The sequence below is a fragment of the Gymnogyps californianus genome, chromosome 10 (assembly GCF_018139145.2).
Source record: "Gymnogyps californianus isolate 813 chromosome 10, ASM1813914v2, whole genome shotgun sequence".
NCBI classification, from domain to species: Eukaryota; Metazoa; Chordata; class Aves; order Accipitriformes; family Cathartidae; genus Gymnogyps; species Gymnogyps californianus.
In genome coordinates, this window is record NC_059480.1 from 19,653,840 (window position 1) to 19,798,018 (window position 144,179).

The 144,179-nt window shown below is 40.1% G+C and overlaps 1 protein-coding gene across 1 annotated transcript; it reads right to left on the bottom strand.

Annotated features, from left to right (window-relative positions):
• Nucleotides 1-7,244: 7,244 nt before the first annotated feature.
• Nucleotides 7,245-76,177, bottom strand: ATP11B (ATPase phospholipid transporting 11B (putative)). The gene is made up of 31 exons (XM_050902870.1): nucleotides 76,118-76,177; nucleotides 59,572-59,688; nucleotides 58,652-58,741; nucleotides 55,413-55,493; nucleotides 50,892-50,999; nucleotides 50,592-50,720; nucleotides 50,364-50,467; nucleotides 49,028-49,075; nucleotides 46,085-46,149; nucleotides 45,430-45,511; nucleotides 43,981-44,131; nucleotides 41,084-41,281; nucleotides 40,647-40,805; nucleotides 40,192-40,364; nucleotides 39,737-39,805; nucleotides 38,089-38,162; nucleotides 37,905-38,008; nucleotides 37,579-37,760; nucleotides 36,646-36,841; nucleotides 36,212-36,430; nucleotides 33,112-33,214; nucleotides 31,287-31,432; nucleotides 30,134-30,193; nucleotides 29,702-29,829; nucleotides 28,717-28,855; nucleotides 25,193-25,258; nucleotides 24,792-24,895; nucleotides 23,973-24,138; nucleotides 19,921-20,006; nucleotides 12,058-12,191; nucleotides 7,245-8,326 (listed from the first exon to the last, which is right to left on the bottom strand). Exons 1-30 carry the CDS (start codon nucleotides 76,142-76,144, stop codon nucleotides 12,089-12,091), a joined length of 3,477 nt encoding a protein of 1,158 aa, XP_050758827.1. The 5' UTR covers nucleotides 76,145-76,177; the 3' UTR covers nucleotides 7,245-8,326; nucleotides 12,058-12,088.
• Nucleotides 76,178-144,179: the final 68,002 nt, after the last annotated feature.

Below are 144,179 nucleotides of genomic sequence, written 5' to 3' on the forward strand. Positions count from 1 at the left end.
AGAAAGACTATAGTTACAAGTAAGGATAGAGGTTTAGGTCCATGCTCTGAGTAGTCCCATGATAAGGCCAGAATTATTTTTGAAATGAGTAATTGGTACTTGCACTAAAGAGCAGAACACTTTTATGCAGATGCTAAAAGTATTTTAGGAAAAAATCGACTATTAAACTGCTAAAAAATTTTTATTTGTACTCCCTGAAGTTGACCATAAGGCTACCTCCCCTCATAGCAGTGCCCTTTTAAGAAAATCCAGTTGTGCATTTATTTCAAGAATACAGTTCCACAAAAACATTGCAAACTTTCTCCAGCTACTGGAATTGGCTATGCCAAAAAATGTGTGTTTTGCTGCTTTCAGTATTTCCTTTCTCAATTTTGTGTAAATATAAATGGCGACTTGAAATTACAGGGGCGGGGGGGGTGGAAAAAAGCTCTACAAGGTATCTATGCGTGCTGTTTTCTGTCTTGAGGGTTTTGGTACAGTTTCAGATTGATTAGTTCAAGTATGCTGTGTTTGGAGAGGAGAACTGACTTGCTTTTTATCCCAATAACAGACTTGTCCCTCAAAAAAGTCTGAGATTGGGTAGTGGCGTAATGCCGTGGTGTTTTAAAGAATATTCCTTTTGAATGCAAGATCTTTTCAACAAAATAGTGTTGTCATCAGTTTGGTACTACACACTTATAATTACTGTGTAATTATAAAGAAATACATAAAACTTTGACTAATTATGTTGCAGAAAAGGATTATTTGTGCTATGATGGCATCCTAAAAGTTTTTCAAAATGAGTGACTGAAGTTGAAAGAAACATTGATTTAACAGGGTGTTGCTCTAAGGATAAAATGCCTGGTTACAGGGAATATTTTGTATTGAAACGTGCTCAGATGTGGCCATGTGTTTTTTCCTTTATATATTTGTGTGGTTTTTCTTTTTTTTTAAGAATGCAGACAGTTGCTTACTTGGATTGCTTTAATTCGTAAGTGCTTACGTCTTCAATTTGATGATCTCCCCTTAAATGGATCAATTTAATTTTGCCAAGTGTCAAGAAAAAAAAGGCGGCGAACATCAAGTTTGTAACCTGTTTTTATACATTAAATATGTACAAAATTAGAAGTGCCCTGATATAAAACACTTAATCTCAAGATTATATTTAGTAAAAAACCATCATTTACATATCTCTGTAAGTTCAAATGTAACTTCTTACAATCCCTCTCATTACCAACAGAGGCAATAAAGCTCCAGTGAAATTGCCATGACTAAGTCTTCTCATGCATTGTTTCAGTGTATTATTTGTAAGACTTATTGCTAGAATGTGCTTTTAAGCAGGAAAAAAAAAAGTATGGCATACTTGTCTTCTGCATAAAATACACTTTATTGGTAAGTTTTTTGGGGGGGAAATATCTAAGAACTGCTACACCACCTTGCCTACCACTTATTCTAAACGTTTACAAGTACAAAATGGAGCCGATCTTTTCCAGCTATGCTGCGTTGACATTACCTAGCATGTGAAGGATGATACCACACACAGTGCATTTGTTTAAATATGGTGGAAGACTACCGTACATAAGTGACTTTTTTATTGATCAACCTGTTAAAAGTAACTTATGACTTGCTTCAAAACTGTTTTACAATGAAAGCCGTACTGAGAAACCTTTATTTAAGAAAGATATAATTTTTTTAAGAATGCATTTAATAAACTTTTGTCATTCACACTTTATTTAAATAACGTTGCCAGAAGTCTCTGTAGATTTTATTTGAGTATGGTACACTGACTACATTTGGTTTTTAAACCTGTGGTGCTATTCAGTCCTCTGAGCTTTCAAAGAGGAGCCCACACCATTAAATACTTGATGAAACTATAATCTTAGTGTGTCAGAAATAGGCCTTAGCTTTGTAATACTTTGCTGACTGTTTTAGTACCAACATGGATAAGTATCTGCATGAGTAAAGACTAAGAGTTTTGCTCCTGACAGTTTAAACTCAAACCCAAGTCTGGACATTTAAACTGGTACAAAAACCAACACCCTCTTTCTGGAAGTTCTTCCACTATCTTGTCTTCAAGTTCTCAATTTAACAAAAGCTGCCTAACTGCAGTTTGAATGTTTTAAATGAAATTACAAGTGTTTGCTTTCTAAACTCAATGCTATGTCTTCAGAGTATAGGACAACCAGCAGGAGTCAGAACGACAACCCTGTAAATCAAATTAGGAACAGGAAGCTGCCCCGGAAGCCTGTGAGGGGGAGAGACGAAGGAGCTGTAACCGTTGTGTGGGGAGAGGACAAGGCTGTGGCTGGGCAGCCAAGTGAACACTTGGTTACCGTTGCCGTTGAAGAAACGGGAATGAAGCCCATGCTGGAATTCATCACTAAGCAAACCTCATGGTAGGCTCCATGGTGAGCTGGAGCTACTGCGCCAACCGACTCCAGCTCAGCTGCTGGAGAGACACCCATCCCCCTTACGCACAGGTGTCTATATGTGTATATATGTGTTGTTTATGTATAAAACTGGGTTTTTTTCCTTACTGATGGACTTCTCTCCAGCCAGAGAAGGCAACAAGGTGAGGGCCAGAGGTGCTCTCCATGCTCACGTCAGTGCTCTGTGAGCTGTGAGATGGCCATGTATGATAGGTACCACCATCATGGAATCTATCCATCTTCAGCCTTGCTACCGAATGATGCTGGGCACACGGAGCAGCAAGCCTTGCTTTACTCTGGCATATCTTCCTCTAACACTTACATAATTAAAACAATGACTCAGCTAGAAGTGAAAGTTTTATTTAATAAATATAATTTTCATAAATTGTTTTTTAAAACAACTTCTACTGACCAAGCTGTACAATGAGCAAGCACACAGACTCGCTGTCAGAGAATCAAAAACAACATGAGGCAGCCACAGTGTCAGAGGTCCAAAATTCTTTGTACTAATTATTGCTACAGTTTCCAGTTGTCAATGCCCCTTATTTACCTAAAATTAAGGATCGACATCTTTAAAAAGGTATGTCTTGCAGAGATGATATTATTCAAGTTTTTTTCTTCAAAAAAGAAGCAGAATTTGATCACACTTAAGTGAAAAAACAGGAGTCCAGATGATTTGTTATTTTTGGGTGCATAGGACCTGAAATCTCTCATGGGACCATAACTAGGCATTGTAAAAATATATTCTTTGTTGCAGTAATGATATTTATACCTGAAAGTGAATCTCCTTTTTAACCACCTTCCCCTTTCTAAACTATATGCCCCATGGATTATCTTTTATCCCACTGCCAAAGTGTAAAAAGGTTGAGTACCTGCTGATGCATGAAATAATTTCCTTTTAAACTCCTGAGGAAAAATGAATATACTCCACAGGCCATTGAGGTGCACTTCAGGGTTTCTGTCAGACAAAGTCACACTTTGTGGCATAAACAGCAGTCCGTTTCAGTTCTTTCCACTGCACGCTACATGTAGAGGTCTCTAGCCCATGGGCCCTCAGGTTTTATTCATGTCTATGCATTTATACAAACTGGAAACAACAAAAAAGTCATATCTACAGTGATGACAATTGTACGTACTTATACAACAGCATAGCGTGGCAACAGCTAGAGCAAGGCGAATACTTCAAAGTGATGAGAACATTCCTTTTAACAAAAGCCACAGAAGCTTGGGCAGCACACAAGGTCTCTCTACACTGAGTTATTTCTGACACCTCTACGAGCAGTACTTAGCTGAAGGAAAAGATCTATGGAAAGCAGAAGCCTTGCAAATACCGACGCGAATGCGCTTCAAAGACGATTGACGGCAAGAGTTGATACGGCCATGAGCGTCCAATCTTTCCTCCTCCTGTTAGAAATTGAGTCATTCCAATAGAGAGCAGAAACCAGACAAATCATGCCACTGGAAGCAAACGACACAAGCAAAGAACATACAAAACCACCAACAATAAAATCATTTGCAGAAAAAAAAACCCAGATCTGCAAAGAAGAAAGTTGAACTGGGAAATAATTTAGGAACAGAAAAAAGGCTAAAAGTAGTCCATAACGAACGGTTCGCCCAGCTCTAGGAACAACTCCTCTAAAACAACGATGTCTGTGTGGCAAGGCAGTGGCGAGTGCAGTGACGATGGTGTGAGAGTTGCTAGGTATTCTACACCAAGAAAACGAGAATCTCAAAATAAATGGTTCAGAAGCACATTATGACTGAGCACTTTTGAACACTGAATTTCACCAAAATCACCAATATTTAGAAGTACGGAAGTATCAGATAAAACTATTAAAAATAATGTAGACTACAGCTTTGAGATTTCTAACACTAGAAAATGAGATTTTTTTTCCAATATAGAAGTTATACTGTCATAAAAAACATGTTTGAAAGTATTACCAAAGGTTTCCAGTAAGAAATTATAGTTGCCTAACATGCATTCTAAGTTGCATAATCTTTTCTCAAATCATCTTTTGCACTAGAAAACAAGAAATCATTCTGAAAAAACGTAAAGCCAAAGTTTTCAGCATTCCTTCCTTTGCATTTTTTTTGTTCCCCCTCCCCCCCATAACCTTAAAAAATATACAGAATATTTTAAGCAGAATATTTACATTTTAGTTTGTGAAACAATTCAGAGCATCTTCCCACTTAATCTTTTCTGCTTGCACCCTTTAAATGTTTGGCAACTAAAACTATGTTTTTCTAAGTAACAAAAACAAAGGCTATTTTTCACAGAACAAGAACTAAAATCTGCTGAGAACTCAATCCCGTTCTGAAGGTGGCTATGGAGAAGGTGCTTCTTCAGAGACACTGCATAGTAAAGGGACTACACACCACAAACAGCTACTATAGGCTTTTCTGCCACATGTTATGGATCTCCAGGCTAAGAGGTAATTCTAAAACATTTCCTCTCTATGGCAAATTCTCCCTCACCCATTCATACTCTAAATCAGAGAGATGAATGCTAGCGTTGCACTGAATTAGCTGTATTTTGTTCAGTCTTCTTCATGAAGAATTCTACACTGTACCCAATGCACAGTGAATGGTTTCATACACTTCAGCTGTCAAAGAAATACACAAAATCTTTCTTCCTTGAATAGAAGCAATTTTAAGAGATTTGTGACATCAGTACAAAAACACAGTCACTTCTTCCAGCCAAAATATTTGTCAGACCAAAAAAAAATCTGGTCTTATGCAAACCAATTCTACGTTCGTACTAAATGAGAGATTACTGACTTAGATTTACTGCAAATAGAAAAATATACCTTGGCAGACAGATGGATTCTTAAGTTCTTCCTGAATTGGTTAAATGCATGTTTCTTCGGTAACCTTACAAACACTGGGAAAAGGGAAAGCAGGGGGAAAGGGAGGAGAGGAGATGGAAGGTTTTAAAGAAACACATAATGAACGTAAATTATTCTTCAAATATAGGACTGTACTTCTTTTGTGCGAATATAGTTAACATATTTGTGTGGTAAAAGCCAAAATACATATACGTACAGAGCTGAGCCAATCTAAATGCTTGGAGCGGGGTTGTATCTCAAAGCCTCTGCCTTCAACTATACAAAATTAAGCACAGTTTATATTTCAATACATGATACACTAACCACACAGACTAATGAGGTTACATGGGCACACAAACTGACTGGATGATCAGAATGCTATGGTTGACAGACAAACAAGTACTTCTGAGAAGTGAAACACTGTGATTTAGACATAAAAGATTCAGCTAAACAGCAGATATCTGATTAGAGTATTTTAAAAAAATTCTTTATTTCCTAGGTATCCATGGCAGTATGAAGACTCTTAGAATGAGAAACTATTAAGAAGAAAATCATTATTTTAAAAACAGAGTTAGTATAATATATATGGTATATAAAGAAAGTTACAGGAGTAGGTGAAATCCAAGTGTATTTTGTTACTACTGCATATCTGGATAAAAGTTTTCTTGGGGACTGAAGAGATGACAATCAGTTTACTGCATCTCCACCTAGGCACCAGGTTACAAACTATATGCAGTCAGACAAGTCACACATTAATACCTCTTGCATGGAGGATGCAAGACTCAATTTTCAGTCATTCTTAATCATCTGGACACTCGATGTGGGGATCTAGTGTACAATTGGGATTTTCAAGCTTAAGCTTCACTGCACTTACACATTTGAAGGCACGATACAGACAGGAACTATGAACACTGAATTAAAGATTTAAAAGGAAAATTTGCTGTAGTTTGATTTTGTTTTTTCTGTTTCATAGTCCATTTTTAGAGCTTCTGAATCAATTTGTGAACTAGTCTTCATCTATACCAGTGGGACAAAAAACCTCATGTACTGTATGTTCAAGTCACTACGAGTTTCAAAACAAGGTTGCAATGACAATTTCTTTACTACGCAAACGTTGCCTTGAACAATGAGATCTTGAAAATCCAGCAGTATCTGCAGCCTTCAGTTTAGAGTGAAGCTTCCAGTCATTAATGCAAAAACAGAGTTCCAAGAGGAGAACTGAAATAATAGCGGTTCAAGTAATGAACAAGAATAATGAACAGCAGAGCTGTTTATAGGTAAGGAACATCCGAAGCATTTGATCCAAGGAAAGCTGGACCTCTTAAACACTTCCTCTCCTGCAGCTCATTGAACTCGGGAGAATTTGGGATGACCATAACAAGAGGGATAGACTCCTCTGGCAGCAGGCCAGGCCCCACTGAGATGTCACACCAGGAGGGCAAGATGTGTCTGCCTGAATTATGAAATAAAAAGTATTTGCCATGTAATTTGCTTGGGAGACAGCACTTCAGCCAACAGTGGAAACTTGTGCAGGCAGGGTGAAAGCAACTAATACTGGTTTTGTCCAAATCCTACGCTTAACCACATCTTTATTAAAGAAGTTCTTGTAGGTGTTATTTACAGTCTGTGTTCAATTTACAGTTTATGCCACCCACAGATAATTTTAATATGCAGCTTTACACCTTTGACTGTCTGACAGGAAGGTTCTTCCAATTATTGATGGGACTTCAGGGTCAGAGACTGACTTAAAATTGGATATCCAAACAAGGGTCCAGAAGCAGCAGCATTTTTACCAGCCTCCAGCCATAAAAACTGCCGTACCTAAGGCAATGCTCTACGGATGTCCCTGGTAGCAGCACCTCCATGTTATCTCCCACATCTAAAGACAACCAGTAGGTTTAGTCATCCCAGCTGAAGGAACAGGCAAATGTTGCTACCCAGCCCCAAACATGCAGACAGGTTTATACTGGGACAACAGATGTACCTGCAAGATGTACCATTCAAAGCTCCATCTGTGCAATTTGTTTTTATTGGCATACTTAGGTATCAAAACATGGCCATCAATGTCTCAGATCCTTCAGATATATGAAGATAATTAAGCATCAATTGTATCTTCAAAGTACATGACCAAATATAAATACATGAAAAAGAATAAAACATGCAAAAATTCCCCAACTTTAAAAGGATTAATAATTCAAAAAATTTATGCTAGTGAGACTTCTGCACAATCCACCAATTCTTACGCATTCTTCCATGTCAGGATCAAGAACTGTTAACAAAACACACAGGGCATAATAAAAGATGACTGGCTTCTGAATTATACTTTAAGAGAACAGTGAACTGTTATATCCCTTATTATTCCAAATTATTGATCTGTCAAAGTCAACAGTGTTTTTCAAAGCAATGACTAATATATCGCCATTCCTACACCAGCATAAATACTCTAATTGTATTTAACTCCCAAAAATTACTAAACTGATTGCTTATAGAATACAGTAACCGTCCATGGAAATAACAAAAATGCTTTGCAAACTGCTAAGACAGCATCTGTAAGAGACAGCTCAAAATTAATGTGTGTGTTTAAAGTGAAGGGTCATCATGAAAAATGCAACTTTTTAGAGCTCCATTGTGCAAATGCAGTTCTATTGGATCACTTGAATTTGGGAGGAGAAAGATTCTGTCACTGCGCTACAGTGATGTCGCAGTATCAAATGAGATTCCAATCTGCTCATATGGTAACAAAAAATTTTAAATGGTCAGAGGTAAAAGCATTCCTTACAAAAAAAAAAAAGTTATTCAGCAATTTGTGGATATAATTAGGAAAAAAAACAAAACTGGAAGCGATGACTGTCCAGATGACTTATGCTAGGCCACAAGACAAGCCACGGTTTGTATTTAGAAGTCATGCTAGTCTTTTCTAGGGCAGGGATGTAGCACTGAACTCGCTTCAGAATCTACTATAGGTGTGTGAGCACCACATGGCTTCCACAAGGCATTTACAAATGTCCCTGTTAACAAGTGGGTGAGTCCATTGTGGAGAGAGTCAAGATGCTTCTGTCGTTGGCATAGAAGGGATCCGATGAACTCCATGATCTAAAGTAACAATAAAAGAAAAGTTTGGCTGACTGGGAACGTATAATCTAGAGGCGAGGAGAAAAGTCTATGAAAGCAAAAGATAGAAGTGTTACAAGATTAGGCAAATGTACCTCTTTAAAAGACTGATCTATTAATTTCATGTAGGCACCGGCAATTCATACAAACCTTTGAAAACAGACTGCAATTAATCATGCCAACTGCGTCATTAACAATTCTATGTTTACCTTTCTGGCAAAGTTTACTCACAGCTACAGATATTTTCATCACTATGAACTAAAATGACCAGAGGTTTACATGCCAGTTTTACAACTAAAGTTTTAATATCGTGCCTCAAGGAAAATCTGAACGTCACATGTGTAAGTTGAGGCACTGTGAATGCTACGATTTGATAGAGCCTAAGGTCATCCTAGTAAAGCCTGGTGGTATGCACAGCTAACCATGGTAACCCAGTATACTGGTGTTCTAATGTTAAACATCCATGCTGTCTAAAGTTGGGGGTAGGCAAAACTTATCTACAGCCATGAATCTATTTCATCCCTTACTGTTAAATTTAAGTTAAAATTTAAGGCACCAGGAAAACTACCTAACATGTCACAGCTTTTGAGTCAGGCGGGATCTCGCAATGTCTTTCTCTTAAGGACAAATTACTACTTAGGAAGAAATACTGTTCTTGGTTGAACAATATTACAGGACTGTATGTGAAAAGCCGAAAAAATGGAAGGTTGGAAGGCAGGAAATCAAAATATAACGAACTTATCCTCCAAATTTGCCTCTGTCAGAAATCTGCTGTTTCTTTAGAACTTTTACATGCGGTGTCTTGACATGAATACAACTAATGGGAGATCTGAACAATTCAGTAATGAATCCTACTGCACAAGAAATGTATGTGATCCAGCATTCTTAATATTTTAGTGACTGACAAGTTGACAGACAATTTAATGGAACAGACAGACAAAAATGCATTTTATGATACCACACCACACATTTTATATTCTAACTGGTGAATGAAGCTATAGGAAATACTTCTCCAATACATTTTACAAGCAGTAAATTAAGTACAAGACACTATATTCCTGTGGCCCGCTACTCCAAGCATTTGTACAACTTTGATTCATCAAAGTTTCTATCAAAATTTTAAACCATGTTTGATTTCATGTTCAGTTATTGTATTTGACAGAATATCATATTTGACAGAATATCAGGAGCACAGAATACAACACAAGCTAGCTACAGCAACATTATTTAAAATAGTGCTCTTCATTCTACAGCACTCTCACATACAATGTATTTATCAGCATCACTTCATTCAACAAAAATAATTTGCAGCTACCTCCTGGTTGAATAAGAAGCTGTTTTATAAAGCACAAGTATTCAAAAGACCATCCTGTTTGGGACTGCGCAATCTTCTGAAGATACCAGCTTTAGGTAAAAATCAAAAGCAGCTCAAGCTTGTGAACAAAGGCTAAACAATTTTACAAAAATTTTTAAATCACCAAATAGATTTCTTAACTGTACCTTCAGCATTTCACAATTTGTAACTGCGTTGTGATTTAAGCAATTAGTACCTTAAAAAATAAACAAAGACTTTCACATATTACCAGGAATGCGTAGGGGAAAAAATAGTCTCAGTACCTTGACTTTTAGACTAGGTTTTAAGTGTCAATGCTAAGTGGAAGGAACTGAAGTCATTGAAGAAAGCAAACAAGACTGAAATTAAAAAAAAATGTCTTTTCTAGTTGTACTGTACATAAATTTAAGTGAAACTAGGAGACAGTTCAGAGTAATTTCAACCAGAAGCAGAAGCAAAAACTACAGAACTTTAAGCCCTTAGTGTAGCACCGACAGGTTTGCATATTCATTAAACGTACTACTAACTTCTGTGTTCTAATAACTCTAAAATTATTCAGCTAGATGGAACTTCGCCTGAAAATTACATGAGGTAAGCAGACAAGAAACCTGAGAAAAAGCAGTCTTCAAAAAGTGTTTAATATTCTGTCAAATATGAATTATCTTCAATAAATATTTGTAAGTTCTTAAAGAAAGAAAAATTGAGTGGAAAAAAGAGGAAACTGTAAAAATGTAAATGCACTGCAGAAAATAAAACACAGAATACCTACCTTATAAGACTACACATTACTAATGCAAATGTTATCTGCCCTAATTAGATAACAATAAATGAAAAAAAAGTAGCATGAGAAGTTCCTCATTTGGAAAGCACAGTTTTACACAGAAGTGGGAAAAAAACCCCAAAAAACTTAGAGCAACTGCTACCAAAATGCTGATTTTTAGACCAATTAAATGCTCACCTTGTAGATTAAAAATTCTATTAAATTGTTTATTTTATACACCATGCCCGCTTTCTATACAGCAAGAGTTTGAATTAAAAATGTACTTAATCGTAACAGTTCATTTTTCATATGGAATGAAACATTTTGCATAATCATACCCTAGATTTGTAGAAACGTTGAATACATTTCTTAAGCAAGCTAGAAGAGAGAAACTGACTGAAACCACAGACACTGTGTTCAACACAAGAGTTCAAAACAGAGATGTACTACATACCAAGTCAATACCTAATGGCAGAACCAGAACTGACAAAGCTTGTCAGTGAAAATTACCCACACAAGATTTTATACTGAATGAATGATATCACAACCTTTAACCAAAAGAGACAAAGATGTTCAAATACAAAATGAGTTTCCTTGAAAATGTGTGAAGTGCAACTTTTTCAGGTTTGCCTTTTAACCAATGAAGGACCATGATATCATTCAGGGACTGAGAGATTACGATGTACAAAAGACTATTATTTCTACCCCCAAATATTTCCATGTTTGTCAGCTATCCCTCTTTATTTGGAATGGGGAGATGGCACATCAGGAGATTTAGTAAGAGCTTTTCTCACAGTTATGCTGACTGCAAGAGCGGTATTGCTCCTTAGACGTATTCAATTACTCTAACGTGCTTTTATCCCGTTGAGGTTTGTTTCACATGTGGTTTGTGAAGGAAAAAGATTTATTTAGCACATACTTTGGAATGGCACACATGATCTTGACAATACACCTTCTAGAACGGAAAAAACGTTTAAAATTCTCAGAACCTGAAGGCTCTGTTCTGTCAATTACTCTGATTTTAGAAATAGATTATAAAAGTTATACTACAAAAATATTTCATCTTCATATCAATCAATGGCTGAAAGATTTAAAGACTCTCCTTCTAACAATGAAGTTATATTTAAGGGGGGGAGTGTGAGCCTTTTGTATATCTTCAGGAGTAATGCAAGCTCCAAGGTAAATATTTGGAGGTTGTACATCAAGAACCAAAGGGAAAAAGTCTTTCGACTTTACAAACAACTCCTGATTCGTGAAGGCAAAAAAAATAATCATAAAAAAGAGAACAAAAACAGCAGCAAGGCTTGATTTTCTAAAGAGAAGAATGTACAAATCAAGAGAGATTACGATAGATACAACACAAGAACTTGTAGTAAGCCAAACTAAACGTTTTAACAGAAATCTTTTGAAAACTGTTTTTCCCCATCCCAAAAGAAAGTACTCAAAAGAAACAAGAAACTAATCTTTTAGGATGAAAAAAGTACAATAAAGAGTTGCATTTCCTACTTAAATAAGCAAAACCGGCAGCTGGTTTGCTAGACATCTATTGCTGCAGGCTCATCAGGTTCCAGTTTATAGGAGAATCGTCTGCAGCAAAGGCTAGTGAGAGAAATGCCACACCTGTTGACCCGGGTTGGACTACATCGGCCCATTAGTCGTTCCAGCATTCTTCTAACAGATGTGCATGCTGTTTCCCCATCTGAGAAGCAGCACACGGAGTCCAAGCAGTTGATACCTGAACCTGCCTCAGTAAGCTGGAAGGAGGAAATTAAAAAAAAAAATAAAAAAAAATTAGCACTCACAGATTCTAGCAATGATGATGTTACCAGAAAACACTTAGGAAAAGCAGATTTTCTTAGAGTGTTGAATATTTTTCAATTTTATAGGAGAACTACAATGATGAATAACATGACCATTTCCCTTCCTAAGGTCTATATACACCAAAATCCCATCTTCCCAAGGTCTGAATGCAGCCTTGGTGAGCGTATCAAAATCGTTTAGCACCATCTCTGCTTAATGTTGGAAATAAACCAGTTAGCAATTCTCTGCATTACAGCTATAATGAATCTCTGGAGCAGAGTGTCATGCAGTTTAAGCTGTGATGCCTTGATTAACCTCAGCAGAGGTGCAACAATTCATATAAGCTGCAAGTCTGCCTTATTTTAAGGGAAATTATCAAGAGAAAGCTTCAGACCAGGGCTGCAGAATACAATGCAGCAACCTCATCATAAGTAATAATTTTTCCTCAAGAAGTGTAGAATGCAACTTCCTATAATAATTTACATTATATCGCTACCATAGATACCCTTGGCTTGGTAAGGAACAAAAGCACATTCCTGATTCTGTGAATATCTTTTATCTAAATGCAAACAAGGCTGATGTTAGAAAGGTTCAGTCATGTTCATGCCAGCGTGAAGAATAATTCAACATTAGCAAAATAAACTTTCTACTGTTCACTCTTTGTAGGTGAGAAAAAGGCCTAAACAAAACGATAGTAGTAATACAGAGATGTGTGGGTTTAAGTTAAGTGCCATCTATCAGTGTGCTCCTCTGTATTATTTTTGCACACTAGTCAACCGCAGCGTAACTAAAATCTAACTGAAATCTAGTACTGCTGGAGAGAGAATATCCAAAACTGACTCCAGTTTTATTTCCTTTTGGAAAGGATAATGTGGAGTGTGGAGATGCTTTTTAATTTTATCTGAAACTCTCCATGAGAGCATCCTGTCAAACAAATGCCGAACACACAGGCTAGATTTAAGCATCCGTTATCCTCAGCTCACTCTCAGACACCAGTGAGTGAAGAAATCTGGGAGGAGGCATCTTAGTCTATGATAGGACACAGCTCACTTAAGAGCTTCCCCCAACCTTTCACCGTGTGACCAAAGGTTGCTGACTGTTGTCTAAAGACTTCGGTTTCCAACCCCAATTTCTTTCATGCCACCCACACTTGCCCAACACTGCAAGAAAAGCAAAGAACCTCAGAATTTCCTGTGGGAATGGTTTACTGTGAGTGGACGCATTCCTTCCTAATCCCCCGAGACAGGCAACTGGACAGATTACACCTTCCTAACAGAACAATTCCTATACTACAAAGAAGAGGCAGCTAACAGAAACAAGAGGCATTTGGAAATCCAGGAGAAAAATCCCAACTGGTAGGACAAGGAGGGAGCACACAGGCAGAACTGATGTTTCCATGCATCTTTTCCTATGCCTGCCCCTTGCTCAGCTCTGTTCCGCATTCCCCATGGTCCCTCCAGATCTTCCTGCCACACCGCTTGACGTGATGCTTGCAGGATTGCCAGTTAACAATTGTATGAACTTACAGAAAGCATTACAAACTGAAACCCTTGATTCAGTTACTGCACCTCGGAGGCCATGGCTGAGCGCAGGCAGAACACACACTTCTGACTAACTCGCACTCATTTGGGAGGTCTTCTGGACACAAAATGAACATTTACTATGACAATGAACTTCTGTAAATACCTGAGAGACAGGAGCAGAAGCATTGCAACTGACAGGTCTAAAAGGGGTTTTCGTTAAAACAAAACCAAACCAAAACACACCTCAACAAAGCTTGAGTCCCTGAATGCCCTTATTTGATGACCATCACATCTGGTCACAATTGTACTGTCACAGAAGATACCATAATTAGGAACAGCACAATTTGCAGCATTGCAGTACTAGCAAATATGACCTTCACAGCCACTTCATACTGCGCTCACAGTGTATCAGACAAGAAATTACACAGAGCAGAAGGAATTCCTATTAGGAGGCCAGAAAGCAAGCTCCCTGCTGCATATGCAGTGATCTTCACGGTTTTGTTTTGTATCGCTGTGAACACACTCTCAACATTCCTACACTTAGGATTTCAAAAAGAATATTTAGTCCATCCATTATCTTGAAGCAGACCAAGTAATACCTTTAAAGTTACTGTATAAGGTCATATTACAGTGGTTGTATGTAGGATCAGATAGACCAGATATTTTTTTCCCCTAGAATCTGCTGACCTGAGAGCTAGCAGTCCTAGATATTATTCAAAGACTGGCAGAAAGAGGAACCAAGAGTAACCCAAACTAGCTTCCAAGGAGGGAACCCTCAGCTCTGGATTTTGGAAGGCTAGTGTTTCGTCTTCACTAGAATCTCCTTTGTTCTTCTCAAGTTAGATACTCACAAAAAGCTAGGATCATGCTTGAACCACAATTTATGGAAAAGTTAATATCACCCTTTTTTAAAAAACAGCAAATGTGACCTTACGTAAGCCTGGAAACATTTGTTTTATCAAACTCACAGTTAAGTGTAAAGTAATACTGGGAGAGCATTAAGAACAACATAAAAATAAATTCAATTTTATGTGTTGATATATTGTGTGTCACTGTCTGGTGAACATGGATTTTTATATTTATATCCACTACCTGGAAGGAAGATACTTATATTATGCTAAAGAGTCCCTTTTCTCACTTTTCTCTCTGTGGCAGACAATTATGATCATAGTTTTATATCAAAGTAAAATCTGGCATGGTAAGGCAGTAGAGCATAATGGTCTCTGAAGACCTGAAACAAACCCTCAGAAAACAAAAGGCAGGAGAGACAATGCTTTAAAAAAATTATTAAGTATAGCAACATATCTGGTATTACTCATATTTGGGCTGCAAATTAAGTAAAGTATTTTCATAAGGTAAGATCCGGGATCACAATGAACATAATACTTTATATGATAATGGCCCATTTCATGTAATAAATCAAAAAGCAACTGAAGTGCAGAATTAAAGAATGATTCAGCTTGATAAGGAAAAATCAAACCCACATACTATGATGCAAATTTTCTTGTAGATACCAAAAATATGGGTACTTTGGAGATGACTCCATGACTGTCTATATATGATATATAAAAATATATATATACACACATATTAGGGTAGAGTGGGAGTACTACCTAGTGAACGTAAGAACTGTCGGGTAGGCTAGATGGATCTAGCAGTTGCCTATTGTCCTCCCCTCTGTGCCTGCTTTCAGCAAAGTCACATGCTGAGCTGACTGAACCCTTATCTTCTTCCATCTAGAAGGACAGAAAAGCAACAAATCTTATAAAGCACCATGCTTGCATTGCTTTAAAACAGTTACCATTTTCACATGAACTTTCATTTTACAGATCTGTTCTTGAGAGAACAAGGCATATTTACAAGGTAAAGAGGCAATTTTCAAGTTACTCGGTGGATCAAACACGGTTTATCAGTGCACAAGGAACAGAAGTGTTCGGTCTTTTTGCGCACCATAGACTACAAAAGGGGAAAACCCAACAAATTTGAAATTTATTTCAAATTTTCATTTCAGATTTTTGAGTTTTACTTGTTTTCCCCCTTCTAATAGAAAGGACCATTTCAGTTTGTTTGTCTTATTACAGGGTATTCTATACGCCACAAGGCAGACATTTCAACTAAACATTTAATCACACCGAAATATACAGCTGGGACTTTGTTGAACAGGGAATGTACTTAATCCTGCACATCACGTTAAGAGCAGTGCAGCACATTTTCCTGAGCCCAGGTCCTAGCTGCCAACATGTCTGATGCCACACGGACGTTTCAGAAAATATATACGAGATGGTTATTACTATTCCACAATTAAATTAGAGCTTGCTCCCTACTGTAAAGCTCACTTTCTTTAACCCTTAATATACTGTATACCAAAATCCCAAACAATTAGATTTAAAATTTTAAAAGAAAATATTAGAATGTTGACATCTAAGAACTTCACTGGCACTTATGTTTTCAACATTTTTCTAGTTTTTCTACTCTTCATCTCTTTGAATCAAATAAACCTACAAATGCCAAATTATTTCATTATTTCAAATTCATCACACAAAAGTATCTTCAGGTAAGTAAATATGTGCACTTTTGTGACTGAAGATAAATACAAAATAGTCTATTCTTCTCTCATTTATTCCCTCTTCCTGCGATAGATTCTATGGATTAGCTAACAGATCAGCACCACACTATGCTAACACAATATACAAACCTGTAAAGGAAGAGATTACCCTTGTTCAAAGTTTAGCATATTACGGTGTTCTGGTATACTTCACTAGTGTGAATGCATGTTTGCACTTGAACGGTCGTCTTGGAAATTCTACGTTCCTTACAGAAAACCTATGCTGTAAAAGGAACAGAAACCTGTCTGTTCTCGACTTCTACACAGCTGGGCTGGATCAGATATGAAGGGTATTAGGACGGGAATCCTATGAAACAGTAACTAGAGGAAAAAATACAGACAAGTAATGAAGGCCGTAAAGCCAGGGCCAGGAGTCTGGAGTTCTGGAGGCAGCTAAAAAAAGTAGATCTGTACAGAGATGAAGGGAAAACAAGGCAAAAATAGACTCATGGGCCTGTAGATGGGGAAAGAACAGGGTCTTGGCTGTGCTAAGGCAAATGCTACAGTTTGAGAGTCCCAGATATAACATTATGCACTGACAGCCCTCTCTGTAAATAAAAACCTTTTTTGTGTTTTACATTACCCTAGTATTGTGTACAGTCATAACACACTGTCCAAAGGTAAAAACTCCATATAGTTAATCCCATCAGCAAGTAGAATTAAAACATCTGTCCGAGCAACACTTCTCACATGTGGCTTAAGATTTCTGACAGTTCTTATAAAACACAGAGACATGTATACATACATACACACAAAACTTTGTTTACAAAAAAAATCCTGAAATGAGATACAATGGGGCCCAGTCAGTACCCTAAGATATATCTCTCACATGTTCCAAGAACAGGAGACACAGCTACAGAGGAAAGAAGTACTCAGTCAGTCTCCAGTCAAACATAAAGCCTGCACCTGACCTGCGCTGCCTGATTTCCTCTTCGTCCCAAGTTACAAAGTGACAGCAAAATTCAGAGGCAAGAGCTTAACAAGCACACACAAGACTGCATTTCTGACTTACAGGAATCACATGGACACTTAAGAGAACCCCCTCAAAGCTCCTAACTGTACATCACAAATGTACTTACTATAAACTTGAACATTTTTTGCACACTGTGAAGCCTACAGACATAGAAATTGATTAAAACATCATACTTGTCTTTTAATTTGCACTCATAAAGGTATTCTCTTGTATATCAACAGAACAGTAAGCACATTTGCAGAACAAGGTGTAATTCAGTTTAACCTAGTGCTATAGTCCTTTTGAGGTTTTTCGTACATATTTAACAAAAAACCAAAACCTGCCAAAGTCTGTTCATCAATCTACACGCATTCTGCAGTCACAAAGGATGCAGTTACTGGGTGGGTATGTACAAATGAGGTGTGACAGAATTAGCGGCTTACAGCTACATTCACCAAGCAGCTGTTTTGTTTCATGTTCCCAGAGTTTTCCTTGCTTTCTCTGCTCTACTGCTTTTGGAAAACAGCTTCCCTGGACACCACAGAAACTAACCCATGGTCTTCACTCCAAATTAGTTTTTATTTAGTATAGTGAAGTGAGTAGTCTCCATCTATTAACTGATTTTCCTTTTTACTGTTTTAGGTAAGGATCCACAGGATAGCTTCCGAACTTAGTCTGAAGACTACAAATAAAGAACTAGAGAAATCCGAATCCTTGTTTCTTTCTTGTTGCACTTTACAACTTCAACTGCATAGTATAAGGCATTCAGTGCTTGTGTTTCAGGTACCTTACTATTAGATACTCAAGTGTAAAAACTCTGACATACAAGAGAATTTGCATGTGGATATGGATTGCATATGCATTTGGATTTGCATATGCAAATGAATTTACATAATCATTTGTTACTCATGGACAAAACAAATTTCCCATTTTTTTCAACCCCTTCCCTAAGTGTAATATGAAGAAAATCCCCTCAAGTTAGCAAGCATTCTCCCGTTTTTAGTATTTTAATAACTACAGTGCTGCATTCCTAGACAGCTTTATAGTTCTTCCACCATCCAGTTGCCATAACCCTTAAAACGTGTTTAGTTACGGAAGGTTTAACAGAATCTTTCATTATAAAACCTTTGGTGTAGATATGATGCACCACGTAATTCACTTTAATTTAGTGAGAAAACTGAGGTTTACTGGAAATATATTTATCGAAAGTTTTAAAAAGGTAACTTACTTCCATAACACTGATAAACCAAGAATTTTTAAAGCTAACTTGTAAAAGCTTTGGCAGAGGAATCTCCCCAATATGTTGCTAAATTTACTAAAATTCAAGAGGTATACTGCAGTTTGCCTGTTTTAAAGCTAGTAAGTGCTGAATTTAAGAACAAAACAAAACAAAAACACCCCACCACTACCTCCCTGGGGTGTCTGGAAATCTAAGCTGATACGTTTCACAGTGGGACAACTAACAGCTAAACACAAAAGCCATTTCAAGTTTTGCCTTGCAAAGGTGTAGCACACTCTCAGAGGAAATACAAAGCTTTTCTCTCCCCACCCCCACCCCTTAAAAGAACTTGTATCATCTGTTTCAATTAACCACTAAAAATTCTCTGCTAATCATTTCCAATGTCAGCTTCCTGTCTCCTGCTTCCCCTCAGTTAAACAAATGGCAATTAAGTCCCAAAAATGTGGGTTGCTTGGCTCTCCTAGCACCTATTTGCATGTTTTTAAACAACACAGTCATCTTAAAAATATTTAAAAGGAATCAGTTCTTTGCATTAATTCTTGCTATAGAAGTAGATAAGGGTGGGATAAAACATCAAACAGGTTGAGACATTATTGATGCATATGAGTGTTCTAGTCTTACAAAAGAGAATCAGCATTTGATAGCATTTCATGTACTGAACTCAGTGCATTTAAAGAGTTTCAGAATCATAAGGGTTCACCTACACAGACACATGTACACTTTGATCTTTTTTTGAGTAATTTTCTACGACTTTGTAGCCAAATGCCTTTAGGGTTATATATCTATACACATTGAAAACAAACAACACTCACTTTATAGATGCACAAAACAAACACAAAAAGCCTTAGCTGCACAAGTGTATGTACGCACCCAAACTGAAAACATTTTCTGCTCTTTCAACACAAGTGAAAGCAAATTAAAATGGGCAAACAACTCGCAAGAAATTGCTGCCTGAAATACATGGACCTTCCTGTCACGGCCTTATGAAGCTGAAATTATCCAACATGCAAAAAGCACTGTTAATTTTGATCATAAAGAAATTAAAAGCATTATAACCATGCTAGAAACTGTGATTATTTAAAAATGGATGCAAGAAGAGCTAGATCTGTATTCTGAAAGTTGAGCATCATGCTAGGGGTGTTTTTTCCTGAAAAAAGCACGTCCAACACATGCTACTTAGGAGAAGCATTTGGCTCAAAAACACAGAGCAAAGCCAAGAAATAACCAAACTGAATGTATCTGCGCTACCAGGTATTGCCCTCTCAACCCACTAATATTCATGCCTCTTCCCATCTCTCTCAGCACTGGTTAGTTGACCTTCAGCATGCATAAGAGTTGATGAGGAACTGCCCTCCTACTCTACCTAATTTTGCTCAGCTGATTCCTTGCCCTGGACAATGGCTGCAGTGCGATGAACTCGTCACTTAAAGCAACTCTGTTGGAGTACATCTACAATTGGACAGAGAAGGGATGGAACATACATGTCAGTAAGTAGCAGCAGTAATTTTCTAAGAGAAAGACACAGGACAAGACATTGTTATTTAAGTGGAATACACATCATATACAGAACACAAGTCTGGTACCTTCAGGACAGCTCCTGGGATCATCACAGCCAGTTACTGCTTGGTAGGACCATTCTCAAGTGTACCTTAGCTTTCATACTGAGAAAAAAGGCCTATACACTTTTGCATCTATACTTTACCAGACATCTTTATTCAGTATTACCTTCTCCCCTCAACCGTGCCATGATTTATATTCACCCAAAGATTTATATTTTGATTCAGATTTACCTTACTGTCCACTTTCTCCTATATGATTCTGTAACAGACCTATAGTCAGAAATTACCCAGAAGCTACTTCAGGGCAACAGACCTAAGTCAAACTTAGTAAGACGGATTTTCTTTAAGGCCAGCAAAAATCCTTGGAACACGGGGGGGGGGGGGGCGGGGTGGTGGAAATTACACACATGCACCCTAAGTGTATTAAGGAAGGTAAAGTTAACCAAATTCATCCCTCTATAAAAGCCAACTCATGCTTGCCTGTCAAATTTTTAATATACTGACTTCCCGAAATGGGACAGATTTTTTAAGTTGTTGTGACAGAACAATATTTACATTTAAAAGTTTATCTTTAGCAGAATTTCTCAAGTGTTTCTCATACCAGTGAAATTTCTTTGCTCTCTTATGAATAACTTAGCTACATGTAACATCTAATTGATGACAGATTGACTGTTGATGCTATGACCTTATACTAAATAAAAGACATAAAATCAAGTTCCTTATATACTAAGTAGAGTAAGGCAGATGCCTACAGATACAGTGAATTCAGAGCACTAAATTGGGTAACACAACTAGTGTGTTCTTAGTTTTTGAAAAATTAAAACAATTGGGGCAAGCATTTTCAGTTGAGAAACCTGTGTTTTGCTCACTGCTCCTGGGAATATTTTAGAATTTAAATTATGGCAGATGGAAACAAATAACTTAAATAGCTGCGATTTAAAAACCATTGACTAGTTCATGTAACAATTTATCTTGCCCTGGTGAAAACTTAGTAGCTGCAAATGAAACTTTTTCTTTCCCCAATATGCAAATATACTAATTTAGTCCTACAATTAAAAATGAATAATTAAAAATATTCAGTTATACAGAGGGTGAACCTACACTACAAAAAACACATTTAAAAGGGCAATATACAAAGTTCCATATTCACTCTTTCAATGACTTCCACAGAAAATTCCCAAGCATTTAGGACATTCCCCAAACTCATTCTATCTGAAAGTCAGAGTTCTTGCCTCTGCTTTGAAACTGAAAGAAAAGTACGTACTAGAAATTTTAGACAAATCTAATGAGGTATAATCACGGAAGAAGCATTCTGTCACTTCTTGACAATAAATGTGCTAAGCTGGTCATCTGTTCATCTTCACTTATGTCTACTTCTTCACTACAAGAACAGCCGATGAAATTCAGTGGGGCTGATTGTCCCATTAAAAGTAAGAGTGGGAAAATCTCAACAGATTAAACTTCAAGAAAGGAACAAACAGGTGCCTTCTTTTCACAACTACATTTTTAACTATGATTTCACTATCAGACACACACAGAGAAACCACTGAATGGCTGCTGAAGCATTTCTGGTCAAATGAGGTTTTAGATACTTCAACTGTGCAATACCAGCAATTAAGTGTTTTCAGAAAAAGACAGTATTTTGGTAAACATAGGCCCTAATGCTGACACTGTCAAATGGCAAAGCAGAATGGGAATAAGGAGAAAAAAAAAAAAAAAGATGACTAATAGAGATGCACAAAACTAAATCCCCATGGCTATGAATCAAGCTACAGCAACAGGAAAGGTATTAGACATTCATCAAGATTCCTTCTTAAAATTAAGAAGCCTGACTGTGTCCTTGACGACACAACTGTAATAGAAGCAAACTGAACCTGGAAATTCTTTAGAATTGATTCAGAAAGCAAGAGAATGCAACAAGAAGTATATGGATAAAGCTAGGGAAAAATGATGCGGGCTTTTTGGTTTTTAATTCAAGCACTTTAGGAACATGAAAAACCTCAACAACCATACTGATACACTGCCAAACAGAAACAGCTGATGTACAGGAAGGAAGGAAAGGGAAGTGTTCAATAAATGTTGCCACTAGTTTTTGAAAGAAAAAGATAAGTAAGTATCATTACCTACAGAATTTTTCCTAAATCAAGACTCTTCAATCCAAAAAGTGCAATAACATGCAATCAAGAGTCTTATCAGGTCTACTTGAACCGTTTTCTGAAAGGTAGTGGTTATTTACCTTGGCTTTTAGCTACTAAATTCCAAGACTGGAAAAAGCAGCTAATATTCCAGTTTTGAAAAGGGACTAGTGGGATATTTTGGCTAGCAATAGGTTTGTCAGCATGATGTTGATCCTAGGCAAATTAAGAGAATGTCTCACATGGATTTTTTTTTTTTTTAAACACACAAATTAGAAGGGTAATGTAATTTAAGTAAATCAACATGCACTTACATCAAACTAATTACAAGGTTAGATGCTAAAGGTAACAGTATTGATGTAATGCAGTTAAGAGTTCTGTATGGCACATAGCTCAGTGTAATCTGGATTAAGCAACTGGGACACCACAAAATCAATATGGCACACAAACGGACTAAAAACTGCTAACAGGTTTCAGAACATAACTGTATATGGGATATCTTTGTCAACTAGATTCTTCATTCACTTTCACTTTCTTTTTGGCCCTATGCTATTTGACCTCTCATCACTGACCTGGAAGAAACCAAAATAATCACTAGCAGATGAGAAAAAGATGCAGAAGATAACAGGTTATTGATGTATATGATTTTGTAAACTGAATACAGCTGGGGGATTCATTATTTCCATACTTGGCACTGATGTATGTTGTGCTGGAATATTGTGTCCACTGGTGAAATCCAAAATTCAAGATGAGGTTGAGGAATGGTGAAGATTACAGGAGAAACACAAGAATGATTAAAAGACTGGAAAATAACCTTTTTGACAAAAGATGCAAGTCCAATCTACTTATCAGTGAGAAAATTAACTTGATCACAAACCTAACAGTGAATAAAACAAAAAACTGTTAATAGAAGGCTTTTCAGTTTAGCAGAAAAAGTATAAAAAGATAAAATGCTGAAAACCGAAACCAGAGACAGTAACTATTAGAACAATAGGCTAGGGTAACTTCTCCATAACTGTCACTAAAAAGAAGAAAACACTCAAACATAGATGAGATATTTACCTAAAAGCCTAATTTCAACAGAATGATTTCAAGGAGTTTTTGTAGCCTGTGTCAGGCAAAAGGGAGATTCTATTATCACAGCGTATCTTTAGACCTCTTCTATGAATTTATGAAAATGCCACACAGGTAATTATCTTTAATTACATAATCAACAATCAAATACGTGGCATATATGATATGATCAAGATTTAAGAAATACTAATTAAAACAAGTCCTACTAAAGTAATTTTTAAAATTATTGTTTTCATCACATTTTAAGAAGTATTCAGTGCCAATTACAGTTGAAGAGAGAGCTTCTAATACCTAGACAAAAATGAGAATAAGTTACCATCTTTAAAGCAGTACAAAAATGCGTAGTATGATCCTCTCACACAGTTGCAAGCTGAAATGCAACAGTGACCCCTTTATAAATAATTCTACTATTGTTAGCATCAATTACTTAAGCATTAATGTTACTTCCTTGTAAAATGGTGTCCTCATTTTTGTAATTTTAAATTAACAATTATCTTTTGAAATGAGAACACTTTTATGCATTAAACATGACAGTAATGTAAGAGGATAATTAAGTATCAGAGGAAAGTAATTAGTTTACAAGACAGATTTTAACAAACGTGTTCTTTTAACTACTGATCAAGTTGGATACAAAAGCATAACATTACCTGAGCTTTTTCAGTACTTGTTGGTTGTAGATGTCTGTACAGCACTTTCTTCACAACATCAATAAACAAACAAGCAACTACTATGAGGATTATGGCAAACCAAGCAGAACCACTTGACAACAGTTGAACAAATACAAAGTACATGTCCTGGGTATGTAAAAATGGCCTGAAAAGTTAAAAGAAGCGGCAATTACTAAAAGGAACTTCTAGACACGTAAGAACAGCACAGGCAGGGTCAAGTGTATCTTATTTTACATCAAGCAGCAAATCTCTCAGGATGCAGAGTTACAACTGCATGGTGTCCATGAAAAAGTCTAGCAATCTGTTGGACCTGACCTGCAAAGAAACTCTGGCAAAAGAGGGTACTGAACTTTGGAGGAAAATGTTCCGGTTTAGTTTTAAACTATGTGGCAGGAAATCAATCACCATCCTATCCCTCCAAGACCCCAAAATACAAGCAAAAATACATCACTTCACTGATTCAAACCCCAGTGTCTTCATTTCTGTTGCAAACATTTACCGATTACATAGCACCTCTGGGAACCTATCTACTTTTTAAAAACAAAAATGCCTTTAATAGTCACAGGCTGTCAGAGACAAGTAAAGCCTGTCTTTCAGCGCAGGACAGCTTAGCAGCATTGCTCAAATTTCTAAAAGAATCACCAAAAGTGAGTGGCTGCTCTAGGTTTAAAAATTTATTTTCCGACACCTGTCACAAAATTCAGAGCAAGATGGTAGAACATAATACTTCAGTGATTTTTCATAGCTTCATCTATCACATGTGCTATAGAAAGGGGGGGAGGGGGGGGAATCACTTACCAGATAATTCCCCCATAAAACAAGGAGAATATGAAATAAAATACAATGGATCCCCAAGTAACAAAATGGTTTATCCATGTCCAGAAGTGAGTTTCTAGTGCCATCTAAAACAAAGATAACTTCAATGAACTTCCTTTTTCCCCCCACTTCACAGAAAATGATAAATATCAATCTGAACATACTTAGGAACTTCCAGCTCAAACACTAAATATTGTTATAACATGCAAAAACTACAAATAATAATTTTAACCACCATTGAAACCAAACATAAAAATCACTTATCTGGAATCCTCAAGAATCAATTACTTCTGTATAACCTTTGAATCAATTTTAAATTATTGCTCTATTACATTTTTTGCCTATATATCCAAACACAGAGAGTAAATAGTGTAATATCATACCTTCATTGTAACAGTTATAACCATAACCGTGAAGACCAAAGTACCAAATGTCCAGTTCCCAAACATCTAAGAAAACAGCAAGGCAAAAATCATGGAAGAAAAAAAAATCAGTTAGGAGCATTCACCATAAGTTAGATTCTTCTCAAGTCAGCTACACTAATGAAACAAGTCTGTGGACATAAGCTTGTGACAACTAATCATCACGAAAAAGCAAGGATACAACACGAACTACTAGAAAGAAATACAGCTTATGATAAGAGCAAAATTAACAACCCACAAGTCATCTTTCCTCTTGGTTCAAAACAAATCACCACAAAGGCTACATGACATGTGAAGAAAGTCCGAAACAGTAACATGAAATGATAGGAAAATGAAGATATCAATTTGATCAATTAAGTATAAGCATCCAATAGAAAGCAAATATTGGGTGGAAGGTATTCACGTTAATGTAAAGGCAAAACACTTTGAGTTTAAACATTTCCAGATCATTTTCAACATGCAGCATTACCTGAAAGTTCACTTTTTACCCCAAGCACAATTTTACAATTCAAAAATAATGGTGCCATTGTATTTTTCAAAGAAAACTCTAAGGAAAAGACACTTTATTTCAAGGCTAATAAACATAAAATTAAGCTTCAATTCTAAAACGCTGTGTCTGTCACTTTTGTATACTCTTGCCCATGTAAATTAAACTATCAAAACTCTGAACAAGTTCTACAACAATAAAATCTCAGCTCTGACAACCAAGCAGGGATGCTGAGTTTGTAATCTATCTACACACGTGCTACTCAGACACACGCTGCCATTCTACAACAGGTCCAACTGCTCTGCTCTTGTAAGCAGTCTGGGTGCTGAAACTGAAGACGTTGCTGTTTCATAGGTATTTTTGCCACTGACATACTGAACAATGACCAAACCCTCAACTCTGTATTTACCCATAGCAAACTAAGCAAGCCAGGAGAAAAGTACCACATGCACACAGGCAATCAAAGTCATCCTAGAGTTGATTTGTTAGTACAGCACAGAGGCACGGAACTGGGATTTGCACAGTTGTAGTCCTTGTTACAGAGCTCTGACAAAAAAAATCCCAACAGCCTGATGACAGATCTCACAACTGCTTTTCTCATCTTTACACAAGGTACAAAATTGAGGCAGACATGAGTCTGAATCTACTGATAATTTTAAAGATCTTTGTTATAACATGTCTTCTGAAGCCTTCTACTTACTTTTCACACCGATAGTAATGTTTAACAAGCAACATGCTTGCCGTTAACTGCTGCAATAACAATCTTAAAGTAAAATTAGACTACTGCTCCTGAGTGACCTGTGAAAGAAAGTGTCTTTGCTAACACTGCTCTCAATGGTCACAGAGTTAGAACGAAAAGCGTGAACAGGTTCTTGCCACCATTTTATTTTTGAACACATTTACACTGTGGATGCTGCATCCTTTAATTCTGTGAAGTAACAGATACAATATTTTGTATCTCCTCCTCTTCTAAACTCTTACCATTTGCCTGTTAGGTTTCAATATCTGACGACATGCACAGCATGAAAAAGGGGGGAGAAAAAAGAACTAAAAGATCAAGTTGTTGCACAAGGCGTTGAGGTAAGCCTAACAAACCACCAGCATTAACAAATTATTTACAATCTCTTCTATTCTGCTTTGCTCCAAACTGAGAAGTTGGAATGAAAACGTGAGGCCTTGCGCTATCACACATATTGCACAAAGTGATCACTTCTTGAGGACTTCTTACAAGAAAGCACTTCAGCAGTTCATGAGTTTCTCTTGCCCTTAACTTCGGCTTTTTCAGGCACATATTAAGTTTGCAATATACTTTATGCACCGCAGATATTTTACTGCAACACACAGTTCCACCAGTTCCAATAACTATCTTTTAGCAAACACAGAGAGGTAGAGGGTAACTCCAAATAAATTCTAAGACTTTTTTTTTTTTAAAGTCACATCACAGAAAACATGAGAGGCCAAAGGGCATCTGAAAGCTTTATTTCCAGTATGCTCATTCACTAAGTATATTTAAAAAATCTTGAGGTTAATTTATACAAGAAATCATTAAAAGAACCTTCTCCATAAAGTCTACATTAACACACTGGTCTAGACTTACAGAATATAATCTGTTCCTCAAACTAAACATTTGTTACTAAATACAATGAAAAAAGTCTGTTCCTGCCTTGTGGACATTTACTAAGCAATTTTGAAGTGAGGTGCTTTGACAACTAAGACAGATGCACAGAAACGCATTGATTCACAGTGTAAAATTACTTCATTAGAAGAGTACTGAAGGTCCTTTACCAACACAAGAACTTCAAAGTCACACAGCTTATAACAAATGACAAGAGAGGACACACTCATACCTCAGTTCTAAGGGACATTTTAGTCTAAAGCACAACTATTTTAACACTCTTATCAAACACCTCATGATGAAATAGGTACTCCAGCTAGCTGCACCACTCCCCATTTATTACTCCTTTCTCTGCAGGGATGCTAACCACCAGTTCACATTCTCTCTGATTTCAGTCACTCAAGACAATTCTGGCCATTGTCTGTACATCATTATATGGAAACCCTTTTTCTCGGCTAAACTTCCTTAGCTCATGCTCACTCCCTATCACTGTGAATACAGCATGATGCTATTTTTGTACCTTGTGCCATAACTTGCAACTCTACCAAGCACTACACAAGAATCAGCAAGCACTTCATGTCAGTAGTAAGAACAGCATAATGAGAGAAGCAAATGTATTTTTGCATCACTACGCCTAACAGTTTTATGAGAGAAAAATCAGTATCTAATTGTTTTAAATTGGGTTAACTAACTCAGAACTGGGGAAAATGACGAAGCGGACTTGTAATGGTTTCACCCAAGCTTTAGAGTTTTTTGTATATGATTTTTCCTGTGAACTTTAACACCTTTAAAATAGACAGTCTCAAATTAGTATCCGATGATTTCACTAAGTTATTGTCTTAAAAACATTTATTGAATAAAAAGTGTAATTTAAAAGCAGCTTCACCACTTAATTTTTAAAAACTCTGAGTAATTAAAATAATACATTTTCAGGAGAAGCTTCAAGACTTCTGGCAACTTTCAGATTTAAGCCTAACTTTATAACAGATGCTAAAGAGAAGCCATTGTTTGACACTGCAATTAAGTTCAACGCAAAATGAGTTTTGAATGAATGAATATAAATTCTCATTTACTGAAGTTATAACATATGATTTTGACAAAAACAGTATACAAAACAAAACAAAGTTTAAGACAACCATAAGACATTTACTATCTTGAAAGATACGTTCTTCATGGACATACACTTTCTGACAACGTCTTACAATTTCCACACTAAGAAATGTTACTCTTGAGAGCCCACACGAATAATGGCAAAGCATCTTTGGTAATTCTGTAGTTCATAATATCATCTTAGATTTTTCTGGCACAAGAGGGTTTTTTAAAAAAAACATTAAGAAGTATCACCAAAAATACAGTGGTAGAATAATTCTTATGATACTGTACCTGGCCATTTCCCAGCAGAGAAGTGTCTTCTCCCATTAGAAGATACGAGCCATAAAAGAAAACAAATGCATGAAAGAAGCCCAAGATGGTCCAGTAAAGAAATGGTTTAAACCCCAGATGGGCATTTTTACTGATGTCTCTGCAGAAATAAAACAGATTTTGGATTTCAGATTGTCTTCATATAGCCCATCAGCTATTCACACTGCATGACTGCTACTGCTTTGAATAAATACAACTTTCAGCTGCACCAAGATACACTTAACAAATGCTGACATATGAAAAAAATACATAAATCATGGGCAAAAAAAGAACTCTGAGCTCTCATGATTTGCCTCTGCTTTATGCAGGGATCACCAATGGCAGGGGTCTCTAATGGATCACATTCAGAATAGCACAAACTAGAATTCTTCTCCCTGGAGGTTGAATTGCAAGAGAAAGAAAAAGCCAGATCTCCTTGTTCTGCTTAAAAGACCTTTAGGAAAAGAGAAATATCTAAGAGACATCTCTTTTTTACAAAAATACATACTTTTTTCTCCAAAAAGCAGTATGCAGTCAACATGCTACCACTGGGAGGACATCTAATTCTACAGGAAATCACTTCCCCTCTTAGTAAAGCATTTTTTGTGGTGATTCCCCTAACCACAGTGTCCTAGTTTTTCATTTGCGTGTCTGAGTGATTTTCACCTCCTACGTGTAATGGAGGAAAAGGCTGCCAATCATGTAAGCTGACCAAGTGCTCAATTCTCTCCCAGTCTTAACATGACTGACATAGAAAGATGCTTCTCTTAAAATACTCATGTTAATTAACTTTTAGGATGAAAACTATGCAGCTGCAGTTCTTCCTCATCAAGATAGTTATTAAAAATTGCATAAACTACAGATAAAAATACTGTAGGAATGCATAACAGCAAGTTCAGACTTCTGCAGATGCCACTGGTGTTCTAAATAATGTGCTACTGTGACAATATATGTAAGATATACATACCGATAGAGCACAGGTTTACTCTGTAATACATGCGGATGCACATGCTGTTCAAAAAGACTGTATATGAGGACAGGCAAGGAAGTGAAACAAATATTGTACAAAGTCAGGTATACACTGTCATAGAGAGTCTGAAAATGGAAACAAAAATTATTTTGAGTCTTGTAAAGAAAAAAGTTGTTTATATTTATTAAAATTTATTAGCACACTAATAGCAGCAACAAATCATTAATTACGTGAATTTACTAGTTAGGAAAAAAGCTACACTCACACAACCATCTAGTAACATCAAGCTATCAAATACAGAAAATGAAGCTGGATATTTGTTAAGTGTAAAATCTGTGCTGCTCCTGTGTAGTTCTTTCCCATTTTTTAAGTTATTTACCCTGAGTGTTCCATACATATTTACCAAGATGTAAGGTATCCAATACTTACTTGTTGTGAAAACAAACAGAAGAACTGATATAAAAATTGTGGTGTAATAAAGCACACATTCTGAAAAAAGAAAAGTGAAGGAAATGGTTAATCCTCAGTATACGCCTCACAACCCTAAAAGAAATGGCTAACTCTTACAAGCAGGTAAAAATACACAGGAAGAGCATAAAGCATTTCAGTATTTTATTTGGCAAAGCGAAGCAATATGCTTTGCTCGAGACCATGTTTTGTTTGTCCTTTGGGACAATGAACCTGAAAAATATAAACTTAATTATATGTGCTTGATGAACACATCTCATTAATACTACTTGTACTCCCATAAAGGAGGAGAAATCCATCCATTTTGCCCCTCAGTTTCTTTTTATGAATTTATTTGCAAAATAGTTTCCACATTTCATTCAAGAAAGCCTGAGCCCTGCTCACATGAGCTTTTTGCATGGGAGTAGACAAAACAGAAACCAAAACCTAACACCATGCTGTTATCTTTAAATGAAAGTAAACAACAGAAGATAAAAAGCAGCTTGGTGGGCAATGCTAGAATCTTATTTTGCTTAAACTCACCCTGCTGCTCCATGCCCATAGGTCCCTCAGAGGTATCCAGAGATACCTCAGTCCCTGGTGCTTACTTCCCTTGCGGTGTTTCACCTCAGGATTTCTTAAGTCAAGGCTGGGGCTATTAAGTTTTCTTAAGGTGAGCCTGCCAGCAAAGAGCATGCTCTCTCCTGACACACTTTCTGCAGGCCCTTCCCTCCCTCAACTACTTCCTGTGCTCCTTTTTCCTTTTAAGAAAGATGAATGGATTTGGTTCATATTAAATCAATAAACAAAAAAGGTTATCCTTTTACATCTTGCTGAAGAATGCATTTAATTTCAAACTAGTAATACTGCTTTCAGAGAGCAAACACGTCTGCCTCTCAGCCGAGGAAAACTCATTGTGGTATTTAAAACCTATTTCTAGGTGGAAGTACTAAACAATTTCACAGTTCAACTACTGCATTTGGTTGTAAAAAAATTTTAAAAAGCCCCAAAAGTGTGTTTGAACAGAGATATTTAACCTGTTCCCAACAAAAATCCTAGATCTGAAATAAATTTCTTGCTGGGAAAAAGTTACACATTTTTCTCTGAACTTCACTGGCACTCTTTGAAGACTTACCTTATAAAAAAAGTACTGTACAAGGGTTGCTATTCTAATATAGTAAAAGTGCCCATGAACAAAAAGCAACTTGGAGAGGAATTTAAACCGCGCTATTGCATAGTCACTGTTTCTTACAGCTTGTCTTCCTTCCTTGCCCATGATTCCTGTAATATTATGGAAACAAAACAGAAAACAGGTTAAACAACATAAAAATTAAAGTTTAAAAAAAACAACAACATACACCAGAAGCTACAGTTCCGCTTTCCTGCACTTCAGCATTATAAAGACTTCAGCAACTTTCAGTTCCACAAGAAAGCATTATTCCTGACATTTACAACTAAGGAAAACTGCTCATTTGATGCTGATTCAATTAAAAAAAAACCCCAAAACTACTATTTCCATAAGCTATGCTTAAGAAACGACTTATGGGAAGACATACAAATAATAACACTCATACAAAACCGAAATTCCCAAACCAAGCAAACCATTATCAATCCATCATCAATTATCAATTTACTTAGTATCTTTTACTTCAGAGAGGTTTTTCTTACAGTACTTTCTGGGAATAATATATGACCTATACTCAACAGCAGAATAAAAGAAATGCTGTTCATACAATAGCAGTTTACTTAATCTGATGGGCTGACACTGCTTGCTACTTGTCACAGCTGAACACAAATTCATTTCTAAAAAGTATTATAAAGATTAGGATAAGCATACACAGAGAACACAAAATGCTCTTTTACAGAAGAAAAGTGGTGCAGGATTCCTGAAAACCAGACACTTAAAAGTGCTGGTTGCTTTTGAAAAAAAAAAAAATAGTCTAAAGGTCCCATCACCCTCGATGGCAAAGACTTGCTAGTTCTGACCAGCGTACATGTAATGTCTAATATGCTGCAAATCAGAATAAAAACTTGGATAATTTTATTTTTAATAAGCTTCAGTTAGTTGACAAACTAGCTGTAGAATAAAGCATCATTTGCTATTGGCCTGTAACCTTCTCAAGCAGGCTATACCCATGGTCTTAAAAATGATGGCCACATGATTTAGATGATAAACTTTACATATGCCTTTTTAATCACAAAGGGTGACAGATTGAATATCCTGATGTACCAATACCTTATGGAAGAACCTTCAGCATTTACTATTGTAACAAACACCATCCAACAAAGTCAGTAAAGGAAATACCAAAACACTATGTGATGGGTACCAATTCAGTTATATGTAAGTTTTGTTTTGTACTCAGTTACATAACACAGCAGAAAAAAAAAAAGTTTAAAGAATGTCCTGGCCAGATAACAGAAAACCATATAAACAGAGAAAACTACCAAGTTTAGCTGAGAATCAGTAACAGTCTCTCAAGAGATACAATGAAAGCCTTATCCTCAAAGACACACTAGACACAAATGGCATTTCTACAGTAATACAGATGTGGTGCAAACAGCGGCAGTTTAGCGCAAAGAAAGGTTTAAAGGTCAAGTTTACACAGGAACTTAGAACCTGACAATGTCTGAAGTTAGAGATATCCACTTCCAATATCTGAAGCAGAGTACTTCTGAGATTCTAGTTACAGAGATTCTTTGCTGTTCTTAAAGTAGCATTAAGCAGGACTTCTGATTATTGGTAGACTACACAATAAACCTAAGACCTCTGAAAGCAAACAGCCTTGAATTTTAAATTTCACTAAAACTCTGCTACAACAGATGACTCAAATTAACAACCTGTCATTCACAGGTGCAAAAACGTTAGAAGTTTAGCTGTTTATAAACACTATTCATGATCTAATCCTCTACTAAAATTTGCATCTTATTTGCCTTTATCTCTTCTGACAAAAGAAAGTTACCTATGCCAACATGTGCTTCTTGTATCATGCTCACATCATTAGCACCATCACCAATCGCTAATGTTATAGGTTTCTCTGGAGACGTTTTTAACAGTCGCACTACCTGGAAATAAAAAAAAAGGCAAAAATTTTTCAGATTAGACAGCTAGTTGACCTACAGGCCATGCCACTAATTCCCAAGTATCTTAGTTACCTACCTGTAAATATAATTAATATGTTTTACGAATGTGCACACTTGGGTAAAAAACATCTTTGGCATATCACATGCGCAAATATTCATTGCTCCTTTAGAAAAGCTGCTTGCTTTGGGGCACAAGCCTTATTTAAATATTATGCATGCCTTGAGCTTATTTTGCTGTTCTTATTTAGATGTTCTTTTACAACTCTTAATTTGGTGCATCATCATACAAAACAGTCAAGTAAAAGTTGGAACTGAAAATTTACTTAGGGAGTAATCCAGATATAATGCCCTTTACTAGACATGCCCAGATTCTTCACATTTTCAATTAATGGAACTAATCAGTGTAAAAGAGGAATCTGAAAAAACAATGTATTAGCTCAAAGATCAATACATGCTGTTATTAAGGAAAACAGTTTCTTTTTAAAGCAACTTCATTATCACCAATGAGTACTCTCAGTTGGAAAAGTCACAGAAGAAAATACGACAGAAAGAGAAAAAAAAAATCGTTTACATACAATGCTCTAAAATCCTCAAAAGAAGAGCAATGATATCCCGCTCTTCGCAGAAAGGAAACAGATCTTTAATGTAAGTGCCAACAATATTCTAAATAGAGAGGAGTTAGTTAGATGAGGCTTTTGGTTAAGGAGAATTAGTAATTCATTAACCTCCCAGAGAGCTCTAACTAAAGGTAGAAGCTTCACAAATTCAGTTGTAAACGGGCTGCAGAGGTAAAGGTGTGAATGCAGATCCAGAAGGCTTTCTAAAAACAAAAAATATTTATCTTTGAAAAAATACTGCATTTTCCCCCCGAAGTTCCAGAAAACCCAAAGTGGAAATACCAACAGAGCAACAACTGCATGACGTAAGTAGACACAAACAACTGAGTTCTAGCTGGCAGTGTCAGTGCATTGATTCATCGGAGCAGCAGCTCACTTCACACGAGGAACACAACAGTGATTAAATACAGTCCACAGTTCAGAGAAATCCCCCTGATTGTGGGAATACATTCCCTAATTGCAGGTATCAATATTCAAGTTTAAAGGTTCCCCATTCCTAAGGGGTAATTATTTCAAGTACATTTAGCATTAGATCTTAGTAAGCAGCCTTAAAGAGGTAGCAAGGCTGCAGTATGTCACCCAGATCAGTTCTCATGAGATACCAAAGACTGTGGTAATTTAGACAGACAAACATCTACGCGAAAAGGTCAAGACAAGTCCTCTGGCAAATTTTAACAGCCGCCACCAGCAGCAGCTCTGAATGACTGACATGAAGGATGTTTAAAAAGGTTTCCGAGCCATAAAAGATACAAAAATAAGTAGTGAGACTGCTAGCATATATTAACAAATATTAAAATTAAAGAAAAACATGCGGGAAATATTAAGCTGAGTTCCAGCTTAACCTTGGAATAAACCTCACAAAAAGGGTGCCTACGGCAGAAAATCAAATGCAAGGCTAGACTAAACTGCCATATACTTCCTCCCCAACCCTTCCGTCCCATGTTGTACGGTGTTTGTCTCAGTGATTTATATACTTCAGTGTTTAAAAAGTCACTGCCATCAAAATTAGGTTTTACTGTACTTCATGATGAAACACAGGAACTAATGGACATTACTGCTGGACAGGATAAGAACTAAGGAAAGCATTATTGGCTGCTATCTGCTAAATTTGGCAGTACAATACATATTATAAGCCAAGTTAAATGACAAAATAAGAACAAGGACACAACATAGGCAAACAACTGCACCTTAAAGAGAGGGGATGGCAAAAATTTCAGCTAAAAGAGTGTACATAAAGTGGACACATCCAACAAATTGTTTTTCTCATAGTAGTTTCAAATAACTTCCTTTTAACATTTTATTGAAACTAATACTATACCAAGTTTTATACACAGCTGAACAGTTTTATAATGAAGTGATTCTAAATACTGCATTAAAAGTCTGGCTAAATGTTGGAAGTAGGAAGAGTGACCTCAAAACAGGTCACTCATGCAATAGTAAAACAGCCTGCCCTCTTTTGCACATTTAGTACCTCACACAAGGGTTTCCTACTGCTTTAAGGTAAAAAGATGTCTCTTTTCCTTTTCTTTTTGACAAGGTGTAAAAATAGAGTGGGTAACAGTGTCCTTTCAGAGGTTTAATATTACTGGAAATACATGCAAAAAGCCTTTAAAGCATACAGATCAGCTAAGAGTATAATAAATTAAAAAATACTCCCATAGAGGTACACAATTGAGTATTTGTCCAAAAAAAAAAAAGGGGGGGGGGAGGGGGGGAAGAGAAGCATAAAATGAAGAGAGAAAATTTCAAAAGGAAGGAATAAATATTATAGCTCTTCAGAGCTTAGCTTTCTAGAGTAAAAAAATAAATCACAAAATCTGAACTTGAATTTTATCTGACCTGTATTTGAGTAAAACTAAGTACATGTGAAGGAAAAATGGTCTTAGGAGAGAGCATTAAGGCAAACCTCCCCTGGAGACTAGGCCTCAGCTTCCCTTCCCTTCTACTTCCTCCTCAAACTTGAGTATTTTTTAAATCTTTAGAGAAGCACATTTTTTCCCTACAGCTTCATGAATTTTCAATTTAGCTTTTTTGGTTTGGAGAAGTGATGAAACAGGCAATGCAAAAGCATGCAGGTGATCGGGACAGCTACTGCCCTACAGAACACTCCAGAGGCTGATTAAAGATGAGCCTTTTTCTTGCACGGTGGCAGTATTTTGACTCTCTCCTCCATCCACTTGCAAATTTTCACAAACACATGTAGAAACTTTTGAGCAAACTACTCCACATCAACTGAATTTAACAAGGATTCAAAAGTCACACAAAAGGTCAGGCAAAGAAACAAAGCAGTTTCAGAAATCCTTGCCTCCTCAAAGCATGATAAAAGTACTTACAAGACAATCCTGATTATATTCTCACTTACCTTTGCTTTCTGAAGGGGTGCCATGCGACAGCACAACACTGCAGAACAGTTTTTGCAAACTTCCATGAACAGTTTTTCATGTTCCCTGAGTGCAAGAGAGAGGCTGGTCCCATCCACAACCAGTCCATGCTGGATAACATGGTCTTCCTTTATTCTATTCAGGGACAAAAAGGTTGGCGTTGTATCAGTGTGATGGAAAAATTCAGATTTTGTTACGAACTATGCGGTTGCCCATACAACAAACAAAGAAGTTAGCCTGTTAGACAGACTGCTTCTTCAAGTCTGTTATTACATTAATAAATACATTTTTTAAAAAGGCAACTTCATGTGTGTGGCACATACATCAAAGAGATTGTCATAAAATTGAAAATAGAAGAAAACCAAGCTAAGATCATCACTGAGATAATGACATCTCAGGTATTTTACCTCTTGGCTAGCTGCCTCAGTTGTTCTGCACATGTACTGTCTGACTTGTGTTGCACAAGCTCAAGGATGTTCATGGTTCTATGAAAGTGTCCACATGATAAACTGACACTAACAGCCGTTTCGTGCTTATCTCCAGTGAGTACCCACACTTTGATACCAGCCAACCTGAGTGCTTCTATAGTTTCTTGGACTTTCTCCTGCAGTCTAGAAACAAGAAAAATCTTAAATAACCAATCAAACACTTTACAAAAAAAGAGCTCACACTGTAACTCCATGTTACTCCTGTAACCCCACTGTCACGCTGATTTAAGACTGCATTTTCAATGTTACATATATTTTCAGAGAATCATAGTCTGGCAGATGACATTCTGTTACCAGCAATAAAACGAAGACCTTGATGAAACAAAAACTGAACTCCAATCCTGCTAAGTGATCAAAAAATTGTAATAAGCATATCTTAATTTAAATTAGGCACCATTGCTGCATTTGAGAAGCTTTAAAACAGTCCACAACAATTACTATCTACTGTGGTACGCGAAAAGCTTCTAAGTGCTCCATCCGTACACTCCAGTGTACAATACTTCCTCTGACTGACAGAATACACACTAGGCAAGCAGAATGCTTTGCAAAGTAGCTATGTATAGAAGTCTTCCCAAGGAATTAGCCATTACTCTAAATATTTACTGCAATGATTCCACTTCACATACATTAAATCTCTCCTCATGAAGCACACTCTATGTCATCGTTATTAAGCCAAAATCAGTTGGTAAAACGTGTTTTGAATGCTCCTCAATCCAAAGAGTGGTAAACATACTAAACAAGAATAGCACAGAACTTTTGGTCATGGCGGGAGAGTTTTCCATGGCACACATCATATTTCAGTTATAAATCCTAAACTCGCTATGTTTTTGAGCGTAGTTAGCAGAAACTCAATTGCATACTTGTCTTCTACTCCTGTAGCCCCAAGTAATTCCAGATCCCTTTCTATGAAGTTGAACACATCTGCTAATCTTTCTTCCCGTTGTTGTAAGGCAGTCCTGGCCTCATGAAGACGTTTGCCAATTTCTTGATACTCCTCAGGTGTGAATCTTCTGTAGGCTACGCACAAAGTTCTTAGTCCTTTCTGTGAGAAAATAAAGACTACATTCAGAGCAGACAAGATTCTGATCTAACAAGAAGGCGTCGCCTGCACTTTGTTCACTTCAAGTCACAGAATTTGTACCGGAAGAATTTTCTTCCGATCAGCTGGGCAAGCATATGCACTTACCAAAGCAAATTCATCCACATGTATCCTTGTTTTGTCTATTTCTCCACTCTTACTACGAGGAAGAATGGAAGATTCTGCTCCCTTTGTGAATAAAAGCTTTTCCCCTAAAAAGTAAAACAGAACAGAAATTAAGAATACATACTATTGAAAAAGTTCTCAACTTGTGCAACTTCTGATCACTTACCTGAGGGACTCTCTACAATGACACTCATTCGTCTGCGGTTTGGATCAAACTCCAAAACATGAAGTAATTTATACCTGTATTTTGTGTTTTAATAGAAGAGGAAAGGGGAAGAAAACATTTTTAGGAATAAATTTCCAAAGACAATTACTTATAAATATACTCTTACCCCACAAAGCTTTCCCCAAAATGTCATTTTTATATAGAAACTCTAGAAGTAATGCTACCACTGTTGAGCAACAATCACTGTTATTGGTGTTTGTACAATTGATTGCTTTTCATCACTGTATATATATATTTAATTCCATTCTATAAGAATAAAAGGTTCTTCACCAACAGGAATAGTTTCCTGAACACTAGCTTTACATCTGGAGATCACAATCAGCTCTTACCTATTCCTTTATTCTTCTATCATTACTTCAACTGTAAGTTTGAAAACCACATTTTGTTTCTAACACTTGTAAACAATCTACACAGCCAAAAAAGAGTGCATATTCCCCGATAACTGGACTATTTTTCGTTATGTTACCACTAGCTTAGAAAACTAACTTTAGACATTTAAGTTTAAAGTACTGCCAACTAACTGACACAGATCAAATGGATAAAAGGTGTTATGGTGTACCACATGTGCTGGTTTTGGCTGGGATAGAGTTCATTTTCTTCACAGTGGCTACTATGGGGCTATGTTTTGGATTTGTGCTGAAAACAGCGTGGATAACACAGGGATGTTTTCGTTATTGCTGAGCAGTGCTTACACAGAGTCAAGGCCTTTTCTGCTTCTCACACCACCCCACCGGCGAGTAGGCTGGGGGTGCACAAGAAGTTGGGAGGGGACACAGCCGGGACAGCTGACCCCAACTGACCAAAGGGGTAGTCCATATACCATATGACATCATGCTCAGCATATAGAGCTGGGGGAAGAAGGAAGAAGGGGGGGACGTTTGGAGTGATGGCATTTTGTCTTCCCAAGTGACCGTTACGTGTGATGGAGCCCTGCTTTCCTGGAGATGGCTGAACACCTGCCTGCCGATGGGAAATGGTGAATGAATTCCTTATTTTGCTTTGCTTGCATGCATGGCTCTTGCTTTACCTATTAAACTGTCTTTATCTCAACCACTGAGTTTTCTCACTTTTACTCTTGTGATTCTCTCCCCCATCCCACCAGGGGGGAGTGAGCGAGCGGCTGCGTGGTGCTTAGTTGCCAGCTGGGGTTAAACCACAACACTGCAGATACATAGTTATCAATAACATTTCTACTCATTTTGGGAAAGTTTAAAATATGTAATTAGATTACGCATACATGAGTGATTCTGGGAACTTCTAGAGCTGAAAGCACAAACTGTAAGACTTGAATAAGCAATCCAGTTTTCAAACTCTACTACAGTCTCAATCTTTGAGGAATGGGCAAAGATACAAACTGTTATAATACACCCCTACACAGAGTAACTCACACAAAATTCTTGCATCTCAGTTTCAACGGGTGAGGAATAAGATGCAAGCTGTCTTGAAGACATCAAGGGAAAAGCATTAAAAGAGCACGCTGTGAAAAGGCAAGGCTTTCTTAGGAACAGAGAGGATTAAGAGGATAACATTATATTAATCTTCACTACTGTTCTGTCCTTCAAAAGAAACAACGAATAAAAACGAATACCTTTCTGGTTTTCCGAGACTTTTTACTTCCATACTGTCCCCACTAGTTCCAGTAAATACAACTCCAACCCTAAAAGGAAAGGAAAACATACATTTAATCATCACTTTAGACATAATGCCTGTTAAGGGGGGGTAGAAAAGAGAGACTCTTATACCCCATTACTGCTCTCTATTTTTAGAGAAAATGGAAGAATGCCCGCTTTCTACAATATTTTAATAGGAACATACTCTGTCCACTATAATTTCTCAAGGATTTCCATGAATATTTTAAATCATCCCTTTATAATATGCCTAGGGTTTTGTGTATTTTATTTTTGTATGTTTTCATAGTAAACTGACAGTGCCAGGCTCTGGGCTTTACAATCTTTCTGAGCAATTTTTAAGGTTGCTTTTACCATGAATTGCCTGCACTAGTAGGCAATTTCTACATTAGAGAGTTTTGGCAGTACAACTCACCGGCTTGCAGCTTCAACTAAAGCTTTCTCATCTGGTGAAGAAGCATAATACTCCAATGGGGATGCTATTCCATTGGCATGCCAGGGACCATCAGCACCATCTGTTTGATCTGCATTGATCTGCACTGTATGACAAAGGCAAACTGCTTTCAAGAAGAGTTCCTCCTCTTTCATCTGTAAGAAAGAAAAAACTTTATTTGTAACATTTACTTATCAACCCAGTTTTGAACATGCTTAATAAAAAGTTTTTACTTAAAAATCTGCCAAGTATTCCATGTTAAATAATCACATCTCAACATGTTTAATAAGTATTATTTGTTCAGTAACACTTAATAGATTCAAACTATTCAGAAATTCTGATTTTTTTAAAAAAAGCTAATGCTAGAAGAATATTTCTCTGAAATAAAATGCTTTCGATCTAGGATGCCTAATGGGGGGAAAAAAAAAAAGTCTTACCAAACTATGCCTATTTCCATCTGGAGAATCTTCAGAACACCCCTCTGGAGTTAGTTTACCATTGACCTCTTGGTACTTTATGCCATTAATGGAGCACTCCCGAAATTGCATCTCATTTTCAGTTAATGTACCAGTTTTGTCTGTAAACACATACTCTACCTTTTGTAAAATAAAACAAAAACTAGACTTGTAGTTGCATGTATTTGTTAGAAGAAAAAAAATAAAATAATCTCAACTCACACTCTTCACTACACACCTTTTTGATCACGTAAAAATTTTAAATTCTGCCATCAGATATTTATCCCTTATTTTTAAATTAATCAGAAATCAAAGCACAACCAATCAAAAGTCTGCATTAATGAATTTTAATAGTAAAAAAGAAGTAGAAGGGGGGGGGGGGGGGGGCAGAAGAAGAAACAATGTATGTTTTACTCTACCTGTCCCAATTCCTCATTGAGGTCTGAAGTATTTACTTGTGCTCTCTGGTTTGTTTCTTTGTGATAAAGGTCAAGATCCCAGCCAATAAAAAAAGATCCAAGAAATTTCTGCATCTCAACAGTCACATAAAGTGAAATAGGTATGATAAAATTGTAAAGTACCAGAAAAGCAAGAAAATCTGAAATAAATCTCAGAATCTACAAGAGAAAAAGAGAAAATGTAAAGACTACTGCAGTGATCAGATGAAACATGGTTACTTAGCTATGTTTCAATATGCATGAAAAATGACAAATTGACAGAGCCAGAAGAGACTAAGTCCCAGGTACACATGAGAGAGACACCACACACAGTGACAACACAGACATTTCCAGGTTGCCCTAGCAACGTGCCTTCAGACTGATGCAAAAAGACTGCCTTAAGCTATGACTGGATGTTTCAATTCTCAAGTTCATTAATTTTTGTCCTTTCTACTGAATCTGTCAGGAGGGCTGCCAATTAATATTTACTGTCGTTGTGATTCTGTTTTCAAACAGGTCTCTTGAAAGAGTTGGGTCTGAAAAAACTAATGGGTTCCCCATTCCATCAAACAGCACCATTCATAGGCTTTTCTAAGGAACCATAAATGGTGAAGGCAAACAACTGATATTCCATGTCATCAGAGGAATCTGCAAGTATTCTGTACTGGTTTAGGACAGCAGAGTGACAAGAGGGTTCCTGTCTACTGGCATTCCCCAGTGACGTGGGTGATCCAGACTACATGACAAGAGACCGTGTGGATTTCAATGGCACAGACTTCTTTTATGCCTCTTCAAATCACTGCGTTCAACACATACATTTCAGGTAAACAGCTATGTAATAGGACAGAAATTTCTCTTTATCACGTATGACAATTTTAACAAACTCTGAAATGAAACACTACAGTCTCTTTGAAGTCTCTTTTTCATTTGCACAACAAACTCAGTATCTAAATTGTACTTTGGAAAGACTCTTACCAACACTTGAATATTGAGCAAGGAAAATTAGAGATGAGAAAAACTGGGACATCTCTTTCAACTCTTACCAGATATTGGTGTAGGAGAACATTTTGAAGAAAGGGAGTATAAAAGTAGTCAACAGTTTGCAAAGCTAAATGTCCGTTCTTCCCAATTAGGGAGTGTCGCTATAATTACTTAATAAAAGTCAGTACCAATAATGAAGGTGTCTGACAAAAACTCAGGAAGTTCTGTGCCTTAAGAGATCTTCCAAACTAAATCAGAAAAGGTAAAGACTGAGAGCAGTAATTCATGTAAGAGAAGATATACTGAGAAGAAGTGATAATTACAAAGGTTAACAAGTTTCTTCAAGCACTGTCTTTTAAATAACAATCTGCACAACACAGGACAGATGAACAGAGAAAGCACTCCAAGTAAGGATGTCAGCATATTGAGAAATGCAAAGCAGATTGTGGAAGTAAACAAGGGAGAGAGAAAAAAAGACATGATAGAAGGAGAGTGACATCGCAGAAACACAGATGGCTCTGTATGCTCCTGAAGGCAAAGGTAAAGGAATGGAAAGATTGAGTAAATACTTATTCCGATTCTATTCGGAACTGAAAAGGCTCCACAGGCTAGTCTAACTTACATAGCAACTACTTCAAATTAAGAGGAGCCAAGAATTTACTTGACTGGCCACTTCAAACAGTTGAAAGTGTGTTAAGTGGGTGCAGGTACTAAAAATAAAAGTCACTAAACAATTTGAAAACTTTTAAATTCATTTAGTACTTTCCAACAGTGACACTTTCAGATAAGATTATTTTAGAATACATTGAAAAGTTCCTGATAACTGTAGTGATAACCTGAATTAATGATTTTAAATAAAACACAGCATTGAGATATTTTTCCAGTTAAACCACAAAAACACTTTGCATGACAAGCTTCTGAGAAAGTTGCATGTTCTACTGAAATGCCAGTAAACTCTTAACTCTCCTTGAATCAAAGACATTCTCAAATTACTACTTCTTCCTTCCTAACCACTATGTACTAACCATAAATTTCACTCTACTTGTGAAGCAGAACAGAACTCTCCTGACTTGGGATTTGGACCTTTTTGCACACATGGCACTTGGTGAGCACATTCAATTCTCAGCTCTCTGGGAGGTGGGGAGGGTGTGGCGGGGTGTGGGTGTTAAACATCTGACACCACATCACATGTGGAAACTGGATTTCTAATTCTTCTGTGCTTTGAAAATCCCCTCTACTTCTTCGAATCGGCTTCAGCCAGCTCCTGAACTGCTTTGGAAGAAGGCAGACTCATACAGAAATCAAAAATTAAACAGAACACAGAAAAATACAGAATGATTCAGAAAAGACACTTCTCAGAACTGCAGACTTAAGGAACACTTCAAAGTGTCCCTCCAGTCTCTACAGAAAAGTGAGAAGGCAAGCAGGAGCTTGAGCAAAATTACAGCCTTACAAAATTGTCTGAATAATCTCAACATCACAGAATGTCCAAAATGCCTGAACTGTGAAATCACTGCAATGGAACGTGTACAAGAAGAGCCACCCTCCTCCTCTTTTCATTTAAGGAATGACAAAAGACACCCAAAAGAACAATAACTATAATAAGAACACAGAACATCAGAAATATGTCCTAACAAACCCCAAAATTTTCAAAAAAGCTTGGTCTTTTCATAAAGGACGAAGAGAGTCCAACCAGTTACAGAGGTAAGATATTTCTACACAAGGGTGAGGCTACATAGGACTAACTCTCAAAAATATTGAGACAACAGCACGCTAACTTGCAAGTGGATCATGTGGTAGTTACACCTATATCCAAGAATAGAGACATAATAAATATCACATTCAGTATATAGTGGTTGAGGGTTCCTCAGAAATGCAACTGGGTAGAACTATATTACCTTACTGCTGTTTCTCTCATGTTCTGTTTTTTCATTATACCAAGGCTCATCCCATTTTTCTTCAGCTTGCCATGCATACTTTAAAATAGTGCTCAGAATGGCTTCAAAGAGTAGGATTATTAGATAAATAATCAGAAAGGAATTCATGGACCTACAAAGAGTCAAAAAAAATGCAACTTCAGTTTATTTTACTTAATCTGTTGACACACTGTGGTTACATGAATTGATCAAAAACTTATTGGACAATTTTTTTAAAAATGTATCCTGCGTTTGATATGGATATAAAGTTTCTGTGTGACAAGAAAGCAACAGAAGTGAAAAGTAATCCTACACCTGACTAAGATATACTCTACATACAGCAATATGAAGACTAGATTAAGGTGCAAGAATACCCCAACAGCTGACTTGTGTTACACCTACCGTCCAAGAGTTTGGGAGCTGACTTATTCTTCTGTTCTTCCCTCAGTATCTAGCAAGGCTGTGAAGGCAGTACAACCAACCACAGTGGAAATCTAAGGCTGCACCTTTTTCTTCATTCAGAAGAGCACTACCATGTGCATCTGATTATTTAACCCAGGCCATGGTACACCAGGATATAGTCAAATTTGCCTCTATATTCTGTAATGATAGCCAGACCATCTTTCCACCCCTTGCTTTGATGACTGAACTTGTCTTGTGCACTCTACAGTTCTGTTTGTATCTGACTATAGAAGAATAATCAATCCCATGTTTGCAAAAGAATGCCGGTAGGCTAACTCAGGTTTTCAGTAACCGGAATAAAGGCAACATATCAGAACTCCTTTTCCTTTTAAAATAATTAACGAGATTCAACATATAAATCTCTATTATAGTAACACCTGTCCCATAACTATGAGCAAAGATTTTTAAAACCGAGTCTGTGACTTGTGCTAGAAGCAAGATTCACTGCAAAACATACCTGGATATGCTATATCCTTTAGACTATGTGAAACAAAGCTATTTTCCATTATATCAAATACTACGATTCAGGACAAAGATTTGTAAGCAATTAAGACTTAATTTCAATCCATCCTCTTTAAAGCCATGATGCAGTTTTACAGTAAGGGATGCACAGAACAGCAGAGGCTGGGACTGTTGTGAAAACTATCTCTGAGCATCTGGTTCAAGCAGCATTTCACCTATCATTAAATGATCTCCACATCTCAAAAACAAACCTCCCAAACTAACTTTTTTTTGCTTTAGTCCTTTTTAAGCTTGGGCATTTCAACTTTGTACACTACCGGAAGAATCAATAAAGGATGAAATATCAAGAAACGGATTTTATATTTATAGCTTCCTACTGAAAGCAAAGCAATTACACTCTCTTCCCTTGGCCACAACCCAATGACACGATCATCAGGGTTTTAAAGTTACCGAGGAAAAACTAAGTTAAAACTCTACAAATAAGAAGATATTAGAAAATAAACATACTTTTCTACTGCTGACCGTTTCTGAGATTTACTCTTGTAATTTAATGCCATCTTTGTCTCCATACCTGTATACACTGCAACACCTGGGAAGGAAGGGGGGGGGAAAGAGTTATACTTTATTTTCTGCGTATATACAATCTGCAGAATTTTTTGTTTATCCTACGTTGAGACGTAGGATAAAATCAAGAGGTGATATTACTTTTGTGTTTACTTCAGTACCATGGTGAGACAGTATTTTGTAACTATTTGCAATATTCTACTATAGTAAAACAGTACTACTGAAGTAATTTTAATACCTACTAAAATGCTGTTCATTATTATGACTGTACTGCTCTTCAATATGTATTTTATGGAAATCAGAATGGTAAATCTCAGGAGAAATTCTTGAACAATGGGTAACAGTAACAACAGTCATTTATCCATTGAAGTTAAGTTATTCCTTTATCAAACCACTTCAAATATTTTCACAGAACAGAGCTGGAACTTTATATCCTTAGAGATTCTTCAGCATAACATCATTACTTTCATCTATAATCATATCCCCTCAGGTAACAGTCAGCAAGATAACTACAATTCAGTGCAAGCAGAATTAAACCACAGTTCATCAACATGTTTTAAGAAGAGAATACTCTTTAAACATTTAGATGTCTACAAACCAAATATTTCTTTAGTGTTTTTTAATCTTGCTCCACGAAGTAAGAGTGTTTCAGGCCCAAGAGGTCTAAAAAGAAATAGACATATCAGCATTTAAAAATTAGTTGTTCTGTATTCTGCAGGACTAGTGAAATCCAGTTTCCTATGCAAAGTTGTCCTATATGCCCTATGAATTCCCACTGCAGCAACTTCCACCCCACTCTCATTTAGGTCCATATCCAATCCTCTTACCCCTTTTACCACACCTCACCCACACATCTCCACAGAGGTCTCAGCTTCCTTTCATGTCTCCTTTGGTCACTGCCATACCTTCCCACCACTGTTCAATATCCCATAATTAGTGACTGAGCTAAATATACCAAATGGCTGGTTCAGAGAGACCTGCAAGTTACTTGAGAAGCCAGCAAGCAAAAAACCTGTCGAGCTCACAGTGCAATAGGAGTGCTATTTTAGGTTTGGCTATTTTACCTATTTTACTTCTACCCCTTGGTCAAACTGAAATGATCTAGCAAGTTCAAAAGCTATTCATACCAGAGAAACAAAGACAAATAACTAGATGGACACAACACCACCACAACAGTGCAAGTTCTGCTTCCTAACAAAAGAGTAAAATTTCATAAATTTTTTTCCTCACATCTATCACACCACAATAATACATTCATTTCATTGGCTAAGTTAACTGTAAACAGCACTGTGAAAATAAAGGTCCAGTTAGAATCAAGGTTTATATAAGGTTAGAGCCATATGTTCTACTCCAGTGGCTGTATCATCTTTAGAAACTGCCAGCAGGGTTGGTTTGAAATATTAAAAAAAAAAAAAGTGCATTCACTATTTTTGCAAGTGTTTCAAATGAAAGCAGAAATTGAACAACTGCAGTGCCCAGGTTGACATACTGGGTATAAGCAAAAGAATTAAAGATCATATACTAAGTGCTATGGCATTCAAGCCCTTGGGGTTTGTCTTACTTTTCCACTAGCTGTACCACAAGCAGTCCATGATCTCTATTATATAAACAAAGCTCTTATACTTGACGTTCCTTTGAAAGCCCAACCCAGAGTTACTCAAAAAACCCCCCCCAAGCTCACACCCCACCTTCCACAGTTAAACATTTAACTTAAATGTTACTGCAAATGTGACAGTTACCACCACAAATACCGTGTGCACCAATTATACACACAGATTATGACAGGTTCTTTAAATTACACATACATATGTTAATATTTTAGGATAGACTCAAGCTTTAACTGAAAAATTGAACTAAGAGGGACTAAATGCTCACACATTTAAGCTTTTCTTATAAGAAACTTAACGCATATTTCTGGATTCAAGTGTTTTTTGCAGTTTCTAAAACTAGCCTGACAAACCCAAAATAGAAAACCTGAACCAGTGCAACACAGACTAGACAAGTTTATCTTTGACGGTTAGAAGATACAGCTCCACCAGTAGTCAGAATTTGCAATTATTTTTCACACTCCCTTTAAACTGGCTCTGTTATATGTTGTCAACTAAATTATTTTGATAGATTATCCCAAAGCTGAACCTGTCAAGCTTGGCAGTAATGAATTCTGAAAAGCTCTAAGTGAAGTAGCACATAGTGTGACCTTAGAAAACAGCTGAGTGGGTTTGGGGGGGGGGCGTGGGGGTGGCTAAGGCATTGGACTTGGGGCCAAGTGATCTGCCTTCTACATTCCCATATTCCTTGCAAAACCATTGACAAATCATTGATTCACTCTGAACTTCCATGTTACTCCTATCTAAAATTGACAGATGTTTGCCAACCTCATAGAAGGCTCTGAGATTGAAAGACTTTCAGTTATTCACACTGAAGGCACACATTACATGGAAAATAATACTGCTTTAATATTTGATTCAGGTAGAAATTTCACTAAAAAAATGTGTAAAGGATAACATTTTGGACATTAGAAGAGTGAAAGAATCAGAACAGATTTACCTGTTTCTGTGACACATTTATACATCATAACACAGCATTTCACATTTTGAGAAGAGGTGACCAAGTTTTTTGAAAGCTTGATTATCAACAACTCTCAAGAGAAAACAATTAAATAACTTGCATGCTAAATATTCCTGAAAACCTGGCTTTTTCTTGTGAGTGATTTCCCTGTCTTTATTTCAAACCATGACCCTTCTCACTCCTGTTGTTCTTATTTTCTCTCCTGTCCTGTTGTGGTGAGGGAAGCGAACGAGCAACTGTGTGGATGCTTGGCTGTTAGCTGGGGCCAACCCACTGCAATCAGCAATCTTTTGAGGAAGGTCACGTGTAGGTCTGTAAGTGGCTTCGCATCTTTATTTTTATATTTTCACAGGTGTTTAGGTGTATGCTACTTGCTATGACTGCACAGGGAAAGGCTGTGAGCATATGATTATGTGCACATAGCTTTATGGGCACACAGTTGTGTGTTGACTATTACAGATGTAAGCACTTATCTTTACAGTCCCGGTAGTACAGTAGTTTGAAATATAAACTAAAAGCTACAAATTTGTAGCAGAGGCTTTGTTAAAACAGACCAATAATTTCTAGGAATTTCAACTGCAAAAACACCTGCTCAGTGCCTCTGATAAACAGATGACAAGGGATCTGTTGTAGTCTACATAATGTGCCACTGGAAAATGTTTAAGATCAATAAATGTTTTAAAATAACAAATAGCAACGAAGTTACCAGCTGATTACCAGTGCCTAAAAATTATCCCCTTCAGAACAGCCAAGCTTTCCAGAACTGTCCTATTAAATCTGAAAGACTGGGTAGTAATGAACTTTCTTTCACTAATTTTTCCTCATCTCCATCTGAAGTGTGCAGCTGCAATTGATACTTTCAGTAAAAATATCCTTCCCTTTCATATATTCAACAGTAACACTTTTTTGTGATGGTCATGATTTTAACCACCTCCGTCAGTTCTAAACATTAATCTTATAAAATTTTACTTACCGTACAATTTCTTCAGTTTGTTGACTTATAGTTATTCTTCCAACAAATCTATGAAAGATGGCCATGTGTTAGAAATATCTACACAAAGACTCAAAAATGTAAAAAACTCCTCTATATTTACAAAAAAGTCATTAATAGTTCACAAGTACAAAATAATCAACTTTTATTAACAATCAAACTAAAACAATACGGCAACACTGGCAATAATTTTACAAGAGATATTTAACAACAGAAACATTTATCCTTCAAAAGAACAGTCATTTGAGAAAGCCTATTAGGTTTCATTAATAAAACCACAGAAGATTGTATTTCTTACTCAGTTAAAACAGATTGTGACTTCTTGATGTTTCAGTAAGAAATAATTCCTCAACAAATAAAAATTAGCATATTATCCATCAGAAATAGTAATTTTTCATTTAATAAAGCCAATCTACTCTGCTTTTAAAATCTGACACTTGTATATTTAGCATGACCCCAGCTACAAATTGGGACATAAACTTCTATAGTAATTGAACCTTAACTTGATGTTCTCTACAAACTGAACTAAAAGATCAAATACTTGAACACCCATTCAAACTAAGCACCTTAGTTTTTAAGAATTTAATATTTCTCAAAGATCTCAAAGCTTACTTAAGAACAGCTGCTGTGATACACTTGGATTTTGAAAACTAGTACTTGATAGCTACCATTTTCCATTATACAATTCAGGAGGAACTTGGATGGGAATATAACTTTTGTTATCTATGATGCTGTTTTACAGAGTCTATGGCATTGCTTGCTGATGTTAAAAGCTGAAATGAAGCACACTCAGATACAACTGTTTTTAATCTAAATTTTTGCTGCTGAAGAATGGAGTTCAAATCTTCTCTCGAGCATAAGCAAAATAAATGTGACCAACACATAAGCTTACAACAATTTGCTATGGTTTGAGTTAATTCCATTAAAAAAAAAAAAATACTATATAGTACTGAAATCTCCTGGCAGAACCTTATACAACTCTTTCTCCAACCTGCTGACACTCATAGGCCATTGAATTTTTTTAAAATCTGGAAACAAGTGTACTGGTTAGAACAGAAATGCACATAAGCATCATGATTATAATACAAAAGGTAAGTATTACCCTATAATTTCTGATTTACTACTGAAATACTCAAATTTAACTTGTCACTTGCAACTTTCAGTAAGTACATATGTATGAACACTTACAGTAATTATTAAAACCTAAAAATTAAGCAGATGTCTGAAGCTCTTTTAATCCCAGCAAGACCCATAACATTCCTAATATTAAACACTTCATTTTGATTTAATTTCAAAATATTTACTAATAAAGTGATACCTGTATAGATCTGCTTCTGGCTGCTGACATTCTATAACAGCTACAAGTTTGTCCAGGTTGGCAACGGACTGTAACACTGCTGTTTCTGGGACTGCAACATGTGTCTGTAAAACAGTGTCCATTAAGTTAATGATACAGGACTACTGGGCAGGGGGGATATTTCAACAGGCTGAAATAAAAATGGCATCGCAAATTAACTATATTCTATTTCATAGCAGTAACCCAGACCTTAAGATTGGTCTCTCCATCCAAACTCGCGGTAGTAACATGGCATGAACCATCGACCCGATCAGATGACAGAAGCACCAGATCAACAGGAAAAGTCTCATCTTTGGCTACTCTGACAATGTCCCCCACCTAATGAAGTGAACACAAATGAGAAGGGTACAAATAGAGTTTTAAAAGAGAAGAATTCATTTCAGCATGGTTACCGAATCATGATGAAACAGGTCACGATGATTAGCAATGAAACAAGAGCTTTAGCTATGCAATAGAAACACAACTTTCAATTTGTCCTTAGGCACATACCCGAATGTTTTTAGATCTAGTTTTCACAAGGCCACCACTTCGAACAACATAAACCGGAGCACCGTTTACTTCATTGTCTGCTTTATGTCGTAGCCAGTCTTCATAACCCTGTGGAAAACATACAAGTTTACTTTTTAAGCAAGAAACCTATAAGCATAACAAGTATCTTCTGAGCAAACATGCTTCAAATTACTTGCTGCATAGCCTGAATACAGTTACTAACTTCTCTTGAGTTTCTACTACAGCTGTTACTCAAGAACCTGGGAAACCTCTTAATTTTTACTCACTTTAGACAAATAGGTAAGGGCAAATAAAGTAGCAAAAGTGGTGAAGAAACTTAACAGTCCCATGTTCTGTTAAAACAAACAGGCAGTGGCATTTTCTGCAGATGAGATGAACAAGCATTCATTCAATGTTTTATCTATATGGATTAATATGCCACAAAACTGAACACAGTCACTCCCAGTCTCTCTTACGGATTTTTTTTCTTCCCCAGAGAAGTAACAGACTGAAATTACTTCCTCATGTCATACCATATAGCACTTCTTACAGTTCCTGCCATAGCCTATGCATGAAATCTTAAAATTTCTTAATTTTGTATGACATGCTGTTCACACATCAGCTCTGTATAGCAAGAAAAGATGACTGAGAAAGTTTTAGTTCTTTGTGAGTCCTAATGGAACAGTTCGCAGCAACTGAGTTTAATGGATAAATTAAGCAGTTTTCCTTTACCCGATATTCAGCACCTCTTTAAGCACCTTTTATCCCATATGCACACATGTGCAAATATTCATGAGAGTGAATCCAGGTGTATTACTCCCCTCCTATTTTCCTAAGCTATTAATACATTGCTTATTTAATCTAATAGCATGATTGTCAATAGCATGATCTCTGATCCCCAAGTCTAGGTACTGTTTGGAAGGCCCCACGAGCAAGCACAAGAAATGGATCAGCCTATGCAGGAAGTTCAACTGCCTTTTACCTCCTGGCAAGACTCCTACAACTGATTTGCAATAATAGGACATTTCCTAAAATGCTTTTCTGTAGGTACAAAAAAAGGTGAAAGAGTTAAAATCACTTCCTGGGAAGTTTGCAGACAGAAGAAGGGGGCCCTCTGAAACAGCAGACATAATCCCAACTCATCCTAGAACGCTATAAACATTATATATGAATGTTGTAATACAAAGAGTACTAATGCAGATGCAGTTTGGAGAATTCTGCGGTTGACTGGAGTTTGGAGGAAAGTTATATGATGAATTTAGCATGTTAAAAGTATAGTTTTGTAGTTCAACCTTCATGCACCTCCACTGTTACTAGCACAAATGAGTAAGGACAGCACAACTGCACTACCAAGGGGAAAGGGGAAGAGGAGGGGGAAGCTTTATATGCCAACTGCTTAAAAATAAATAATTAAGAAGTGTGTAGTAATAGGAGCCACAGAGAGATACTGGGAAATCAGAAGCCTAAAACGCCTAAGTAAGACTTTTAAGAGTCCTTCCTAATCAGTATGAAAAAGCAACAGTCAGTACCTAGAGCTCCTTGTTAAAGGTGACTGACAGAAGAAAACAAGGATTTAACTAACATCCAGTAACCTTCGGGCATTTGCTCATAAACCTGAACAGCTGAGCAATATGGGCATTTGGCAAAGAACTGAAATTTACCTTCTTTAGAAAGGACAGATTTCAGCGCTTTCTCCATCTGACACCTATTGCCTACAACACAAGGGTGACACCTCACACCAGGGAATTCTTAAGAGCCAACTTACTGTAGTCAGTTTAAATTCCCCCAAAATTCACCTACTGCAGCATTTTTGAGAGCTCCTTATCCTCACTTGCAAATATTGCAAAAATACCGTTAAAAAGAAAGATGCAATAGGAATATAGGGAATGTTGCTTAATTGCATGAACAGAAACTAAAGATTAAAATCCCTCAAATTATATTCTTAAGTCCTGCTTAAATAACTGCATCAACGTACTTGAGAAAAGGACAAAATTAAAACAGGCCTGCATATTATATTACCAGGTTCTTCATTCTCCATTTAGGTCTATATTTAATCAAAACCTGCAAAGTAGTTGTTTCTAATTTACCTGACAGTCATGTAAACATCTGTGTCCAATCAGCTTGTTTGCTAAATACCTATGCACTTACTGAAATGGACTAAGTTCTCTAAAGTTCCTTAGGAAATATCTATTTTGTTGCATTTTGTTTTGGGGGTTTTTAACTTTAATTTTTATTTATTTTATTTTCTAATTTTGGACTCCTCTGAGGACTGCACACGCATCTTCACAGGCATAAGGAGGAAACTGCTCTGGCTAACAGACAGACAAAATGACACAGCATGAGTTGCATCACTTTGCAGTCTTGTATGTCCTTCTTCTGACCTACGTGCAACTTCACTTCTAAGAAGAAAAAGTTCTATCTCCTTAGCTGAGCTTAAAATAAGGCTGAGTTTTGAGGTTTGCTAGAGGTGCCATGTTAACTGGCCTTCTGGAAGCAGGGGAGAGTTTCTCCACCCACTGCTAATCTTCTCAAACTCGCATACAGTTAATGCTTCTATTTTTCCCCTTCATCTTTTGAGAGACTACGTTATAGTTTAACATCCTGATGTAACTTTGCATAGAACCAGTGCCCCGCAGCTTTCAAAAGGGATTTCTTCCCCTAAAATCTGCTTCCTATTCCACTTCTGGTTTGAGAGAAAGCAGTAGCTGGTTTTGAGACCATACTAGGTATTCTCCCCTGTGCATTCCAACAGAAGATTTATCTTTCTTCATTGTCCAAGGGCAGCCTGTTGGAAATAGCACACTGAATTGTCTTTCCAAGATAACAGCTTGTGAATACTGTTTGCCTACTTAGCAGCAGGTAGGATAAACATGAGAGTCCATTAGATCAGTTTAGGTGGTTCCCATAGTCCTTGCAGAGATATTGAGACAATCAGAAAAACTCTTGATGCTTGGCAAGTCATGAATGATTTGAAACTTCTGGAAGGAATGCCATAATCTCTATTCTTTGCAATTGATGGTAAGATACTTAAACTTCCCAATATAAGATTGGACATCTGGAAACAAGGTGGTAATAGATTATTTCAGACTATTTTAGACTTATACAAGTCCAACTTCTTTCTGGAAAAAAATCTAATATTTATAAAGAAGTTGCGCAATCTCTTTCAGTTCACATAGCTTTAAGGGATATTTTCCATTGCCTACTTATGGCTATAGCTCTTGAACATGTGATTTTTTGGGGATAACAACTGCAATTGAATAGGATTAGGGCACTCTACATATACAAATTGCACAGCAACAAGATGAAATGTTAGTTCAAATATTACTCCAGCATTAAGATCCCCTCTGCCCCAAACACCATTCTACTCGCTTGAAAGCCAGAGCTATTTTTACTTTTGCCCTGTTTCAGGGTGGTTTTGGGTCTGACTGGCACGGAAGGTAAATTGAAATTCCAGTTGTAGCTCCGTAACAGTCTCCTGCTTACTTTTCAGTTGCTATGACTGCATCTCTTCCCCAAACAGCACTGTCAAACCCTTTCAAGGGGACAGTTCCTGAAAATTACCTCCCTGCAGAAGAGATCAGTTTCTATCCACATCACCTCTTTATTTATGTGCTTGTTTCCTTCTCCTCTTGCTTTTAGGGTTTAAAGGAAACCGAAGATTTTCTTTTTCTTTCTTTTTTTTCCTTTTTTTTTTTTTTTTTAATGTTCTCCTTCCAGGGGCTCTAGGTCTTAGTAGGATGTAGTATGACGCTTGAACAAGATTTCTATTAAACTCATACTTAGAAGATTAGATGGATGCCCCCTCCCTGGAAGTGTTCAAGGCCAGGCTGGACGGGGCTTTGAGCAACCTGGTCTAGTGGAAGGTGTCCCTGCCCATGGCAGGGGGGTTGGAACTAGATGATCTTTAAGGTCCCTTCCAACTCAAACCATTCTATGATTCTATGATTTCAAGTGCTATAACGCACTCCAAAATGTTTTATGCAACCAAAGAAAAAGAAAACAAAACCAGAAGCTTTCTAAACTGGACCTTTTACCTGGTACAGGATTACAGTTAATACATACTTTACGCCGTGAAAAATACTCCTTGGGGCAAAATTTGCCTTTTAACTACTGACAAACATGGACTCCACCATTGCTTCATCTACCCAAGCTCCCTTCTCAGTGTGGGAGGATTGGTTTTAACATGCAGCGAGGTGTGCCAAAGGAATAAGTGAGGAGCTTTCAGAAAATGTCTTATAACAAGTGACATGTAATGCTTAGACAAAAATGCTGTCTGACAGTCATTCACTGTCCATTTAAGGGTACCGCAGTGAGTCACTGAGCGCTTGACAACTAACCAAAATGCTCAAGTTCAAGTGCCTAACAAGAAACATTAAATACAAAATCCTTTCTAAAAATGACACCTTTTTTATTTTTTTTAGTATCTAAACATTATCTTGGTCAGACTTTGTTAAGTAACTTTACCTTCAGGTTAGACTTGTAGCAAGAAAGACTTCATGCTACAAGATTTTTCCTCTTTACCTGTTTTATGGCTGTCACAGTTATGACAAAGAATAATGGCAATCCACTGGTAATAGGACTGGTAGGGGTATCTATCATGAGCTAAAAGAGAAGAAAATATGGAAGTTAGCCCCAACTTTATTTTTACCATCGTACTTTCCAAAAAGACCCAATGAAGCACGATGACAACTATTTTCCAAACTCATTATAACCTGTGAGTATTTTTACTGCACTTTCTGCAGTATTTCTGGAGCAAAACTCAGTTCCTGACACCTAAAGAATACATGTCAATAATGATGCAAAAAAAGGTTCTAGGGCATAGAACAGACTTAATCACATTTGTAATGCATGTGCCAATTTTAAGAGTCCTTAGCAAAAGGAAGATACGTTTTCATCCTACAAAGATGAATTCAAAAGTATATTACAAAGGAAATCTACATTTCATGAAGCTGTTTCAATACTCTATACAATCTACTGCTTAACAGCAATGTAGAGTATAATAGCATCCACTTCAGAAGTGAAAATAAAGTTAAAAATAGTAATTTCCAACAGTTTAGATATTAGAGAACACTCTTTCTTAGACTGCTCCTTTCTGGTTCCCCCAAGTTAACATGCAGTTTTTACAATTTGTGCTATTATTGCTGGCATGCCAAAAGTGCAGTGTATACACTAAAATTCTGTACGTGGGGGGGATGTTAGTGGCTCTCCTCTGCTGCAGGAAAAAACCAACATGGTCAAGTGCTGTAAAGAAAATACACACAAGAACTATTCAAAACCACAGACATTGATTTGACCCACTTTACCTGAGACTTATGGCATTGCTTTGGGAACCATTAAAGAAGAAAAAAAAAAATCATACATAAAGTTTACTCTGTTAAGAGCCAAGTACCTCATAGAGAAAAGAGATTATGCCACCTTACAACACATGCGTGAGCTATTTTTTCTTTTCACTGAAACACAGACAATTTATAGAACACAACAAAAATCAGATCTAGCCTACAATATTGTCTGTTCTTCAACTGTAGCATTGCAATTTCAGCTTGGCAGCACGTTATGCAAGAAAACCCATGCCAAAAGCATCTGATTTTGGGCTGGATAGGGTTAACCATGACATTTCTGCCATCTACACTCTCTCCTTCTTTCTCAAGAGAGGCTCATATGTGAAAATAGAGCAAGTTTTGTGCTGGTGGAATTGTCATGGCAGCCTGCTCCTTTTGCCTCCTTCACTAGAACACCATGGCCCTTTGCCTCCTACACAGCCGGACAGGCATCCATCACACAACTGGCGTGGAGCCTCATACAACCAAAATGCAGTCTGTCAGCATGTTTCTGGCATGCATATGTGCAGTGAACAGTGTGGACTGGATTGTGCTGCGTGTTTAAAAATCACACAATGAGAACTTGCCCCAGCTCTGTCATCCCCAGTGGAATAAGGTGGTAGTGACAGACACTGCATCTTGGTTACATGAGATTCATATGATAGACAAGATACCATGGCAATCAACTTTTAAAGGCACCTTTGCCTTACAAAAAGAAAAAATATTAGATATTAATGAACTTCCAAATGGAATTTGAATAAACACAGTATTCCATTCTAACAAATGAACAAAAATGACTGCAGCTTTTCTCCTGTTCAGTTTCCAAGAATACAGACATACAGACAAGACACTTCCCATACAAATTACGGCATCCACTTGAGTCACGAACTGAGAGAACAACAGGATTACACTCTGACTAGAAGTTCTGCCTTTAGATCCGTACTTGTTCATAGACATCACATTTAGATATTACTAAAGTCTAACAGTTTGAAAGGAATGTGACTCAAAATTGAACTAAAGAGGTAAATTTGCATTAAAAAGAAATAAAAGCTTTAAAAATTCAACACCTTCTGTGGTTACTTTAAGTAACATTTATGTTCCATCTTCAGCATGCCCCCATCTTCCTCATGCTACAATATGTTAAACAGCATGAAACATCATAGCAGGAATGACAAAGTCAATATTCTTAACTAGGAAGATGGGATGGGCAACGCATTCTGTTAGACTAAGTTAGAACTATATGACTTTAACTCCCAACACAGAAATTTTCAGCCTATTAGAAAGTTCATTCTTTCTAAATGTGAAAGAACAAGAGCAAGGGACACAGGAGGCAGTGAATTAAAAACTGCAGAACTGGTCCTGCTATTGACTTCTTGCACAATCACAGACAAATCTTACGAACTCTTCACTAATCCTGTTTTTTGTCAAAGGAGGTACCATCTTTTTCAGATGCATACTGTAAATGTTGGTTAATCACTGCGGAGGGCTGTAGATGTTCAAAGCATTCTATTTCGTAATGAAAGAAAAGTTTGTGTACCCCAAAATCTTGTCTCTGTCTCAGATATTAATCAGTCTTCCAAAAGTAATTATCTCTCCTTACAACCTTTCTCCCACTTATCCTTCATCTACTAAGTCTGCAATAGCTCAACAGAATTCAAGTACAATTACAGAGTTGGAGGTGCAAAGATCACAGAAAATTTACAGACTGTCATACTTACAATATACTTGTGGATGTTCTTAATTAGAAGAAATATACTCGCTACAAAAGCCGCAGTGATATTTCTGACCTATACTGTATCAACAACAGCACTAACTGATGTCTTCAAAACTGACAAAGTGTCAATCCTAGCTATAAATTTTTATGTGTTCATTTTATCTGAACAAATTGAATTTGAGGATCTTAGAACTGTGTGACAATAGTGTGCTGATTTACAAACTCAAGATTCCACCTACAATGAGAATATACGCTAATCTATGCTAAGCTCAAGAGCAAGCACACTGCCCAATTTGATGCAAGTGAACTTGAATGTCTGTATTTCTGCACACTAATGTCCAAGAAGTACTTAAAAATGCACAGAGTAAAACTCCTGGTTTATTCAAACAGCACCCATGTCCACAAAAATCAAAAAGCATATCTGGAATTTTACTACTAACTTAACAGATTTAAAATTGTATTTTGAGGCAGACAATTGAGTCCCTGTGCTGGCAGTGCAACAGACTTTGACGCTGCACATTTAAATACGTTAGCATTCATGAAGATAAAACCTAAGGACAGTACTTAAATTTGGACATAATTCTTTTAAAAATTATGTTATTTTCCCAGAGAAACTGGAAATATGTTGTAGACAGAATACTCAAGTAGAGAAGTTAAATTCATAGCACAAAAATCAGTAGCAGAATTTACAACATAAATTGCAATTTTCCGAGTATCATTCAGCTTACCTGAACCAAAAATATAATCAGAAAATAAAAGTTGGCTACTCTTCTGAACTGCTCAAATAAGTTTTTTGGAACAAAATTCCACACTGTATACTGAAGGGAAAAAAGGGAGAGAGAGAAGAACAGTTATGACATACTGAACAATTTTTCAGTGACATTCAGTTCTACTCCCATTAAACTCTCTTAACCTAAATCTTTTCATTTTCCATCTCCCCTCCCCTAAATCTTCTTGCCCTATTCCCACACAGAACTGCTGTATCCAGGTTTTATTTATTTATTTATTTAAAGTACAGCCAGCAGGGAAGCAGAGGTAGGAACTGCATTGCCTTTACAGTCAAAGTTTTAAATGTTCTCCTACCAACTGGGATAGGAGCAGCTGGAGTCATTTGGCTGCTTGTTTCTTGGGTAGCAGAGAAGAAATTAATTCTTATAGATATAACTTTCTCTCCTACACTACAGCGACAAGACACATCCCCACCATCAGTTCTATTGATTCCAATCCAAGGTCACACTAGGAGGGAATCTGCAACTGCAGTCCATTGCTGATTTATTTTATGCAGACTACTAGCTTACAATTTGGCTATTTTATAAATCCTCACAACCAGCTTCATCCTTCCTTTTAAGTGGCTCTGTGATTCACATCCAGACACAGGCAGCGCTGGTTTAAAACCTACTCTCCTTCAGAAATTCTGACCAACATGCTTAATTGTTCTGTATTTAGTTAGGTTCTGAGGAAAGATGGATGAGAGCAGGAGAAAAACTACATAGGAAGCAACCTAGTTTTTTCCTCAAAAAAGTTTAGAGCTTGTTTCATTCTGAATATTGTATATGCACCATTAGACATAATACACACATGCACATTCGCTATGCAACTTCTTAAGTAACATCTCAAGTGTTTTTCCCATGACAAATTGATTCCTTACCTTGGATGATATGATTCTGTTGTCCGCAAACTTCTGAGGAACATAATGGCCATGCTGGGGAAAACGATTTGCTATATAAATAGTTCTTGTATCGCTTTGATGTGGTGGGTCAAAACCCTAAAACACAAAATAAAAAAAAGATGATCAAGAAAGACTATTTTATTAACTGTAGCTCTGTAAAATTGTTATCTTTGTGCTGAAAAATTATATCCAGATATCAAGCAGCAGTTTTAGAATAGCAGCTTTTGAATTGGAAACAAAAATAATGTGTAAATTAAAGTCTGCTGTGTCCAGAGAATTTTCAAAAATTGGGGGGCGGGGGGGAATCTCAATTTTGAGGTTGTGTACTCATTCTGGAAAATGAAAGAAAAAATCCTAAGTCTCAAAAAGGATAGCGAATACTTGCTATCATGCAAACTTGAAGCCCTGTGAAACTTAAAAAAGAAGAAACAGAAATGGAGATAAAACATACATAAATTACAAAACCTCACAGCTGTACTCATGATAACCCTAATAAAACAGATTATGAGAAAAGTAAAATGTCAACACAAACAACTCATACTAGTATGCTGTGGTAACTGGATTTTGAAAAGATTCTCACCACCTTAAAAACAAAAGCATATGTATCTGACTAGACAATAGTATTTTTCCAAACAAGTTCTAGCTCCAAGAACTAACATTTTGTCTAACCTCAAACGCAATTTCCTGCCATTACCACCAATTCATACAGGAGTGGTAGCCACATTGAAAGCAAACTCATTAAAAGATACTCAGAAATACTTATCAATAGTTTCCTGCCAAAATAGAAGATCTGAGTGAGATCCCTTGGAACCAAAGCCCTGTTTCAGGTCTAATGGTCAGTATTTTCACCAACTGCCTCTGCGAAGGGAAGAGGAATACAGGTGTTAAATTTGCAGATGACACCACCTCAGGACTGCAAGAACACCAAATGACAAGAAAAAAATTCAAAATCATCTTGACCAACCAGACACACAGAAGACTGAAAGATACAGCAGTTAGACACAGTTAACTGCATCTACAAAAAGAGACTAAAAGTCCGTATAGGAGTTCTGTAGAAAAAGATCAAAAGGCTACAGCTGATCACAGGCTGAATGTGAGTCAGTAACGTCATCCCATTGAGAAAAAGGCCTTCAGTACTAAGGAGGCTGGAGGAGGAGTGGGAACCACAGTTGAAGCACTGTGAACCAACTGGACAGCATCCAGAGGAATGGAACTTGAGCCACAAGAGATCCTGAAAACATGACATATAACGCAAGGCTGAACAATCTAAAAAGCAAAGACCAAACAAATTAGAGTCATTTAGTCTAGAGGAGAGGAAACTTGGGATATACTAGCACATCTTCCAATATATAAAAGACGCTCGCACCGAGAAAAGGGGTAATCTGAAGGACAAAGAAGAACAGAAGTAGGCTTAAGTTGCAGCTGGGAAAACTTAGTTTGAATACTGGAAAAACAAACAAAAATTCCTTTCTTATGGAAAGGAATAATTAAAAACCAAAATAAGTCACATGGGAAGGTTGCAATGTCTCTGTAACACAAGCGCTTATATCTAGGTCATTCAAGTCTATCTTTAATTGAGCCTTTCCTGAGGCTACATGACTCACCAGAACCCTTCCTAGCTCTAATGTTCTGACCTGGAGAAGCAGGTGATGGCAAAAGACAACAAACAAGACAGTAAAACAGTAACAATTCAGATAACAGGCTGTCCTGGTTTTGGCTGGGATAGAGTTAATTTTCTTCTTAGTAGCTGGTACAGTGCTGTGTTTTGGATTTAGTGTGAGAATACTGTTGATAACACTCTGGTGTTTCAGTTGTTGCTAAGTAGCGCTTATCTTAAGCCAAGGACTTTTCAGTTTCCCATGCTCTGCCAGCAAGCAGGTGTGCAAGAAGTTGGGAGGGAGCATGGCCGGGGCAGCTGACCTGAACTAGCCAAAGGGGTATTCCATACCATGGAACGTCATGCCCAGTATATAAACTGGGGGAAGTTGGCCGGGAGCGGCAGATCACTGCTTGGGCATTGGTCAGCGGGTGGCGAGCAATTGCATTGTGCATCACTTGTCTTTTCTTGTGTTTTATTTCTCTTTTTTTTTTTGTTATATTCCTTTTCATTACAATTATTACTACTACATTTTTTTATTAGTAGTAGTATTATACTTTATTTTACTTTAGTTATTAAACTGCTCTTATTTCAACCCCTGAGTTGTACTTTTTTTTTTCCCCAATCCTCCTCCCCATCCCACTGGGAGTGGGGAGGGGTGAGCAGCTGCATGGTGCTTAGTTGCCGGCTGGCGTTAAACCACGACACAGGCCAAGAAAATTACTAAAATAAAAACCAAAAAGCTTTAAGACATGGTACAAACTAGTGAAATTAAACTTGGAACTGTTAAGTTGTTCGATAGGTAATCAACGATTGTCCGAGAAGTGGTGAATTTCAGCATGAGCGTCACACACTCCTAATCTTAGAACTGACTTTGCACTGTATACACAGTCTCCTTGTTCTTTGATGCCAAGTGAAAGGACAACTGATGAAACAGCTAGAAAGGGCATTACCAATTCCACTACTGGAGGTGAGGCAACTACCTTTGCAGTCGTGTTGCTCCACTTGTGAAACCAGGCTCAGACCTTGATTCATATCAAATAAAAACTGACACTTCACAGAACTCCAACAGAAGATACTTCTGTATCAGTTAACTACAGAGGATGATGAACAGTGAGTACAATGAGCTACATTAAATATGGCTTGTATAACCAACCAAGAATTTTCTTTAATCCGTGAATGTGTCTAACACAGGGCATTAGGTATGTTCACATTCAGGATGGTGTCATTTTAAAGTAAAGGAATAATTAAAAAATCCTCTCAAACATACAGATTTTTTATTTATAATTATTTGGCATCATTACTACAGAAACATTCTGCTTCAGAAAGAGGTCCAGAAGAAAGAAGGGAGAAAGAAAGGAAGGGGGATTTTTCAAAGAGATTTGAAGGAGAATAAACTTTAGATGACAAGCAGTGGAAGGCTGCTCTAGTCACATGCTCCAGTGTGAAAGCTTGTTTAAGGATAAGAGTGCAGCAGGGAGACAAAAAGTAGACAAGGGTAAGGATGGGAAAAAAATATATAGTATGCCAAAAGCAAAAAGAAAGGAATTGTTCACAACTTTAAGAAATACAAGCATGAAAGTAAGATGAAAAAAATGTACCTGTTAAATGCTGACACAAAATTTAAAAAGAGAACAATGTTTGTAGCAGAAGCATTTTGGATATCTGACATTAGTGACACATTATTTCTAAATCAGTCCAGAAGATGCCAAAATAGAAGTGTTTTGCAAGCAAGAAAAAATGTGCTTAATTAGTAAGACTAGGTACACAGCTCTTTTCTATCTCAGAAAATGTCTGGCACTCACAAAATGCCAGACATCCTCACTTTGGAAAGTCATATTCTACAGCCTGAAAAAATTCCACTCCAAACCAAACAGATGTAAAGCAGGGAAAAAACAGAAAAAGTAAAGAAAGCAACTGGCAGTCTTCCGATGGTGATAAATGCTAATCTCCATGCCACTCACTGGAAGTTATTAAAAGATAAATAAAAAATTTCAGAGTGACTAGGGTATCACTGTATTTTTTCCAAAGTATTTATATGCTCTTTTTAGGCCACTATCTGAGCACCTGAAAGTTGATGAGTTTGATGACATTTTTATTATGAAGACTAAAGACCTCCATACAACTGAAGTCTAACTGCACAAGAACTTCTATCAGAGGAGAATACCTCCGCTGAAGCAGACTTAACTGATTAAAAGTGAGGAATCTATTTTCCAAATCAGAATCTCAGGCCATATGAGTTTACAGGTGCAGTTGTGCAGCTAGAACAGCTTAAAATTGCAGTCTATACACATTTAACTCTGTTTTGTTGAAATTTACCACAGAGAAAGTGCAGAAGCTGTGCAGTCAGCGGATCTATGGAGATGGCAATGCACAAACAAGGCAGGCTGGGGACAAGAACTTCTTCAGTTGTCAGAGCTACGTTTGGAAAAGGACACATCCTTGACAACCTCAGTGACTTGACTATAGTTACAGCAGGAAATAAGTGTCAGAGCTGGGAACAGAACACAGATTTCCTAAATTTCATGTCTGTAACTACGAAAGAGCATTTGAAATTACCTAACAACCCTGTCATCACATAATTAGCTGGTGAGACCGCAACCAAGCAGATCTTCCAGAGAAATTTTAATTACACATCTCTCCAAGGAAAATTCTGTACAGACATTGAACTTAATTGTTCAAGAATTGAAATGCCTTTAACTTTTCTGTACCTATGGAGCTGGTCACAGATCCTGCTCCTGACACAAAGCTGCTTTGTAGTCCAAATTTCTGCCCAGCAAAGGGATTTTGCATAGTATCTATACACAAGCCAGCAAAGAGGTGTGGAAAGCACACTGTTTCCTAATTGCATTTATTAGACACTTCTTTCTCTTTCTAATGTCATTATCAAACTCAGCTGCAGAACTAGGGTAACATGCCCTTGTCAAAGGATTTCTGCAGCTAAATAGCATGAGCAAAGAATCCCTAAATTAAATTTTGAGTCTTGCAAAAAGATTTAGTTGTCACCAACATCTTCCAACAAAAGTTAGTTTTCCTGCACTTACCTAGTGAAGTGATTTCTACCTAAGTGCACAGATCATTGACTTCATAACAAATAAAGCTGAGTTTATTACAAAACCTGATATATAAGCCTTCTTAATCAGGTGTATTACATGAATCAACTGTAAATAAAATAAAATTTGACCATAAGATAAAGTGGCTAAAAAAATCAGATTTTTTTTTTTCCCCCTTCATGCTGCAAATTAAATCTAGATTTATTGGCTAAAGTTCAGCCATTCAGCTGATTTATCAACATAAACCAGGCACTATCTACCCATGGAATACAGCTCTCATATTTAATCTTCAATACACACCTCCCCAATAGAAAGTTTGCACCCAGATAAACTTGACATGTTTGTTTTTGAAAACAGTCTAAACGAATGCCATTTACATACAGCACAGACCTTTGAGTCAAGCTGATTTATAAAGCGCAAACCAAAATAACTTGGGGGGGGGGGGGGAAGTGCTTCGTAGTTTTCTTTTTTTATAAATTCGTAATGACTAACCAAAGTCAAAGTAATTTTTACTAAACCTCTTCAGCAGTGATTTCATTAGTGTTCTAAAAGTTAGACAAAGACATCCTCTGTATAATAATTAGGCTCCTTCAAAACAGCATAGAAAACATCCTAGGGAACTGAGGAGATATTTTTGACTGCAATTTTATGCTATTTCTTTCATGAAAGAAACAGGCTTCAACAGCCACCTCTCCTCCAAATAATCCCTTCCTACATTTTGTCTCCGTCTCCACCATTGTGCCAGGAGAACTGCCCATGTAGCCATACGGTGAAGTGGACTGGAAAACTGATCCAACCGAAACCCCACCATTTTCCCAGTTGTTTGTAATTTTTTTTTAATGTATCAGTTCCCTAAAACAATCGCATGGTCATGCGAATAGCCTAGTGATATAACAAGAGTTCACTGTGGAAGAAGAGTTTTATATTGCTACTGAGGAAGCATTATTAGCATGAACAACGAATTAGGCAACTGGAGAAACAGGCAGAGTAAGCAAATAAGAAGCACTATGAAAAAGACCTGTGCAAAGGATGAGACTGCCCTCCCAACACCTGCAAGCGTAAACAAAGAAAAGAAAAAATGCTTTCTCAGTCAACCTGTTGATACAATATACCTTATCTACTGCAGACACTTATTTCTTCAGCACCACTACTAACTTATGGCAGCATGCACGTATGCCCTCCCCATGCACCCTACAGCATTGTTAAGTGAGACAGCAGAAATCCGCAGATCTTTCAGCTAGGATTAGTGACATGAGACCAGCACAAAACAAATCACTTGCTGTTTCAAGCTTTGCAATACATGCATCGATAATTACAAATCATCTGACAAGCTTATGATTTGCATAAAGCTACTATACTTTAACATGATCTCCCAGTGTTTCTTATTCATCATTCACAGCTTTTACAGGAAAAAAAAGCAAAATTATATTTGCTGAAAGAACTTCTGCTATGTGACCAGTTTTCAGTGAAAGAGGTTTGAAAGAAGGAAGGCTCAATTAGAGCCTCTTCCTCTTTTCAAAAACCACACTGAACACTGCTAAGGAAAGTAGTAGTTCCCCCAAAAGGCCTTTGGACACCACATCCTAGTTAATAAAACTAATAAACAGAAGAAAACTCAGACTCAGGAAGCCTTTCTCCTAGGGAGGTGACTGACTGACCGTGGCTGCAGAAACAGAACACCACATTTCCTGGCAGATAGCCCAAAAGCCTGCTATTACACTGCTGCCAAGACATATTTTGATTAAAGGTGTTTTGAGGAAATGGATTTTCTTGCTTTGGATTTTTTTCTGAATATACATGGAATACCTTTCCCTTTGTCAGATAAGATGATCTATTCACACTCCATGCACATTTTCAGAAGTCTGTGTAAATTTGTCCTCAAAACAGTCAGCCAATAATTCTTTCAGTCATATAACTGGGCAGTAGTCAAACTGAATTTGTCGTATCAAAGGTTAGTGTGAAGGAAGAAACAGCCTCTCACAACAATTTTAAACACTGCTCTAACAACTAGAGCAGTGAATCAGCTGAAGCACCCTGAGGTTTACATAGTGCCATGCAATTTGCTCCTCCTCTTTTAAATATCACTGCAGTAAACAAATAAAACAGTATTAAAAGTCATGCACTATTCACGCAACTTCCTTCTCCCGCTTACTATATCTACAGTTGTTTAAAATATCTGATAAGAAATCATGTTGTAACCTCCTAAAAGACCTATAACCAGACTACGTTATTTTGTGAAAACAAACACTCTAGGAAACAAGGCCTGAGAAATCATGAAGCAATAATCCTTCCATTCACAAAGTTAAAAAAATGCCTAGTACTGTATTTAGGAAAGTCATATTGGTGCTCGGAACAAAGTCCTGGTTACACACAGCTCAAGTTGTTCTTATTTTACCTTATTTTGTCAAAATGCCCACAAAAATAACTTGGAAAAATCCCTACTTAAAACTTCAATAAAGAGAAGATAAATGGTTTTTTATCTGCAAAAATAACAAGCAAGCTAAACCCACCTCATCCACTGCTAACATACTTCCCTGTGTATGAGGGAAACTTCCCAGTTTCTCTACTCAGGTGACTGATGCCAAACACAGTGGTCTTGCAACATCAATAAAATCAGAAAGGAAAAGTGAGCAGAGCAGGCAAGTTAGGCTTTCTAACGTAGCGCTCTCAAAGACTTATGACATGTCTGGTTTCAGTTACTAGTGAAGAATTTTAACAGAGATTTAGGTACACTGCTTAATTTTAAAATAGCCCAACTTTGCATCAATTAAGGAAGCGACTTTCTTATCCTCTCCTACAATCCAAATCACAGTATTTACAAAGCATAATCCATTTTGGACTTCATATGATAAAACAAACCTAATACTTTATAACAGCTACTCTTTTGTGACTGTCTTCAACAGAATTCCAAGCTTCACATTTTTTCTACAGGATTATTAGAATTCTTATCCTCTTGCATTCAATGTATTTAATTAACCAAATGCCTATAATAAATTCCTCCTTCGTTGCTTTATTTTAGGAGGCTCCCTTTCATACTCAGACACACAGATTATGAAAGTTATCAGTAATGAACAGATCCAGTGATACTTTTGCTCAGATGCTTTTTGACAGAAAACAGACTTTACAATAAATGTGTCTTCAACTCTAATAAAGCAAGCAATTTAGTTAACATTCAGATTCTAAGAAGCAAGCCTCAATCTCAAAGAAATGGCTAGAGGCTCCCAAACTACTTTGCAAGGCCATTCAGTGCTCTATAAATTTTTTCCTTAAAAAAAAATGCATTATGATAAAGTCCAAGAGGTCTAAGAGAAATTGAGGCTTAACAGTATCTGTGGTCCAAAATGTTTGGTCTTTTGCCGTGATTCCCAAAGCAGCCCATTGCTCTAAAGAAGTGGTAATGAAGATACCTTTGAAGTTCCAACTACACAGTTTTAATCTCAGAACTCAGTTTTCCTCTGTGGGCTCCAGCTATTAGTTATCCTATCTGCAATATCATCTCCCTCTCAGACACATACAAACAGAGAGTAGGCAAGATTTTCAAAGCTGAAGGGTGACTTTAGGCACCCATCAGGAGGCAACTATGAGGTATTGTATTTTACAAAATAAGAATTGAGATCTCAAAAATCAATAGCCACTTTTAAGAACGCTGCTCAAAATACATAAAGTACTTTGAACATTAAAAATGCTACAATTCTGCAATAATCAATCACACAGAAATAGCAGTTACTAAACGAAGTCACACTAAGAAATACAGAACCAGTGCAGTAAATGAAACATTCAACACACAAATCCTTCATATACCTTGAATAACCATAGTATCTCAAAAAAAAAAAAAATCTAATGGTATCCTTTCTGCACAGTCTCTGGATTCATTTAAGTCATTTTATAGCCGGAATATTTTTGATTTTCAATATTAAATAAGGCATTCAAATCTGTGACAGGTTACGAACTTTCACTTAAAATTAGAAAGCAGTTCCAATTCCGCAGCTAGCGATTTCACCATATACAAAAATTACATTTGTCAAGTCCATGACAGGACAAATACAGAAAAATCATACATTCCTTCACGTGCTTGCATACTATGTGCACTAATATTTTAAAATGAAATGCTGTTTACCCGCTGCTTTGAAGAGTCATTTATAAAACTATTTTACACAAGCATGAAGGGCTCCTGTTCTGGGCTACTCATATGATCAATATCCCATATGAATATTGAAACCCACCATTTTCAATATTTAGATTGGTTCTAGTAGGCAATAGCTACTTATGCCGATGAGCTCCTGCACGGCAAGTCTAATTCACATTTTCCTTCAGTATGGAAAAAAAACTTCCAAAAAAATGCTTCCCCCAAAACCACCCCTAGATAATAAATCTTAAGGCTTTTTCAAAATGTTCACCGAAATTATACTGACAATTGCTCTGACAGTTGTTGCTCAACAAATTTCACAGGGAGGGAATTTAGTTCATAGCTAGAACTGTCTAGCTCTTCCTTTTAACATGCTTTGACAAAGCCTGCTTTGTAAAAACTAACATTTGTCTTCTGGTCAGTTTTTACAGTTTTGAGTTTACTCCATTCATCGAATATTACTTTAAGTTTTAATTCCATTTCAAACATGATTTATGACCTAAGTATCAGTTTAATGTCCTGCTTTCAGACATGTCTACAAACTCGTTTATCCTTAAAGCTTGCTAAATCTTAAGCTTCCTTTCTATTTTGCTGCAATTCTTTTTCCAAATAGAGATGTAAATATCTGCAAAAATTAGCACAGCCACCCATAAAACTAGCACAAAAATGTGCAAAGGGGATAGTAAAGGAGTAACAAAATGTAACAACATATAACAAAATATACTTTTTGGTATAAACCATATAAAACTTCTTTCCCTGGTAAAATATTTCAGGATGAAAACAAACAGCTTGCCTTTTGTCTACACCATTATCTTTCCTTCCCATTTACAGGAAAGTTCTCCTTTCCCATGCTTATTTTTACTCAAAGTAAACAAGGAAAAAAAAATCCTCTTAAGTCACAGCATGTGGGAGGCCAAGGAATTGCAGGGGTTTGTTTTTTAAATCACAGTGTAACTGTCGGTCCTACTTTCTATCTTTTCTGCCGCGGTCTGTACTATTGCTAAGTGGGTTTTTTTCCACAGCAGTTGAAAAGAGGTTTGTATAAAAAAAAAAGTCTAGCTGCAAATGTGTCACCTGTGTTTTGCTGGAAGATAATGACCTTGCGTTTACAGAGGCACTCTGTCAGATCTATTTTGCTGCAGTTCTTATCTGCTGGCTTACAAACAGATTTTGTGCTAGAAATAAAAGGATTTTTTTCCAAAGGTACACAGCAGATACCTTTTTCCCTGTGAAATAGTTACAAAACCAGTCATAACTACTGAGGACTACACAATACAATAAAGAAAAGCAGATGGCAGATCACTAGTGAAAGGCACAAGTCATGATGCTTTTAATGAATTTTAAACACATTATTATATTTCTCTTATAACTCCTATCTCTCCACCCCAGAAGAAAGCAAACAAAAGTTTCAACGAATTCAGCCAACCCATCCAAAACTAGAAAAATGAATACCAAAACACATGTTGAATGTTATTAAATTCAGTACGTATTTAGTTTATGAACTTAGATTATGAATTTACCTTCTGATGAGAATTCAGCGGCAATCTCTTAGCAATAAACAAAAAGGTATCCACCCTGATCATCCCCCCCACCCCATCAGATACCAACTACTGGCCAGAAGACAAAAAGCTTTTGCTCTTTGTCAACAAAATAATACTTTTCTCCCTCAGTCACATAAAACGTAAACAGACAGTAGCTATTAAGGGAGCAGGACCCTGTTAGTGCAGGAATATCATACAATCAATTAAATGGTCATATTATTGTGTGACAAGTGGAAGTTTGCCACAATAAAAATTTGCTGCTTAAAAAGCTCATGGCTAGAAAAAAAAAGGGGGGGGGATGGGACAAGATACAGGTCAAACATCCAAGTCTCACAGCGAGGCAGCACATCAGACAACCCTGATCTTCCCATTTTTAAAATAGTCTGCAAGAACCACTGTCAAGACCGGTTTGATTAGGTTTTGGTAGGCAATTTTTAAATTTAGAGTTTAATTTTTATAAGGTAAGATTTAAAAACTACACACAGGACACAATGGATGTCTCCGTTTAGAATGGACAGCTGGCTGAAGACAGGGCCAGGTTCTGCATGCTTTGGAACACACTGTGCTGCAAATGTATTAGCCTTCAGCAGTTGCAGAATAGAAAAAGAAAATAAGGTTAAAAGACTCAAACACAATGGGAGGAGTAGTCCAGCAGATCACAGAATATCTCTAGCAAAAAACCAGGGCCGCATTTTCTCCTGTGTGAAGTTACATGAGGGGAGTCAGTAACCCCCAGTTCTCAAACTACTCTAATCAAAGCAGTGCAACCGTTGGGCTGTTCTAACACGCATCTCACTGATCCTTCACTGACAATACAGAAGGTATTGGCTGGGCAGTCTGAACTAGAGGAACTCTTTTGAGCAAATATACATTTATTTTTCTAGCATACAATAACAAACACCCACTCAATTTTAGCCAAAAAGGGGAACATGCTTCAATGACAAGTAAGAAGAGAGACGGAAACTGTACTCCAGAAAAGCAACGTGACTTCAGAAGCTAGGATTCTCAGTCATTGGATTAGTTCAAAGTACTTTCAGCATTCAAAAGATACAGGGAATTCTTTGGGCAAAAAAAAGAAGTAACTGCATTGGTTCAATTCTATAAAATGATTAAGTGAAAATAATACATGTCAGTGCAAACAATGAGATCAAATGCTGTCCACTTTGTTCAGAATGGCAATAACTGCAAGTTATCACAGAATACCATCTGTCCTCTCAGAACATCTTAACAGATACCAACACCTGGAAGGAAAGGGAAGAACATCCGAAACATACAGTCCTCTAGTGCTAATCTATACGAGGACATTCCCCTCATTAGCAGAAGAAACTTTTCATTAGAATGCATCCGAAAGATGAACAAGAACACTCCCACAGATATTGTCCGGGGTGGGGGGGTGGGGTGACAGGGGCAACCAACACAAAACAGTCAAAAACTTTCTCTGTGATCACCTCTCAATGCAGGCGATGTAGAACGTTTGGACTAGATGAACTCCTGATGTCCCTCCCAATCTGAACCTTCCTATAACCATGAAATAAAATAGTCTGCTAATTAGGTTTTTCCAGTTAAAAGACACTCATCCAAAGGAATTAATCTATACATTTTGTCTTTGACTTCCAGTTAAATAGCAAAGCTGCATTTGCCTGAATACCTTGCTCTGCACAGTGTAAAAGTTGTTGTCAGTGCACAACAGCACTTAGGTTCTTAAACTGTAGGAAGAAGATGCTCTGCCAAATACAGCACAATTCTGCTTCTCTTGAACTGTCATGTCTAAAAGAGGGACCAGGCAGGTAGCTCTTAGGTTTTCTCCATGCAGTATCTTTTGTACATCATTGAACTGTTACACAACAGACCAAAAGGCTCAAACTCCACATAATAGCAACTAGAAAGGAAATCCAGAGACCCTTCTTCACTTGACAGGACTAATAGTTCAAAATTATGCAGCTAAGATCATACATACAAGGGTATTCTATCACAATTTTTGGAGACCTCCTTGCCAGACAACTGAAGTTGTCATTACTTTCTGTTAATACCACTGCAACAGCTCCTACACGCCATGTACACCATCAGGACATCAGCGCAGTCCAAACACCGTCATAAATCTATCAAACTGTAAGCAGTACAGAAAGACACTGAGCATTACAAATGCCACTTTGTACTCTTGTTTTGTGCTGGTACTGCACAAACTTGACCAGGAGAGCCACAACAGCGCTCTGCTGTACACAGATTAGCTATGTAGTCTAACCTATCATATTTGGAAATGCAAATAAAATGTACTGTACTGTTCCTGAATATTAACGATGCTTCCTATCAACTGTTGTTTACCTGGTTGCTTTTTCCAAGCAGAATTGGCTCTGCCTGTGGTGTTATGCAACCCTCAGCAAATCCACATGCCTACTGTCTTTCTGAGACCTCAAGGTAACAGAGCTGGAACTCAGGCATCTTTCCTGCTCAAAGCTTGTCTTTGAAATACATCAGGGCATTTTACTCAAAGCAATGATTTGTCTCTCCATTTTTTAATTACTAAAACTTAGTTACTTGCAACTATTAACTACATAATGATATTATAATATTAACTAGAAAGTTGCATGCTGTTAATGACTTACTATGCAGTTTATTTAGTATGGGACAGCATTAGATGAAGAAAAACTGATAAATTGTCTGTGTAGGGTGGTGTTAATTGTTTCTGAGCAAACAGAGCAGACTGAAGGCCAAGATACCAAAACAAACTGACAATTTGTAAGAGAGTCCAACACAGGCACTGAAGACTGAGAAACAGTGTTACTGTCATCAATTTCTAACATACAACAAATCACTGAAAAGACAAATAACACCTCAGTCAGAAAATTGATTTGGACTTGTAAGACCATAATAAAGATGAAGAAAGTCTTACATTCTCAGCATGTCTTCTATTCTCAGAGGACTAGTCATCCCTTTATGTAGCTATACAGGCACGCATAGATCTTCACAGACTAAAGCACAGCAAAGTCACCACTTAAAGAACTTAGCTGAAATAATTTGAACTCCATACCAGGTCCTCTCATTACTTACTTCTAAGACCACCTGCTTCATTTTCCCTGCCCCTTTTACAACTGGAGAACACAAGTTCTCAAGATCATATACAGTCAGGACAACCATATTAATTAGTATATGAAATACTGTCCTCTGAAACAAACAAGAAGTTGCAAAACATTCGCTGGTTTTGTAGAGAGTACTTAATAACTACCTAAAAGCACCTTCAGCAAAGTATCAGTCCCTCCTCCTTTCCCCAATCCCTTACTACTTTCCAACGTTTCTGCACACCAACGTTTTTCTTTCGTACTACTACAACATCCCACTTAAATCACTCCCACGTATTTGCCTGGTTCCAACCCTCCTGTATGGAAGGGAACACTTTTTTCAAAACCTGTTGCCACATCAAGCACAGGTACAAATACACACTTTAAAGGCATCCAAACCCACACATGCTTCTCTTCTCCTATCAGAAATAAATCAGACACAGATTTTGCTACCCTTTCATTCAGATGTTTCTGCCAACCCACTCTTCCCACTTGCTCTGATTATTCTGTCAGCATCTTTCCCTAGGTTCTTGGCCCTTTGACATTCTTTCAGAACCTAAACATCACGGACATATGAAGAAGCAAATGTATGGTGGGATCTATGTTAAACCAACGATTACACAGAGGGATGAGTTGTCTGAGCGTCCCCCGGAAGAAACATGCAGTGTGATACCTATCTCAGGCCATTTTTCATCTTTATGAGCTGTGAAACCAAGCCATTAACGTCAAACAGTGAGCTTTATAGAAAACAAAACACAAAACATGTACTGTTGCAATAATTTTTTCCTTAGTACCATATTTAAACATCTGTTCAAGCATCTTGACTTTTTATTATCCTGGTCTTCTACTACACTAATCATTTCCTGTCAAAACTACTGCAAGTTTTATTTTCCCATCAGTTTCCTTTAAAAAAACCTCTTAGTGCTAGGTTTATTGCTCATCTTGTTACACCAAGCTTTTACTTTCTGTTAAGGGCAAACATATTTCTGGAAAGCTGGTCAGTGTACTCATAGGGAGAAAAGCAACCATGTTTGATACGTGAATTGATATTGATATATTGATAGCACTGATACAGTTCTAATCTAAACTCTACAGAAGACTACATAATGCTGCTTTAAAAACCACACGCACAAACCTCAAGCCATCTACAAGGGGAAAAAATGACAGCTATGTGTCGTGGTTTCGGCTGGGATAGAGTTAACTGTCTTCTTAGTAGCTGGTACAGTGCTGTGTTTTGGATTTAGTGTGAGAATGATGTTGATAACACTCTGGTGTTTCAGTTGTTGCTAAGTAGCGCTTATCTTAAGCCAAGGACTTTTCAGTTTCCCATGCTCTGCCAGCAAGCAGGTGTGCAAGAAGCTGGGAGGGAGCATGGCCGGGGCAGCTGACCTGAACTAGCCAAAGGGGTATTCCATACCATGGAACGTCATGCCCAGTATATAAACAGGGGGGAGCTGGCCAGGAGGTGCGGATCGCGGCTCTGGCATCGGTCAGCAGGTGGTGAGCAATTGCATTGTGCATCACTGTTTTTTTCCTTCCCTCCCCGCCTTCTTTTTTTTTTTGTTATATTCCTTTTCATTACTATTATTATATTTCATTATTACTATTGTTAGTATTATATTTTACTTTAGTTATTAAACTGTTCTCATCTCAACCCACGAGTTTTACTTTTTTTTCCCTTTCCTCCTCCTCATCCCACTGGGAGGGGGAGGGGGAAGTGGCTGCGTGGTGCTGAGCTGCTGACTGGGGTTAAACCACGACACTATGTTATGCCTAACAGGCTTTATTCTAAAAAACATGTGTATGACCGTAACAGAACAGAAGAGTGCAGTCAGAGCTCAGACAGAGCAATTAATTTCCAGGTCAATAACTCTTGGTGTCAGACCAAACTAGTGAGCACTGTCAAGCTGGCATCGAGATCATCACCACAAGCTCTGTGCTTCAGACACAGATCTGGGAAAATCTGTGGGCCATGGGAAAAGAGGTAGGGAAAGAAAAGGAAAAAAAAACCCAAAAAAACCAATTTTTTTTTTAAAGTGATGTAACCAATTAAACAAATCATTAGTGAGACAGAAGCTTTAACCATTAAAATATAAAAACCTAACTAATGTCAGTTCTCTTACTAACGTGAGCAACATCTGTGATACAAGGTAACTCCAATGAATGGAAAAAGTAAGTTTGTAAATACATCATTTAGAAGGAATTTCTCCCTTTGAGAAAATGCAAGAGAAATAATGCTGGAGGGGGCAGGAAGCCGGCCAACACTTCAAAATAGTCAGACTCAATGTACTTCCCTGCTACAGCACCACAGACATTACAGTCGCGGCCGCCTTATTTTCCTTGCACGCTATAATACAAGCACAGCAAGCAGCGCCTATTTAGAGGGAGACACCCTCGAACTGCAGCCTTTTTCAAGTGGTTTCCCCCGCGAAAAGCATTTCACGGATGTTTTTCTTCCATTTCTCGTCACTTTCAAAGCCTTAACACGACACGCAGCGGCAACGGCCGCAAAGCTCTCAGGCACAGGGAAATAAATGAGACAGACGCACATCGGGTGAAAAAGCCTTGGACGATTTCGCAACGTGAAGGAGGAAGAGAGGCCAGCAAATCTCTAAGTGTTGGTCCACAGAAAAAGGCACCGTCATTCCTCCGTGAAAAGAAGTTTGGGGAGCCCTTCCCCAAGGGGGCCACAGGTAAGGGAACGTGCTTTCCTCTATGTCAACGTGGTTTCAAGGAAGAGAAGAAAAAAAAAAAAAAAAACCAAAAACCCAAACCCAAAGCAAAACCCGGAACACCCCACACCCTCCGATACGTCTTTAAAAATAAAATTTAAAAAATTACATTAATGATCCAAGTGAAGCCTGCAGGTCTTCCCAGGCCCTGCACCTCCCCGCTCCCGGCAGGGGGAAGGACTCTCCTCCCTCACACACTCCGGCCCTGCTCCCCCTCAGCCCGGCCGCCCGCACCCCCGATTCCTCCGGGGACCCCGCGGCGGCAGTGGCCCGGGCAGAAGCGTCGGGACGGGGCCGCCCTGGAAGGCCGGGCCGAGGCGAGGGGCCGCCCGGCCTGGGGGTGCGTGGGGTGCCCGGGAAGCCCGCGGCCGCGGCCCGGCGCCGCGCCCTCCCCGCCCCGCGCCGGCGGGAGGCACCTACCAGCTGCTGCCGGACCCACCGCAACATCCCCGCCGGCGCGGGTCGCGGACCCCCGCGGCGGGGCCCCCTCGGCAGTGCCGCGCCCTCCGCTGTCGCCGCCGCCGCCGCCTCAGGCCAGCCGCCCGCCGCGGCTCCTCCCCATGGCGCAGGGGCCCGACGCCGAGTTAGGAGCGACACAGCCCCCCCGGCGCCCCCAGCCGCCGCGGCTGCCGGCGCCCCTCCGCCGCCATCACAGGGCCGCCGCTGACACCCCGCGGCTCGCGGTGCTGCGGCCCGCCCCCAGGAAGTGACGTCTGAGGGGGGGGGAGGCGGGAAGAGGGATTGGGTGTGGAGGAAGGGGGTGAGGGGATGGGGAGGGCGGGCAGGTGAAGCGGTTGGTGCAGCCCGGGCCTTGCCTGCGAGGGTGAGTGGCTGGGCCTGATTTCTTCACTGCCCCGAGGTGCCGCTTCTGGGTCACAAGGGCCGTACGTGGGCCCGAGTGACCTGAGTCCAGGCAGCCTCCTGCAGGGACTGGGGCAGGGCTGGCCTGGGAAAAAATCCCCCCCTCTCCATACAGGAGCTCCAGGCGCAGCCTGTCAGGTCTCAGGGCCCGTCAGCCAGGGCCTCAGCGTCTCCAAGACTCCCCTTTTCTAGTGAAGTGAAACTACTTCACAACTTCATTGTTTTTATCTTTGTTTTCTTGTAAAAAAATGCAAAACATGCACGTGTTGGAATAAAGACTTTGAAAAGGCCTGATAACCACTGATTTAAACTTAAAAAGCAAGCGCACAGTATGTAGGTATCCCAAAGCAAGGTACACGTGCTGGGAGGACCTGGCACCTTTCACTTTTCTTGCTACTGGCAGTATTGTGCTAAACTGCTGTTTGGTTAAAATTGGGTGTTGAAATGTATTGATGTCAGGCGGTGACATCTTTGAAATCTTCCATTTTGCTCTGAAAACAGCTACTGCTTAGGAAAACAAAACAGTGTTCAGCTTCAAACACTTAGGCACACCGCTACAAGTCTGCAGCTCCTGGGCCTGTGTGGCTAAGAACTAAAGGAGATTATTTTAAGCAGTAAAGACCTGGGTATTTGTGACCAAATACTGTTGTCAGTGAAGTCAATGAGAACTTTGACACTGACTTAAAGAGAAGTCTTTTTGCGTGTGAAGATCACAGTACTATTCCTGCCGTTCCCATTTGTTCCCAGGTAATTATGATGTACAGCAACAAGTCATAATCGTATCTGCCATAGAGCTAATGTAGTTTTTAGTGTTCGGTTAGAAATTTAGAACATAATTCAGGATTTAAGACAGATGATACAATGTCTGAACAACTGAATCTTGTGGTGAATGCTGATGGTTTAAGCATCTGCATTTAATTAGAAAAATAACAAAACAGTGGGGAATAAGACTATTTTTATCAGGCACTTAGGAAAGCTAATGTTAGCAAAACTCTGTATTAAATGCTAGGCATTATTTCAAAACATTCAAATACATCAAAGCTGAGTTTCAAACAGCTTGCACTACCTTATTCATCTAATGTGAAGTCTAAAATAACAGAGTGATTTCATAGCTGTGGCACGTTGCCTGGAGAGTGGCCTTAAGCCAGAAGCTTAACTGATACACTCGATATTCTTGTGCTCCTCCTTTATCATCAGATGTAGAACAGGGTCCTGACCACTACACGCTAAAAATCGTATGTCATTTCTCTGGAGTGCAAGTATATTTGTCCCTGTGTCCCTGCCAAATTCAAGTAGGAGTTGCACTTTCTGCAAGCCTCTATTTCCATGGCTTGTAGTTGTGCTACATAAAGCTACTTTGCGCTTCCTGTTCCACATTGCTGTAATGATACTATTTCACCAGACAAAACCTGGAAGCAATTTACAAGTGATTTGAACCGTGCAGTTTACATTTTTCACTTTAAAAAGTATATATTTTAGTGGATGAAAGTATATTGATAGGATGAGATTATTTTGCTGTGTGCGGCAGAAGGCTCTGACCACATTCTTTTTCCAAAATACAGCAAAATTCCACCAGAATAACATCCTTGCCTCGTGTCCTGGCTACTAAAATTTTGCACCTTTTAAATTATTCAAAAGCCCACACTAGACATTTATGAAGTTTCATCTCGCCCTTGAGAGGTAAATAGTTTTCAGAAGAGAAAAACTGAAGCAGAGCAGCCAAGCCAGATATTGATTAGCCAATAACACTCCAGCACTTCTGAAATCAAAGGTCAACTGTATTAAGAATGAAGATTCCCATATCAGAGATCCCACTTTAAAATATTGCCCTGAAGCCTCACCTGAATTCACACAGCTGGCTTATACAGAAAAAAAAGCAACTGCTGAAGAAAAAAGTCACCTTCTGATAGGAAGATTAGGTTTAACCCATCGCCTAGGCTTTCTTGATGAGACTCCAAGCTTTCCAGTTAAGTATCTATGAGAGCAATGATTTCAGATGTTTGTTTAGCAAGATGAGGACACAAATGTTGTCTGATATAAAAATGTGTACACAAACATAAAAACACACGCTTAAATGTTAGGTCCAGCAAGCTTTTAATTATGTGTGCATGAGTAATTCTTATGTAATCAATGGTACTACTTTTAGGTTTATAAAATTAAACACTGATAACCACAGAATCATTGCCTGAACATGCAACCATCAAATTGACACTGGGGCTGCTGATGTTACTCCCTGAGCTTGTTCTTGTGCGAGACATTCATGCATTTCCATTACTCTTGAACGGTGTTTTGGGGCCATTCTTCAGCGGGAGCCGGTGAAGTGTTGGCACGCTGTATAGCTGTATGGCCACATCTAGTATGTGATACGAGATGGAAGCGCGGCACTGCTGTCAGAGGGTGAGCTGCCTCCAGCATTCCTGCCTTTGAAAACTTTGAAACGCTTGGTGGCTGACCCCTTTCACCTGCCACATCCCTGGGTGCACCAGCCACATCCCAGGTTGCTGCTGCAGTGCAAACAAGGCACGCGATAGCACAGGGGCCGGTGCGCTCTGGTGCACTGGCGGTGAGGCAGCCCAGGTCTTGCGTTGCAGCTGGTGAGCACCTCTGTCCTTTGGGGCCAAACAGAAAAGCAGCAAAGCCTAAGAGGAGTGGAGCAGGGATGTAGGTTTGTGTAGCAAAGGCCTAGTAATAGCTCCTTACAGTACACCATTTTCCTGGTGGAGAATTCCTCTCACTCGTTATTTTGTTTTTAATTAAGTATTTTGTCATTTCTTTAAACGAGTATTTTAATCTATGCATTATTTACTTAGGTAACTACGGTGCTAATTAAAAATGTACACTGACTATAAAAATGCCCGTTTTGTTTCTAATCCATAGAGAGAAAGAGCTGCCTGAGAGACACAGGGTTTCTGCAAGGCTTTATTCCACAGGCATTCAATTACTGGCTGAAGCCAATTATATATAGATAACCAGTGGCTGATTTTCAGTCACAAGGCCCTTCATCTAAACACATACGTGGATTCTTGCCTAGAGCAACCAGTCTTCAGGGAAAAAGTAAAAGATTTAGAAAATGAACCAAGCTTTTTAAAGGAAAACCTTATGTGTAGTTTGTTACTCCTTTTTTGTGCCCTGCAAGAAATAAGATCAGATTAAATTACAGGATGCACAAGGTGACATTTCCAAGATACTTACTGGATGTAATTGCTAAAACCTGGATCCTGACGTAAACCCTCACCTTTCTATTATTGTTTTTTTCTTTTCACTTGAAAGCTTTGTTTACAGCGTAGAGCTTCAACTTCTACCCAACACATTAAGCTCAACAGCCGGATCCCAGCGCACCAGGTTAGGGGCTCTCCATGCAGCATGCAGAAAGTCAAACCTGTCAGGTCCCCTGCACGCACACAGAGGACTTTGCGCTGCACCACACTCCACAAAAAGGCGCTCTGCACTTACATGATCTCCTGGCTGTGTGGAATAGCCTGGCCTGCTAAATGCAAGTCAGAGAGTTTAGGGTCAGTGCTACCCAGTTTGCAAGGCCCCAGGATAACAGCAAGCTGTGGAAAACGTTACAGTTCATCCTCCCTTTCAACCTCACTCTTAACTTTAATTATGTGTTGCCTGTAAGCCGTAGTGTTTGGCTTGTGACTTTCTCTAGAACTGCTTTTTTTTTCCCTAGGGAAGCGGTCCAAGATTAGAGGAAATAGGAAATGTTTAAAAGCCATCCCTTATCTTCATGAAGCTGAGTATAACCAGCATGAAGAATAAAACTCTGGTTGTTCATGCCCTTTTCTTTCTTTCTTTTTTTTCTTTCTTTTTTTTTTTTTAAAGGAAGAGCTAAATTCTGAACCCATGGCTCGTAAGGTTTGGAACATCTCCAATGGCCCTGTCTTGATGGAAACTGGAGGACTCATAATCTTGCAAAAGAGGGTTTTGTGAGGAAATGTGTTAAGATTAGTCAGTTAATTGCTATTATATCCTGGACAGTGACATCATTGTGCTATTCTGTATTATAAACATGGATGTCCTTATAAAATGTGAATTTTTCTCCAGACTCTTTATTGAACAATTTATAAAAATACACTTTTCCAACTATTTCATTCTTATACTCGCCCTGTTATAACAATTTACTTTTCTAGTTTATATGCTCAAGTGATTATTGGACACATTCATACATCACCTCATGGTTAGCCCTTGTAAAAAATTGCCAGGCAGAAAAGGATGCATCTCAATGTTGGGATTTCTTAATTAACACTCATCTCATAATATAATCCACAGGAAAGTTTTTTCTGCTTTGTAGCATCTCAGTTAAGACCACTGGGTGGATAACGAAAGATTGAATTCTGAAGAATAGACACAGGGACTAGTATCTAGGTCTTGTGACACTAGTCTCCTAGGACACTACCGTGACAACTGTAATACAAACACTTACACACCTAGGTATGTTACTTTGGAAAGCAGTTTGAGATCTTTGTGGGAAGGGAACATAGGAATTCTATTCCTGGCTGTACACACTCTCTCTTGGCTTAATAGCTTATTTCAAAATAGTGTAACATCTACTATATGGGACGTTCTCCAGGTAGTGGGAGGTAGGATTTCAAACAACCTCATGTAGAACCTCCGTTTCCCGTGTCTTGGAGGACAAACTACTGAATTTGATTGAGGTTTTCTGAGAGCACCTTCTGGTTCAGACTTCACAAGTCATGTAAGCGGGAAAAAGCTTTGTTACTAACTCTCAATGGGATTTAGATATGAAGTAAGCTTGTCATAACTAAGGGTGTATCTATATTATATATTTTTTATGTATATATGCATACATATATATACAGGGCTCAGCTTTTCTGGTAGATGAGCTCGCTCATATAAAGCTTAGATGTCCCTATACTGCACTCAAATTATGAAGTAGGTACTCCTCAAGATGTTCCTTGCTGTGCTGTTGGCTGGGTTGTAGTCAGCTTGAACGCTGAAAACCTAAATTGGGTGCCTATGGATCTTACCACTTCCAGCAGCAGTGAGCTGTGATTACACAGGCTCTTCTTCAAGGCTCTTCCCTTCTCTCAACTTATCCAAGGATAAAGGGAAAACAATTTAGGAGTGCCTTAACTCAGCACTCAACTCTCCATCAACTCCCCACCATTTAAGCATGTGCATCAATAGTAAGTGACAGGATATTACCCAGTATCAGTGAGTTCATCCCTTTCTCAAGAGTGTGGGAGATTAAACTGGTGGACGGTGACTCTAACTCTGTATCTGCTTTGTACAGGTGTCTTAAAAAGTAGTGGTTACCCTCTCGCTCAGGCATGTCCATGACAAAGCACAGGGCTCCAGTGTGTCTGGGTTACACAAATCCCTCAGCAAACAAGGCAGAGACAGCTTGGAGGGGCAAGACAGACACCTTGGAGAGGTAAAGAAAATTTCAGTGCCTCATCTAAAACTGATGCAGCCACCTTGGGCTGTAAAGGACAAAATAAGAGAGCTTTGCCAATGCTGGCCATGAACACAGATTTCAGATATATCAGCGGGTATGAGAAGGTCTCACAGATCAAGACAAAATCGCTAGCTTGCGCTTAGTTAACACTGTTGAGGCTGTTCATTAGTACAGCTGTAAAAGCAATTTTTTCTAACAGAGATGCATTTAAACGGCAAAAGGGTTTAACAAAAGCTTTTGCCAAACAGAATAAGCTGGCAAAAACACTTCTTCCTTCCAATACAAGTAAAGTTTTTGGCACTTCAGAAATTGTAAATTAATCACATCTTCAGCTGATATTTGCTAGGGGACCTACCTACATCTCAGAATGAGTATCATCTTCAGTCTCTTAAGCACCACCATCCTTCCTACCTAAACCAAGTGCTGTGTGCTAATAACATATCTCCAAGCAGATCTCCTGAGAAGTGTAGGTGTGTCCGCCAGCAATGCCATGCTGTCTCCAAACAGCTGCTCACCTCCCTCACCCCGACAGGGCCCTGAGGGTGCTAATGGACCTTTGTGGACCTCAGCAGCCTCGCCTAGACCCTCCTCCCATCCTGCCCATGGGCCTGGGGGCTCCATTTCAGCAGCCTGGGGCTGCCCATCCTGCCCCAATGACACCGTGGGATGCCAATCTCCAGCCCTGCCTGGCCGTGGACCTGTTGATCCGGCCCCTGACCTCATTTCAGCTCCGTCACCATAAACTGATGATCTAGTCTCTTGACTGAATGTGGCCACCACCTCCAGGCTGGCCTTGCTCCCTCGCTAGGGTGGTGGGATAGATCCTGGCCTGTCAGTCTGGGAATCCCCCATGGCTCCCTGGCCCTCTGGGAGCCCCTGTCCTGTGCTGCACCCTGTGCTGGTTTGTGCACGTCAGTCATGCTTTCCTCACCCCCAGATGCAGCACGTTGTAGTTTAGTTTCGGTTAGCACTGGTGTACACTGATGGTTTTGAGCAGCAATCACAAAAAAGTTTTTCGTTGGGTTTTTTTTCTCCTCTCTATTTTGGGGGTAAACATAGTAAAGTGGGGTTATATATACTGCTCTTGGGGAATGAGACTTTACTGGCCTTTAGGATGGAGTACCATAACTAAAAGATGATTTTTAGCACAAATTGTATATCATATAGCAAGGTATATGCATAGTCTAATGACAGATCATGGTACTACTGATACCACAACGCCTCCGCATTTCACCTCTGGCTAAGCTTCAAGAAAAGTCACGTAGGCTCAGAGTTTCAAAAACCTGTCTATAATTTCAGAGTCAAACTTCAGAACTAACTACAGTAATGAATAAAATCACAGGAAGTGTTTAGCACTTCTTAAACTCAAGCTTTATAAATCTGAAACTGGATACTCAAAATTTGAGTGTGTGTATATATTTATTTATTTATTTATTTTTATTTTAAAAATCTATTTGTAGCCTAGTATTCTAGAAGTAGGGTGCAATAATCTACCATGCAGGGATGTCTGCGGTCTCTGCAGATGAAAAAAAATAGCTGTGAACATGACAGATGATGTTCCTGCAGCCATATGAGACAAAGAAACATATGGCTGCTCCGTCTGAAGTTCCTACAATGCTTTATGTCTTCAAAGTGTAGCAAAACATTGGCTGATTAACATAATTAAAGCATTTTACAAATGATTCCTAATTATTTTTGCAAATGTATATGATGATGCTGACGTGAAGTTTTTTGCTGTGCGTGATGAATACTGAGTTCTCATTTTACTGAGTACTGTAATCAAATTTAGAACAAATGTTATATAAGTGCATAAGCAATCCTAATCCTAATCCCTTTTCTGCTGTCTCACTTTCTCCATCTAGGCCTGCTGCAGCTGTAAATCTATAAATCTCCCATATTTCATGATTTCCCTGCACATTTTTATTTTTGTTTCCCAATCTCCTGTCTTTTTCTGAAAGCATACATTTTTAGTTGATAATGGTTCTAATGGAATGAGAGGTCTGGTTTTTAGCCTTCTGCCAGCTTCCTTATTGTGCTGTATGTTTGATCACAGCAAAGGTACTTTACTGGTGCTATTGCTATACTGGTGCCCCATCCTGTAAGATGTTAAGCCTTACCCTGTTGAAGCACCTATTGGAACAAATCTAGAGGTCTTTAAACATTTTTACTCTGTCCTTAGTTGAATATCTATTGTTTTCAATGTTTTATTAATATCAGTAGAGTTTGGCTGAGGGTATGTCAACAATGCATAATTCAAAGTAGCCAGAAGATAGCAAAGATAGCTATAAACAAACTAGTTGGTAATAAATCAGTTCTAGCTTTGGAGCACTAAATTCTCTGTGGGCGACCTGACCCTGTTTCTGATTTTACCCTACGATTTGTGCCTCTGGTATAATAAGAAATTATTTCACTGGCTCAACGAAAAATGGCCAGGAGGGACAGGATCCTGTACAGATTTAAATGCTGGACTCAGAAAAATAAGGGAGAGAGCGCTAGTGATTGTGTTTTGTGTTATATTTCCAGGAGATGTTTTGGAATTTACCAGCTTCATTAAATTCACCAAAAACTTTATAAAATAATCCACATATCAATTAAATCATCCTATGACAATTATTATTCTTAATTTTAACAAAAAAGTCCCTTTTATTGAACTGTATCTTTTATTTGGAATATTTCTAAGGGTGCACAATAGCAAAAGATAAGTATTACAGCTGGGTGGTTCACAGCATATAATTTATCCAGTTAATTTAATTTCTTTGTATTTGTCTACAAATTGCTTATAATTTTATGTAATTAATTCATTACATGAACCTAATTGCTAAAATAGCTGTGAGATCGTCCAGCTGAAATAAATAGCAGGCTTTTCATTGACTTGAGTGGGAACAGTGCTAGGCCACTGGAGGTTTATCCCTACTCTGTAAATGTTACCAAAGGTATTCTTTGGAAGTACTGAAAGAATGAGCTGTTTCACATTTGACATATTATTCCTTCTATTTCTTGCTTGCTAAAACAGAAATCATTCTTAAGCAGAGAATATTCACATTTATAAATTGGTGAGTGAGTCCTCCAAATATTCTCCAAATTTTTTTTTTTTTTTTACTATCATGCCTGCCCATGAATCTGTTTGTTTGTTAAAATATACATGGAAGAAACCCAATACAATTACTGTAAATGTATTTACAAATTGAAACTTATAGTAATTCTTTCTGTGGAATCCACACAGATTAACTAAGTTTTGCCTTGCATAACTAAGCTTTGGTGATGTGATATGTAATATTATCTGGTCAGAGGCTAAAAGAACACATGCAGTCAAAAATTTAATGCCTGTCGATGGAAATAAGAGCTCAGGTGTCTGTCTTCTTTTCCAGTTATATCGATTAGTTTAATTACTACTATTGCACTTCTACACAAATCACGCTTCTTTCACAACTAGGACTATAGCATCACAATGGTAATGATGGTGACATGATTGCTTGTATTAATTATATGAAGACTTCAAATCTCATATGAGATTATAGTTAACAGTAAAGCTTCTTGAATGATGAATTTTCTAGCCACTTGATAATTTACAGATTTCATGGCAGGTGCTACAATCCTGTGCTAAAATGTAAGGCAACAGCTCAGCATATAGTACTCAAATATATGTTATTAGATGACGAGCAATAGCAAGCAAAACAATAGCGTTTCATGTTTTTTAAGTAACTGTATTTCCTTTTGTTTTGTTCATCCCCAGTTCTGCTCATTCCACAAAAATATATTCAGATACTTCAATATCACTGACATCAGTTGTGAGTTAAGCAACTGTTTTCTAGAAAATAAAGTGGGCAGCAGTCTTCCAGCCCCACACTCCTGCCCAAGGCAGGACCTGCTGCACCAGCCAATCCTGGTCATCCAGCTGCTCCTAAAAATCAGTTACAAAGGCTCAACATCCCCCAAAGCATTAAGTTTTTCTGAACCTCTAACCTAGATCTTCTTCACCAGAAGGTAAATTTTTTGCTTGTCATCCTGGCCGAAATATGAGGAACAATAGTGAGCAATAGCTTTGCACTATCTGAAAATAGTCCTTCTTCCTTAACCTGAAGAACACCCAGTTTACTCAAGTTTTGCTCATAAAATCTGTGGTTATTTTTGTTGCTGTCCTCTGGACTTTTACCAGTTGGCAACCTCCTTTCCAAATTGCCAAGTACCAAACAGGGCCGGTACTTTAACTGAGACCTTATCTGTGCTGCACAGAGTGGAAAAATCATTTCACTTATCTTGCATACATTTGTATAACCCGTAACAAGATACGGTGGTTTTTTCCCCCATAGCTATTACACTGTTGACTGCAGGTCAGTGTATGCTCTGCTATGACATTTTTAACTTTTTTTCCTGCAGGCCAAATCAGTCATTTTATATCTAATATTCAGGCAATTTATTATTCTTAAGTAATTCCTATTTTTATATTGATGATTTTTTTAGCACCACCCAGACTATTTATGTAGTTTACCAAGATTGTTTTGAATTTGGCTCCTCTCCTTCAAAGTGCCTCCCAATTTGGTATCACCTACAAATACAATAACACAATATTCCCTAATCTGAATGGTTAATGAAAATACTGATTAGTATTGGACACAGAACAGATTCCCACAAGGAACATCCTTCCATTTTCACAATGAAAATGGATCTGACCAGCACTAGCTCTTATTATTAACCTGGATTTGAGTTATCCTTAGAAAACAGATAGTTTCCAGTGCACCCGACTTGCATGGCTACCCTGGAGCCTTTCTTCAGATAAACAGGATTCTGGGTTAGTCAAAGAATTCATTACAGAGCACAAAGATGGCTAAAACAATTGTTACTGAACAGCGTTAGCCCTTTGGAGAAATGCCACCTGAAAGAACCTGAAAGTGATATGGACAAAGTGCATTGTCCAACTTGTTCATTTTTAATGATATTCTACAAGGTAAATGTGTGCGGTGCCAGCTGAGTTAGCCCTTCTGCATACTGCCAAAAAGATACTGCAGGTGACCCAGAAAGTAAAGCAGTTAACAGCTGAGGTTAGATCATCTACACAATTGCTAAGCTTATGTTCCTTTTTCACTTCTCATTTTATTGCATTTCCAGTTCTGGTGTTGGATCGATGCTACCCTCAGGAACACAAATCTTGGCTGTAAAACCACCATGAAAGCCACCCCAAAGAGACATGTTCTTGTCTGTCTGTCATATGTGGTCAGGCCAGCAGGCATTTCTCATGAGGTTTTGGGAGAAAGACCAGAGAAATTGAGGGACTCATGGACATGTTCAAAATTTATCAAAACCAATCCAGATAGGATTTATTTATTCTTAATAGGTTTTTCTTTCTTGAACTTAACCTGTCTTCCTATTTGAACGCTTGTATCTTTGAGCTGAATAAGGAACTGGGGATTTGCGTGTGAAAAGGCACACATCAATTACAGGAAGAAGTCCTTCTTTTGATAGAAAAGGCTGTTGCTCAGAAAAGAATCTGTAAGGAAAGATTATTAAGTCTTTTATTTCAGATTTGAGAATGTGATTTTCGTTCTGAGATTGAACCACACTATTAACAGTATAATTTAGATATCAGATTTACCTGTTCACTTCTGTTGCCAGCCTGTATTTGGTTTCAGGGTTCTAATGTTGACTATTAACCTATTTAAATATTCACCAACAGCCTTCTGCCAAGGTAGATTAATTCACCATCTCGTGTCCCTGTCTAGTTGTCAATTTGTCGGATATTTTTCAGTTGCCAGTGCCCTTTATAGTGACAATGATGGCATACAGCTGAGCAACAGTTTTTCTCTTGGTATCTCCTGTTACAGAAAAGCTCTCCAATATTTGAGTAGCTAAAGCTTTCTGTCTTGGCAGGTCTGAAAAATAGTCTTTTAAACAAAAAGCAAGAAGTGTATACAGAAATGAACTGATGTACCATCTTGTTTGATTTATGACAGTGAGGACCTGTAAGACCAATATGAAAGTTACCTCTAAAGCTAAAGAAACACTGTCAGTTTTTATACCCACTTTATTTTTCATCCAGAACCGTGAAGAAAAGACATTAATATTAATTATGGAAGGATTCTGGCTCTCCCTCCAGTGATGGCCAGAATTAACCCCATGTCAGTCTTTGATAGTATATGGAATCATTAATTTATTTACTGAATCAATAATTAATCATTCATTAATTATAATTAATGTTATATTTATTTAATATAACATTATTTATGTTATAATTCATACCAGTGCCTTAAAAAAAAAACAGGTTTCTTTTGGTTACCTCAACTTTTAGAACATCTTTCTGGGGGACACTTTAATCAGAAACATTCAAGACATACTCCTGCAACTGATGATTAATATATTTTTCATGATGGAAATCAAGTCAGCTGCATCAAGTGCACAAAGCTCCTTTTATAGCTCAAGTACTTCCAGCTTCCAAGTGAGTATTAAATACACAAATTAAATAAAAAAGTTTTCCACAGCAAGGAAACTCTGTTGAAGTTTAGAGAGACAAATGTTTATTTATGTATTTTGGAGGTATTTAGGAGTGGGAGTCATCCAGGAAGAAGTCTAGGTAAGCCAGTGGAATTACAACAGGGATGTAAATGGGATGAGAATGAGGCCCTTGTGTTCCCAGACATACTTTCCTCCCCAGGGGCTGTTTTAGGTCAACATACCACTGAGGAAAGGGATTTTCCCTCTCTTAGGCATATCTGATATGCAGGGCGAGCAGAATGCACCCCAGTCTGACAGCAGGGCAGAGCCCACGATACTTCATTGCGGCCACAAGCATCCCAGAAAGGCATCGCCAGAAAGTGGTAACTCCAACACGGCCTTCTCAAGCTCAAACCTCTCTAAATCCATCTCCAAGGACGTGCACACAAAGACTTAGAAGAAACTCTAGCTTTAGCTAAAGCTCTAGCTGGAAATGGAATTTTCTCCCTAATTATGTAGAGGCCCTGACTCCTGACGCCCACTGACTTCCCAGCAGTTCGGTTCCAAGTCTAGAGAGGGCACTAGTTTTCATTTAGTTAAAAACAGTAGAAACAGAAAAACATTTAATATGTGTCCAAAAAGTCTTACAGTCAAGATTATTAGCTATGTTAAAAAAGATGACTAAACACACACAGATATGCATAGTTAAAACTATACTCAACTGTCTGACTAGAAATAAGCTGGGCAGATATCCTATCCCATTTGCTAGAAGCAGTTTGCATATGGTGATTGATTTCAATGTAGTCTGCAATTCTGTTTAGCAGGTGCTGTATTAGCAAATCTATCATTAAATAAATATGACACAAATGTAATGCTACACATGGGGATGCTTTCACAAGGCTTTGGACATGTTACAAATTGGTACACCGATAGACTGTACTATATAAGATCAGATAGCTAAGGCTGAAGCCTGCACTGTATACATTTCCACTCTGGTAACAATGTAATGATGCTGCTATGTTAAGAGTAATATTAAAAAAAAAAAAAAAAAAAAGTCCCACAAGAGATCCCTATTTCCTGGAGAATAATTCATCATTTTTTTCAGTTTTAATAAAGGCTGAACAACAATGTTGGAATTGGAGAGAGAAAAGGAAGGAAATGATGTGTGGATATGGAGAGTCAATCTCCTGGGAGACCTGTTCTAACAGGTCCATGGAAATGAACCTCTTTCCATCATCTTCAGGCTCCAGTGATGCTCCTGCAGGCACTTGGCTACACAAGCAAGGACTGGGCAAACCAGGAGCATTCAGGACCAAAGTTAATGGGGTGCACATTATTTTAGCACCTAAACCGAGTTCCAGAAGAAAGCTAGTATAGTCAAATAATTATTTGCATTTGTTTGCATTTTTTGTTCATATTTAGTCCATAGGGCTGTGAGCTGGCTGCACCAACAGTGTATCTCATGAAGGACAACAAGTCCCCATCCTTCCAACGCTGCGATTAAAGGAAAGGAAAGATGTTCCTATAAATGTCACAACCTGGCTTCAAAATATTCTATTATTTTATTGTCACCTCTTTGCTTACAGCTTTCCATTTTGTTCAAATAGCAGGTGAAATTTAACTTCTCTGGTTCTGACAAAAATTAACAACACTTGACATAGACCATACAGGATAAATTTTTAAATCATTTGTGTTTTATTTGCCTCAGTGAGCAGATCTGCCACACAGAGGTGCTCTTCTGAGGTACTTCTCACACACCAAGAAGTGACTGACCGTTTTGTACATTGTAGGAAAATTATCCGTTCCAGTCTTCTCCCTGGGGTCCTCAACAGCCTAGTGAGTGGGGAGATTAGGGCTTTGTGTCTTGTCATAGCATTGTTTTCATTACATTTCCACAGTTCACTTTTTAATGCTCTTTTCAAGAGCTGCTGGGGAATTGCTAGGTTAATTTTAAAGCCTTTATTTTACTAGTTAATTATAGTGCAGATTCACAGGCCAAACAGACCTTTTAGTTTAAACTTTCTCCTCCCACAGGCCAGGCAGTTTCACTCGGTACCTCCCATATGCAGACCCTACATTTTGGTGAAACTAGGTATTTTTAGTCCTTAATAGAAGAAAAGAACCAATTATTTACTTAATGACTTCAAATGAGGAGGAGCCCAGCCCTCCCTTACGAAGCCGTTACAGTGTCCAATCACCTCTTTGTTAAAAATGGAGGCAAGACTTTACCCTGAACCTGATTTAAGGTATCCACTGGATTTAGGAGTCCCTTGTACTTTAAAGTCTAGAGAGTCCAATACTATCAGGTATCTTATTTATGTAAATATTTACAATCTACTGTCTAGTCACCACTTCACCTTGGCATTAATCCACTAAATGGATTAAGCTTTCCATGATTTTCACTGCGAGCTTTTTTTATTTTCCAGAGCTCAGTTTACTCCTCCAGCTCGGTTTGCAGACAGGCAGTGCTTTGTGGGGAATCAGATGGCCAGAAGCGGAATGAATAAAATATTACAGATCAAAATCAGAAAGAAAGAAGCACCTGGGAAGGCAAAACAACGCTTGAGCATAATTGCTTGGTGTGGGAAAACGGTAATGCTACCTGGCACGTCCTGGCAAAACCAGGGATTTCATGCCACCGAGACCCAGCACCCGTGTGGTGCATGCTGCCGAGGGGGTTTTGCAGAGACCTCACGCCACGGCACTTCAGAGGTGAAATACTCTTCAGGGTGCTGCATGGTATAGGGAGAGAGAGAGGCTCTTCCCAAAACGCCCGGTCAAGGTGCTGTGAGCTGAACCCCCGGGGATGAGCGCAATGCGGTGGTTTTGCAGCTGGGTTAAGATGGCAGGAGCTGCCCCGACCCACTGCTGCTCCGCTACCACCTTACACCGGGGGTGGAAGAGAACTCAGACACCCATCAGGTTCACACCTGACTTTCTTATTTATTTATTTTTTGCTGCCCAGACCAGCTTCCCCATTGAGTTTGCTATTAGCTGGGCCAGTATGGAGAACCTAGAGCAGGCCCGGGACTTCACTTTTTTCAGAGGCGCAGCCTGCTGTTGCAGCTGTGGTGCGAGCTGGGCGAAGCCTCACCCCCTGAGGCTTCCTCATGCCTCCACGCAGGAAGCAGAAAAAGGATGTCACACCCTAAAACCAACCCTGTCTGACAGTCTCCTGACGCAGACATAAATGCAACCTCTGCCGGCGAGGATGACAGGTCGCTCCCACCCCTCGGCAGCCCTGGACGCACCGCGGTGAATCCGGCTTCTCCTCCCGCTCCCCATGAGCTCATTAGAAAAATGTCACTGCCGGGAAGCAGCAATTCACAGCAGAGAGGTTTACAGGCACAACTGCGACTCTGGACCTGCCCCGTCCTGTTCAGGCTGGAGGGGGGCTCACCCTCCCAGGCTCGCTCCAGTGCAACCCTGAGTTTTGAAAGGGAATCGAGAAGCAGCACAATTTTTAAGGGGCAGAGAAGTAATCGGGTAATTGCCTTCACGGTTACATGCTCAGCTTTCCACTGTTTGCACAAATGAATCACAAACAGGAAGATTGATACCACTGGAAACCTTGGGCTACCTCTTGAGGCAGAGATAATCGTTCTTCACATCCTTAGGCAGTCAGTAAACAAACAATACCGTTTTACACTTCATTTGTCAGCCTACAAGGCACGGGTTGTATTCATGTTTTATCTCTACACCCATCTTACACAGTGCTGTCATGCAATTTGCGCTGAATTTTTTTGAATTAGCAATAATTATAAGTAGAAATACACTACTGAGTAAATTATATAGTCACTTGCCATTTCGCCAAGAAGCACACTGCTGCTTGCTGTTTCAGTTCTCATACTCATCTGCACCTGCTACAGGGAAAAATTCAATGTGGCTGGAAAATATAAACAAAAGCAAGCTGAACCATTCCGGAGAAGAGTGGTCATTATTTGTAAAGCACAAATATTCCTGTACTATAAGCTGGACTAATCAGCATTATCAGCATTTCTCAAGCTACATTTTTAGATACTTGCTACAAATGTCTGAAGGATATTACAAGAAGGAGATCTTTTTTTCAGTTTAAAGCACAGTGAAGAATCAGGCAAAAAAAAATGCCAGTCGTATGTATTTTTATAAAAGCATTGATGTCTATTTGCTTGCCCCAGCAAGGTCCCAAGAGCTCTCTGGTCTCAGAAATGTCATGGGAGGACAGACCACTTCCTGCGTGCAGCGGAGACCGTTGCTTGGTGGCATTCAGTATCTAAATAGAAGAGGATGACACAATATTCAGCTTTGGGGGAAAGCAAAACCCAAAGAGACATTGGCTCTAAGTTTGATATTCACTGGTCCTTCTCTGTGGACCATTCTCACTAGCACTGCATGATTCGTGGCACTCAGTGGCACACAGAAAAGCTAATATGGCTTCATATTAAAAAAAAAAGCTTAAAAAAGCTTAAAAAAGCTTAATGGCATCAACCTGCTCAAGGACAGCTCAGGACTGAGGTGATGAATCTCTGTTCTTATCATGACATAGACTGTGCAAATGGGGCATGATCATTTACTCTGCAATGCCTGAAATAATACAGGAGACTGTTCCAGCCATTTTTAAATGGCTTTAAACTTCCAGCCATTATGCTCACAAGAAACTGCTTTTACTCCTCCTGTTGTTTCTGGTCCCTGAACACCATTTCCACTCAAATACAGTCTCAGTTTCAAACCTATGGAGAACGCAGTTGCTCAAAAATCTCCACAAGGCATCTGTAAGCCGCACAATATCTATAAATTTCAGTGATGGTATGTAGCTTGGAAGCCGAACACAAGTGACAGAAACAAGGACACGTTTATAGGCATGAGCTTATAATCATTTAAAACCTGAATACGGAACTGAACAACAGAACAGCTAAACTCTCTGATTTACACCATCTTCTTTCAACACAGATACAAGTAAGCACAGTCAAAAATCGTCGTCAGGAAAGTATGAGACAGGAGTGAAAAGTAATTATAGTATCCTGTGCCACTTGTTGGCAGCCAGTATGCTAGAAAAATGTTTAACATTGGCTAAGGAAGAGCTCATGTGGGAATAGCAGGGACTACTCTTTATCAGCACATCTTCAGCTCAGCCTATATGAATAGAAATCCTGGATATATCCACACCTTGGCAGGATTTCCTTTTCCTGGTCTGGTCCTGTGTCTCACACCACATCACACTATTCTGCAAGGAAGACACTGTCTTAAAGATATCCGTAAACCAATTCTAGCTGTTTGTTATGAAAGCCGATATAATAGAAACATTTCTCTGTCCAGGAAGATGTTTGTAAAGGGCTTGGCACTGTGGAATGAGATCCACTCATTTCTTCAAATAATAGATGATAATCCCTAAAGTGTCCTGCTCATCTGTTACTACACCCTAAGTGTCATTTCCAGTGCCTATACCCATTTATTTCCTATACTCTGATGCTCCAAAATCTATTAGCAAGCTCCGTAAAACTGATGTATATACACATATCATAAATGCATCATATTGCATCATCTCAGAAGCAAGGTAGTTTAATACGGTCTTTCCACCAAGCTTCCCACTTCAAGTCACATCTTGCCACTCCCCTGATTCCTATATTACCCTCTCCCATGCAAGTGGTGCTTTCGTCCTGCTGCGCAGCTTCAAGCTGGGGGGCCCTTTCCCATGCTACCTCCCCTGCCAGGGCCATGTCTGAGCCAGGTAACTTATGTAAATGGTTCCTTCACATTAAATCCAGCCTGGTTTTGCACTCCAGGTCGAAAGGCACCACCAATGAGCAACATCAGCCATGAGACTGGATTCCCCTCTTGTTCTACTGGAACTCAAGAGAACCAGATACCACTAACACTTACAGCGTTCTCCTGTTATGAGCAATACAGAGGTACAAGCAGGCTCAAGCCTAGGACCTTTGCTTTATAAGGCTTTTTATAAAATAATCACTCTGCTGAAAGGCTTCGGTAAACTCAGTCTCTTATTACAATGGACTCTCTCACAGCCGCCCTCGCTTTCTGGCCATTCCTTATTTATACCACTCAAATTACTTGGCTCATTAGTCTGCCATTATAATAGAAGTCCAGTTGAGTTTATTTATTGTTTAATAATAGCCTTTGTTTTAACAAAGTGACGTACATTTGTCTGCATTTGCAGAAATCTGGAATGTAATGGGAGTGAGGGAGTAAAAAAATCCATCAGGGCTTTTAAAGACTTTAATCATTCACATAAACAGCCGGATGACTGCAGTCATTCAGAATAAAAATAAAATCAAAACACACAGATTTCCCTAGGCAAGTGGATAGCTCTTAAAATGACTAACCAGATAAAGTAACAAGCTAGTTAAAAGAATATTGGCTGAACCATACTGTTTTTAGAAACTCTGATAATGAGAGCACAGAATAAAATAGATTTTCCAAGTATTCTGGCTGCACTGAAAAAAAACAAAGCAGATTGCTTCCACTAAGGAGGCTTCAGCTCTTACTGCTCTTCTTAAAGGGGTCGTGTTACCAGGATTTATTATTAATGTGGACATAAGCTTGCCAAGGCACTCAGCTTTATGTTAAGAGGCCTCAGTGCAGATTTAAGGTGCCATTTTGTTACCATGCGTAACTTCAAGTAGATGCTTAACTTCAAGCTCTGTTATTCCCACTGCTGATCCAACAGAAATCATCAATTTAGATTGCCTACGCTGGTACCACAGCATGAACTGGAGCCCCTGAATTAGGAGCTCGTGCCCTCCTTGATGTGTGTGTTATCTCCTGTCAGAAAGGCCACATCAACACGTGGGCAATTGCTTCTTAAATCCTTGGAGATGGATCCAAAGGACATATGTTAGAGAGCTATGTCTTGGCAGTCTGATTTGAAAATTGTGGCCTAAACAAATTGTTAGAAGGTGTAAGGCCAAATTTTCCACCTTAAAACTTGCGCTGTGACTTTCCATATTGGGATCAGCAACAGGCCAAGTTCTGTGGAAAAAAAAAAAAAAGAGCTATCTCTAAACATCTGCAGCCAGTTCCAAGAATGGAGCTGGGAAAAAGAAAAGGCTGTTTGCCACATGGTAAGAACTTCAGGCATTCACTGCTTTGCAAACCTCCTGGTGCAGAGGCTTGGAAAATGGAACAGAGTTCTCCAAAACAGAGATGTGCCCTTACACCAGAGACAGCTAAAAGCAAGAAATAAGGTTTCTCATCCTTGGTGAGTGTTTAGTTTCACGTTGATGGATTGTTTCAACTCGTAAAACATGATCGTTTAATGTTAACCAGAATCTCATACGACGAGCTGAATACCGATGGAAATGCTAGCTCCTACCTGATAACTCTTGTTACGTCTCTCTTGTTACACAAGATGTTGCTTTACGGATTCTGCTGTGTAGTAGTACATCCGATTGAATTACTTTATCAAAGTGCTCTTAACAAAATGACAATGCAGCTAGGTCAGGATAAACTAAAAATAACTTCTAGAACAAGCTATTGGAAAATTAATTAGTTTTGGGTCTAACCCAGTACTCACTGCACTCCGTGGAAAACCATCACTGGTAAGCGCAAGGAATGGCAGACCAAGCCTTCACATGATTCTTTAACCCTGGCCAAATTATTACATAAATGCAAATCCAGGATAACACCACTAGGTAAAGAACTGAGGATCAGAAAGTGGCTCTATCTCTAGCAGCCCATTTCAGACATTTGTTCACTGGTCCTGCTTCTCAACCGAAACCAAGTTATTTAAGTTATTTTACACTTGTGCTGTACACTGCCAGCGGCGAAATGTGAGCTAAGTTTGCTGCTGTGTCCTTAGAGTACTCTGCTGTGTCATGAAGGCACCTTTCCAGCGCAGGGCAAGTTAAGGACAATGTCACCATTAACTGTGAACTTTCTTGCTTTTGCTACTTTGGTTCATGACCTCAATGTTACTTAAACTAGAAAGGAGAGAGTATTAAAATACATGTCCAAGTAACCCAAGGAGAGGGTGTGAATGACTTCCTAAGCTTTAATAAACTCTCAATCCTTTTATATTCTTCCTGCAATATTCTCCTTCTATACTTGTGCTAAGTAGCCCTAGACTTCACAGCTATGGAGTACTTGCGTCCAGTTTTAAGCATTTAAATGTCAGTTATGGTATTGAATTCAAGAACTGAATTGTAATGCTTTACTTTGGTATAACTCTACTGGGGAAGAGCCACAGTTACTATGAACCACGAACCACTGTTATAAATCAGTAGTGCTGTGCTGATCTACGTCCACTCTGGATCTGCTCTCACCAAACCACTCCTCAGTTACATCAGCTCAAGTGAAAGCAGAACCAAGGTGTAAATACCAACTACTAATGATGACTAACATGCACAAAAGTTTGTAAACTTCTAAGGCAACAGTTTTCCTAATATGAAGAATACATAAAAATAATGCAGTTGCATTCCCTGGCAACCAATATAAGTAGGAATTAGCAGCTCAGTAGCTCACGGAAGGATGCAGAGTTACTCTAGAGTTGCTTGACATACTCCAATTTCTTTCTTACTCATTTCTGTGCCTCAATCCAAGGTCTCTCTTCTAAGCATGTTAAGCACTTCACAGAGGATATCCTTAGAAACCAAGTGAAGAGAGCAACCTGAGCCAGGAGTGAAATGCAGACCCGAATCTGCATCACTTCTGTTCTAGGAGAAAGCTCTGACTATCAAGCAACAGTGTCCTGTGGGATGCAGTCTGCCTACTGAAACAGTTTTTCAGTGAATGAAAAAAATAATCACTGGGACAGAAAGAGAGGCTGATGTACATCACATGGTTGTTAGGACACTCACTTGAGATGTGTGTCCAGGTCCGTGTTCCATAAAAGTGTTGGACCATCTCTGCATTGCATAAACAAAGGAGAGATTTAGAAAGACTCTCTCTCAATAGCCCACAGCCCAGTGACTACCTCCCTCAAAGTACTTCTGCAATATAAATGAATAATTGTGGTTGAAATAAGAATATTACAGCAATTAAGACTTTTACATGGAATCGCCAATACTTTTTATAAGTGATACAATTCAGATGATGTATCATTAAATACATTTAGTTTTCTGTCCTTTCATCTGCTTGAGTGTTTGTGCAAATGGGACTGGTGACTGACTTCCTAATAATAAAAATGTAATTATTCCCCTACTTCAGATCATAGAACTGTAACTTTTTATTTCATCAGTATAAATGATTAAGTGGTAACATCAATGAGGAGCAGCTACGTATCAGCTGAGCTGTAAGTGACCTACATCAGTGGTTGATCTTGCTTCTTGATTAGTGTAAGCTTTAAAGCTCATAAGCTGTATTCTGCAATAAGACAGACATTTAATAAGAGTGATAATTAGCTAGTAGCTTGCAGTTTTCTAGTACTGAAGTCTACCTAAGAACATTGCAAATCTTTACTTCTCTTTATACAGAATATTAATCACAAATTTTGAGCTACTCTGAAATCACATGTCTTCATACATGAATCTTGGGTACAATTCTCTCCTCATCAATATATACTATTACCGACAATGATGTTATCTAAACAAAATTGCTAATTTAAAACCTTTAATAAACCTTGTCCAAGGTTGATGGTTTTCTTGAATCTATCTGGGATAGCCATAAAGGGATCACATATGAAAAAATTTCTATATATAAATACATACATATGAACAGCTGGCCTGAATCAGTCTTCCAAAATAGTCAGGAGCAGATTAGGGAAGGAGACTAAGAATAAGGGACATACTGAGGGAGCCCTCCTTGTAATCTGATGGTGGTTTTAGGCAGTATATTTGGACATTGTAGTCGTTGTCAGTCTTGGGTATTCTGCAGGGCAGTAGTTTTGAAACCGATCTTGGCTAGGTGGAGATGAAAGGAACCTCAGGGCTTTCTATTTCCTAACCATCCCTTCCAGTACAGATATACTCCCTGTGTTACTGCCACCTGTTTCCCTTGCTCGTGGCTAGAGTCAGTCTGTCTGCAACGGGAAGAGTGAGGACACAGTGGCCGCAGATGAAATGGGAGGAGAAAGAAACTCCATGGCTGCAGGAGAAACTCTGTTTTCTTGAAGGCAGAATCCCCTGCACCATGTTACTGACTTGCCTTTGCACCCAGAGTGTTGGCTGGGTGCCCAAGTGGAAGGAAGTTGCTCTATGAAACAGGGTCAAGTACTGAGGGGATAGATTTTTAAACTATTTAAATGGCTAATGGTGCAGACAGGCAATTAGTGGGACTTTCAAATTGCATTTCCTAATTGCATAGTTAAAGACTTGAACACACTTCATAAAATTTAGTCTTTATTCCTTCTAAGATCAAAGTGAAGGGAGAACAGGACAAATTACAAGCCAGCATGGAATCACACAGCCTCATTTTGTGTGCCTAAATAAGATGCCCATGTGAGAAGTGCAGTTTCTCACATCTGCCCCAGTATTATCAGTTCTGCCTGGCTTTGCAGTGCTGAGCTGGAGGCTGCAGCTGGGCTGGAGCTCACCCACAACCCATCCCAGCTTCCAAGCAGCACGGGTGGGCGGACAGCCAGCAGCGGTAACCCCACCAGAGGTCCTGGTCTAAGCCAGCCCCACCTCTAAATCAGATCCTTAACCCCATCCCTGGGTGTGAATTGGAGCCACTAAGCAGGGCTATGGGCAGTGAGCAGGGAGAGACTTGTTTTGAGAGAGTTGTCATGATTTCTTCTCCATCTTTCACAGATTCAATTAATATTCCAAGTTGGACATGGTGGCAATGCAAAGGCTGCCTCCAAACTGGGGGCGTAGGAGTGGGACCTTGAGGGCGAGACAAGATGGGGAAGTAACACTCAGACCTACGACACATTCAAAAATCAAAGCCTTTCTGTGATTCAGAGCAGTTTTTCTGACTAGTTTAAATATCTGTGCCAGACACTGGAAGTTACATGATGTGAATACCCCGTCAGAGACAATTATTTTGCCGATTTGTTCTTGTGACAGCTCAGTTACACACCAGCATATACAGAGAATAACAGAACAAAAAAACAACTTATAGCATAGCCTGAAGTGAAGTGACAAGAGAGATTCATCTCTGGGGAAAATAATAAGGAAATACATTTGAAAACAGGAGCATCGGAGGGTTCAGAAAGTCACTGCTGAGTGTGGGAGGGCAGGGTGTGAAGGTGGCTGACACACTAACGCACCAATTGCGAGATGAAGTGCTCCCCTCCAGAGGAGATGGCAGTCTTTGAAGAAACACAGCCCAGTGCCCAAGAACCTGCTACATGGCTTTGGCTACGAGTTTTGCACTGACTCTCTCTGACTTCCACATTCATCCGTAGCACTGCTGTTGCCCTGTAGCTGGACCCTTATCCCCAAGGGTGAATTGCTCCTCACCTTCTGACTCTTCAAATCAACATCTCCGATCTGTGCTCCCCTGAGCCTGGCAGTTACATTTATGGCATTTTCTGAAACCGTGTGCCTCCCCCTCCTCCCCATGCTTGGAGGACTTCCCCTGCTCCAGCTAAGAGGTGCAAATCCCTGTGGGTATTGTCATTACTGCAGGCAGGCAGATGGAAAGATGGAAGATAAAAAGGGTTTGGGAGCACTAGGCATGCTCTTCTACTCTCTTGCTCCAGCCTCATTTGAAAACAGAAGCACCCTTCTCTGTCCCTCTCCATGCATACAAATAGGAAAAAAACAGGAGTGTGAGAATGCTTTAAATAGTCAGATCAGAGATGTCTGTCTGACAGCTCCTCTCACCTCCCTTTGAAGAAATCTTGGACTTTTTCTGACTTCAGTCCTAAATGCGCTTGTCTCCCCAACTTTCAGACAGGACTTACAGATGCTTAACTCATATGGCCAGCCTCAGTCTTGTTGATCTGGCATCTAACCCACTGAGATGCCTTTGGAAACACCAAAGTCGAGCAATACCGTCCAAGTACTTTTCCCTTCAGAAATGAGTCTTGGAAATGCGAAGCAACACTGGGGGGATGACCCTGAAATGGTGATATGTTTGTTTCTGAGCATTCGCAGGATAACTTTTCCCTTGCTTTTCCAGTGCAATAGCTGACTCTTCAGGTGCCCTTGACAAACCAGCTATAACAGCATAATCAAAACAGCAGGTGAATCATTACGTTACCAGCTGCCAGTCAACCTGGGTTTTTCCACTGCAGCCACAGACCATTTTAAAAGCAGCCCTCCTGCAATACTGAGTGGCATTTCTCACTGCCATTATCTGTTTGAGTCCAGTTGTAAAACTATATTTTTTCCAGAACAGTTAAAGAGCATTAGTTTAAATCCCTCCTATTTAAAAGAACAATGGCCAATCAGCTGACTGGCAAGCAAACAATGTCGCCATTAGCTTTGGAAACCAAACACACTTTCAAAATAACCAGAGAACAAGAGGAGAAAAAAGGCAATGCCTTTTGTGACTGAAGCCTGCAACAGAGGCAGGCTCTAAAAAGCTCACCCATCACTTTGGGTAGTTCCCAGCATACATTATTTATCCCTGTAATCAGTACATTGGGGGAGCTAATGTAATAGGAGCCATTCACGAGGACACCCTTTGCTGGGGAGGACAGTGCACAATAGGCTGATCATTTTGGGCTTAATCACAATTAAGCACTTTGCAAGCGGAGTCGGAAAACTGACACCCGTGTTGAGCTATGCCCGTGCCTACGGAAGGCTCAGAGGTGAGCAGCTTGTCAACTCGCAGACGTGCCTGAGCTTTCAAGGATGTCCGATGCAGTTTTGGCAGAAATCTTCACTTGCAGCAGAATGACTGCTATGTCAACAGCAAGTTTCCAAATTTCCTGTTCAGGAGAAGGGAAAATACCTCTTCTACAGAGTTTAATGATGATCAGTAAAATTCAGCTTGAGGAACATCTTGAATTTTTAAGCTGATAAATTGTCCAGCAGCTAAAGATTCGATTTAGAATAAAATAGCCTGGAAATAATATATTTACTATCTGGTGTTTCCCTAAGGAATCGTGCTTGCTCAGTGCACCCTGCGGTTATGCACACTTCGCATTGGTATTACTGTGATTTACAAGATGTTTCGGTCTATTCAGGCTGAGCTAGATGCTGTACAGACTCACAGGACACAGCCAGGTGGGCTCAGTCCTGCTGTGGGTGTTCAGTCCTATAGTCAGAACTGTTGATAATTGCAGAAGCATCACTTCCCCTTAGTATTATGTCACAGATTTAATACAGATACAGATTAATAACACAGTTTTTCCTAACTGTATAGGGGAAACTGCTTAGGGGAGGACCATTTCAGTTAAATAAACAAATTCTCAGCTTTTACCTATATAGGAAGGAAGCAGTCACATTTTTTCACCTGTGTGAGCTTGTTTAAAAGATTGATTTGTTATTCCCTCAGTGATGTAGAGGCGCCCAGGTCTGGAAAAATCAGCAGCTTCACTTTAAGCTTTACTTCCCTGAGCACTGAATTCCTTCTGCAGCTGGTAATTCCCTCCTCTCTCCCTAAGAGAAACTCCTTTCCCTTTCAGAGAGCTTAAAGATTTCACTCATGGAAGTCCAAATACACAGTATAAAAGCAGTTGAAATTAGCATGTGCCAAGGTTGAGAAGGGCATATACACAGTATTAAAAACTCAGAAAAATACCCAGTATGCTTATTGCTGATTTTCAGAAGATATGAGGAAAGGGATGGGTTTTTTTATTTTTCTTTGTGGACACTAAAATCAGATTTTTTTTTCAGGAAATGCAGTTAAACTTCTCATTCCCATCAGGCTCCAGTGAAATATCAATGAGTATCTGTTTGGTCTTCACAGAGCTCCTCACAGAGCAGTTTTCATATCTGTCTAGAACCACTTGCAGTGAATGTTAGTACTGACATGAGCCATGCTGTAACGAGCTTCGGAGCTAACATGCACCACAGCCTGACTAGCAGGCATTCCTCCTTCTCCCAACGCTATCATCACTAGACGTCTGTGGATTCAGACGATCTGCCGTCAAATGGCATTGTACCAGAACAGAGTCCAGCCACATTTTGGAAGTTACTTTCCCAAACCATACAGCCCAAAGCTTATGCTGGAACACAGCTACACTGCAGACTTCCCAAATAAAAACACTCCAAGACATGCAAATTGCCTCATTATATATATGACATGATGGTGCTCTGCAAACAAGCGTGTGACGTCAGGAATCCTCTCACGAGGAATTAGCTCGCGGGGTCTCTGGCTTTCCACTAAGCAATAATTTGTTGCCGCTGTTGTTTTCAGTAGAGGAAAAAAAATGTATTGTTAATGATATGGCATGGCAAGCACGATGCCAACGGTGCAGGCCAAGAGGCAGACCTGCACTGCTGGGTGCTTCTGCTTCCAGGCGCCGGAGCGGAGCTCCCCGGGCAGAGCGGGGATTGTGAGGGCAGAAGGCCGCGGGATTGTGAGGGCAGAAGGCCGCAGCCGCAGGGCCGGGCGGTGAGGAGATGTTCAAGCACCATCTAGTGGGAAAAAAACCAAGCTGTGTAAGGTCAGACCTGAACAGACACACGGATTGTTGGGAGAGACACGCATTAAGGAAAAACAAAACAAACCCGGGTGTGGGCTTGATTCCCTGGGAGTAAATGTTCTCTTTTCTCTTTGGGAGGGAGTCAGGGTATAACCATAACTGAGAAAACAAGTTAGGGCTAGGAAAAAAGGATAAAAGGTGACTACCTACTGGGATTTGAGGATTTAAGCTCCCTGCACATATATTTTACTCTCCATTGCTCCTGCCACATCCACCTTGAGCTTCTCATGTGCTCTCGCTGCTGTTTACAGTCCTCCCCCGTCAGAGGCCATGTGCCGGCTGGCACGGGCTGACATGCAAGCAGGACCAAGGGGGTTTAAGGAAAAGCTTTTTTTCATTTGGCTCCATGCTACCATATCAGAACGGGGTGGTAAACCACCCTTTCACGTGCAGTGACGCAGTCTCTGCAGGCCTTGTTCTCCCAGCACACGCAGGCCTTGTTGTCCTGGGGTCCTGCTGGCTTTTTGAATGTATCCCTTTATAGCCAGGGCTCTCCCAGCAAGGACAACATGAATCAAACAGTCCTTCTCCTCTGAGGGTGGTACAAAGGTCTATAAGCAATGTTTGGGTTTTCCAGTAGACACAGTCACGATGGCAGCTAGCACCTTGCTCAGCTGGCACAACAGAGAGGTCTTCGACGGAGACCTCTGAGGCTGCTGCCAGATGGCATTAGGAGCACCCGTCTGTGCTGTACTGGGGGGATGTGGAGAGCCAACCCAGCAGAGTCACGGCCAATATTCCTGTCCCTGTTTATTCATCTATTGCCACCTCTACTTACTGCTGCGCTATTTATCTCGCTGGGTCCAGACACTCAGCTAAGAACCTCAGTTACACATCATACTTCAAAAAGTCTACCTTCAATTAAAAAAATCCAACCAAACAAACAGGGGTTTTTCCCCAGAAATTTTCGTTATTGGTTCCTTTGGACACAGAACGCATGTGTACCAGGATATAAACCAATGATTCATACAAGATTAATCTGTAGGATATTGTATTTTAGCTTCACAAAGATACTACATATCTTTTACTCCTGAAGTCAGAGCAGTTCTCTTCAGCATTGGGTCACGAAACTGTAGTCTTTTAACACGTTTCTCTCACTTTGCATACAGGCTTTTCTTGAGGACAAGTCAGCAAGGGAAGTCTCATCATGAACATGGATGGCAGCAGCTCAGTGTACTCTAGTAGTTACACCTTTTTAGTGCCATTGCCAGAAATTTTTTTAAAGGTAGAGATCCCTGAAGAGCTATGGAAGGGAAACAGTCACACACTGCAAGTGCCACAGCTAAGGTGAGTGCTTGTGATAAAGATGTTTTCTTCTGGATCCCATACTGATGCCAGGCTGATTCTTTCCAATTTTGGCCTTGCAGCAGCAAATGAAGAGTAAATGGTGTCTACTCTTCTATGTTCTACCTGGTCCAAAGGGAGAAATGCGTGTGCTGGACTCACACAGATCCTGTCTACCTTGACATTTGAAGGTTAGGAGCCAAATCAGAACAATGACTCCTAATAGGGCCATGGCCTAGCCTGCACCCTGGACTTGTATGATGAGAAGAACCACTAAGTTTGGGCCTGGCTTGTCTCAAGATGCCCAGAGTTTCTGCTTGGCTTCCAGATTCCATTAATAGGTGATGTGTGTGTGTAAATCCTCCCTATGGCTCCAAAAAACCTTGATGCAGAGCTTTAGAAAAACGCAGATAAAAACTTAATACCTTAGGTTATTAAAATCTCAGCACTTCTTTCACTGCAGCAGCTTTTTGCAATATCTACTAATCCTTTTCCTCCATAAAACTCCATATCCTATCTCACAATATACTTTGCTGTGTTATTGCTAATCTTTAAATTCGTGCATGTTCTTCAGTAGGTGGACATTAACACATGCACTGTGAGAGCATTAAACTTAGAGTATGCTGGATGTGTTGGCTTCAGCAGCAAAGTCAGGGTAAGACATGTCTCCACCCATGCCTACCCCGCCAGCACTGTCAGCACCATGGGGCTGGGGTAGGAACTGCAGCAGGGGAGTAGGAAGACGCAACAGGTTTTATAGGGGAGGGGAATTTTTAGCAAGGCTTTCCTGCCAAAGCCAGGGTGTTACGAATGCAGAGACCAACATCTCTTAGAAACCAGCTCATTCTGCAAATGGTGGGATGTTCTTTGCATGTTGAAACTGCTCCTTTGTCTCTGCTTTGCAAGAATGAAACAAGCAAAGAGAGAACTATAAAGGCTGGTGCTACAAAGCCGCAGGTTGTGTTTACAACACTTACAGGTTCAGCAGTGTCAGCTTGAGTTTCGTTCATGTCTCTACCAGCAAAGATAAAGAGAAATTTGCAATTTTTTTCCTAAAAACCCCCATACTCTTTCCCTTCAAGGAATTTTTTAAAGAGAAGAATGATAAAGTTTGAATTAAACTATACTTGCCTGTGGAAATAATTTTTTGATAAGCTTTGTGGTTGGCCACATCATACACAACAGAAGTTCATGCTAAGTAAGGTACATGTCCCTGTAGAAACAGAACATTGTTCTGCTAATTCGCATAGGGAACCTGTCTCTGATGCATTTTCCTGTACTTTTATTTTACAAGAAAAGTAAAATGCTTGTAATAGTAAAAATGCAGTGGTTGATGATATTCTAAACTCAAAGAACTGCTTCTAGAGATGACACTTTTCAGAAAAGGAACACATCAAACCACAATTTACATATTAAAAACGCAGTTAACTATAAAGAATACAGGAGGAAGTAGAAAAAAATATAGAATTTGGGTGGGATAAGAAATGAAACCACAAAAAGTCATAATATACCAGTGCATGCAAACAGACATAGGCTGTGGCATGGCCAGACCTATACAAGACACAGCAGAAGTTAACTGTGAAGTTTAGGTCTGATCCTATCTTTAAATCATCTGCATCTTTCCCCTTCTCTGCCTGGACCCATTCTGTCTCCTGCTGAAATCAGAAGCAAAGGAGATGCTGGTACAGCCAGGACAGTGTCCTTCAGCGTTTATGTGCTGCTCTTTTCTGCTTCAAACGCAGCTGCAGTCTCCTCTGCCTTTGTTTCACTTCATCAGTAGTTTAGGAGCTCACACCCTCCAACCGACTCGGTAACACGAGAGCTTGTCCCCCCTTTTGGGCTGCTGCCGTATTATCAGAACTGTGAGAGAAGGCCTTCAAAACGCTTGTCCAGCACTTTCATTTGTTGTGCTGTAATGTGGCTGCTGTAGTCACTGAATATGTAGATTTAGAAGGAAGTTTTTTAAAGCAGTGCTCGGGAGGTATGCGTGTTAATCCCATTATCTGATAAACGGATTTGTGAACACACCTCCCACCATCCTGCATTAATAACGTATTCCTCAGTGTCACTAGGAAATGTAATTTAAATGCTTGTGAGGAGTTGATAGACCATATGTTCAAAGCCATGGAATTAAACAAAACAAGTTTATGGAAAGTTGCAACGTTTTCAAGATCTTATCCCCTGCTCTCTCCTGCCAGCTCCCCGATCCTTCAAAGTCATCAATTAGACTTGCTACTGATTTTCTGTGCATTTGTTGAGTGTGCTACCACACACAAGTAGTCTTCCCCAAAGTGCGCTGGAAGCCGAGAGCTCCAACACGAGACCTGACCACTCCTGGGACTCAGGGAATTTAGATTCTCCTCCAAAGCCAGACACTGGCTTCTGCTCCCAAGGAAGCCATTCATTCTTTATCTTCTAAAATGCAACAAATTCTATAATATGGAGGGTTCAAATTCGCATGTTTACTCTAATATGCCTGCACGTTATCGGTATTTTTCCATCACATCACAGTGAAGCACAGCAAAGTAAAACTTTTGGGGACCAGACAGCCAAAGCAGTTGATACTGAAATCAAACATTGTGCATACAGGCCATCAGTCCAAACTCAGTACAGGCTGCCAGCAACTCAGACCATTGGTTTTTGCTTATCTGTACTGAATGGATATGGAGACTAGACTTACATTCTCCTTATCAAGACATACTTTCAGGGAAGAGACGCTTATCAGTGCCCTTTGAATATTTATTATCAGTGGTATAGATTACTTCCTTAAAAATCTATGATGCCATACATTGCACTGTGAATTTTAGTGGTTAATGGGAGATCTGAACTTCAGCAAGGCAAGCACTTTTGGCATGCTAGACTCAAGGTAAGGGATTGGAAGGGGGTGTGTAAAAATAAGAATAAACTATTTGTTAAAGAAACAAATGCAAGAAAGACATGTAAGTAGTACTCATCACTGGCTGTTCAGGCCAAATACTAGCTCTTAGATAAAGATGACTTCACTCACATAGCAAAAACAATAAAAATAAAACAGTTCCCATGAATAATGCATGCAGATCTAAAATTTGCATGGAATCTATGGGGGAAAAGAAATCTTAGAAGGACTTTTTTTTCATAACCTGAAAAAATCAATACAAGATTTTGAAATTCAAGCTTTTTATCTGCAGAAACATAACTCAATCAGGTTTTCATTGTCAATATTTCCATTCACAGTTGCTCTGGTCATTCACATAGCTCTTAACAAGCACTTTTAACTCCAGAACTGTATCATGGTTTGTAGGTTGTATGTCAAGGCTTTGCAGCAGCAGGTAACTCCTTGGGAGCTTCTAAGTGCCCTCAGCAGGCAGGGTAAGTTACAAAGGATCAGGCTTGTAACGATTTTCCCCCAATATTCAGATGTAGAAACAAAAGGACTCTACATCATCAACTCAAGGACTTGATGATGACGTACACAAGTTGCTGGGAATAGGCTGGAGTACAAACTTACTATCTGCCCCACCTCACCACATAGAGAGCAGTGGTGTGCAGGAGAGGCTTGAGTAGCATCCATTCCCAAAGCATGGGCTCAGGTAAGCAGAGGTCACATGCCAGAGATAGCCCATCTATTTCCAAGGACTCATCGTTGACATTACTGTCCTACATCCTGTCCTACTTTTCCGTAGGAGTCAGCACAGTCTGCCCATGGGGTCAAGAAGGGGGAGAGAGACCATATGATACAGTGCTCTAAATGCCCGAGATGCAGCCACTGCAGTAAACGGGGAGAGGGAAGGTGAAACAAGCAAGTCACACGCTCAGCACTTGAGATGTAAGAGGCCTACGGTGTGTCCTTGTAGTGACAGGGTAATTCACACCCAGTGGAGAGAGGAGACAATTCCTTCCCTTCTACCCGTCACCTCCTCGGGTGGCCTCTTTTACTCTCCGCAGATAAATACTTGGGTCTCGGGGTCTTCCATTATCCTGGGCTGGAGGCACACAGTAACAGAGCACATTTGTTTTTGTAACCCACTTGACCAAGGAAGGAAAGAGCTGTTTCAAGTCCCAGCAGTCCCAGCTCTATGAGCTTAGCATTAAAGAGGCATTTGTTTTCCAAATCAAGCAGGAGAACCAGCTCAGCTGGGGGGGTTCAAGTCCAGACTTGCAGCCAACAAAGGAGTCCAGCTTTTTGCTCAGCAGCCTGTTGCAAATGAAGGAAGGGTTGGTCTTTCGGTTACCAGGTAGAAGCTGGGAGAGCTGGCCTCTGTCCCCATCTTTAACAGAGAATTCATTTTAAGATTCGTGTCAACACTGCTGAAAAACGGGATTTATGTTTACGGTTCTACTCTGATAGGGAAACGGGTTGGATAACGGCATTTCATTTTCTCCAAGCTGCTGCGATTTGAAGTCACCCGGAGTCAAACCGCAATATGGCGTGCACTACCCACCTCGGGCCGCTAAAGGGAGCTCCAGGCTCAGAGCTCGGCACTGCCTCCCAGTTAAGCAAATGTCACCAAGACCGTTTTCTTTACTCTTGCAGTAACTAGGTACGTAGAATTAATGGTGCATTTACAGGGACATTTGTGAAATGTAAACCCGCTCCTTAACTTTGGGCTTGCAATGAAGCAGCTACAAACTCTTTGGGGAACTTAGCACACCTTGAGGAAGCATGAGGCTTATACAGCGTTTCACTAGGTATTTCCTGGGAACGTCTTCAAGATACATTTTATTTTGGAGCCGAACACAGTCCTAGGTGTTAGAAAGTACTTATAGCCTAAGCTTGCCAATATAGACTCAATAAAACCCCAATCCCAGTCATCTCTTTTTGAAGGCTAAGGTTTTAAAAACACTGCTATGCAACACATACAGCAATGCTTACGACAGAAACATGCGAGTCTGAAATAAAGTACATCTCTACTGATTTAATGTGAACAGCTTTGAAGGGGTGATATATAACACCTGAATATTTTAGAGTTACGAAGCCAGTGTCTGCTGAGTCGCACATTACCCTTTCACACTAAGGCACAAGGCAGTTTCGGGTGCCTGTAGCATCGTCAGTGCAATCAGTGGCTGTTAGTGCGAATACATTGCAACAGGTAAGCAGAACAGTTCAAGCAGAAACATCCACTAGACTCTTGTGACCAGGGAAACAACACCGAAAAAAAGACCTAATTGGTTTGCAGCAGCAGCATGATTTAAAAACCAAGCAGCTAAAAACCCCGGGGAGCAGCATCTGCTATATGTGGCAAGCACAGCCTCATAATTTAAGTGTCCCTGAGGTAAAAGAATCAAAACATGTATAACAGCCAGAAAGGACCTCCATAGGCAGAGTGACGGTTGGGAAGGGCCGCTCCCGGGGCTGGGGACCAGGCGGGAGAGTATTTCTCATTTTGTTTAAGTGTTTCTAGCGGGTGATGGAGCTATAGAAGGAGCTACTCTCCTGGTATGAGCAGTGGTGCCCTTCCCAATTTTGCTGGCCCTCCTGAGGGAGCTCTGATTAGCTAGTTTTGTTCAGTCACTGCTGGAGTCAACTGTTTATTAATAAGTTAAATCCCCTGTTTTCTACATTCTCTACCTAAAAAAAATAAAAATAAAAAGCCATGGGCTTCTTTGTGGGGGCTGGTTAGAAACAGGTGACCTTGAGGTACTTTTTGCACATTCTTTGTCTTAAAGAGACTCACGAGATAATAATATTTTCGTTATCATTATTCATTTAATGCAAAGCTGTACATATGGTGCAGAAAGCAGTAGGGACAAGCAGGCAGTCTCAGCAAGAGCTGAGAAATGTCTGAGAGGAAGGAAATTCCCACCACCAGCCTGTCTGTCATGCCAAGCCCATGCCTGTATAGATGCAAAGCTGTGGGTATGCCAGACAACTTACGATTCACTTGTTTTTAATTACTGCAGACATTTACAGGAAAACAGGGACTTTGTTTTTCTTAAGGGCTACTTACTCCAGCACTGGCTCCTCACGTGAGGAGTCATGCCGCAATGAAGATAAGGGACAGTTTCTGGCCCAACTTTGAAAAAACCCCGGCCAACTCCATCCAAGTTGACGGCCTGCAGGTTTCTCAGCTACCTGTTAGGGATAATAAAATCCTCCAATGAAATCCAATAAAAAACCCTAAAACCAGACCCTGCACTTAATAAGACAGGGTTATCTGCTGCTAACCCTGGCTGACTGCTCTCCACGGGGCACGGGTAGATGCGGCATCAGGAGGGAGGTGGGGAAAGAAAAAACTCCCTTAGTTCACACTAGTGCAGCAGAGCTCATTATGTGCCCTGCTGCCTATTGCTGCGAGGGGTTAGAAATGCTTCTTTATTTCCCCTGCCCTAATGCACTCGCTGCCTTCCCCATTCTGTTTATTTTGTGCCACCAAAGCAGTAACAATCAGCCGTGTGAAGCATTATTCCCCAGCCTCCTTTCTGAGGTTAGCACGGTCCTGAAAACAGGAGCAACTTCCAAAAAAAGAGAAAAAATTACTGCCACATCAATTTCTATTCAAATCGCTTGGCAGATTTCTCTAGTTCCTTTGCCGGAGACCAAGGTTCACTTCCAGCTCCCCAGCCTTCAATACCTCAGGACAGTGAGTGCTGGCACAAACTGAAACCTGGTGACCTTCCTTTGAGAATATTAAGTCTTGCTGGAGTTTCTGTGAGGTTAATCGATTCCACTCAGTCCTCTCTCGTGAAATCCTCAGACAGGAAAGAATAAGGAGAGAAAAAGCCAAGGGAGATTTTCATGCGATCCTTATAGCCTCAAGATTGCTTCAATTTTTAATGGTGTTTGTCTCAGTCTCACCCTCCTTGGAAAGTATGCTTCTAGATACTCATATTATTCCTTAAATAAAAAACCCCAAATATTGAGCTGCACCTTTAATTTGCCAAGAGCACCCAGTCTGTGCCACATTTGAAACGCTATATAGCAAGGTACAGTGCAATGTCATGTCAGTTATCAGAACTGCTCGAGATGCTATCTTACCTAGAGCTCCCAAAACTTTGTGAAGAGATTTACCTTGTATAGCCTGGCACCCAAAAAGCATGGAGTGCAAGGAAGCTAGTTCAAGTGGTTATAGTCACATGGAGATTGACGTGTTAAACACCGGCCCATGGAGCCATCCAGGCGACAACGAGCCTAATCAACTTGCCAAGCCCTCTTTGCTCTTTGCCACAGTTGCCAACACAATTTCTGTTGAGTGGGCACTCACAAATGCAGTTTTGTTACTGAAAGGCCCAAACTCCTCATTGCTTTGCAGCAGCTGGAGCTCACTGGTACCTCTGTATTTCTCTGTTCCTGATGGGAGCCATGGGCTGACCTCCAGGCTTTCCTCACACTCCCTCTCACCGTAACCTGCACCACACCTGGGGCAGTGGTGCACCTTCGTCTAATGTTAACATTTCAAATGCTGCAAAAGCAAATGCTGCGTCAGCCGAAATACTGAAGAAAGCAAAGAGTTAACATCTCCTTAGCTCCCCCCCTGGGTAAACTGGTCTCCAAAAAGCTGTCCTATCAAAGGCACAGATCTTATATCAAAGTCTGGCCACACTTTAGGTTGTGTACAATATTGGGCGCATGAGCGCTTGAGTTGTGTACACACTATTGGGCTGAAATGGGGTCACTGGCCTGCTCAGGGCCAGCAAGGACCATTAGTTCCCTCAGGGCTCCGGCATATACAGAGCTGCAGAACACACGAGGCATCAATAAAAACAGCAGATCTGACCCAAAGGATTTTTCTGCTGCCAAAACATTCCCATTCCAATGTCTGCGCCTTGCCTTCTGTGGTCAGTGCTGCCTTCGATTTGATCAGGATCACTCTGTCCTACAGGTCCCCAGCCAGACCGGCCGGCAGCATCAGCAGGAGAATCCACGTGGGATAATTGGGCAAGTACTGCTGGCGCAGACCAGCTTTGCACAGCGCTCAAATCCCTAAATAGCAGTATGAATAAAAATAGTTCAGTTTGGACATCTAGAAATCAAAAAGGGGTAGGAATAATTTAAATCAAGAAGTAATTTCTAAAATGCAGAGTGATCCCTAGTTATTTGCCACAGTTCATGAGGTTGTACTGAGAGATGCCACTTCACCTCGTCACTTTCAACCCTCTGAAATGCTACACAAATGTCACACGAGTAGCTGAAATTTTAAGCACCAATCTTTCCATTCATTTAACTTAAAAATCTTCATTTTTCTTCTATGTTACAGATACTGATCAAGAGTGCTATATAATCTTTGGATTCATCTGTCCAACAATCATCTAATTAATTAATCATTGATAATTAAAATGACCTCCTTTTGACTGATATCTGATCTCAGAAAGGTTCAAAAGAAACTTGACACATGTTGTGTCATGTTCCAGCATAACCCACTACAGGTATGTTACCATGTTATGCCACATCCGGTTTCCAGAGAACAAAATGAACCGAGGAGCAAATTAAAGGAGGAACCAGTTGTACACGTATTGGATCTAACCAGTTCAAATATCTGGCAACATACAGGAGCAGGTGAACTTCCAGCATATTTGTAGGACCATCATTAACCCCAGAAATGGCATTATTTTTGGATACGTCTAAGCAGGGACATCTGATAACACCATATTATCTGTGAAACCCCTGCTATACTTAGGTGCTAGAAGAAGCCTTTTAAGAGAAAATCTGACTAAAATCTCAGCTAAACTGACAACAGGGAAAAGTATTCCTCATATTTTGCCTGCACAAGCCCTGAAAGCCCATAGACATTGAATCTGAGATGTGCACACCATAAGGAAAATGAATGAGCTGGCCATCCTATACCTTCCATGATTTTCTTAAGCGGCTCCCTATCTTACATGGGAACTGCAGACCGACCCGCACCTCCTCTGCTGCCCTTCCTGGTCACCTTGGGATGATGGAAAAAGTTTCAGGCTCCCAGGTGCCTCAGATGAAATGTCAGCATGAGAAGCTCAGTTCTCCAACTCCGCTAAATACTGCTGTTTGGGGAAAGCTGAAGCTGCTACATCCCCAGGGCAGTCCAAATCTCAGACAGTGAAAACAACGTGCCTCAAAGATGCACACTACTCAGCCCTCATTTGCCTTTTCTAGGTGTTTCTTTCTCAGTAGTATCCACCTGGAGAAGCAATGCGCAGCCCTGACTTCACCCTTTAAATTAATTAAAAGGCAGTGATAGCATTTACTTCTCTCTTCAGGGATATTTTGTCAATTTGAGGAGGAAAAACATTTTGTGGGAACAATAGTGTCAGCTACAGAGTTGGAGTCCTACCCTTCTCACAGTAGGACAATTGAGGAACATTTCCATTGAGCTGAGCAAGTTGACTGGTGAAAGCAGAAATAAACATTTACATTCATTTTATGCTGAGGCTAAGTAGGAGCTTTTTAAAAAAACATGAAACACTAGTGAACCAAGGGGTTTAGGGGCAGAAAAGCTATGCAACTGTAATAAGTTGTGGGTCTCCTCCCAACGGGATATTGGTTTTCAGTATATAATTAATAACAAGAAAACTGTATCCTGACTTTGGGGTCCGCATGAGCATCCTGGAACAAAAAGGGCCATAAATTAGCATCAATTATGTATTAAAGTTCCAATTAACCTGGCTGACACTGATATACTTTAACAAGGTACACTTAGATAAAAGAAGCAACTCTCTAATTACTTGGAACGGGACCTCCTGACCCATTCTGCTCTTTTATCCCAATGCCAACCTAATGAGGAAGGAAGTGAGAGGTAGGAAACTGTGCATAAGGCAAGGCTGTAGCACCACAAGATGCCCCTTGGGAAATGCTTTTACCTTCTTAAAACTGCCAATGATTAATATTTTATTGCTCTCAGTGCCTTTTAACTGTTTTCAGAAGAAGTGTTTTTGAGGCTGAAATTGCTAATGTTCATTTTAATGTGGAAATCTGCCATCTAATGAAGGTCCTGGTCACCCGTTCCTGCTCTGCAACACACCACATACACAGTATTTGTGGTGATGGCACCCAGAGTTCCTATACACAGATTTAAAGGGTGCTCCTTGAAGTGAAGTATCTTAGTCTAGGCAAAAGAAAGAAAATCACCGTTAATTTTACACCTTAACCACAAGAGTTGGTTTAAGCATATTTTTCAGCACTGAAATTTTGTGCAAAGACCAAGGGCAAAAGGTAGACCTGTGTAAAACCTGTACTGCTAGTAGGGAGAGCTACAACAAGGTGAGGAGTGAGGACCCAGTCAGGGAGGTATATACAGAGCATCTAATAAGGCACATAATTTTTCTTCCTTTTTATGTTGGTTGAAATCAGATAACCCTGGATACCCAAGGGAATAAATCCACATGCATCTCCTGTCCCTTAAAAAAACCCGGATGGTTGCAGAGAGTGTACAGCTAGGCAGTCTGGTCTTCTTCAGTTCTGTTCAGTGCTCAACTCTTCTACCCTAGATTGACCGACAAGACTTTGAACATGTGCAATTATACAAAGGGCAAAGAGGGCTGTTTTTTCTGTTTGTTTTTTTTTTTTTTTAAATCACTTAAAAATGTTGTACTTTACTGTTGAATAACAGTTCTCCAGAGCAAGGCAATTCTTGTAATGAGAACTGTAGGAGAACTAACTTGTCCCTGTAGAACAATCCTTTCTCAGTGCCAATCCTTTCTCTGTGTCGTGTTATCAGCACTGTAAATAGTTTTAAATTAACAATGACGCTGTCCCCTTCTTTATGGTTTTCCAGTGCAATACAGTTGGAGTCTCGGCTTTCACAGTTGATCTCCCACTAGCCACACAAGCCTGACTTCTGTCCTCTGGGAGAAGACGTGTTGGTGGAATCCATCAAAGGCACCTCCTAATTATAGTCACAGTCTTCAAAACTCAGAGGGAAGCAAACTCGGCGGATTTCAGCTGGATGACTCCTGCGGTGGGTGCTTTCCTGGGTCTTTGCAGTCAAAGGTTATCTTTCACGTAAGCCATGTCAAAGTCTAAACTTAAACACGTTGGGTCATGCTCTTCCCTAGATGGAATTTCACTGCAGAGGGAGGGAGATTTTCTCTAGTGCTGCTGAAACACACAGCGCTGGAAGAGAAGCTTAACAGCTCCTGGGCCCCAAAAGGCGACTGCTTTCCCAGGCTAGGGCTGTTGGATGTAATGTGCTCCATTAGCAAAAGCAGTCAGCAGACAATTGCCCAAATTACGGCCTCTCCAGCAAGATTTTCAGTATTTCTTTGCTTTAGTTGGGAATTTTGTGTTTCTCATCTTCCCCATAACTTTGAGCTGCTCTGCCAAAGCCAGCCAAGAATGAAGACAGAAAAGTAAAAGAAACACTCATGTCTCTTTAGCTGCTAAAAGGGTCAGAGTCAGGTCACCTGCAAGATTTGAACAGTTCATCGATGTCCCGGGCTAATGCTGCCACATGCATTATTCTTCTCCCCTGCATACCGTGCATTTTCTGGAGGAATATGTCTGGATCATTCAAATGGCTTGTGAAGACTGAAAGTGAACTTATACAATCAATTTTGGCCTTTTGTGACATCTCCATTTACTTCAGTAAGCCCTTGTGGAAAAAGACACATCCATAGTTCATACGTGATGCATACCCCTTGATCCATCTCCATTTAAACCAAGGTCTAGTTTAAACATCTGTGGGAACTGAATCAGACCGACAGACGATTATATATACACCATAGGGGACTCGCTCGTAAGTCTCTTGTGGCAAACATGGTACTTATACAGTATCCCATTCAGATAAGTGACCTACTTATTGGTTGCACGTTGTAAGCTATTTTGACGAGAGCAATGTGATCCTTGCTGTTCTGCTTTGAGTAAACTTTAGCCTTTGGGTATAAGAAGAAGAAAATTTGACATCCTTGTAATAGAGGACAGCCATATACATTCAGAGTGGGATTTTCAAAACCATTCATCCCTGGCCTGAAATCAAACATTGCTAGGACAACAGTGAGCTCTTTAAAAAAAAATCCTCCCCAAGGTATACTAATACATAAAGTACTTTGTTGTGAAGCACTCGTGGGATTTGCAAAGCAACACAGCTGCTAGAAAAAGAGAAGCCAAGCTAAGAGCACACATCCTCACCTCCACCCAAACACCCACGTTACCATTACCAGGGCTGTATCGCTCAGACTACACACCATGTCAGTGCACCCTTTTTCTCTTCTATGCACACTCCGTTACCACATCGTTTCATCAACCCCATCAATATGAGTGAAATGTTTCTCTTATTAACTGCTCAGTGTTTCCAGAAGGAGGCTACATACAGAAAGGGTTGTGAAGAATTGTGATGAAAGTCTGCAGGCAGAGTTAAGGTGGTAACTCGTAGCACACAGCAGCGCAGTGTTTGTACGTGTGCAGTATCGATTCTATGCATACAATGAATTGTGAAAAGTAACTGCAGAAAGGAGAAAGAAAAAAGCCTTGATTCTCACAGGAACATGGTCACTTAATAAACATCTAGGTGGCTTTATTCTCTATCAGACTGGTTAGAAATGGGCCAAGGACCTGGGGAATTATGATAATTATTTGCTAATGCTCAGCTGCAGGTGTACAGGAACATTAAGGAGCACTGTCATCTCTATTTCTTACCATTTGAAAGGAAAACGTCCAATTTCTACTGGAATATCACTAATGTGAAAAGACGGTAAATGACAGGACTTGAACTTTTTGCCAGTTTATGCTGTTAATGAAATAAATCCATCATCTTCTTTGTAAGACTTTGCTTAGAAGTGAACAGATGTGAAATCCACCACAGCGTATTCAAAGAAAAACATCCTTTTAAAATGACACGGAGGGGAAAAAAGTGAGTGTCCTCCTTGAGATCTTATCTCTTTTCCTTCCAGCTTTACCCCTCCATCATTGTATTCAAAGCAACGTATCATCAAACCCCAGGAAGAGCTATCCTTATCAGCTAGGGCTGTTGCAGTACGTGTGCCTCTGTACGGTATAAATACATGCACACCCTGGTTCCCAGTTCAGATGACTCCGTCCAATGGTGAGTAGTATGTGAAAGCCCTTCAAAGCTCTTCAGTGAGCCAAGTGTGACAGTTTACTCAATCTTTTGTAACTCCTCTGACCCTGCCTTGTTCAAAGGAAAGCTTTTTTTTCTTCCTAATTCCCCCCACTCCCTCTTTTAGAGGAATGAGAGAAAATTTAAGTGCCCTGCTTTGACACTCAGCTTGCTGCTTGCGTGCAGTCAGACCAGCTGCCTCCCCAGATCTCCACTGCATTGTCGATATGTTCCTCTTGTGCCAAGACAAAATTTATAAATAGATTTGCCCAGTCAGTAAGCCCTTTCTCTTTAGAAAGACAGGGATTCAGGCAAAAAGAGGATTATTGATAACATGCAATATCTTTATTATGACAGAGACTGCTGCTGCTACTATAGTTAAGGACCTGTCAGCATTTCCATTGTAAGATTTTTTTTTGTGCAAGGGTTTAACTTGGCAGTAAAAATTTAAATATACTTGAGGCTGGACTTTTTCTTGCAAGAATTCAGCAAGAGAGTTAGACACAGGGCGCTCTCCTCTACTCCTTCCTAATTAACAATGAATTCAATGAGTTTTATTGCTTCTCATGTGAATATGCCTCTCCTGTTTTCCGAACAGTGGGGAGTAACACCTGATCCAACATCGAGTAGTATAGAACAAGAGAGAAAAGCACAGGACAAACATACAGGGCCAAATCCTGCTCTTATTAGTAATGGTGCTTGAATAACGTTTTGCCATTACAGGAATACATAGTTTTGGCTAACATCCCATATTTTCCTCTACCGAAAAACAGCTGAGGGAGATGCTAAAAAAAGTCCTTTGAAAATCATCTCATTTAGGTGGTTAATTTTCCTTGCAATGCATGCTGGTAGGACAGAGCAATCTGCCAATTGATGAATATATCTTGGGAGTCACCAGCCCCACCTCTTTCCCCTTGTAGTCTGTGCCTCTTTGTTCAGCCTCTGGCAAATCGCTTAATTTCTGCTCTGCTTCAATTTCAGCATTCAGGATGGAAAAAAGTAAAACTCACGCAAATGGTTCTGCACACAGAATTCACTCTGCTGTAGCTCAAGCACTTTCTGGCAGAAAATAATCCCGCTCCCTTTGACTTCAGCAGTAATTAGCCTGAGTGCAGAGCCATGGCTTGTTACTGCAGAGTTGCTGGCATCCACAGACTTGCGTAACTTCAAGGAGTCTCAGTAGTCTTGAGGACAGGACTGCTAAAATACTGCAGTGGAGCATACAAGAGCTTCATCAAAATAAGGCCATCTTTGCTTTCAACCATGCTCACAAACACATGGAAGTAAGCAGTGATGTGTCCTCTGATAAATTTTCTCCTCTTCTTCAGGTTTTAAAAAAAAGGGAGAAAGTATTAATGGGTTTCATGGTTTTCCCATTTTTGTGGGAAGAAAAAAGATAGGTACGTTGAAATACAGCCACTGATTTTTGCTAAGATTTGTGAAAAAAAGAGTGTTAAAGTGAGGGCTGGATGGATGGATGGAGCAGTGGTAGATATATTTTCCTCTGCCATGCTTCTCAGTGGGATGCTGCATGTCTTTTTCAGACAACCGACACAGCAGAACATTTTGCTTTCAGGATCTGAATAGCTTTGCTCTCTCAGCCTGAAGTCAAACCCTTAGTATTAGGAGAACGTGGGCCTTTTTTGGGGTGCTTTAAGCCTGGTGGAAGTTACGTAAAGTCCTTTACACACATGGTACAAAATGTTCTTTGGCTTGTATCTCTCAACATTCGTGACACATAATCAAAATTTAAAACAGTACATTTCTGTCTACTTTTATTTTTATGATATGAGGATTTAGCTAAGACTTTGACACCATGGAAACTAGACACAGGACATGATCCTGTTCTATCTAAATATATCCCCCGACTTTCAATCACACTTGCCTCTTTTATATTTCATGAAAACTGCTCTTTAGCTTCCTCCATCTATGCAACTTTTTTGGCCAACAGGATCACCTTGCACGCATCCCTTAGCTTTCATCACCAGCCATTACCACTTCAAGAGAGAGTCACATGCATTGAGTGCAGGGAAGGCAATTCAAGAAACGAGGCCTTTATGAAAATTTGATGTATCATATCATCAGGGTAATTCTCAAAAAAATGAAATGTTAAATGGAAAGCAACTTTTAACCCTCCTAAGTGCGAAAGCAGCTTTAATTAAGAAAAGCAGATCAGCTTTTTCCTTGTGCTGTAACAAGAATGGGTGGTCCATTTCTTAAGCCATCAGCCCCACCATAGATCTTTGGTATTTCTTATTACTGTCTTTGGGCATTAGTTTTTATGGCTTGTTATAGCTCACAATCATAACACTCATTTACACTTCTTATCTACAGGGCTAGGACATTACCACTAATTTTTTTTGAATGACCAAACTATCCCTTGGTTATAGTTCACACAAATCCTGCTTGAATAAAAGAGATGGGAGGGACAAGTCTGAAACACAACTTGATGGAAACAAATTTCCCATTTCAATGTGGATTCAGATAGCTGCACTTCTGGAGACAGAAAAGCTATATCTGTCTCTTAAAACCAGCTTCATGTGCGTTTTCCTATGACTGTGAAAACAAGATACAAAATTGAGGCCAGAGTTAAGAAAATTATTATAGTTACCAGGTAGCACTGGTGCAAGTGTGGACACACACACAATGCTCAGCATGGAAGATGGAGCTGCCTTGCCTTTCCACTCCACCAGAGGCAGCAAACAGCCCTAGGAAGGCCAAAAAAATTCCCCTTCAGACAAACAAAATTCAGTATTTCTGCCCACCATGGGCTGACTGGCTGTTTTTAAACAGCTTGTTTTAAATGCCAACATGTGTTATTTTATCTGCACAAGACAACTGAGCTGATAGCTGAACGAAGCAGGCGAGACATTCGGGAGGAGTTGGAACAAATGTCTTAAATTTTTGAACCTGTCTGTTTTGCCAGTGACCCATACAGTGAGTAGCTGTGTCAGCTAATCACTTAGCTGGCCATTGCTGACAGACAAATATACCTTGTGGTGACATCTGATGGAGTTGTTACAAAGCACCAACCTTTCAGGGGCTTGCACGCTTTCAGAGCTGCAGGTTGTGCCTGCGCACGTTGCGCGCGAGAGCGCGGCGGTTGTGCATAGAGGTACAGAACAGCCATAACCAGTGCTCACATGCAAACACACATGCAAACTCAGAAGTGTTCAGATGAATTCTTTAAAGAGAAGGCGTTTGTGTTTACTTGGGCATTTTTATTTTAATCCAGTGATGATAATTAACTGATTAATAATATCACAGTCATCAAAAGTGATAGCATGTTTTCAAGGAGCGTGCAACAATAGCTAGCCGCTTTTATGGCTTTAATTGTAAAAGCAAATAATTACATTCTTTTCAAGGCTTGAAGAGAATTGCTTTCAACTGTAAACAGAAACTACGAAAAGAAAATTCTCCAACACAATACTCATTTTTAAATGGCCGCTTTTCCTAAAAAAAGCTTGTAACAGCTGTGTTTCAGGTGTATATTTAGGGACTAATTACAGATATGGACTGTACCCAGACAATCAGATGAGGCTCTGCTCATCATCAGGGTATCTTTACCCACAGATGGATTTGGCCCATGTCATCATCTTTTTTTTTTAAAACCCCTACAAGGCTCCACGTGCAATGCTGACCACACTGGGAGGGATGCAGATAACCTCAGGACTGAGACAGTCCCTCTATCGTTACTCTACAAACCACTGCAATGGCTGGTTCATTTTTCCTCTTTCCAGTTCCCCTCCCAGCACCTGAAAAATCTCACATTCTTCGTGCGCAGTGAAACAGGGACTCATTGCAAATTCTGGATGCAAACCATAGAGGAAGGCAAAGCGTGAATGCAGCTCTGTCGTTTGCCGCACAAACCTTTTATATTCTGATGGAATTTGGTGGCTGTGACTGATCTATCTATAAGCTGCACCAGCATAACACAGACAGGTCACCAAGGACCATCCAACAAACAAACCTAATTACCTATACCTTCCCCCTGACATGCTCAGTCAGCAGGGGTTTTGTGTCAGCTTTCTTCTACCCTGACTTCTCTGGGGTCTGACCCAATCCCCTCAAAGTGGCTACAGCACTACCAGATTTAACTGGACTAGAGTTGGATGGAGCTTTGTGAACAAGTGATACCCCATTCAGTAAACAAAGTTTGGTCTCAAAACTCAAGTGCTCTAAAAGCCCATTTTTAGACGCTTACACAGGAACAGGCTTGCCAACCTGTATGTGAGGTATGAAGTGTATGTGGAGTATGGAACTAGTCCAAAAGTCCCTTTCACATCAGCAATCTTAAGCACTCAGCACTGAGCATTGTTGCTTTGAATGTTTCCAGCTCCTGAAGCAATTCCAGGCAGACACGCTGACAAAAGAATAATTTTATCAGCATATGGCTGATCACAGCATCCAATTCCACCAGAATGAAATGGCCCCGTAGCGTACACTAGCATTTCTGCATACAAGTGGAACAGATGCTGTAGAGATCAATGTAATAACAGTTTAATTAATTTTAGTGTCAAAGTCAAATGCTTCCTTATTTCCAGTTGACACGTCCCTAATTTCATGGTTGGCTCTATAAACTTTGAGAGCAGGAGGAGAAATTTGATTCCAGAGTTAAATACTGCAGAAAGGCCTGATGAAATGCAAGAGAAGCACTTCTCCATTTTTGTAATCTTCATAATCTTGAAGTCATAATATTGTCCATTGTCCACACTTTGTTATAAGGGTTTTACAGGTACAGTTTCATTTTGACAAAGCAGACCCCTTCATCTCCTACTGCGAGCAGTCCTCTTGCATAAATGTGTAGTAGCATCATGGAGCTCCAACCCCAGAACAAGATCCCATTGCAGATGACATACTGGGCCAGGAGTCAAGAGACTTGGCTCCAGTCCTCACTCTGCAAGTGATGTTTTCTGTCAAGAAAAGGTACACCCATTGGACATCCTGAAAACTGATTTACCACTAAAAACCCCTCGTTATATTAGAGTGAGATCTCATATCCCACAGCACTGGATAAATGATCAACATTGTACAGCTCCTACCCCAAAATGCTAATGGTGTTCAGCAGATGAGCTGGAGAAGTGGAGAAGGAGAGGAAACATACGGCCTTGGACAAGTAATTTTATATTTCAGGTCACTGATAGCACCAAGCACTATCTGCGTATTATGCTAGTGGAAAGGCTGCACGTCCTGCATCTCCCATTAGAGCCCTGCTCTCCAGCTCCCGGGAACAGATAGGGGAAAAACAGCACAGTAAACTCAAATACATTCAACAAGCAAATATTGCACCCTGACTTCTGGTCAAGGGAAGTGAACTTAAGCAATTTATTAGTAAAACACTCCTAGGAGAGATTGACATAGTTGTGGTCTGGGTAGCGTTTGGATTGTCACAACAGCAAGAAGAGGCAGAGGGTGGTGAGCGATTGCTTGCTGCACAAAGTGTTATTATGCTGAAGTGTGTTCAGCAAATGTTTGTTCCACGGGCAGGAACTACTAGTGCCTGTAGTGGTCACTTAGGCCTGAAACCCAAGATTTCAGCAATTTCATCTGAATGCATTTGCCGAGCACTGGGTGACATTCACCAACACAGGCAGTTTCTCAGGTTTCAGCAGGAACTAATCTACCGTCCTCCTGCATCTATCACTTCCAATGACCCAAACTAAAGAGCACCATGCACACCCTGCGTGCTCTGACACTCAGTGGGGTGTCGCCTCACAGTTAGGACTCTTCATCCCAATGTATTTCATTAACATGAGGAGATGGTGGCCAGGACTCTGCATACGTTGTCAAACAAAGAGTGCCCAGATCACAGCAGGCACCGCCACAGAAACCCCCCACGCCTCCAGCAGCCTCCTCCCATCTTGAAACAAAGACAGGTTGAGGGGAGAAGTGATGGGGACGGGAAGGAGGGAACCCTTAGCAATGCTTAAGCAAACACATTTGGAATGAGGCTTAGGTTACTACACACGTCAAGGGGATTTTTTTCCTCCTCCCCCTCCTCCTCATCATGTTGGCAAACTGTTGATGACCACAGGCATGGAGGCCTCTCAGCAGGGGACCAGCAGAGACCAGAGGCAAAAGGACTGGGGGGTTCATTGTGCAAAGGAGAGCATCTAAAAAGGCACATCCTCTGGGTGCTTTTGTTCGAGGGCTATGCTTGACTAACAAATCCTGTTGCACTAAGATTGCAGGCTGCAGATATCCTAACAAAAACAAAACCAGAGTACTGCCTGTACATCCAAATGATTTCAGGGAAGAGCTGTTAACAGCAGGATGACAAACACCACAGTCCTTGAGCTTATGTGTGCAAATCTGAAACAACTCCTTGCGCTAGGATATCACACAGAAAAATCCCACAAATCAAACACAGTAATACCAAGTGCTTGTATAGCATGTTTTACCTGCAGCTCTTGGACCGATTACAAAGAGAAATGAAGAAGAAAGGCTCATTACCACCATTTCACAGATAAGGAAACTGTGGCACAGAAAGGAAGTGATTTGTCCTGCAGCCCAGTGGAAGAACAGGGCAGTCAAGTCAAGCCTCTTAAGTCCCAGTCCGATGCCCTCTCCCCTGAACTATTGTAGCTGACTGACCCTGCAGGAACTTCACATTTGTCATTATGCTTTACACCTTGATCATGAAGCTGGGTATGTTCAAAGCACTGCCCTCGGCTCCTTGGCCAGGAGAGGAAAAAGCTCCCATGTACCTAATCAAATATAATTGCCATTCCTGGAGAAAAGAGATTCCTTCTCAACTCCTTTGGATGATAATTCACCCTGTGTTCAGGTGTAAATGTAATGCTATATGTAAGCCAAGATAAAAGTAACTCCTCTGACCACTTTTAACTCGACATCCCTTATGCAGTAAATTTCATACATAGCTATTGAAATAGTACCAGGAATTGGCTGTAATTTTGTTGTCTATTAATATAATTTCATATAGCAGTTTTAGAGTATTCTTACTAAAATGTAGGCTCCAGGGAAAGCTTGTTTAACAATAAAAGCCTTTCACCTTTAAACACACAGATAGCAGAGGATTAGTTTAACTATTGAACTGCTACTGGGGGACCAGTTTCCACGAAGGCACTGGCCCAGCACAGACCCTGCATCCTTCGAGGCTCAGGCACAGCACTTCTATCCACTACAGCTGCAGTTATATTGCATGGGAACAGAGAAATAGCCAGGACAGGAATATGGGTCAAAATCAGCACTTAAAAGTTAATCTGGAAAACAGTAAATCACCAGTGGAGATTCCAGAGCGTGAGCACAGAGCGCTTGAAAAGAGGGACGCTGCAGACATCTGCAGTGTCACTCCTGCGATAAGCAGTGTGGGTTTAGGATGTACACATGAATACAATCTCATGAGACAGATGAGAGCATCCTGGTGGGTAGACAGCAGGTTTCTTCCCTGTGCTGCTACCAAAAGGTCGTTACTGTGACCAAGTCAGACAGTTAAATTATCAGACATGAACAGTTAACAAACAGGGCCAGGAAGGAACGGATGTTTTCCCTTACGTGCCTTGTGTAAACCTGCAGCCTGCTACGCACTAAAGGTGGCCATAGGTGACTTGTAATCCAGGCCAAAAGCAGAAAATCGCAGGATTAAAAGTGGGTGGTCAGATCATTCGTTTGACTTGTAGGGGAAAAAAACTCCACGATATCTGCTCGTAGACGACAAGCAGTTTTGCAGGGAACAAAGACATCTCTCTCACAGACAAAATTGGTCTGCCAGGAACTGAGCCCATCTAGCTCCTCACCTCCCCACCACCCTCCCCATATCTTCCCCTCTAAAAGGATCTTTTCTGGGATTCAGGGAATGCGTGTTTATAAAATAGTTCCATTCAATTAGGGCACAGAGTACAGCAGCTTTATATCAGAGGCAACCCAGAGCGAGAGCTCTGTGGAAGTGCAGGTACACGGTAATGATGACAACCCTGCACTGGTTGTAGTGTCATCACCTCTTATTCTTAATCAAAAGGCTTCCAATCCCTTCTCGACGTGTGCACTCGGAAATGAAGGGACTGCTGGAGAATCATTTGAATGTGGCAGCCCTAGATAATGATGAAACGAATAAAAGGCTGACTTTTTTGTTTAGGTTTGAGGAAGAATTCAGGATTCCTCTCGTGAAAAGGCAGCAGTTTAATAGCAGCGAGGCAGAAGGGCTTCTCGTTATCCACAGAGGCTGCTGTTGGTGCAGCGCTAATGGCCACGGCACGGGCTTCCCCAGAACGCTCCCCGTGCCGCGGCGCCCCGAGGAAGCCGTGTGCCGGCAGGGTGAAAGGAGGCTGCTTCAAGAGACTTGGCGTGGGACTGGGAAACAGCGCTGGGCTCGAGTGCCTGGGCTTTCCTTTGTGGAAAAGGCAGAGGGCAGTTTTTCTGGGCTGCACTGAGCGATGCAAGCCACACAAACCCACGGCTGGTTGGCCGAGTGTGGTGCGTTGGTGCCTCTGCCCCCAACTTCTTTATCCCCTGCTGGGGCGGCAGCTCCGTAAGCAAACGTGATGCTGCACGCAGTGGAAAGACCGTGTAAATCACCTATGGGGCAGGAATCGCTTCCATGGAATAAGGGCCTTGGGCAGGCACATAACATCACTGAGCCTGGAAACAGCCCATTGATAAGCTGTATCTTCCCATACACTGCTCTGCAAGGCTGATTTTGATATTGGATTTGGGTGAAAATAACGGAAAGCAGCTTGCTTCTTCCTGTAGCTCATACATACCTCTCAAAACAATCTTATTAATATATCTTGCCATATGTTTTTGCAGTGTCTTTTGTATACTCCAGGAACCAGCCACTGTAACTCATAGGATCTTTTGTCTGAGGGAGGTCAAGAGCTGAGCTGTGCTGAATCACCTATTGGATACCTGCTGGTTCTGTTCAGGGAATACCAATGCCATGCCAGGCAAGAGCGATAGTAAAGGCTTTTTGTTTGGTTGGTTGATTTAAAAGGGCATTAGTTCAGAAAAGGAAGTTGAGTAACAGAGGCTTTTTCAGTGACTTAAGAACCCATGGAAATAATTTTTGCTTCTATTTAATTATTGGCTTCTTTGTCCAAAAGTAAAGTTTTTGCCAAAAAAAATTCCTGACATTTGCAAAATTGCGACTATCTTTAGCATTTTGCCCAGCCCTTCTCAGGCATTCACATTTATCTATACCAGAGCAAAACACACAAAACAAAATTCAAAACAACTTCCATTTAACGCTAGTTAAAGTTACTCTATTCACTGCAGTAACATTTGCCCCAAATGCAGAGCTAGCAAGGTCAATAGTTTCACTTTTTGTGCTTCAGCTACATTAATATAATAGTTTGCCATTCCTCTCTTACTATATACGTTCAAAGCTTCATAAGCTATCATGAACAGCCTGATCTCTGACACGCAAGACATGTTAACAACAGCTTTTTCCATTCAGAAAGCCAGCAAGAAAGAGAAGTCAGACCTTTCAATGTATGTTAAGTAACAAATACAAGATCTCCATGATGTCCTACATGATGAAACACCTTACAGCAGGTTAGAAAAGGAAGTATGTGGAATCAATACATTTCTTCTCACAGTTACATAGCTGCATACATCACCACTTTCAACTTCACTGTCTTCAATCCAGCCCACTGTGTCCACAAGTAATATCATAGGGACAAGGCTATAGAAAAGCCAAGGACATTATAAATGAACAATGTGGTTATTCACTGCATACATCTAGGGTTAGGGCAGAGTGACCAGTGATATAAAAAGCCCAGAACCCTGTGATGAGATTTCACTGCATAGCAATACCTGTTAGTATGAACACCTAATAAGAAAAAACAGACAATAAAATGAGCTTACAGAGAGCATGCAATAAACATAGTCAAGCAGAAATACAGAACATATATGTACATGGTTTCAGGATTTATCCCCCCCATTCACAAAACCAAAGCGTATCAATTAAGACAGTTGTATTGGGTTTACGTGGCAAGGTTTTGGTAGTGGGGGGTGGGCTGCAGGGGTGGCCCCTGTGAGAAGAGGCCAGGAGCTACCCCCATGTCGGACAGAGCCAGTTCCAGCCAGCTCCAAAATGGATCCACCACTGGCCAAAGCTGAGCCCATCAGCGATGCTGGTGGCACCTCTGTGAAAACACATTTAAGAAGGGATAACAAACACTGCACAACAGCTACAATAGAGAAGAGTGAGGAAAAAGTGCAAGAGAAACAGCCCTGCAGACACCAAGGTCAGTGAAGAAGGAGGGGGAGGAGGGGCTCCAGGCACTGGAGCAGAGATTCCCCTGCAGCCCACGGAGAAGACCATGGTGAGGCGGGTTGTCCCGCTGCAGCCCATGCAGGAGCAGGTTTTCCAGCAGGAACTGTGGCCCATGGGGGACCCACACTGGAGCAGTCCATTCCTGAAGGACTGGCTGCAGCCCGGGGAAAGGACCCATGCTGGAGCAGTTCTTGAAGAACTGCAGTTCATGGGAAAGGACCCCGTTTCTGAAGGGCTGTATCCTGTGGGAGGGACTCCATGCTGGAGCAGGTGAAAAGTGCCAGGAAGGAGTGGCAGAGACAAGGTGTTATGAACTGACTACAAGCCCCCATCCCCCTGTGCCACTTGCCGGGGAGGAGGTAGAAGAGTCAGGAATGAAGGAGTGAGGTTGAGCTTGGGAAGAAGGAGTGGGGTGGGGAAGGTGTTTTTGTTTCTCACTATCCTACTCTGTTTTTTAATTGGTAATAAATGAAATTCATTTTCCCCCAAAATTAATTCTTTCTGCTTTGCTAGTGATGCTAATTGGTGAGCAATCTCCATATCTTTATCTGAACCCATGAGCTTTTACATCTCATTTTCTTCCCCTGCCCTGTTGAGGAGGGGGAGCGAGAGAGCAGCTTGGTGGGCATCTGGCACACAGCCAAGGTTACCCCACCAGAACAGCATTGCCTCCTACCTGATAAAGAACAAAACAAAGCTCCACAGCTCTCTAGAAATCAGGGTTCACTCTTCTGGAGAGTTTGTAATTGTAAACTTGTAATGGTTTTACTTCTCTTGGTCTGAGGCACATTTAAGAATTCAGAAGACCAAATTAGAATTCAAATAGCAACCACTTTTTTTACTGCAAACCAAGTGAATTAAATCATCCCATACAATAACTCTTACCTAAGTGCTTTTCTTGTCTAAGGTTACTCCTACATGCTCACTTGTGACAAAAATGCCTTCCATCTCTTTTCCTCCTTTTATAGCCTCTCCACCATCCTGATAGGCAGAAAGTTACCTCACCTGGGGGTTAACAAGCCCAACACCCTCTTTTTCCATTGGTCTGCTTCTTCCTCAGTCATTTTCAATAGAGCAATTAAAAAGCTCAGCCAGCTCAAGGTGTTCTCCCTCTGATTTGTGGGTAGCTTGGTGAAATACACAGCAAGGAGTCAGCAGATGAATGTATGTGTGAACTTCAATCAGCACAAATCCCTGAGAAAACATTTCTATCTTGGATTATAATAACTGTTTTGGGTTGAGCTGAGACTGTTTCCTAATCATTTTAAGCTTCATCAGTTGTAAAAGTGTCCACTCGCTTCTGTGTGAGTTTTATGAAACCAACCTATGATCTTATAACAACTCTCTTACAAGCTAGTTGTGGATCAGCCCTGATTATGGACATCGGAAAGATTCAGCAAATACATGACATGAGAAAATAGACTATGTTTTTACCGTGCTTTAGTTATTAGATGGTCAGCTGAAGAAAAGCTGAGTTGAGAAAGGCCATTTTAACCTTACCTGGGCAAAGGAAAAGTATCTTTTCCTATTGCAAACACAATAATGCCAATAAAGTGAGATAACACGAGAGAAGACCCAGCACCTACACTTCTCTAAAGTGTGATGAAATCCTTCTCTTACAAAGCTGCTGTGTGGATGTATACTCTTTACCAGGATAAATGAGCACCTTAGTTAATGATAAATTAACTGTAGACAGCTAAGCACCCTGCTTAGCTGTAATCCCCTATTTGTATTAATATATTGCTCCAATTAAATGTGCCATTTTGGGTGCTAATGAGTAAAATGCAGTGTATTTTACTTAGTACTAATTGCAAGATGTTTATTCAGTCTAACCCACCTCATTGCAACACTGTGGTCTCCTACAGATGCCAGTAGCTGTTGCTGGTTGATAATGGCACAGGCGTGTTTTGGCCACAAAACAGCAGCTTTACAGCACAGTCCTTATGTTCACTTTTGAGAAAGCCTGTTGTCATCACCGGCCTCTCACGCAAAGGATGCTCCATGGAAGCTCCACTGCAGCCCATTGGGACCCCTGGGGAATGGAGCAATGGAAAAAATAAGTCTTTCTGAGGAAGCCTAAAACTGACCGACAAATGATGTTTCTGAGATATTGAAACTACAAATTTGGGTGGAATTCAGTGAAGTATGCAAGCTTAAAAATATCAGCGTGTCAAAACATCAGATTTACCCAATGCCGTGTTCTGCTTCAGAAAATTCCAGTGTGTCCTCTCTAGAGACAAAATATTTCAAGGCAAAATACTTAGTGATTTAGAAACCACAAACCAAGGCAATCTGCAGGAACAGAGTGGCAGTGCCCGCTCCCACAGTCCCCGTGTGGGCAGCGCTCCCAGGACGGCCACAGGGCTGAGTGGTGCCAGCCACTCGCAGGTGCTTCCTACAAGGTGTTAATCCTAAAGCTCAGCGACAACATTTTAGTATCACTGCTCATCACCGCAGCAAAGCAGCAGCTAGTCTGGTTATAAAATAGATGTATTTTAAGTGCACTGTCCTACTTTGTTCTGTCCAGGGAGGAGATTAGGAGTGGACCTGTAGCCAGACATTGCTCATGCCTCATGGCATCCTTTCTCTAGGAACCGTTCTTGGTTTTCCACTATTTCTTTATGAGTGTAGTAAAAATGCTCTGGAGAGGGTCTTGTGTTTTGCTACCTGAATAGGCACAGCTGACACAAAAAGGTGAGTTTCAGACTAGTTTAGAGCAGTGATAAAAAACATACTGCACTTCTGCTTGGTTTGATTTAGATGACGTCTGCTGTGTTCACAGATACAGGAAAAAAACAGAGGGGAATGGGACGGAAATAAAAATCTGTTCCAAGTGTTATATACCTGGGATCAGCTTGCTTACAGCAGGCCTAAATTTGGTCCGGAGAATCAAACCACAATGTGTCAACATAAATTAAACAGGCCCTCTTCAGTGGTGGAGCATCCATAACCATGTCACAATAAAATTGTTGATGATGGACTGAAAAAAAGGTAATTTTGTCACCTTAATTTTCTTTCTGCTCAAGTGGGAAACAGGAATGCTGCAGCGCTGGGAGATGGCACCTATGGGGCTGTGCAGTAGTGGCTGAGCCTGAGGAAACCCCAGCTGCCCTGTATGGGCCGGGAAATCCAAAGCTTGAAGCACTTTCCAAAGAGGCTGAAGGAATGACAAAATATGCTGCCTTCTCGTCAGCAGAAGGCGCTTAGCTGTGCTCTGAGGCCCAAAGTGGAATAGAGTGAGCAAAAATACAGCCTGATTTTTATTTTTTTTTAAATATACATTAATGGCATGATTAAATACAGGCAGGGCTGCCACTGATTTTTTTCCTTTATGGTGCATTCCTTGCCCCCAGTTTCAGACGATTACCCAGTTACTAGCCCAGGAATACATATTTCTCTGGAAACTCCCCAGGAAACGCTGCTGTCAGCTGTCACAGTTTCTATGTAGCTCACTCGGTGGGACACATCGCATGAGGGAGGCCACAGCACAGGGCTGCAGGAGCGGGATGCCCTTGTGCAGAAGGAGCCGTACACCAGCACCCGAACTCCTTGCCTGCCATGCGCCCGCTGCTGCCTGCTGTCTCACGCCAACGCAGGAAGAACTTCAGCCAGTGAAATGTTTTGAGCACGGTTAGCAAAGACAAATGAGCAGTTTTAGGTGTGAATGGATTTGTTGAAGTATAATGGGAAGAAGAACAGCTCCGCAATCCCGGAAGGCCTTTCTAAGAGCAAGGGAGTGGTGCTGGGAGAGGGGCGCTGGGAGACAACAGGCTCCTCTGGTTAGGACTCCGGGACTCAGAAGAAGTGGGTCTAGCCTCTACTTCCACTAGAGAGGTCCCAAGCAACCTTGAGAAAAGCACTTACTCTAAGTTTCCTAGCTGTAAGAATTGCAGATCAAATTGTATCTTTTTCTTCCAACCTTCTGCCTCATCTGTTTCGGTTGTAAACTCTTTTAGGGGGCAACTGCATGGGGGCCACAGTCTCAGCAAGGGGACCTCACCACTGCTGGAATACAAATAACCTCAGAAAGATTATTCTATGACTTTTAAAATTGCTTTTCCTGCCGTTTTGGTTGCAAAGTGTTAGTGGCGTGCATTAGAAGATTTTCAGGCTATTGTGCTTTTATTTTGGACTCAGACCTAGATCTTATCACGTGAAAATGCCGCAGCTAATGCATAGTAGGATGTGATATCCTGCGTTTTGCACCTCTGTATCATTAGCTGAAGGAAAGAGGGAAAAGGGGAAAGAAAAAAAAAATCCACCTTTGTGTAACTAAAAACCTCTCAGTGGGATTTGTTTAGTGTGAAAGAATGATTAGTAATTTTTAGTGATTAGCAATTTTCTCCCTCAGGTGGCTTTTCTGCATTCCCGTAGAGCTCACATACACAACAGACCTGCCAAATGGAAAGAAAAAGCTGAGACAGAAAACACCACGCAGCAGTGAAAACTCTAGCAGGCATTTAAAACAGATATATTTTACTATTTTTAAACAACAGGTCTAATCAACAGAAGGAATATAATCCTTTTTTCTAAATCACTCTGTGTTTGTGCAAAATTCCTCCTAAATACCTACTAAATACCTACAGATCTCACACTAGTGACGTAATCAACCTAGGAAGCACAAATGTATCTACCTATATAGATATATAGTTATCTATATCTATATATCTAGATATAGATTATAGATACAGGGAAGAGGGGAAAGATATCTATATAGATATTTAGACGTGCTGTCCCCTCTTCCCTGTATTGTTTAGAACTGAACAGAGATGAGAGAGACCCCTTGGTTATGCCAATTTTTTTCCCCACTGTGACATGCTGAGGAACTTGTACTCTGGTGTCTAGTAGGACGGGTTTTCCTTGCCCCATTGTGCAACAAGAAGTGATTATTTTTAATGTGGGTTAGAGAGAAGCATTTTTTTCCTTCTCCCTTTTCCAATTGATTCTGCTGCAGGAGGGATCTTGCTTTATTTTATGAGTGAGGAACACGGGGCCAGATTCACACGGGGGTAACTCTTACTGAAGATGGTGGAGTTGCATCAGGGATGGATTTGACCCATGATCTGTTATTTTTTCCCTTAACTGCAGCTCGCCTGCAAAACCTCAGTCATTACACCTGGTTAGACTAGAGACTTGACAACCTGTGTGGCCTCAGCATTACCTTTTATGAATCATCCCGTCTCATATAAAGAAATCCAAGACAAGCTGAATACAGCTGCTTAGTTTGATGGCAATCACACACTTTGCCCACCTCAGGGCTGTGTGTCTAACCCTTTCCAGGAGCTGGGAAAGTATTCTTAGCTTAAAACATCCCATTTAATGTTGCCTTTAGAACATGAACAAGAATCTGCACTGCATTTACTGTGGGGAAAGGTGCTGGAATGGAACCATTGGAGACTGAAGTCCTGCATGTACAGAAGTGGTCCCACCTCCTCCTGGTTACCTCATTAATGTCCTACCCTGGTAGCCCGCCCCCAAGGAACAAGAGGGCAAATTCGTGTTTATTCCCAGCCAGCCTTAAACCAGTAACGCCAGCAGCAGTGGTGGGTTTTCACATGGCTGTTTCATGTGAAAATGACCTGAGATCTGCTAAAATTTTGGAGATGCCACTGAACAGCCCCTGTTTCAGAGCCAGTTCCCAAAGCTCCCAGCTGTTTTCTCATGGAAAGGCACAACCTGCTCCAGGACTGGATGTGAACTGGTGATGGAGATAAAGCACTCCCGGAAAATCTGAACGGGCAGCTGGGAGGGAAGCCGAGGAAACATGGAGTCTTTCATAGTTGCTCCAGGCTCTTCCTTCAAATTTGTTGAAGTCCTCAAGCCTCACACTACCTGATGCCCTAAGCTGAATCACCCGGAGAAACAACTTATGATATAAAATAATCCTATGTACGCTGAGAAGCAGATTTAAACAGGGAGCTTCAGAAACACACTGGGTGTTTTTCGTTTTGTTTTTGCTCTGCTGTTTTGCTTTTGAGCCAGAGGAAATTATTAGCTCCTCAAATTTCCCCAGTACTCAGGAATGTGAGTGCTTAGCGGATGAGGCCACCTTGAAGGATGGGATGCAGGCAGCTTGTAAGCCCTGTGTTTCGCTTTTCTTGTATGCTGATCATTTCAATGGATAAAAGATGGCCTCCCTTACTAGAGCACTAGCTGCTGCGTTTTTAATGTTCAGGCAGAGGATACACACTTATAAGATTTCCTTACACCTCTTCTTCTTAAAGCTGATATAGTGTTGTGTTGTGGCTTTGCCTTCCCACTGTATCATGGACCATGTTACTGGAGCTGGGGTCAACAGATGTCCTCCATTGATAGAGCTGGTTAGAAAAGGCTTATTTTCCCTCAGAATATCAGATCAGAACTACTGGAGACAGCCGATGGATACTGAAAACAGCAAATCAACAAAGTGGGAGAGTTTAACCTTTTAAAGCAAGGATGTGCTTAAAAGCAAGCGAAGCAAAGATTTTCTAACTTTTCTTTGCAACTCAGAACATGTTGTCTAGAAATATTGTTTTATAAATAAAAAAGACCATTCCAGACAATACTTTTGCTAACTTTGAATCCTGATTTCAGATTAAAAGAGAAAAGGAATGGAAATTTTCCAAACCAGCAGTTATGTTTGTGCACGCGCGCGCGCGTGCACACACACACACACACACACACACACACACACACACACACACACACACACAGAGTGTTTCACGACCAGCCCATTTCCTCAGCTTGCTGCTTGCCCTGGATCTTTCTTTGCCCAGACAGCCTGAGGGATGGATGTTAATGTGATTATATTTTTATATCCTTTCCTGGCTGCCAGAGGTTCCCCATCTACCTGAGCGATGCAATTTGCCTTTTTGCCAATGATGTTTGCCCACGCATCTTCTTCTCTTGCCATTTGGCGTACGTGTGTATAAACGGGTCCAAACGGGGCTTAGGAGCACTCGTGTGTGCTGCTATCACAGAGGGAAGGGAATTTTGTACACAGGCAACAGCACTCAGCTTTAGGCAGGCTGCCTGGCAAACCCCCTCTTTACGCAGTACCTGCGTCCCCAGGGGACCTGGCAGCCCACCCTGGGCTCGGCGTGGTGCCGTTAGAGCACACGGATACGGGAGCACAGGCAGCCAGGAAGCCAAGCAAGAGCGTCCAACAGGTTTGCTGACAGCAGGGATGGATCCAGGCTGGGAATGTTAAGATGTTTGGGCTGTCATTACACACCATTACGGAGATATGCCAGCCCCCCTCAGACTTTAGACTAGATGTTCTTGGCTGAAGAAATTATGATTTCATGGTGGAACAAGAGTTACTTTTAAAAATTATTATTAAAAATAAAGCCCAGGTTTTACTATGAGTGTCTCCATAAAGAAGCAAAAGAGGATTCCACAGAATAGGTAAATTCCTATTTGTTTAATATTAGAGTTAGCAGATATTTACAGGGGAGGAGGCCTCTCTTGATGAGAGCAGCATTTTCCAGGTGCTACTTCTATTTCTTCCTTCCGTTGTTCCCAGGAGTGGGATCCTTGATCCATTCAGGCTTTTTTGTTCACTGTTTTTTGCACTTGTAACTCACATGGGAAGATTCTGCCCTCATGCACTGCTTTTATGTCTCATAGTATCACAGAGCTCAACAGGATTCCTCTCTATTTACACTTTAATGAGCAAGGGAATTAGTATCACCTTCTCTTTGAGAAGGGAAAAATGAAAAGTGCCTAATTTAGTAATGGTTTGACTATCTGAGAGAGGATAGCTAAGAAAAGAGCTCTGAGATCCCAAGAATAAAAGCACTGTGGAAAGTCAGTGTAGAACTTACTTACATTAATGGAGGAGTAAACTGAGGCACAGAGTAATCAAAGTGATGTGACTTCCTGGAAGTGTTCAAGGCCAGGCTGGACGGGGCTTTGAGCAACCTGGTCTAGTGGAAGGTGTCCCTGTCCATGGCAGGGGGGTTGGAACTAGATGATCTTTAAGGTCCCTTCCAACCCAAACCGTTCTATGATTCTATGATGACTAAGTCTGTGCCACCTGATGCCCACGGTGAGGACCAGTAGAAGATGGTGCCTCACACTGATTTGATCAGTGGGAACTGGTCCAAGAAGACTAGTACCAAAACGAAAAATGAAATAGTTTGAAGGAAGACTGCACCAAACGGAGCAAATACAGTTATGCCAGTGTTTGTTTTGGAAACACAGTGTATACTCAGGTGAGAAAGTGTCCTGACTTGCAGCATATTTTAGCTTGCCTGTATACAGAGCTCCTTGGGCTTTTCACGATAATCACTTTCACCCTTTTGAAGAAGAATGACAGACCATCCATTTGATACATGACAAAAATGAAGAAAACAGAGGCCAAACACAAACTTAGCAGAACAACCTGCCATAACAATCAATCAGTATTTTCCTTTTATTTGGAAGGTAATTAAGTGCTAGAGTACTATGACAATTAGATATTTATCATTTTGACTACAATTCTAACATTCATTCATACATTCTTCAAAATGCTTTGGCTTATTGCTTTGACCAAATCCACGTCAACATAAGACCTGGGTCTAAATTTTCAGTCTGAGAGTGCTCCCACAGCCAGCATGCGGGAGGCCAACGATACAGGGCCTGCAGGTCAGGCGGGTCATATCCCTTTTCATCTTTCTCTTCCTCACCACGTCACATAATCTTCCTGTTCTTCATGACTGGTCTCTACATTAAGAAGAAGCTGATAATATCCTGCAGGCCAACTATTGAGCTTTCAGACAGGCACTTTCACGTTTTCCCGCCTGCTGCCTCTTGGACAGGGAAGAGCCACCTCTGGAACCATGCTTTTGCTCTCCTTCACGTTCTTTTTCAATGTGCCTCCAAGGTCTCGATGGCTTGTGCTCCTGCCCCTTTCTGTGTCCTGTGTTATCTCCTGTCAAACCCCTGAAGAGGAAGCATACCAGGGCTTGGTTTTGCAGAGCACAGCAGGACCATGACTGAAGCCTCCATGCTCTACCGCTGCACAAATGCATTTTCCAATTAGATCCAGCATGCTGGGAAGAATTTTCCGCAGGGAACATGCAGCGTCCCTATTCTGCTCTCAGCCACTCTTACACAAGTCATGAATGAAACCAGTAAAATCATGGTTTTGCCTGTGTCAGGGCTGTGTAACTGATGACAGAGCTCTTGGCAGGGCTTGCTTTAATTATAGGCAGAGTAGTTGACCGAGACAGCAAACCCACAGATTTCAGCAAGAGAAACCAGCCCAGGAGTGCATGGTAGACATGCACATGGTGGACACGGATAAGAGGCAACAGATGTAAACTGGAAGAAGAGTGGTTCTGACTAGATATGGGGAAAAACTATATCACCATGAGGACAGTCAAGCTTTGGAACGGGTTGCCCAGAGAGGTTGTGCCATCTCTCCATCCTCTGAGGTTTGCGCTGAACAGCCTGCCCTGGTCTCAGATGGCCCTGCTTTGAGCAGGAGGTTGGGCTGGAAACCTCCCCACATCCTTTCCCACCTGAATTGTCTTATGATCCCATCATCCAGCAGCAGCCAAGGGACCATATTTGCCTGCACTGGGTGATAACAGCAGAGAACCGTCCTGCCCAAACGTATGAGGCAGGATGAGCTCTCTGCTCCCGCTGACAGGGTCCTCGCTGCCTCCCCTGCCCCTCAGTGCTGTGCCCTTGCTGCCCCATCAAGAGGACCTGTAGGGGAAGCAGCTACATTAAGGTGTGAGGAAAGGAGTAGGGATATTAGAGGGATTTTCAGAAAAAACAAACGCAATTGTAACTATAGAGTTGAGATGTCCAACCCTGCTCCCAGGATCTGCTCACAAACTGCAGTGATGGCCCTAGAGGAGGGGGAAGATGGGAGGGTAGTGAGAGGGGATCACAAAACCTCTTTCCCACCCACCCTGCACAAAGTCAGCTGAATGCCCATATTTGTTTTGTTTAGAAACCGGGTTACCTGAGTTCTCACCTTTGGTGTTTGAATTCTACTTTTTTTTCCTCCCAAAGAGTTTCTAGGAGCCTGAAGAGCTGTTCTCCCCATAATTCTTGGCTGAATTCTGTTTATATTAATTTCTTCCTCCAGTGCTTTGGTTCAAATTCAGCTTGACTCCAAGGGATCCGGACAGCAAGTTAGAAAGCAGAAATCTAAGTACTGTAAGTGGTCTTCAGGGTATCCAGTCTCAGTTTAGTTTTCAGGAGCATATCCTTCCTTCTGGAGCATTTTACCCTTGATTGAGGCTATCATACCTTGAATTTCCAACCTGTTACTTCCAGCTCAGAAGGCTCTTCAAACCTTATCCTGCTCCTGCTCTCTCTAGGCAGCTTTTCTCATAATACCTGCCATCATATCCCCACCCTCTCAGGGTGAGAGATTTTTCCATGGAGCTTATACTCTTTCTCCAGCATTCAGATGCTCTCTGCCAAATCTCTCACCCCAAGTACTTTGTGATTTTTTTACTTATACTGCTCAGGAGCCTCAGCTGAACACATGGCAAAGGCACCTACTGACGTTCTCTTGTTTTCTGTGCCTGGAGAGGGGCAGCTGATGGTGCAGGAGATGAAGTGGAGCCCGGTACACCTTTACACATCCAGGAAATAAGTATTTCACGTTGTGCCGCTTTAACCTTTTGCTATTCAGGCACTGAGCTGGAGAATCGGTTCTCCCCTTTTGTATCTGCTGATGTGACTGGATCTGTGCCCGCGCACATGACACATATTCCAGCTCAGTGCTGGCCACTGCATTATGCATCTTTGGTTTTGCAGCGATTTGGAAATAATCCCATTTCTCAGTACAGGGCTCTTTCCAATTTGAAATAATATTTTTCTAGGACAAAATGGAAAAACCACACGGCCAAACTTCTTCCACAGTTTGGGAAAATGGATACCGTTTATCCACTAGGTGACACTGTTTACCTACAGATCTTCAATTTGTGCGAAACCCCACAAATCTTTCAAAAGTAGCATACAATATGTTTTGCTCTTAAAGAAAAAGGAGACTGGTTGCAGAGGAGAAGGAAAATGGGCTGTCAGTGAGGTACAATTAAGGGCAAATCTACAGTTATGAGACTTTATGGTCTGGTTTCAAACTATTTACTGAAATGAATTTTAAAAGCTGCTTTTTATCAGCCCCATTTCAATGCCTTAGGAAATTGTTTTATTTAAAGAAAGAAAAAAAAAAAGAAAGGCAGGCACTCACTATCAGCACAAATCTCAGCCTGGCTCAGATTTTGTCTTGGAGAACAGCATGAACAGAATTGCATGGTAACGGAGCCAGGGAGGAAGGTGAAAACAGAAGAATTTCTGCAATCTCATCTGAGGAGAGCTTGGTGGAAAACTGTTTTTCAACCTTGCAAAGATTTCAGAATTTCACATTTTCTCCCCAGTCTTAAATAGGACCAGAAAGGGTAATCTCAATTTCTGAAAACCGGTAGTCTGAAAGAAACAAAAACTGGTTAGATGCTGCTTGGATCTTAATGAAAGATTTTGGCATTATTTCATGCTTAAATATTATTTTTTCCTTAATATATTTTTTCCTATAGAATCATGTGTTTCTATTTGAAAAAGAGTATCTTTCATTATAGAATGCTGACCAAGTCAAAATATTTTAAACTGAAAATGAGATATGCCAAAACCAACAGCTTCCCACAAGATGTATCAGTTTTTAATTAATATTTTTTAATTAGAAAAATGCTTATTTGGAAAATTCCTGTACAAATCTGCTTCTGCACACTGCTTCGCTCAATGCAGAAATGATGCAGTTGGCGATGCTATTACGGAAGTCTGTGCTAGACTTAACTGTGATCTGGGACTCACACTTGCAAGGAAACTGGACGAATCCGTTTGAATCGGGCATGCATTTTGGAAAAACTTTGGAGAAATCCGTTTTCTTTCTTCTCGTTTGTGCTACTGACAGGCCAAAAGAAACACCTCTCATCTGAAACCCTTAAGCTGGTCTTTCAGAAATACTAATGACCTGCAAGTGTCAAGGGAAGTATATGGGAGCTCTGGGTGTCCAGGATCTCTAGGAACAGGCTGGGCACCTCCGGAGAGTGGGGAAGATTGCATGGGAACGTTCCAACCCAATCCTCTCCCACTGTGAGTCAGCCTTTCTTTTCGGTAACCACAGCCCATAAGAAGCTTATGGCCCAGTTCGTGTTTAAACATGGCCATGGTTTTCAGAGATCGCCTTTAATTCCAAGTAGAAACCAACTGTCTAGCCACATTCAAATATGGGATTTGGCTATGGCTCCAAGCACTCTCACAAAATACAGTTCTGAGGAACATTTCTGTATGATGCTGTTCACACTTGTATGGGAAGATCTTCTTTTTCCTATCGTTTGGACTATTGGGCATTTCCCTCCTTGGTTCTGAAATAAATGACTAGCTAAATTAAAGTTGAGAGTCTATTTTCCGAAGCCCTCTTCCTCACCTGCCCTCATCAGATCCTCCATCCCCCAAACCCTAAGGTGCCCAGCCTCGGCTAACATTAATGAAGCAGAGCATCAAGTCTCTGAGATGCAAACCCACCTTCCTGCACTACTTCCAACACACTCTGGTCCCTATTACAGCCAGTCCACATACCCCACCCGAAGCAAGGTCCTCCTCGTGCTTCCTGCTGAGCATTGGGCTCTCTCTTCATTTCTAATCGCTCATACTGTAGCTCGGAGGTTTTCTAGATGTTTGCAGATATCTGGAGATATATTAGGTTGAGTCCCACTCATCATTGCTGGCAGTATTTGGTTCACCAGCAGTAATGATGGAGCAAGAGGCAAGCCTTGCTTCAAAGCTCTTGTGATCAGAGCACAGAAGATAGGACGGCAACAGAGGTACAGGGATGCTCTGGGGAGTTCTGCCCCTGAGCCGGGAGCCTGCAGCAGAGCGGAGGTGCGTGTGGACCTCCTGCTGACCAGGCACAGCCATGCTACCGCTGCTGTTTGTGTGATCCGCCGCGTGGCCCGTGTTTCAGACACTGCCTTTTTTGAAATCCACACGGCATAATTGATAATTGTGTGAAAAGCCTTGGGGGTTGGACAAGATAATAGCAGTTTTACAAGAGCCTAGAAGACACTGAAAACTTTTATGGTGTTTTTGATGTAAAATTATTATTTTTCCCTGCTGTTCAATGCACACAGTAGCTGCTGGCATGGTTTCAATAGTTAGGTGGATGACATGTTATTTTTACATTTTTGAAGTGGTTTTTGGGCTCGGCTCCCACACACATTACAGGGAAAGAAAGAGGAACAGGGGCTGTGTTAAGAACCAGTGAAGCCCCTCATTTGTCTTGCCGTGTGGACAGAACCAAATTTTGTTTAGACTGTAACCCCAAATTGGACTACAGCTCTACTCTCTGCAAGGTTTTGACTGTGTCACTCTTCCAAAATTGTTTCTACAGTATGGGGAAATGCCCAGGAGAAGGCATTGAGGTTAAGGGCCTTGCTTTAAGAAGATGTGGAGCAAACCAGCACAGCAGGAACTTCTCCCAGCAATGTTCCTCAGTCTCAAATCAGAACACATCATGTATTTCATTCCCGGTTGGGGCTCTCCTTAGTCATGAGTGCTACAGACAGAAAATATTTCAAATGATGTGAAAGCTTTGTGAGGCAAAGTTGGGGGGGGTGCGGGGGGAAGAGAAAAAGGAACTAGTTCTCCAGAGAGCTGAGTCTAACAAACTCATTGCATTGGTGACACCATCCAAGTTTGAGACTGCACCTCCAAAGGCAAAGGGCAGGAGCTAGTTTGTTTAATTTCGAATATTTGCATATCTCTTTCTCTTGCTGCATTGATATCAGATCTGCAACAATCTATTAAAGCTTTCATTTGAATAGCCATTATATGCCTGAGAATGGAGACTGGGCTCCTTGGGGGCGCTTAGGAATAAACAAATCATTTGTGGCACATGTGTTGTTCAAGCTTCAAGCAAGGTAAATGGAAAATACAGATTATGGTGCCTCAAGTCCTCTCCATTTTCCCCTCTTGTCAAACATTCCCAGATTCTTCAAAAGGAGAATCTAGCCATATTATTAGCAATAAAATGGCTTATAGCTGAAATTTTGAAAAGATTTAACAATGTTCTTTGCAGGAATTGTGTTTCTCATTACATAAATCTCCAGGCTCTCAGGCAAACCACCACCACCACAGCGAGCCATTATGTCCTGCTGTGGCGGTGTCTCCACTTTAAAAAGGTAAAGATTCAGGGCTTTTTGACTTTTTTGTTTTCCATTCTTATTCCTTTTAAAGAAAAAAACCCTCCACAAACCCACAACAAACCAAACAATATATTCACCACAGAAAAGTCCCTGCAGATTCATCTGCAGTGGGGCAGATTCAGTCCCCATTTACACCAGTGACCCATGAATGGCCAGGGATGGGCTGGAGAGAGGACAAGGATGGATGGATTGGGGGACACGGAGGTCCTGGACTATCATCGGGAATGGGTGCAGGCTCCCTCCCCACCCCGATGGTGCTGGGAGGGAGATGGGGGGTGGATGCAGGCTCCAAAAAAACCCAACACACTGTCCAACGGCAAAGCCAGGAGCAACCTCCCTGCCCTCCACTGTGCCTCCTGCGCCTGCTCTTCAGAGCAACATAAAAGCTGAAATTGCCACTTAGCTTAAGCCAGAGTGTTTCTGTTGATGCTTGTGGCCTTTCCCAGCCTGCCACTCGAGAAGGATGTGTCCTGCAGGCTTTATCCCTGCTACTGATGTCTGCTGCATTTTGACCTGGTGCCTAACTTCTACACATGGACTGCTGAACCTGAGATGTGCCTGGTCAAAGGGAGGGTGGGGATCCTTGGTCATCTGCTAACATGGCTTGGAAAGAAAATACTGGGAATAAAATAAAATAAGATAAAGTGAAATCCCAGCAATCAGATGCTGGAGCTGATGCAACTAAATTTTTAAATCTTCTGTTGAAAAATATGCTGTCAATTGTCAGGCAAATTTCTCAGGTTGATATGGCAACTGGAAACACTGGAAATCAGAAAGCTGAGCAAATGTTCTTGAAGGAGAGAAATAGTCTCGGTCCTGATCAGCAGGGATTTCCATGATCCGTTCCTCAGCCTGCCTTCTTTTAAATTCACAACCTACAGGAACAGCAGTGTCACGAGATGACGCTGATTTTCTTTCCATCGTCAGAGGCTGTTTCTTGGAGGTTGCAGTAACACCTTTGGGCTTTTGTGTGATGGATCTATAGTCAGAACGTAGCTCTTAGCTCCTCTTCAGCAGTGGCATCTACCTGCTAACATGGCACGATGCCCCCACCAAAGTAATAATATTACTCTTTCATTTAACACTGCCAATATGTGGAGGGTAGGGTGGGAAAACAGGCAGAGCTCCTGGTTATCTGTATTATGACTGTATCACTTATATCAATTCTAGCCTCAGCAGAAAGCTAGTAACGTCCTAAGAGTCCTGATCCCTCCTGAACACGTCCTGTAGCTTGGCTCAGTGGGAACGGGTCAGCAGCCCACATGAAGGGAACAGCTCAAACCGGGCAGGAGAGCCACCAGCTGGCAGGTTGGCTGGGAACAAAGGAATTAATGATCCGTAGGTGTCCAAAGAGCAGGTACAGGAAGAACATAAACAGTATTTGCTTAGTTTATGCACTGCCTCTCCTCCATGCCCAGCCAATTTAGTACAAAACAGTAGAGGGAAATGGTCATTAAGCACCCAAGGCTGCCAGTTGGGAAGAAGAACTAAACAGGACATTCACATTTGAATGTCAGCTTCTTACTCCAAAAAGATTTAGAGGGGAGAATTAGGATGAGAGGAAAGAAGGAATAGGCTGAAGGCAGCATTTCTGCAGAACTTGAATGCTGAACTTGCAGCTCTAACAGCTGGAACAAAAATAAGGGACCTCAAGAGAAAAACAGATGAGATGACTAGGAAGTTATCCACCTCTTAAGATAGACCAGGACTATACTAGTCTAGTATCTGACTAATAAATTTTTGCATTTCTAACCTCTTGCTTTCAACCTCAATTGCTTAATAAATAATCTCGAATTTACCAATAAAGGTATAATTTACCGATAAAGGTAAAAGTGACCTGTTCTGGATATGCTAAGAAAAGTGGTGGGCGCAGCTGCCAGAGATGCTGGGCAAAGCAAGAGTGCTTGCCACAAAATGCTACGGTCTGTGACGGGGACTTTACTACCTTGTGCTAAACTTTGGAGCCAGCAGAAGGAGGTACCTGCCTTCCAAGGTGCAGGCAGCAGTGTCCTCTACAGCTCTGGACAAAGCTGGAAGACTCTTATGTGTACTCTGATCACCATGGGGTTTGACTGGAGCACACAGTCCCACACAGCCTAGGACGCAGGGACGGGAGGAGACTGGAGGTGCTTGGGGCAGTTTTAAGCTTGGAGTCTCTATGCCAAACCTCAGAAAGCCGCGTGCTGCTTCCCGTCACAGCCTCCCTGCTGGTTAATTAGTGTCCTGGGACAGGGGGCTGCCCACTGTGACCGTGGCAGCGAGGACAGCGGTGGTGCCGAACACCTGGCAGGAGCCTGCTTTCTGGGAGGACACCTACTCAAGCGGACGAACACTCCTCCCTTTGCTCTCTCCCTTCGTAAATGCTGAAAGCATTTGATAATCATGACAAAGCCTCTCAGATCCAGCTGACCATATCTTCTCAAGCCAGAGTTCCGCAAATCAAACAGAGTCAGTTAATATTTATTCTCTGAAGGGGACAAGAGAACATTTAAAAAACCCACCTCAGAAAATCAGAGGGGGCAATCAGCTCTTATTTTATATTTATTTTATCTTTTCTTTAAACAAAGGCTTGCTATTCTTTTCACTCCCCACAACGAAGTTAATAGATTTATTCATCAAGTTTTCCAAATTTAGACATCAAAC

Bases quoted from the DNA above. Each gene is read 5' to 3' on its own strand.
- ATP11B (XM_050902870.1), bottom strand. From the start codon at position 76,144: ATGTTGCGGTGGGTCCGGCAGCAGCTG. The intron at 36,431-36,645 runs GCCAAGAGGTAA...GCAACCGCATAG, and splicing joins CAGAACAACTGAGGCAGCTA to TTCGTAACAAAATCTGAATT. The intron at 20,007-23,972 runs GTAATGTTATGC...GTCCAATTGTAG, and splicing joins CAAGTACTGAAAAAGCTCAG to ATGTACTCCAACAGAGTTGC.